The 143403-nt window shown below is 39.7% G+C and overlaps 10 protein-coding genes across 17 annotated transcripts in view; 5 read left to right on the forward strand and 5 right to left on the reverse strand.

Moving 5' to 3' along the window:
* The first annotated feature begins 1446 nt into the window (after positions 1 to 1446).
* pmelb (premelanosome protein b) lies at positions 1447 to 10286 on the forward strand. The gene is made up of 12 exons (XM_058410103.1): positions 1447 to 1558; positions 4705 to 4818; positions 5150 to 5296; positions 5759 to 5896; positions 6731 to 6892; positions 7000 to 7344; positions 7419 to 7499; positions 7587 to 7709; positions 8127 to 8214; positions 8302 to 8501; positions 8758 to 8842; positions 9652 to 10286. The coding sequence occupies exons 1-12, from the start codon at positions 1459 to 1461 to the stop codon at positions 9785 to 9787; spliced, it is 1719 nt and encodes a 572-aa protein (XP_058266086.1). The 5' UTR covers positions 1447 to 1458; the 3' UTR covers positions 9788 to 10286.
* On the reverse strand, positions 10277 to 13222 carry tuba1c (tubulin, alpha 1c). Its single transcript, XM_058410106.1, has 4 exons — positions 13074 to 13222; positions 11790 to 12012; positions 11538 to 11686; positions 10277 to 11441 (listed from the first exon to the last, which is right to left on the reverse strand). Exons 1-4 carry the CDS (start codon positions 13074 to 13076, stop codon positions 10461 to 10463), a joined length of 1356 nt encoding a protein of 451 aa, XP_058266089.1. The 5' UTR covers positions 13077 to 13222; the 3' UTR covers positions 10277 to 10460.
* Positions 13223 to 18780: 5558 nt separating this feature from the next.
* On the forward strand, positions 18781 to 21716 carry tuba1a (tubulin, alpha 1a). The gene is made up of 4 exons (XM_058410105.1): positions 18781 to 18939; positions 20066 to 20288; positions 20396 to 20544; positions 20628 to 21716. Exons 1-4 carry the CDS (start codon positions 18937 to 18939, stop codon positions 21606 to 21608), a joined length of 1356 nt encoding a protein of 451 aa, XP_058266088.1. The 5' UTR covers positions 18781 to 18936; the 3' UTR covers positions 21609 to 21716.
* Positions 21717 to 27425: 5709 nt separating this feature from the next.
* Positions 27426 to 30271, forward strand: LOC131366024 (tubulin alpha-1C chain). Its single transcript, XM_058410107.1, has 4 exons — positions 27426 to 27576; positions 28602 to 28824; positions 28908 to 29056; positions 29146 to 30271. The coding sequence occupies exons 1-4, from the start codon at positions 27574 to 27576 to the stop codon at positions 30118 to 30120; spliced, it is 1350 nt and encodes a 449-aa protein (XP_058266090.1). The 5' UTR covers positions 27426 to 27573; the 3' UTR covers positions 30121 to 30271.
* A 1364-nt stretch (positions 30272 to 31635) lies between these two features.
* On the reverse strand, positions 31636 to 53168 carry jph2 (junctophilin 2). Its single transcript, XM_058410102.1, has 6 exons — positions 52295 to 53168; positions 47930 to 48749; positions 36911 to 37029; positions 33655 to 34853; positions 33208 to 33304; positions 31636 to 32885 (listed from the first exon to the last, which is right to left on the reverse strand). Exons 1-5 carry the CDS (start codon positions 52671 to 52673, stop codon positions 33224 to 33226), a joined length of 2598 nt encoding a protein of 865 aa, XP_058266085.1. The 5' UTR covers positions 52674 to 53168; the 3' UTR covers positions 31636 to 32885; positions 33208 to 33223.
* Positions 53169 to 55856: 2688 nt separating this feature from the next.
* On the forward strand, positions 55857 to 70027 carry gdap1l1 (ganglioside induced differentiation associated protein 1-like 1). The gene is made up of 6 exons (XM_058410303.1): positions 55857 to 56170; positions 61964 to 62156; positions 64404 to 64577; positions 65445 to 65539; positions 66096 to 66210; positions 67699 to 70027. Exons 1-6 carry the CDS (start codon positions 55991 to 55993, stop codon positions 68040 to 68042), a joined length of 1101 nt encoding a protein of 366 aa, XP_058266286.1. The 5' UTR covers positions 55857 to 55990; the 3' UTR covers positions 68043 to 70027.
* Positions 70028 to 70170: 143 nt separating this feature from the next.
* mfsd5 (major facilitator superfamily domain containing 5) lies at positions 70171 to 72498 on the reverse strand. The gene is made up of 2 exons (XM_058410302.1): positions 72361 to 72498; positions 70171 to 71938 (listed from the first exon to the last, which is right to left on the reverse strand). The coding sequence occupies exon 2, from the start codon at positions 71818 to 71820 to the stop codon at positions 70390 to 70392; it is 1431 nt and encodes a 476-aa protein (XP_058266285.1). The 5' UTR covers positions 71821 to 71938; positions 72361 to 72498; the 3' UTR covers positions 70171 to 70389.
* Positions 72499 to 75820: 3322 nt separating this feature from the next.
* On the reverse strand, positions 75821 to 91234 carry nr1d4a (nuclear receptor subfamily 1, group D, member 4a). Of its 2 annotated transcripts, none has more exons than XM_058410814.1 (8): positions 90549 to 91234; positions 82212 to 82508; positions 82016 to 82104; positions 81776 to 81920; positions 78702 to 79279; positions 77972 to 78157; positions 77591 to 77801; positions 75821 to 77245 (listed from the first exon to the last, which is right to left on the reverse strand). In XM_058410814.1, the coding sequence occupies exons 1-8, from the start codon at positions 90562 to 90564 to the stop codon at positions 77049 to 77051; spliced, it is 1719 nt and encodes a 572-aa protein (XP_058266797.1). In that variant the 5' UTR covers positions 90565 to 91234; the 3' UTR covers positions 75821 to 77048. The 2 variants fall into 2 exon arrangements, with proteins under 2 accessions (XP_058266797.1, XP_058266796.1); XM_058410813.1 differs by having other exon boundaries at positions 82212 to 82511; positions 90549 to 91233.
* A 7818-nt stretch (positions 91235 to 99052) lies between these two features.
* On the forward strand, positions 99053 to 134162 carry rarga (retinoic acid receptor gamma a). 3 transcript variants are annotated; one of them, XM_058409686.1, is made up of 9 exons: positions 99053 to 99482; positions 108629 to 108900; positions 128636 to 128784; positions 129096 to 129237; positions 130168 to 130331; positions 130700 to 130876; positions 130959 to 131163; positions 131596 to 131754; positions 131951 to 134162. In XM_058409686.1, exons 2-9 carry the CDS (start codon positions 108744 to 108746, stop codon positions 132325 to 132327), a joined length of 1530 nt encoding a protein of 509 aa, XP_058265669.1. In that variant the 5' UTR covers positions 99053 to 99482; positions 108629 to 108743; the 3' UTR covers positions 132328 to 134162. The 3 variants fall into 3 exon arrangements, with proteins under 3 accessions (XP_058265669.1, XP_058265671.1, XP_058265672.1); XM_058409688.1 differs by lacking the exon at positions 99053 to 99482 and adding an exon at positions 100123 to 100238; XM_058409689.1 differs by lacking the exons at positions 99053 to 99482; positions 108629 to 108900 and adding an exon at positions 117987 to 118507.
* A 5393-nt stretch (positions 134163 to 139555) lies between these two features.
* calcoco1a (calcium binding and coiled-coil domain 1a) overlaps positions 139556 to 143403 on the reverse strand; it is an 11574-nt gene continuing 7726 nt past the window's right edge. For all 5 annotated transcript variants that reach the window (XM_058409854.1, XM_058409851.1, XM_058409856.1 and 2 more), the window contains 4 exons: positions 142619 to 142706; positions 142127 to 142371; positions 141714 to 141802; positions 139556 to 141009 (listed from right to left, as the gene is read on the reverse strand). In XM_058409854.1, coding sequence (XP_058265837.1) covers positions 140982 to 141009; positions 141714 to 141802; positions 142127 to 142371; positions 142619 to 142706 — 450 coding nt within the window. In that variant the 3' untranslated portion in view covers positions 139556 to 140981. The remainder of the gene's footprint in view (positions 141010 to 141713; positions 141803 to 142126; positions 142372 to 142618; positions 142707 to 143403) is intronic.

The raw sequence follows: 143403 nt of genomic DNA on the forward strand, positions 1-143403 counted from the left end.
GCTCAGCTGGGGAGGAGATTTTTATTCCAATCAAACATTTATATGGCATTTGGCAGACGCTCATATCCAGAGCGACATACAAAAGTGCTTAAGTCTATCAATGAATATATTAACACTGGTCACAGCCTGAGTTGGATCTACACCTGATTCCACCTGTTTAATCAGTTGAACAATAGATTTAGGTGTAGCTTCTGCTTAATTAAAATAAAACCTGCACCTTGACACCACTGTGTAATTGTTTCTATAGTATCCTTGGTGGTCCAGTGGTAGGATTCTGCGTTCTCACCATCGTGGGTCTGGTAGGGAACCCACCCAAACACTGAGGGTTTACCTCTCAGTGCCAGTCTCGAGCCTGATACAAGGGCTCCATCAGGAAAGAGCATCTGGCATAAAACTTGTGCCAAATATGCCGATCAGGTGATCAGTTGTGGTCACTCCAAACACAGAGCAGCAGAAGGAACCCAACAACATAATAGCTGATATGGTGGGGTATTTTTTTTTCTGTGAGAAGAAACTTGGACGACAAAGGAGTCTCCAGTGTCAGCAGTTTTTAAGACAGGGCAAGGTTTATGTGACTCTTTTAGTGCTTTAATGGTTTCTCAGTACCATGAAGTTTAACTTAAGACTGAGGTGAACAGCTGTTTGTTGCTGTAACAGGACATGGAGTTATGGGAAAATAATAACTTCATATTGAATCACAATATCCTATTATGGTTATTGGTTATTTTCTGATATTTTATTCTTTACATAATAAACAGTAATGAGTGGAAGCCGGTCAACTCTTATGTTTGGATCAGGAAAAATGATTCATGATCATCTTTAGCTGAATGATGAGCTAAAAGACATCAATATTACTCTGTATTATAGATATTATGTTCAAAAAATGTATTTTTAATAAGATATCACAGTGTGTACATACGAGTCATCAGTAGAGCTTGTGAATTTCCATTAACAATTTTCATGCTGCTTATTACTAAGATGTAAAAAAGAATCCTGTTCTGTACTAATTCAGGAAACATTACCAGAACAGGGTAAAGTCAAAAAGACAAATTAGTCAAGGCCCTTGAGCAGTTTCTCCCGTCTTAAAGCTCTCGTGACTCTACTGTACCGGCCAGACTTTAACACTGGATTAACGTCAACCTGTTTTTTTCTAACACAAAGCATAAAACACATGTAATGACATGACATTTCAACATCCATCGTTCCAGTGTATGAATTTGTAGAATGTTTTTATTTATGATTCATGAGAGAACGCAGTGCAAGGTTTGTACTTGCAGCATGCATACAGAAATCTTTTTTTTTTCTACATAAACCGCTTATGAGTAGTGAATTGCTTTCAGGTGTGTGTGTGTGTGTATGTGTGTGCACATTGTAGGAGTGGCCAGTTATACTCCATCAGTGATGTCAGACATGATGTAAACTCATATCACATATATATCACATATTTATAGATTCAGCATGGATTTGGTATCCTTCATTACACTGATGGGTGAAAACAACAAAATGAAGCTATTTTCAAGAATTTTTATACTGCTCTTTTTTTCAGTGGTGCTGTCGAGTAAGTATTTATGTTGTTATATACTCTCCCTATGAAATCAATGCTAAATACTTAACTATTTCTATTTCTATACCAGAGGCTTTGACACATTTTGACTACCTTCTGCAACCCAATTAAATACGCTCGTTGTAATTCAGAATAATATACAGAAAGAGACTCTAGGATCAGTGTTTTTTTTCACTATAGGAAAGTACTTAATTTATAATTTTGTCTTATTAAGGTCGAGAGAGGAAAGAGAGAGAGAGAGAGAGAGAGAGAGAGAGAGAGCTTTTAAGTGTTTATAGGAGCTAAATAGTTTCATGGATGTTCCACAATATTTATAGCAACTATATGTGGATAAATAATACAACATTTTATTCCAAATTCATTTATTTCAAATATGGATTTTGCTGTGGTATAAAAGGAATAAAACTTCAGAAAGTCCTGTTACAGATAATAGTTACATTGCATCATTAATAAGCCACATTATGTTTAAACCTTACTTGAAATTTATTTATTATATATTATATATTTTGCACTTCTAAGGAATGAATCTGGTTTAAAGTGTAGACATTTTATGTAATGACTTATTGAGTTTTATGAGGTAATTTCCAGCATATTTTTTACTGCAGTGCTGTTTCCTAGTGTTCTTGAGGCAAATAAATAAATAAATAAATAAATAAATAAAAAATAAAAAAAAAAATTTATTAAATAAAAAATTTTTTTTAAAAAATGTTTAAATAAGTCGTGTTTTATTGTAAGCATTTGGAAGAATTTCACTGTCAGTCATGACTTCACTATTAGAAATAAATGAGATTTATGATCATGAAAAATCTGTTATATTAAAAAAAAAATCTAATCTTTTTCTTTAACTGAAGTATGCAGTCCAAATTTAGGTTTACATCCTAATAAGGTATAAAATTAAATTTGCAGACAGACTGCAAAACTTGAGCTGCTACAACACTGACATCTCATGGCCACATGTAACTACTCATCTCAGTAACAGTATCAACTCTAATACTCGAGTTTCGAAAGTTAAAGATTCACAAAAGTCTCTTTTCAAAGAACCAAGAATCTCCCCTGTTAGCTAGCATGCTAATAACTCTGATGAGCTGAATATAAACAGCTAGCTGCCACAATCCAAACTGCTGTGATTAAATACATAGATTACTGTGATGAGTATTAACTTGTATTCTTGCTGCAGGTTACAGTTGTGAGGAATTTGTTAGCTGTCCTGTTTGATGCTAAACAACGCTTCATGAGTAAAAATATAGGGTTGTGGAGGGATGTAGTGTTTGAAGATGTTGAGTAGAAGAGTATTTGCTTCATTTCTAAAATGTCAAAGGAGTACAGTGAAAGAAATAAAAAACAAATACTTAAAAAAAGTCTTTATTTAAAAAAAAAAGAGGCTTAAACATGGTAACAAATTAACTGGAGGCAGAATCTGAAATTTTCCAGCATCTACTCAGTAACAAGCATGGTTTTCTTTAGGTAGTGCAAAGACTAACCTATAGCAACAGGAGAAAAATCTCAAGAATACTAAAAACCTGCAGACATCTCTCTATGCCTTCCACCCGATCTAGCCAAACAAGAAATAAGTGGATTTTAAGATTAATCTGGTCTTAAAGCAGGCTAATTAAACTGTAAATCTTACATCAAGGTTTTGCAGTCAGCAAATGAAACATTCTAATCACCACATATTTTATCTAAGCCTCTTAAATTATAGCACCTAATTGCTAACATATCCCCTGGTGGTGATTTGACTTAGAGTGTGTGTGTGGGCCTGCTTGGGTACAGTGCTTTGTAAAGCTAAATTACTTTTGGAAAATTTCACATCCTGAAACTGTGTGACCTTTAATAAAATAATGTTATTTATTTATTTATTTATTTATTTATTATTGTTTTTATATGGTGTGCCCACAAATTAATATATTAAAGACAAGGATTAAACATTTCAAATTATATTTTTATATTTTTTACAAAATAATTATTTTGCAGTCATGAAATACTTAACTGTTGGCAATGGTTATAAATTATTATTAAATCTTTTTGTATTTTAGCCCTCTGATGATGCCCACTATAAAAGCTCACATCTTACATACAGCTTAGCAGTGTAGAGATCATTTGAATTTTTTTATTATTATTATTTAAATATTTAAAAACAAAATGCAAAATGAACTCCCCAAAATTATGATCAATTTCTACAATAAATTATACAGATCAGAAAATATTCTATTTATTTTTTATTTGTATTATAACTCAGCACACCAGAAATGTCTTTTATTTTCAGTTATTTGCTGTTTGAGTTTTAAGCCAGAACTTCTTCAGGCCTAAGGAGACCAACAGCTTTCAAACAAGATGTCATACATTTTGTTGTTGAATCCCTACTCCAGTCATCAGTCTGGTCATCGGCCAGTCTATGCTTAAACAAATAAATAAATAATAATAAAAAAATAAATAATAATAACAATAATGTAAAACACCATATATCTGAAATTGTTTTTTTTTAATTGACTGTTAGGTATCAAAAATAGCTCTCAGAGTTAAATGTGTGACTTCAGCTGAATTAGACCATGGTGGTGATGAAATACTAAGCATGGATATGATTAATAATATTACTCTTGACCTCTTAGAATGATCCATAAAGTCATACTGGTGTCAGTGGGGTTGCAGCATGGATATACCATTAATATCTGCTTAAATTCAGTGAATAGTAAATAGATTTTTTGTGCATTACAGAAAAAATATTAACTATAGTTTAATGACTTTCCACATCATATTAACTTGTGGGCTCAGGTTACACAGTTTTTGGCCACAACATAATAAATCTCAGCCATGAGATATTTTAGGTTTAGGTTTCTGGCTTTTGAGGTTTACTGACTTGTTTATAAAATAATCATCCAGTCACTTTAGCAGCTTCCAAGAGATCAAGTTGCATTCAGATTTTAATGCTCAGCATCTTTGAAATATTTCCACCAAAAGCGTCCATTTGCTAACACAGTGATCTGTCTATAATCAAATGCCCCCCCCTCCCCCTTTTTGGGCCCTACTTCATTTGATTTTTTTTTAATAATATGGACAGTCGTAAAAAGCATTTCAAGCATGTCATACTTTGTACGACTGTTTATGTGACCAAGAAAATCTGAATTTAATTCTTTCCATTTCAGAGCAACTCCAGAATAGCAAGTCCAAACCCAGATTTATACGATATCAGTCATGGAACACAAAAATGTACCCAGTGTGGAAGAATGGAGACCCGCGTTATGCGAGCAGCTGGACAGGTTCCATTGTCTTTTATTAAATGAATATTCTAATATTGAACATTTATATTTATTAGGCACTTTATCCTGGTCAGGTTCAGGGTCATGGTGGGTCTAGAATATATGCCAGCAATATTGGATGGGAAGCTTGTCCATCCTGGGGCAACTACTGTAACTGTTTGCGTAAAAAAATAATAGTTCTAACGCTCAGTAACCACATGTGATCTAATTCTAATACAAACAAACTCCATAAACCACACCCCTGTTTTGACAGTCTGGCATTATATAGGTGCAGGTAGGTGTACCAACACGCATGTTTTGTGTGTAAAGCAAGGTGTTTTCATGCCCACAGGTGGAGAGCTAAAATTCGAAGTCCGTAATGATGCACCAACTCTCACTGGCGCTAATATTACCTTCACTATTGACATAATTCTCCCAGACATCCAGCTGGTCCTCCCTAATGGAGAGGTCGTGTGGAGAAAAAACTGCTTTGTAAATGGTACGTCTGAAAACACAGTGCTATTAATACATGTGACATGTCAAAGAGCTAAAGCGAGGACACAGCACAGTTTCAGATGATCCATCTGCATTTGAATTCTTTTATAGTTACACATAAGCAAGTAAAACAAGTTAGTTTCAGTTGTTCCCATGGTAGACTCTCAAACAATTAAACACAAAACCAACAACACAGCTTGTCATATTACAGAGCATGAGTGAGCATGAGCAGAGTGTCTGAAAGCTTAAAATTATAACTTCACCTCTGATGTTATCAAAGTGCTGACACTAGAGACTCCATATCACTGATTACACAGTGATTTAATTTTCACTTAAACTGCTTGTGTTTTCGAAATTCTGAGAATGAAAATTTGTAGAATTAATCCTGTCCAGCATGAAACAGTATCCACTACACTAATTCTCTTGAGTTTTTCTGACAAAATGTCTCACGCTTGAATCTATTAAGGTATCCAGCATCATGAAGGTGAGCCCACCTACCCTCAGGAATCCACTGACGAGCAGAATGAGGTTTTTCCAGATGGATCTCCGCTTAACCATCATGGAGACCAAAAATCACCTTATGTGTTTGTGTGGAAAACCTGCGGTAAGTTTGGAGATATTTTAAGACTCTCTTTCTGTTCCTTGCATATCAATGGAAGTGACAATTATTCTGGTAATCTTGAATTCCTGCCTCTGTCCTGTGTGTGAGAAGTCCATGAGTTTTCTCTGTGCTTAAGTTTTCTCAGGTACTTCAGTTTCCTGCCCCATCCAAAGACATGCATGGTAGGCTAATTGACCACTCTAAATTGTCCATGGTGTCTGCGATTGTGCCCTGCATTGGTTTGTCCCCTCTCTTGTGCCCTGTGTCCCCTGGGATAAAATCCAGACTTCCCAAAATTCCGCATAGGATAATTGGTTCAGGAAATGGATAATTATACAGTATAATAATAAACAAAAAAATAATAATTAGCAACTTTTAGAATTACTGTTACTATCATAAAGTGAAATATTTTCTAATAACAGCATGTCCTGATGTGTTTTTATTTCTTGCATACCACAGCAATTTGCCAACAGTTATAATTTTTTGGTTAATTAAAGAACACACATCATCCATTTACCCAGTGGTTAGTGTTGTAATGTTATGGAATATCTGTGAAAAAAGTTATGTTTACGTTTTAGTAGCTATTCAGCTTGGCATCTTTGCTATTTGACCTGAAAAAAAAAAAACTATTTAAATCGGTTTAAATCAGTTCTATGTAAACTGTTACTATAGAAATAATGTATTAAGATAAGCACTTTAATATAAACCTTGCAGGTAGCACTACTGATACAGAAAATCAATCATCAATTTCTGACCAATCAGAATGAAGCATAAAAAAATCCCATGCAGATTTTTATGTCCTATTTGTAGCTTTACATTCCTTCTTTTTTTCCTTAGGAAAATACTGGCAAGTGAGTGATGGTCTGTCATCCTCTCTGACCATCAGCACTGTAGACATCCCTCTGGGGTCCTATGTAATGGATGTGGTTATTTATCACCACAGAAAAAGAGACAGATTCATCCCAATTGGCTACGCTTCTACACAGTTCTGTATCACTGGTGAGCATCCACCCATCCATCCATCCATCCATCCACCCATCTATCCAATCATCTGTCTGTCTGGTTAAATAATCCATTTTACTTAAAACAAATTTGCTTTTCTTTAGACCAGATCCCCTTTGCTGTCACTCTCACACAACTGAATAATGAAGAGGAAAGTGACCAGACATTTATCCAAAACCGTGCCATTGTCTTCTCCACTGTTGTCCATGACCCCAGTTCCTACTTGGCCAACTCTGACATCACCTTTAACTGGGATTTCGGAGACGGCAGCGGCACAATGATTTCAAGAGAACTCACTGTCACCCACACCTACACCAAGACTGGCTTCTTTAAACCCCATGTCCTCATCCAGGCTGCTATTCCAAATCTGTCCTGTCACACTCCTCCACTCACTGCAGCTGCCGTTATCTCTGAGGACCATGCAGGGCCTGTTCAGCTTATCTCCCCTGGTAGGGTCAATATGTCAATGTTTGTATCAGAGTAGAAATGATAAAACTCAATTCCATTTTCATGTTTCACACAGAAAGTGCATCTAAGGACATGGAACATTCCGGTTCATTCAGTGCTGATATGAAAACAGCTCCCCATCTGGACACAAACGGAGGTTTTCTTTTTAACTTATGCTATTTGTCTAAGAAATATCATGTTCCTGTATGTACAGAAATTCACTATTTGTCGTTACTGTTTCCAGTAATGGATTTGGAGGCTATTTACCAAGACACTATTGTATTCAAAAAGCCTCGGCCATCAAATTCTGAGCAGGACTGTGTGGTCTACCGCTATGGCTCCTTCACCACAGGGATCACAGTTGTTGGTGAGCTTTTCAGCTAAAAAACCGTCTTGATTAGCGGCATTAATAAACACAAATACTAACTTTTTAATGGATTACGCCCTACATGATCCCTAAGCTAAAACCAAAGGACAATTTGATTTTATTAATGAATAAAAAACTTTTTAGTTACATTTAATGTTCTACAACATCCATGAGATATATTAATTCCTGCTATTATTTATATTTGATCAGCTATAAAATGTTTTTTCCCTCACCACCAAAAAAGTCTGCAAAATACAATCAAATCTTTCTAAGAAACCACAAACTTTTTGGTCATGGCGAGAAACTAATTATTATAGAAAATTCCAGTTACAGAAAATTATTCATCACCTTCCAACCAATCAGATTTGAGAATTCACTGATATAATTAGGTCTTGATATATTCACCTGATTTCTCAGAGAGCATTGAGGATGTGCAGATCACCCAGGCTGTTGGTGCTTTACATGAACAAAACACTGTGGATTACACCATTTCCTGTCAGCAAAGGTATTCTCTAATGATGCATTATTTGCAAGAATGAAACACCACACAGAAGGAAAATCTTCTGCATCAGCTTGTAATGTTCTCTTTCAGTTTGCCTACAGACATATGCACTGCGTTATCCAAGTGCCTTTCTCCAGGCAAGACCATCTGTAGTGCTGTAAGCACTTTACCAGCGTGTCAGCTCCTTCTTCGACATCTGTTCAACGATTCTGGCAACTTTTGCATTAACGTGTCAATGAGTAACGGCGTCAGCGTTGCAGTCACTAGTGCCAGAGTAAACGTCCTCATTGGTGAGTAATAATATATCTGGCTTATTGTATCTTCATGGTAATACTTAATTACAGGTAGTGTGTCTCAAACCAGTCCTAGTTGGCCCAACTTTTTATTCTTCTCTTGGAATTCTGGGTAGCAGGTGTTTTGATTTATGTGGCAAAATGTGGGCCATGTAGATGTCTTGTGTGTTTACAAAAAAAAAGGGAAAACCCTTTACTAATTCATTAAGATACACCGAAGCTGTGGACATTTATTACCATACTTTTTTTCCAGGTTCCAGGTTCATCATCACAGCAACTGTGGCTATGGTACTGGGTATCCTGGCTGTTGCATTAGCAATAGGAATCTTAGCTTACAAGTAAGTCACTGTAGAATTTTTCCTTAATTTAAGTACCAAAAAAACGTTATTTATTTCCATCTTGAGTCTTTGACTTACCAGGAACAAATATTGCTTGACTTTTGTAAAAGGTTCCAGCCAAGTCATACAGTGACGATGACAGAGTATTTGTACTTATCTATATTTTTCCTCTGTCTTCATACACATGCTGGAGCACGTGCACACCATACATAGCTATCTGAGTAGCAGCTTCTGATGACTGTCCTACAAACCAAAGCAATAGCTTCTGGTGTTTATCTGTGTGTATGATTTGTCTCCTGTGTGTTAACAAAGCTAAATATTGCTATACATGTTATATCATTTCTTCAGCTTTTATTACAAAGCAACTTAGAATTAAGGCAGGAAACATCTAAGCAGCTGATCTACCCCTGGTATTCTTTCTAGCTAGCAAAGGACCTTGTAAATAAAATAGAACTCATTAGACGTCTTGGCATCATGAATGTTAGTCAGCACACTACTTTCTTTACATTTATTCCTTTGAATCAGGAAATTTGAAGCATTGCTTATGAACGGTTCAAGATGCTAGATGCTAAATGATGTATGTAGTGACTTATTAAAAGGTCTATAAACATTTTAGCTATTTACAATTTCTACTTCAAAGCAACCAGCCATGTGAGATAGACCTTAGTGGTCCTTTGCTCTACGTTTCAAATGAAGGCTCCTGTTGTATATGCATATGCGTAGTTGTGCTGTCAATACTGTATTATAGCTGAGCTCCACTGTATCTCAATGAAATAATGAGAAAAGACATTTCATTTTTCACCCCTCAGGCATGTAAAGCTCTACCAGCCTCTGTCTGAGATTTCTGCAGCTGGAATGACGCATTCAATGCCATCTCTCCTGTGGGGCTTGATAAAGCAGCAGGCAGCACTGAAACACTCCGTTCTTCTTTACAGGGCAGTGTGAACAAGCACCATCTACAGCAACAGTCAATAATTTAACAACAGTTTGGAGCAATTCATGATGTTAAAGACCTTTTTTCTTTAGTTTTGGGTAGGTGTACTTGATCTTGCGTTTCACACAAATATCCAAACAATGTGTCAATACTATAAATACCCACTTTTTTTTTTAAACTACTGTACCTGGATGGCTATGATGCAAGCAGCCTTAGACTTCAGTTATGTTTTTAATGCAATTTAATAAACAATTTCAAAAGCTACTAATCAATCCACATTTCGGTATTAATACTTGGGAACTCTGAAAAACATTTTTTTTAAACCCATATGGCCAGAAGAGGGTGCTCAGTACAGGATATTTTTGTGGTCTTCTTGTCATACATGCAAATTCCTCATTTTATACTTCCCCAGAAACCATGTACAGCTTTAGCACTAATCTGGAAGTCTACATGACTTCTAGTGAAATGATCTTATCTAACAGGGAGAAACAACAAGCAAAAACACTGAAAGAGAGAATTTTATTCAGTCACATTGAAAAATTGGCTGACAAATGCCACAGACAAATACACTGGCCAAGATATTAACAATAGTACAGAATCAGACAGAGTTTACACTTGATACTTAAGGAATATCATGTGTACATACTGGCTACCTGTTTAATTTTCCATTTTTGTTCCCATACTCTAATACTCCTCTCCCTCTTCCTCTCCCTCACCTTCAATGGAGTCAACACCAACCTCTTCATAATCTTTCTCTAGGGCAGCCATGTCCTCTCTGGCCTCAGAGAACTCGCCCTCCTCCATACCCTCACCCACATACCAGTGCACGAAGGCACGCTTGGCGTACATCAGATCAAACTTGTGATCGAGACGAGCCCAGGCCTCAGCAATGGCTGTGGTGTTGCTCAGCATGCACACAGCCCTCTGCACCTTGGCCAGGTCTCCACCTGGAACCACAGTGGGGGGCTGGTAGTTGATGCCAACCTTGAACCCAGTGGGACACCAGTCCACAAACTGGATGGTGCGCTTGGTCTTGATGGTGGCGATAGCAGCATTCACATCTTTGGGCACCACATCACCACGGTACAGCAGGCAGCAGGCCATGTACTTGCCGTGACGTGGGTCACATTTCACCATCTGATTGGCCGGCTCAAAGCAGGCGTTTGTGATTTCGGCCACAGAGAGCTGCTCGTGGTAAGCCTTCTCTGCAGAGATCACTGGAGCATAGGTGGCCAGGGGGAAATGAATACGGGGGTAGGGCACCAAGTTGGTCTGGAATTCAGTAAGATCGACATTAAGGGCACCATCAAAACGGAGAGATGCAGTGATGGAGGATACAATCTGGCTAATAAGCCTGTTCAGGTTAGTGTATGTAGGACGCTCAATGTCGAGGTTCCTACGGCAAATGTCATAGATGGCTTCATTGTCTACCATGAAGGCACAGTCGGAGTGCTCTAGGGTGGTGTGGGTGGTCAGGATGGAGTTGTAGGGCTCCACTACAGCTGTAGACACCTGGGGAGCTGGGTAGATGGAGAACTCCAGTTTGGACTTCTTACCATAGTCAACAGACAGGCGTTCCATCAGCAGGGAGGTGAAACCAGAGCCGGTTCCACCACCGAAGCTGTGGAAGACCAGGAATCCCTGGAGACCTGTGCACTGGTCAGCCTATAAAGAGAATCATATAATACTTTTATTCATATTGTTATGTTATAATTTAAAATATAAATTTTAGTTAATGTTGGACAGTTCAAAGATACTCACCAGTTTGCGAATCCTGTCCAAGACCAGATCAATAATTTCCTTGCCAATGGTGTAGTGACCACGAGCATAGTTGTTAGCAGCGTCCTCTTTTCCTGTGATGAGCTGCTCAGGGTGGAACAGCTGGCGGTATGTTCCAGTGCGGACCTCATCTGAAGGGAAGGCACATAAGATAAGGGAAAAAAAACCCAAAACAAAACAAAACATTAGTAGATTTAAAAGGGAAATTTTTCAGCAGTATAATGTGAATCCTACCTATGACAGTGGGCTCCAGATCCACAAACACAGCCCTGGGGACATGTTTTCCAGCTCCAGTCTCACTGAAGAAGGTGTTGAAGGAATCGTCTCCACCGCCGATGGTTTTGTCGCTGGGCATCTGTCCGTCCGGCTGAATACCATGTTCAAGACAGTAGAGTTCCCAGCAGGCATTGCCAATCTGGACACCAGCCTGACCCACGTGGATAGAGATGCACTCACGCTGTGGGAGGAAAAAGGTAAAGTATATAGTATATTTATTAAACCACAACAGTCATATTTTATTAATCGTACTAAAGCTTACATAACATGTTTTGTGCTAAAGTTACACATTTCTAGACCTGGGCCTAAAGGAATGGTCATTTTGAGCCTAAAATGCTGATGTAAGCAACTAAACAACTGCAGGGCTGCATAACAAAGCCAGCAGTCAGCAAAGCACTCTCTATTCAAGGGAATGAGAAAGCACAAAAAAGCCATGAAAGAGCCCCACCCAGTCTACCACAGACTGGCTAACCGCAGCAAGAAAGAGCTTACACACACACACACACACACACACAATCTCTCTCTACCCTATTTATTTTGGAAAATAGCTTTAGATAAAACATATGGATTTATACATTTGAAAAGATTTATATTTGGTCATATAGACCAAGACGATCCTTCCACACCACCTCCCACTACTGAGCACAATCACTACAGTTACATTCAAAGTGAATGCAATATTATATGCCCCAAGGACATGAGCAGTTGTCAAATGAATCAGGAATGGGAAATGCTCAGCCATGCCAGACACAGGATCCAGCAAACAGCTGCTGGTGTCTCCACCCAGGATCGTCCAGTGAATGGAGGCAGAAGAGGATGGGGCGCATTTCATGAATATTCTCTCCTCCTTCTCAATGCTAACAATGAACCCTTGATCACTGCATCAGGCATCCTGGGGCAGAGCCATGCAGACAAGATATTATCATAATAAAGGCAAAGAATGCAGGGATTATAGGCAAGTGCCTTTCACAAAACAGAAGCCAGGAAGAAAACCCATTTCTTTTTTTTTTTTGCATTTGCAAACTAACATTTATAGCTGTAAATACCTATACAGATAAAAGCTTACAGATAAAATGCTCTTACACCATGTCAGTCTGTTCCTCCATCTTAGAGACCCCGAGCACGCCTGACACAAATCGCCAAAATATTTTCTTGCACTAAATACATGTTTTTTTAAAAAAAAAACTATACAGTGTAAAACACAACGAGTTCCTAAAGAGACCAAAAAACGACAATACTCACCATTTTTCCGAAAGAAAGCGGACGAAGGAGCGACAGCCAAATAAGAGGAGCTTAAAGGGAAGGCTGAATGTTGACAATATTTGGCGCGCAGCAATACAAGCCTACACAGACACACCAGCAAGGGGCGGGGCGTGTGTTTTAATGACGTCAGGTCGTAACAAACGCAGCCAATCAGAGCTGTCTTAAGCTTCTCTCTTTAGTCCAACTATTATAAAAACGCCATCTTGCACCATTAAGACAGATTTTCTTTTTCTTTTTTTTCTCTGAGTACAAAATCCCTGACTTATTAAACTAATTTATCGAAAATATTTGAAAGTTTGTGGACACCCATATGTGGTTCTTCTGTGGCAATTTGTCAATTATAAATTTTTATAAATGATTAATGAACATCACGTTGTAATTTTTAGCCATTTTTATTTACATTTAATGCTCTGGAACAACTACAAGCCAACTTACATTATGGTCTCTATTTTTCCTGTCTCTTGTAGTAATAGGGGAAAAATACGAAGCTTTTTATTGATTTTTTTTATTATTTTTACTTTTTTATTTTAGCCTTTTATTATGTTATTGAGAAAGCACAAACCTAAAAGTGTTCAGTCCTAAAGACTGTCCCGTGGTGGAAAATTTACTGACTGTGACAAAGCTGAGACTGGAGACACATTATTATAGATGTTCAATAAATATATCCTGACAGATTATTATAAGATTTAGGTCACGTAGATTGTCTGATATACAAAACCCTGTGCACGTTGTTTCAATAGAAATGACGAGTTTATTAATATAAACCTGTGATTTGACTTATGGAAAACGAATCAACCTCTTCTGACAGGCCATATTAAAAAAAATTAAAGAGTGCTGCGGTATAATAGATTAAATAATTTCCATGTTTCTTGTCTTTTTTACATTCTCCACATACGTTTTCACATATGCACAGTAATCAGTCGTACACTGCCTTCATATCAGGCTTGTACTGAAGACTTGAGAAGCACTATTTTTCTGTTGATTTGAAATGCTATGCTCTTGTACAACACATCCACATTTATTTTGAATTTATTTAAGATTTCTAATACATGCAGTGTAAATAGATCTACGTTTCATTCTTTTCTTCATCCAGAAAACATAGGAGGTGCAAATCTTTGCACTCATTTGCACAGAATACATTAGAACACACACTCTCTCTCTCTCGCTCACACACACACACACACACACACAAAATAAATAAATAAATAAATAAATAAAACAAAAATTCTCGAGTCAAATCACTGAAGAGGAGCAGACTGTGTAATATTTGCATTACTAAACTAAACTACATGTTGAATGAATCACTACACTAAAAAAAAACCTCAGTGTTCCTTTACAGCCAAACACAAGGCTACTGTAAAGTATCTGATTTGAAATGCAAAATGGCTGAATGCCTTCCACTGTGAGAAGATGTACTCAGCTCATGTTTGCTCCATCCTCCCTGCCATTCTGCCTCCCAGTGTCCTAGATTTTACAGTAGTGATGTCATCATTTGTCACGTGTTCAACCATCCTCTGCTTTTGCCTTGTCAGTGTGCACTACGCATCCTCTTTGAGGGGTGTGTTTAGAGTGGCCTTTAACTTTCATCATCTCTTTTTTGCGCTGGGAAAAATCTAGAAAAATGTGTGATGTGTGGATCACGTGGCCTGCACAGTATTTGGAGGAAGAAACCCTGGTGTAGATTTTACTGAGTCAGCTACACTGAGCAGAAGTGACTCCTCATACCTATTTGTAGAGTAAGGACTTTTAATCACAAAGACTAGCTATGAATCCCACTCTTTTTACCCACACGTCAATCTCTGGAATTTTGGTAGGTTGTCTGCTCCTTTAAATTGTGATCTCATCATCCACCCAGGGTTCAAACAAAACACAATGTTTTGTTGTTCAGGCACCATACATCAGATGTGTCATCTAATAAGATTAGGTTTGAATTTTTTTCATGTGTTTCTGAAACCAATGATTTAATCATACTTAAGTGATGAAAGACATATTCCACTCATATTAAATAACATGGCAAATATTGCTGTGATCTCAATATATTGTTGCTATTTTTTAGATTTGCTGTGAGGCTATCCTCGGCATGATACTCTACCAGGATGTTAAATAAATGTTAAATTCTGTCTTTCCAGTATGAATAATATAATATTTTGAAGGGGTTAGTAATATAAGTGTTTGAGATGGCTGGGTATACAAAATGTCAGAAATGTAATTAATCATGAGGAGATGGGGTTGGCAAGGCCCAGGATCACAGAAGAATGCTTGCCTGTGACATCTGATAAGACCAAACTTATGGATATGAGGATAAATCCATTGATGAAGAGTATGGCATAGGGTTCCTCTTTTGAGGACATGTGTAACGTACAAAGTGACGATTCAAACAAGTTTGAGATCATTCTTTTTCAATGAGAGCTAGCAACTTCTGCTGACATGAGCGACAGCAACCATTGATGACTAGATGTTGGTGTGTCCAGTGATGTGGAAAGGTCGAAATTTTAAGCAATTAATGAGCGAATTGATGCAGAGACAACCGGGGGGTTCATTTCAGTCGATTTCAGGGTTCATTTCAGTCGATTTGTCAACAACTGATAACCCACTAATAAATATTAGTGTAATAATAGTGCTATTACTATGATAACCAGTAATAGAAGCACCTACTGGTTTCATAGTACATGAATTCATAGTACAGTGACTGATAATTTGCAGTGATAAAATCACTGTATGTGTGAGGGGCAGTCTCATGTTTCTATAATGTATTAGATTTGAGTTGCTGGTTATAGAAAAAGTGTTACTGCATACTGTATATATTTTGTTGTTGTTCCTGCCAGAATTGTTGTGCCACATTTCTTTTTTTTTAAAGGAGTGTGCCACTGGTAGTACAAATATAAAAGCCCAAGTCTAAATACTATTTAAGGTTCTACTTGCAGTAGATTACTACATTACTACAGTAGTAGAATAGAAAACCTTAGAAAAACACTATGAACCCTGAAGAGATTGTGATGATTAATAGTGGTCAAGCCAAGCATTCCATTGGAAAAGCCCCAGCAGCTGCCATACTGAGAGGTATTTAAACAGTTGGTGAGATGAGAATAGGATGGGAGGGCAAGAAGCAGGAGTGGTTGCCTGTGGAGAAAGCTCAAACATAAACTGTTGAACTTATTTGCTTTACTGCCATCTCCTGTGTGCACTTAAGGTCACATACAGCTCATAGTAAATGAATAATAGACTTAAATTTCTAATGCATGCTTTTCCTAATTAACTCCAATAACCTATAAACATCAAATTATATTAGACAGACGCAAAGTATTCCTTTATTCCTTTTTTAAAATTCTGTTTCATATATTATTTATTATAACTGCCTTCTATTGCTCTTGCATGTTTGTGAAACTGTACATTTAAGGTATACAGCCAAACATGCTCAAACTTTGACTTTATTTTGATTAACCTTTTTTTTTAGACTGACAAGATTCAAGTCTGTGCATTTTACTTTGCCTTGACTGTCATAACCCATTATCCCCTTTATGCATCAGAGCCTGTGGTCAACTATGTGCACTCCCTAGAGCAGATTTAATGATAGATGTTCAGGAAGCTTGAGAGAGTGCAGCGTGTCTTATGGTAATGGGTGGAAATGACATCATGCTTTGGCAGTAAAATGGTATGTCTACAGAGCCTTGAACACTACCCTTTTTTTTACTGAGAGGAAAGAGGTTATATAACTGTTTGTCAAAAACAGTGTAAAAGTGCTACATTTTAGAAAACCTTTCATAAGTAGCCCAAGATGTTTTTGACATGTGTATCACAAACGGCACAATTTTTGGTCATTCATAACCTGGACATATAAATACTACATATAACAACTTGCTATTGTTCTCTGTTGTTAGCAACAAGCCAGTAAACACTGAAGTGAAACATTTGGGCTGAGGTAACCCAGACACGTGAACAAGGAAAACTGTGAGAATTCATAAACCTTAAAAGAAAAAATGTGACTTGATAATAAAAAAAGACAACATACCCTTACATGGTATTGCAGATAGTAACGTTTTCCAAAGTGCAAACTTGTGGGGTAGATATATCTCTTAATTAAGAGTAAATAAAGACCTCATGGGTTACCATCAAACAAAGCCTGTAACCATGGCAGATGGAGCACTGAGATTCCCTCAGGCATGTACTCAACTTTCCAAACAGTGCCAAACTGATCGTTTGACTCAAATTACACTTTTATACAAAAAAACACAACATTTTTAATAGGTAAGTTCATTTGGATCTTTACAAATGGATTAAGGCAGACATTCATTAATGCATTTGCAGATTTTATGCAGAATATATTAGTTAGTGATAAATGACTGACTGACTGAATGAATGAAGTTATTGGTTGCAATTTTCAAAGCATTTAGCTGTTAAAACCAAGACATAAATGCAACAAGACAATTACTACACATTGACTAGAAATAAGTGCAAAATAAAAAGGGCAAGAGAGTTCATTAGGTATTCTAACTAATTACACAGTGTATTACTGCCATTTTAAGATCTGTGCTTCAAGATAACCTTCAAAGCTTGGAGTGACAAAGAGATGCAGATTGACTACAGGTCTATAGAGAAGAAGGTAGCGCAATGCCTAAATGTCCCTAGCTGCAACATGACCCCATGTGTTTTGGCTTGGCCATGTGGCCCTCAAATAATAGAGACTCATGTAGGTTTGTGTATTATCTCCAGGACACTCTTGGGTCGCTAAGCAACCTTGTTATTCATCGCTTAGCAACGGCTGAGCCCAGGAAGAAGGTCTTGGGGGTTGTGTGTATGTGTGTGTGCGTGTGTGTGTATGTCTATGTCTGTGTCTGTGTCTGAGTCTGTGTGTGTAATGCTTTGGCTTTTATACCTTTCTATCCGCGACGGTTATACAAAAACTACACATTTACCCACCACATCTTGCAGCATTGCAGCAAGGCCCAAACAGAGTGATTTTTCAGTATGTATTGTGTTATATTCACGAATGATGATTACAATTAAATGTGATAAGTATTTGACAAATATTCAAGGCTCCCGATGTTCATAGTTTTAGTAGTCTATGACAAGATCTAAAAGTAACACCTTTTCTTTCATTGCCACAGCTGAACTGGCCTGTCATTGTGGCCTATTGTGTATTAAATATCCATGTTTCTTTAACACAATATTAGAAAATGTGCTATGACCAAAGAGGAGGACAAAAGGCACCAGATGGAAGATGGGAGAATCGAGTTACAGTGAAAGATGCTTGTAGCCTGAGTGTGTTTTAAGCTTTAATATGACCACGTTTTAAAAAGTGGGAAAAATAGAATCGAAGAAAGTAAACTTACTTTCTTCAAAAACGAAGTAAGTAAAAAAAAAATCTAATTAAAAGAATTGGGGCACAAATCATTATTACCCCCTTTTACACCTCTTTAACAGCCTCAATTGTTCAGCATCAAATTCAATTTAGAAACATTTATCTCATATATTTATTTATCTCATAATAAGGACTCTGATAGAAAAATATCAATAAATGAAGAAGTATATGCATATAAACGTATAATAAAAACGCTGTGTCAGTGTTTGAGATGGTAACTGGGTGAGGCTGTGGGCAGGATCTTTTCCTCGCTGTCCTCCTTTCAGCCAATACTAAGCGGTCATTTTTCCTTAACCGTCATTATTTCCTTCGCGACCAATAGGGATGCAGGAGACGCAGTCGCTAGGGCAACACATCTATAAATCGGGAGGCTCGCGCAGTGAAAAGCCCCATTCTTCTTACATCGACCCGTTAGTTGTCGAGCTGTAAGATTTCTCCGCTTAGACACTCTTTTTGTCCTCACGATCAAGACCGTTAGAAACAATGGTGAGTACATTTTCCCTTCATTTGTGTGGAATAGAAATATCTAACAAAAAAAGAAAAGAAAAAAGGATTACATCATCTGTTATACGAATTGTGTTTAGGAAGGTCATATATACATGAAAATAAAATAGAAATAGATAATTAGACTAGACCCACCTTGTAGCCAGTACAAACCTAATGAATATATATATATGAAAATAAATATATATATATATATATATATATATATATATATATATATATATATATATATATAAATATATATATATATATATATATATATATATATATATATATATATATATATATATATATATATATAGCCAAATACCTATAGTACATTGAGGGAAATGCTAGTAGCTGTGCCTGAGAAGTGATGCAGAGAGCGAAGCGAGCCAACAAAAGGACACAGTGCAGTGAATAATGCGGGTGTAACCGGCTCCACACTTGTCATGATATCACCAGAGGAAAATGATATCCAGCGCCTTCCCAAAGACATACCGATTTCTTAACCCTCCGTTAGGTTTGCTCTCCTTTTAAAAGCTATTCGCGAAAGATATATCGCCTTTCAGGAGTGTAATTGTCATGCAATATTAATGCTGGAGCGACTACAGCAGCCATTAACTAACCCCTTTGCAGCAGGATGTCATATTGACTTCAGGCAGATGAAACAGAACATTTGAAATGAACAAACTTGTTTTTATTCTTGGGTCAAAATATAAGCCATTTAATCAATCAAATCAATCAATTAATTTAAAAAAAATGAATCCATTTTCTGTTTACATAATTTGACTGAAAACGTCCCTCTTTGTGCAAATATATACATCTGGGCGTTTGACCCAAACAGATGGATACAAAGTCCCAAGAGATATCATGATATCACCATTTCATAGTCTGCAGAATACGTTCTGATCATTTCTCTGTAATTGTATAGGTTTTGGTGACATCCCAATGATGTCTTTAGTACCTGTATTTAGGATTACTTATTCATTCATTCATTCATTCTTTCATTCATTCATGGCTTCCCATGCACATCGTGTGGAACGTCAGTCCATCGCAGGCCACATTTAGGTTCACTGTCTAATTCTGAAATGCTCCTTTTTCCTCAATGTGTTCTTTCCTCCCACAGCGTGAGTGCATCTCTATCCACGTGGGTCAGGCTGGTGTCCAGATTGGCAATGCCTGCTGGGAACTCTACTGTCTTGAACACGGCATCCAGCCGGACGGACAAATGCCCAGCGACAAAACCATCGGAGGTGGAGATGATTCCTTCAACACCTTCTTCAGTGAGACTGGAGCTGGAAAACATGTCCCCAGGGCTGTGTTTGTGGATCTGGAGCCCACTGTCATAGGTAGGATAGCACTGGATAGGACTGTGCCTGCTAATGTAATAAAGCTAATGGGTCTGTGGTGGTCTGGTTCATAATATAATATAATTTATAATGGTCTTTTCTTTCAGATGAGGTCCGCACTGGAACATACCGCCAGCTGTTCCACCCTGAGCAGCTCATCACAGGAAAAGAGGATGCTGCCAACAACTATGCTCGCGGTCACTACACCATTGGCAAGGAAATAATTGATCTGGTCTTGGACAGGATCCGTAAACTGGTGAGTATTTTTGAACTGTCCAACATTAACGTTAATTATAACATAACAATATGAATCAAAGTAATACATGATTCTCTTTATAGGCTGACCAGTGCACAGGTCTCCAGGGATTCCTGGTCTTCCACAGCTTCGGTGGTGGAACCGGCTCTGGTTTCACCTCCCTGCTGATGGAACGCCTGTCTGTTGACTATGGTAAGAAGTCCAAGCTGGAGTTCTCCATCTACCCAGCTCCCCAGGTGTCTACAGCTGTAGTGGAGCCCTACAACTCCATCCTGACCACCCACACCACCCTAGAGCACTCCGACTGTGCCTTCATGGTAGACAATGAAGCCATCTATGACATTTGCCGTAGGAACCTCGACATTGAGCGTCCTACATACACTAACCTGAATAGGCTGATTGGTCAGATTGTATCTTCCATCACTGCATCTCTCCGTTTTGATGGTGCCCTTAATGTCGATCTTACTGAATTCCAGACCAACTTGGTGCCCTACCCCCGTATTCATTTCCCCCTGGCCACCTATGCTCCAGTGATCTCTGCAGAGAAGGCTTACCACGAGCAGCTCTCTGTGGCCGAAATCACAAATGCCTGCTTTGAGCCGGCCAATCAGATGGTGAAATGTGACCCACGTCACGGCAAGTACATGGCCTGCTGCCTGCTGTACCGTGGTGATGTGGTGCCCAAAGATGTGAATGCTGCTATCGCCACCATCAAGACCAAGCGCACCATCCAGTTTGTGGACTGGTGTCCCACTGGGTTCAAGGTTGGCATCAACTACCAGCCCCCCACTGTGGTTCCAGGTGGAGACTTGGCCAAGGTGCAGAGGGCTGTGTGCATGCTGAGCAACACCACAGCCATTGCTGAGGCCTGGGCTCGTCTCGATCACAAATTTGATCTGATGTACGCCAAGCGTGCCTTCGTGCACTGGTATGTGGGTGAGGGTATGGAGGAGGGCGAGTTCTCTGAGGCCAGAGAAGACATGGCTGCCCTAGAGAAAGATTATGAAGAGGTTGGTGTTGACTCCATTGAAGGTGAGGGAGAGGAAGAGGGAGAGGAGTACTAAAATGTTGGAGGAAAGTCATTGTCTGCTGCAAGTTGAAATTAATCTTTTACAACAAGCAAAATAACACTGTATGCAAAAACATTGAAAATAAAACTCCTTTCAAGTTCATACATTTGTTTGTCTTTAATTATAATATTGTGTTATGGAAAGAATTTGCTCTGAGAAAAGGGCTTGTGCTGATATGCTGTATGTCTCACAAATTCTTGGCTGATTCAAACACAAAGTGTGTTTTATTCTGGTCGAGTGGGTTAATGACTTTATATTAACATTGAATTATTTTAAGGTAATGTTAGTGTTACTCTGTTTTTCATGCATAATAGGGAGGACTTGAACCTGTGTTCTAAAAAATGCATTAGGTGACATTATAGCTACTTTTTTCTACTATACTGTGCGCACAATTATTAGGCAAGTTGTATTTTTGAGGATTCAATTCATTATTGGATAACTACAGTGCTCTCGGTCAATTCAAAATGTTAATAAACCTCAAACCTGAATAATAAGAAAGTAAAAGTGAGGTTTTAGCTTTTTTAGCAGAATATCCATGTGTGCACAATTATTGGGCAACTATTAGTGTGCAGAATTATTAGGCAACTAAATGAAATACGAAAATGTTTACCATCTCACATGTTTATTTTCATCTGTTATAGTGAGAATAATAAACAAACTCAAAATTTACAACCCGAACTCCAGAAATGTTGGGACGTTTTTTCAGTTTGAATAAAATGAAAACTAAAAGACTTTTAAATCACATGAGCCAATATTTTATTCACAATAGAATATAGAGAACATAACAAATGTTTAAACAGAGAAATCTTACACTTTTTTCCACCAAATGAGCTCAGTTCAAATTTGATACCGGCTACAGGTCTCAAAAAAGTTGCACAGGGACAACAAAGGGCTGAAAAAGCAAGAAATTTTGGAAAGACTCAGCTCGGAGAATATCTAGCAACTAATTAAGTTAATTGACATCAGGTCAGTAACATGATTAGCTATAAAAGAGATGTCTTATAGAGGCAGAGTCTCTCAGAAGTAAAGATGGGCAGAGGCTCTCCAATCCGTGAGTACGGATTTTTTTGTGGAATAATTGTGGAATACTTTAAAAACAACTGTCCTCAACGTCAAATTGCAAAGACTTTGCAAATCTCATCATCTACAGTGCATAACATAATCAAAAGATTCAGAGAAACTGAATCTCTGTGTGATTTCCTTGTTTGTATGGGACAAGGCCGAAGACCTTTGTTGGATGCCCGGAAGACCAGGTCTTCGGGCCCTGAGATGACACTGCATCACTCATCGGCATTGACATTACTAAATGGGCCCAGGAATGCTTCTAAAAACCACTGTCGGTAAACACAATCCACCGTGCCATCTGCAGATGCCAACTAAAGCTCTATCATGCAAAAAAGAAGCCATATGTGAACATGGTCTAAAAGCGCCGTGTGTCCTCTGGGCCAAGGCTCATTTAAAATGGACTGTTTCAAAGTGGAAAAGTGTTCTATAATCAGATGAGTCCAAATTTGACATTCTTTTTGGAAATCACGGATCCCGTGTCCTCCGGGCTAAAGAGGAGGGAAACCTTCCAGCGTGTTATCAGCCTTCAGTTCAAAAGCCAGCATCTCTGATGGTATAGGGGTGCATAAGTGCATACAGTATGGGCAGCTTGCATGTATTGGAAGATACACTATGAATGCTGAAAGGTATATAAAGGTTTTAGAGCAACATATATTCCCCTCCAAACGACGTCTATTTCAGGGAAGGCCTTGTGTATTTCAGCAGGACAATGCAAAACCACATACTACAGCTATTACAACAGCATGGCTTTGTAGTAGAAGAGTCCGGATGCTGAATTGGCCTGCCTACAGTCCAGATCTTTCACCTATAGAGAATATTTGGTGCATCATTAAATGAAAAATACGTCAAAGGTGACCACAAACTCTTCAGTAGCTGGAAACCTATATCAGGCAAGAATAGGACCAAATTCCAACAGCAAAACTTCAGAAACTCATAACCTCGATGCCCAGATGTTTTTAAACTGTTTTGAAAAGAAGAGGAGATGCTACACTATGGTAAACATGCCCCCGTCCCAACTATTTTGAGACCTGTAGCAGGCATCAAATTTGAAATTAGCTCATTTTGTGCATAAAACTGTAAAATTTCTCATAGAGAACATTTGTTATGTTCTCTATGTTCTATTATGAATATTGGTTCATGTGATTTGAAATTCTTTTAGTTTTCTTTTTATTCAAATTTAAAAAACATCCCAACATTTCCGGAATTCGGGTTGTATGAATAAATATTTCTGACATTTCCCCCCCCCAAAAAAAAAAAAAAATCATCTCCACCCATTACCATAAATATCATAGTCTTCTTGAAAGATGAAACCAGTGTCCTTCAGCCTCTTCAGTACAGTTTCCAGCCTAACCAAGTGCTCCTGGAAAGTGGAAATATCATCTAGGTAAACTAACAAAATCTGGAACACAAGATCGTTCATGGTGGCCTGCACCTGCCTTTGGAAGGTTGCAGGTCCATTGCAGACCCCAAATGGCATACGCAGGAATTCATAAAGGCCAAAAGGTGTTGAAAATGCTGTCTTGTATCTGTCTCCTTCCACCACAGCCTGATGATAGCCACTTGCTAAATGTTGAAAAATAACACAGAGCATTAAAGCTCTCATTGATATGAGGTAATGGAAAGGCATCTTTTTTTGTTTTCTGATTTAGCTTATGGTAGTCTACACACAGTCTGATACTGCCGTCTACTTTACGTACCAGCATGACTGGCGAAGCATAGGCACTATTACTCGCTTGTATGACTCCTTTGTCAACCATACGTGAGATGTGATTCTTTACTTCTCTATACTGGTTAGGAGGAATGCAATGGTAGTGCTGGGTTACAGGGTCATCACTGGTTAGATGAATTTCATGTGTAATCTTGTCTGTATAACCTAGGTCTTCATCAGCAAGGGCAAAGATATCAGCGAATTTTGCTAACAGTGATCTAAGCTGAGCTTGCTCATACTCGCTTCCACCTTTGTCAATCTTATCCAAGATTTCCTTCACCCGATCTCTGCTTTGTCCACTCTTCATATTCAAAGTCACTTGTTCAAGATCAGCAGAAATCCTTTGAAACTGTACTTCATACTGCTGTGAACTGTCTATGCCATCTACCTTTGACAGAGTACCTAACCGAGTTCTGGGTGACAACCAAACATCCTCCTGAGAAAAATTCAGAATTTTAACAGGTATGCAGGTACAGTGTGCATCAATGAGGGAGGGGATGACTATCAAACCTCCTAACTGCTAAGAGGCTCTAACAACAGAGGACTTTCCTCCCCAACACCCCTTTTGAAGCCCTTCGCTGGAATTGTCAAAACAGATTCTTCAGCTATGTGTTCCATTCATTTTCCAGCTATCTGAACAATAGATTTCCAATTTACAGTACATGTGTGTACTTTCTGCATGCATCCAATCGAAATCTAATTTGCCCACTAAGGTGGCATTGAACTCTGCTTGAGCCAGCTGTCTACATTTGCTGATTAGATTCATTCCTATAATGCAAGGCACTGTGTTTCCAGGGCTTGAAATGTCTTTGACGACTAGAAAACCACAATCAGGCATTTTAATTCCCATTGTCTTGACCACAAGCTCTAAGTAACCCAGTTAGGGTATGTCAAACCCCTTGGCCACTGTGAGGTTGAACCAACCAGCCGTGGAGTGAATGTCATCATCTGTACCTCACAATTGTTCTCTAAAAAACTGCTCAGTTCTCCTGCTCACCTGACTACCTGTGTCTAAAAGGCCTTATTTCCAATAATTCCAACAGTAATACTTCTAATAACAATACTACTTCTACTACTACTACTTATAATAATAATAATAATAGGGTAGTGGTACTTTTTCCCAATGTTCCTAACAGTGTACACTAATATAATCACTTCTACGCTACCAGGCCTCGTCTGAAAGTGTGGTGCATTAACTAAGCCACACTTGCTCATCAACATCCAGCTACCTGGATGGTGTCGGATTAAACTTATAAAGAAATCGCGAACATATGTAGCTTACTCTATAACTCCTTAATTGCGCAATTGCACATGTGTACATACATGCGATGACATCATCCGCTATCTCTTAAGAAGGCTCTCTTATTCTTGCTGCAGCTATGTACATCAGTAATACTGTGAATATTTAGACTACCTTAAATATCACCTGGTTACATCAAAACTAGCAGTAGGTTTGTGAGCTGATTTGAGTCAATAGCACATAGCAGTACCCCACCTCCACCTTGCTCCTTGAGTCGAAGTGGAGCTCTTTGCTCATTACTGATCCAGCCATGTCCATCTGGTCCATAAAGAATCACTCTCATCTCATCAGTCCATACAACCTTTGAAAAATCTGTTTTTAGATGTTTCTTGGCCCAGTCTTGATGTTTCAACTCATTTGTTTTGTTCTGTGGTGGTCAGGTTTCAGCCTTCCTTACCTTGGCCATGTCTCTGAGCACCAAACACCTTGTACTTCTGGGCACTCGAGGTAGGTTGCAGTTCTGGAATATGACAGCACTGGAGGATAATGGGTCCCTGGGAGCTTCATGTTTGATTCTTCTCAAATCTTTGGCAGTTAATGTTTTTTTTTTTTTTTTAACACATTTCTTGTGACCCTGTTGACTATTTGCACCAAAATGTTTGATGGTTCTGTGATCATGCCCCAATATCTTAGCAATTTCAAAAGTGCTGCATCACTCTGAAAGACCTTTTAAAATTATTGACTTTTTAAAGTCAGTTAAATTTGTTTTTTTGATACCGGGTGTTGATCTCTTTAGGCCACACCCTCCCTCATATGCTTAAATCCAATAAGCAATCAAGTTTATAAAGCTTGGAGTTGGAAAATATGCATAAAAATGATGATTTGGTCAAAATACTCACTTGCCTAAGAATCTTGCACACATTGTACTTCCGTGTTGGATTACTCATTAATATGACAGTGCAGGGTGATAGAAAATAGCGGTTTAGAAAATTTAGAGCCCTTGCTTTTTTGTTTTTAGGAGCAAACCATGAAAACGTTCGGTATCCCTTATGTTCAGGATAACTGCATTTTTCTTTCTCCAATCAGACACTATTGTAACTGCAATCTCAGTGTCCCCTGTGACCTCAGTGTGGCTTCTAACAGGAATAATGATAATACCAACCAAGCAACCAACAAATTTGGACAGGAATACCTAATCACTTACACTACTAATGTTTCAGTATGACCATTTGGGTTTTCGTATTCGAATCTTCATGCCACTGTTCTATGAAGGCTCTCGTGTCCATAATATAGTAACATAACATAACATAATATCAGACTAAGCTTACTTTTATAACAAATATATGAACTATATTTATCTCAAAACCTTGAAGTGTTTAATATGTGTGTAATATCCTTGGTATTTATATACATGTGGAATTTCTGTGGAATAACTGTTGTGTGTGTGTGTGTTTCTTCCCACTTCTTTTTTTCAGTTATTATCCTTCTCTGCCTCTGTTTTGAGCTGTTGTGTGTTTTGTGACTTTTCTTAAATGTTCCAGTCAACTTTTGTTGTTCCTCCTAAAGTTTAATAATAGTTCCTTGTGTTATTCTTTTGTTCTACTATATTGTAAGTGGAAAGCTCTAAGAGAGCATTAAAAAAAACCCATCTTGTCACCACCACCTTGACAATGACTTCATAGGAAGTAACTATTCAAAAGTTAAAACGCACCAATTGGCGTGTAGTTTAAGCCCTGCTCCACCAATGAGGACGTGACAGGACTCAAACCAGGAAGAACCGCCGTGACGACGCAGCCGAAAAGTATAAATAACTCCACCCCCAAACTTCGGACCATTTCGTGTTCTCACCACAGACTCATTACAGTCGAGCTGTGAGAATTCAAGTTCAACTTTTGCTAAGTTTTTAATTAAATACACGTTAAAAAAAAAACCCCACCGTCTTCAAAATGGTAAGTTTTAAGATTTTTGTTTTTCGTCCACCGTTAAATACTCTAGCTACAGGTTACTTTATTCATATTTTATAAATGACATTCGTAGAACGGGTGTGTGTGAAGGAATATTAAACGGTAATGTCTGCAATAAAATGTCTCCTTCGACACAATACTGAGATAAATTTTGCCCTGTTTAATAATACATACTAAGGTTTCACACTTAATCATTTTGTTAAATAAAATAATAACGGACATATTTGGATATATCTTTTTGGAAATATATATTTTTTTTATTGTAAATGATGTCATGGTAGGGTTCAGTAAACCCGCAGTTATCACACAAAGAAAGTCGTTAAAAGTGCTGTGTTTTTTGTAAATATAACTAGCTCACTAAGTTATGATAACAAATATTTTAGGTTAGAAGTTATACAAAATGATCTAGGTTTTTCGATTAGGGAATTAGGGGGGAAAAAAGTGCTTTCGGGAAATGAGTCGGTGATCACGTGGTCAGTGCTGAGGGGAACCGTCACATTCCAGAGCGCTTACATCCGGGTCTCGCGCATTAATAAGTTCCTCATGACCAAGCTGGCCATCCAAAACCCCTCATGTTTGAGTCGGCTTCCTGTCATACTTGAGTGTAATATTTTTGTACAGCTAACATTAAAGAGTGTCAGGCAGTGTCTATTTAAGCGTTTTGTTACAAAAACCAAGTAAAATCTTTTTTTTTCTCTCTTTCATAAGTCCTGTTCAGTAAAAACAGTCCTCTGTTTAATCAGTTGCTCGCTGAGTCAGGTGGTTTCTAGCAGTTAGTGGTTTGTGCTCTACCTTGAGGACTGGTTTATTTTTACAGAAGTGTAGAGAGGTCAGTCGAGCTGCCTGAAAGCTCATATACAAAGTAGGTGTTCAAGCTAGAGACAGAAAGTTATCTGATTTTCATATCAGCACTGTCTGGAAACTCAATATTGTGTTCAACAACACAACAAAAATGGAATGCAGCAAGAATGAAAATGTAATAGACATGTCCTCTTTGTTTCCTCCCACAGCGTGAGTGCATCTCTATCCACGTGGGTCAGGCTGGTGTCCAGATTGGCAATGCCTGCTGGGAACTCTACTGTCTTGAACACGGCATCCAGCCGGACGGACAGATGCCCAGCGACAAAACCATCGGCGGTGGAGACGATTCCTTCAACACCTTCTTCAGTGAGACTGGAGCTGGAAAACATGTCCCCAGGGCTGTGTTTGTGGATCTGGAGCCCACTGTCATAGGTAAGATTAAGATCTTATGGCACATGACTTTCACTTATCAGTGGTCTGGACGTTAATATAATTGATACGGTTATTTCTATCAGATGAGGTTCGCACTGGAACATACCGCCAGCTGTTCCACCCTGAGCAGCTCATCACAGGAAAGGAGGATGCTGCTAACAACTATGCTCGTGGTCACTACACCATTGGCAAGGAGCTGATTGACCTGGTACTGGACAGGATCCGCAAACTGGTGAGCACCTTGTGTAAAATGACACAGATATTGTAAAATAAGAGGTTCCTTTGAAAGATCAATCTGACCAGCATTCATTATCTCTCCAGGCTGACCAGTGCACAGGTCTCCAGGGATTCCTGGTCTTCCACAGCTTTGGTGGTGGAACCGGCTCTGGTTTCACCTCCCTGCTGATGGAACGCCTGTCTGTTGACTATGGTAAGAAGTCCAAGCTGGAGTTCTCCATCTACCCAGCTCCCCAGGTGTCTACAGCTGTAGTGGAGCCCTACAACTCCATCCTGACCACCCACACCACCCTAGAGCACTCCGACTGTGCTTTCATGGTAGACAATGAAGCCATCTATGACATTTGCCGTAGGAACCTCGACATTGAGCGTCCTACATACACTAACCTGAACAGGCTTATTAGCCAGATTGTATCCTCCATCACTGCATCTCTCCGTTTTGATGGTGCCCTTAATGTCGATCTTACTGAATTCCAGACCAACTTGGTGCCCTACCCCCGTATTCATTTCCCCCTGGCCACCTATGCTCCAGTGATCTCTGCAGAGAAGGCTTACCACGAGCAGCTCTCTGTGTCCGAAATCACAAACGCCTGCTTTGAGCCGGCCAATCAGATGGTGAAATGTGACCCACGTCATGGCAAGTACATGGCCTGCTGCCTGCTGTACCGTGGTGATGTGGTGCCCAAAGATGTGAATGCTGCTATCGCCACCATCAAGACCAAGCGCACCATCCAGTTTGTGGACTGGTGTCCCACTGGGTTCAAGGTTGGCATCAACTACCAGCCCCCCACTGTGGTTCCAGGTGGAGACTTGGCCAAGGTGCAGAGGGCTGTGTGCATGCTGAGCAACACCACAGCCATTGCTGAGGCCTGGGCTCGTCTCGATCACAAGTTTGATCTGATGTACGCCAAGCGTGCCTTCGTGCACTGGTATGTGGGTGAGGGTATGGAGGAGGGCGAGTTCTCTGAGGCCAGAGAGGACATGGCTGCCCTGGAGAAGGATTATGAAGAGGTTGGCACTGATAGTGCGGAGGGAGAAGAGGAGGGAGAGGAGTATTAAGTCTATTCTTTCCTTTCTCTTACTTAAATTGGTCAACTTGGTTAAATAACTTTTGCCCGTCAGAGCAGTCTTCTCTTTTTTGTGTGTTCTTGTCTATGTTCTTTATTTCATCAACAACAAAAGCTGAACAATAAAATGTGGAAAAAGCTTTCTCTGCAGTTTTGTGTCCTCTGTCTCACATGAGTGCAACTCTGTCAGCAAATTCACCAGTATGGAAAGGTTCATTGTTTTAGGAATTTTTTAGTGTGTAAACATCCTGGGCTTGGTTTGTGTCATTTTAAAAGATGGTTCTCAATTGCACTCCTTACAATCAATATCAAAGGTTTATATAGTTTTTATTAAGAAAGCAAAGAGGCCCTTTGGTCTTGGTAGATATTTGGTTAACTCTTTGAAGGGGGTGGAATAAAAGCTACAGACAAAATGTGTACCATCCATGGGTGGTAGTTAAAAAATGGTGGTTCATAAGGATGAAATAAACCTTTGAACAAAAGTATAATGTTGGGTGCTTTGTGGCTTTGCTTTGTATAAGGTCTGCTTTGAATGGAGTATAATGGAAAAATGCTGAACTGACGATCTGCTCCTGTGGGAACCGTTGTTCTGAGCCTACACAATGTTCTTGAGTTATGAAAGCCTGTACCTTTTCTATGCACAGTTACACTAAAAGTCCTCTAAGAAGTGACCCTGATATGAGGAACAACCAAGAAGTTAATTACCAAATAATTATAAAGTCTAATCACTGAATTATGCTTACATAACGTGAAGTAAATTGTAAAGAAAGTAAATTCTTAATGTAAATTGTGGTTGATATTTAAATGTTATCTGAGACCTTGTGCTTGTTCCTCCTTTCTGTCTTTATACAAAACAAAATATAACATTTAAATACATCATGTTCATCGCTAGCTAGTGAGATGTTACACTACACTGTTGATGCAGTTCAGTGTGTTGTGAAATATGAAGTAAATTAAGATTTTACAGTTGAAAAATAGATTTATTTGCATTCGGTAGTACTGTTCAGCACAATACATTTATATTTGGCATTTTAAATGCCGTGATTGAATTTCAGGTGCGAACACAAGCTTGTGTTAGTTAAATCATCTACATGGGATGAACATTTTGGAACATCTGTATTTCTCAGTATTTTTAATATGTGCACTATTCAGCCAGTGAAATCATGATTGAATGCATTCATATGAAAACAAACCTATGAATAAATAGCTTTTGTTTTATTTTTTATTTTTTGTAACATGGACATTTGTGGGTGGCACTCTGATGAGAATAAAATACATTGACAAAGTTGCATTGTAAAACACTGCCATCACAAACCACTCCAGTGCAAACGGTTACAAGCCAAACCAGATGAATGCTGTTTCAGAGCATTTACATGTAACTCTTCATACCATTTAGGTCATCAGGTCAAGCAGCTAGATGAAGGCTTTAGGATCCATAACTACTATTTATGTCCAAATAAAATCTCAAAATAAAATAAAGTATTTGGGCAATGACTAATCATGGTGCTTTAACAACAATCTAGAGTTTGATTCCAAGCCAATTCTTCATTGCATAGTTTGAGGTCATTTTCTAAAAGGGGGACATTAAATGAAAATGTATGTTCGCAATTTTCTAAGGCATGAGGTGGCATATCTTATGTACAAAGGACCAGTGTGTGGGTTTTAATGCCAACTAACCAAGGCCGCAATCAGTTGATTTAACAAGTGGAATCAGGTATAGATCCTCACTGGCTGGAAATGAAACCCTGTAGCCATGCTAGCCCTTTCCTGATTGGTCACCCCTGTTCTATGGCAATTCCTCAATATTTGCAAATGCACATATTGCTAATAATGTAACATCACAATTTTAGAAAGGTAGAAAAACCCTTACCATACATGCATACAAAATCAGATTTGTTTGAGTATTTAAATGTTGCCACTTTAAAAATTAAGTATGCAAGCCCAAACATGTTCACAGTACAATGTTTCTTGAGCCTAAACAACTCAGCTTTTGCTAATTTTCCTACAATTTCAGGCACTGTAATGGATGGAAGTGGGATTTTATATTCAGAAAGAATATAAGAAACTTTCTCAGGAAAATCAGACAAAACCATACGACACACTTACAGCTATTCCATCTTCATCATGTGAACTGAAATTCTTGACCTTTGTTTTTTTCTTAAACTTAGACTTATATGTTAATAGGCTTTGTTGCAGATTGATTTTTTTTTTACCATGAGGCTTGAACAAAGTTTGTATGTATGTCATATATATGCTAGAAAACTGAAGGAAAAGGCCTTATTATGAGACTTTAAGACATCTTATACAGTAGTTTCAAAACATTTTGTCAGATGTTAACAAGCACAAAACAATTTTGTTCACCAGCTCTTTTTCCTTCTTCAAATTCAGTGATCTCAGACTGATCAAAAACTATGGCTTTGAATGATAATCAGTAGTAAACCGTAAGCTTGATATCAAAACTCGATTTGCATAAAATATATTCGCCCTTTTAAGTAAGTGGCACTGTTAATTTGGGAAGAATCATTCTTTAAAGCAGCACAATACAGATAAACGCTTTCCATCATGTGACAGCAAAGCTCTCTCCAGCAGTCAGACACAGAAACTGTATGTCATCCTTCAATCCAACTACACATAGTAACTGTCCTTCAGGTGGCTCGAGAGGGCTTTATTGAGACTGAATCACATCAGTGAAGCCTCAAGGGAGAGCATGTGGCATCCATCACAGCTCCTCTCTCTTCTTTCTTCAGTATAGATGTTCTGAAGGGGGAAAAAAATCTGGTTTAAAATAGACATAATATAAACAAAATCCTACCCATGAGCAGGTCAGCTGAAGACACTAGCCATAGGCTTCCACATATGCAAGCTCTTAGAATCACATGAATGACTAGTCTTGTTCTATAGTTTGAAGAGTCTAATACCATCTTTCTCAACCAGAGAACATGGGAACGTTTGCTCTACTTCTTCCTTCTTGCACCACCCAGTTTTCAAAAAGTGACAAACCATTAATTTACAGATTACTAAAATCAAGTTACAGTAGGATACAGTGTAGATCAGCACACAGGCATTTTTTTTTCTTTACCTTGGCCATCTTTTCATCAGGATAGGATGTGAACAAAAACAATGGCCAGTCCAATATTAAGCAGAATGACCATGCAGATCATAACCGTATTTGGCCCCTAAAAAAATATACAAAAACACAATTACAGACATATAGAAAGCAAAGCACTAAACTGGCAATTATAAGCATGCCTTAATTGTTAGGTACATTAGCTACATAGCTGCAGAGTAAAGCACATTTCGCTCATCCTATGTGATTCTATTCTGTCCTTTCATATCACAAAACTAATTTATATTATAAGTCCATCATCTTAAATTACTAGTGCTAGACAGGTCAAAGACCTGGGTGACAGACAGCCTAATTAGCTACCAACACAGTATACTTATATAACCATGCTAAGTAATATTTTGTAACTATGACAAGCAAATATCTGAACTTTTTGCGAATGTTTTGCTGGTTATGTCTAACCTCTTCTGGTGCTGTGATTTCAGTCACTTCATCAGGGGATTTCACCAAAGCCCTCTGTCTCAGCTCAGCTTTGGGTTCCACCTTGGGAGCAGGCTTAGTAACTGGTTTGATAATAGCTTTAGGCTCTGGTTTAGGCACAACTTTGGGTTCAGGCTTAGGCACAGCTTTAGGAGCTGGGCTAGGATCTCTTCTAGAAGTCGGGCTAGATTCTTTTCTCTGAGCCGGGCTAGGGTCTCGTCTTGGAGCTGGGCTTGGTTCTCGTCTTGGAGCCAGGCTACGTTCCTGCTTAGGAGCAGGGCTACGCTCTCGTCTTGCAGCCAGGCCTGGTTCTCGTCTTGCAGCCGGGCTTGGTTCTCGTCTCGGAGCCGGGCTTGGTTCTCGTCTCGGAGCTGGGCTAGGTTCTCGTCTCGGAGCCGGGCTTGGTTCTCGTCTCGGAGCCGGGCTTGGTTCTCGTTTTGGAACCGGGCTTGGTTCTCGTCTTGGAGCCGGACTAGGCTCTCGTTTAATAGATTGCTTAGCTTCAACTCTGTTAGCCACTTTTGTGTCTTCCTTGACCTCCTGCTTACTCTCTGTCACTGACGCTGGGTGCTCTGGTGCAGGTTCCCTGCCCTCAGCTCTCTGCTCAGGAGCTTTGTGTTCTGGAGGCACTGCTTTAGAGGACAATTTGGAGGCAGGAGGAGGTGGTTCTTCTTCATCAGTAGAGGAGATGAGGCTGGTCCTTACTGGAGCTGAAGCAGGTTCTGCTGCTTTGGACTCTAAGTCCATCTTCTGTAGAGGCTTAATCTCAAGATCAGAGCCCTGCTCAGCTTTGGTGTTTTGGCGGCTGTTGGATCGGGATGGACCCTTCGTGACACCAGGCTCCTCTGTGCTTGGCGCTGAAGGAGTTGAAGGACGACTGCTCTGCCTGCTCCCTGAGCGGCTTCCCCCTCGGCTGCCGCTACCACCACCTCGATTGCTTCTGTCTCCATTCCAGCTACCAGGACCAAGGAGGTTAGGATCTAAGGCAGCAGAGCTGGCAGTTTCAGGTGATGGTGTGCGTGCTGGGCTGATGTTGGGCTTCAGGCTCTCCATTTCGTGCAGAAAGGGGCTCTCTGGAGGCATCATCTCCTCTGCCAGCAGTGACTCATGCATGCCTGTGTCAGCATTCTCATTGCTCTCAGCAATTTCTTGTAGTGCTCGCTTCTTTAGGTATTCTGGACCTGAGAGACACATACAATACAAAAGAGCTTTATTTTATCTTCCAGACCTTTTGTTTTGGCCTGTCTAATATTCACCTCAATATTTAAGGTTGCTATATGATTATATTATGGCTCTTGAATGGCTTTTCTTGCAAAATGTTTTAAATTTTCATTTTTAATACTTACTTAAGTTGATTACTTGTTAGTTATACTGTAACTTAAAACACAAATAAATTAAGATGTATAATGTAAAATTAAATATAACTTCACCAACTTCACCAAACTACAGTGAAACATTTGCAGCTTGCTGCTATATTTTAACATTATAAATATCATGTTGACCACCATTTTAAACATAGTCTTCAGGGTGGTCCACTGTTTAAAAAAAATCCTGCTTTGAACACTAGGTGTCGCTGTCTCATAAACTAAACTGTAATAATATATAAACCTCTTTCTTCAATACGTTTATAAATGCTTGAACACCTCTGATGTAAACAGTAAAAGCCTACATTTCTTAACTTTTTGTTTCCCTTGATGTAATTTGATGAGATGCTTTCTCACACATGTACAATGTTTTTCCTGTGGTGGGGAAAATGCTCCTTGCGTGACATGTCTGAGACAATTAGAAGGGCAGACACTAAGGAATCCTTAAGGATAACTTGTGTCTATATTTAAATTCGGTGCCCACATTACATTTAAACATTTTCAACATGTTCCTTTGAAATCCAGCACAGGCAAATTTAGAAACTGAAGACTAATAGAATTGAACAACTGGAGACGTGGATTATTCATAGCCGTGCCTTTTCTATCTAACCCATATATATGGAACAATCTATAAAGTGTGTCATTTATACTGAAATACAAGCCCACAGCAACTAAAGAGCGTAAATGATTTAGAGTTGATTGAGAACTCTCACAAGGCCTGAGTGGAGTATTTAAGAATGGTGTATTAATATATGTAGACTGCAGCTGAAGTGTGACATTTCAAAGGATAACCTTTTACATTACAGATGAGAGAGTAGTAGTATTTTAGCATAATCTGGCTTGACAGTAGTTCCATGTATACAGTTCAAGAGTTTCAACTGATGTTCACTTTAAATGTTAGGGTTAGGGTTTTGACCAAGATTTTGACCATATCTTGGTTCTTGGTGACAGATTGAATTTCAGAAACTGCTGATATCCTGGAATTTGCACACAACACTTTCTAGAGTTTACACAGAATGATATGAAAGACAAAAAACATCCAGTAAGTGACATTTTTTCAAACTTGTTGAGAAGAGAGGTCAGACCTGAATGGGTCAACCCAACAGGAAACCAGTCAGTAAGTCAAATAACTACTCTTTACAACCATCTCAGAATATTGTCAGCCAGATGAGATCATGGGACACTGTCCCGTTTCACCTAAACCTCAGATTCCTATTCTTGGGTGATAGGAGAAAAACCTAATGTCTTCTGCTGCTCTGTGAGTTCTGCATACTGAGATGCTTTTCAGCTCATCTCAATTGTAAAACGTGATTATTTGAGTCAACATAACCTTCCTGTCTGCTCTTTTGAGAACTGCTGCTCATTGGATGTTTTTTGTACCACTCATTATAAACTCTAGGGATTTTTATCTTGGAAAAATCCCAAAATATCAATAGTTTATGAAATACTCAGATCAGCCTTTACTCAAACATACCGTAGATACAATGACTGAAATAAATTTTTTCTTGGTTTGGATGTTTGACAACAACATTAGCTTATGTTTGTGACCTGCATCTGCGTATTGTTTATTTTTTTTGTTGCATTTCATTGCTGCCACATGATTGGTTGATTGGATAACTACACGAATGTGAAGGTGTGCAGGTGTTCCTATTAAAGTGGCTGGTGAGTGTATATTGCACTGTGTTGTGTGATACTGTTTAAAGTGAAATAAATTAAGATTGAATCATTTTGGATAGGTGTGTCTCTTGAATGCACAGAACATCATGTTTGTTTATTCATATCTGATATTTTGAGCTCTTCTAACTATATTCATGGCAGATTTTTCTTAACTAAGCTATATGTGATAGTTATCAGATATTTTAAAATGTTGTTACCTGGCTGATAAAATGAAGGTGAGAGTTCTCTGGCCACTACACGTGCAATGCTGGACTCGTTGTTGGAAGCTTGAGCGGCCTGTTCGGCAGCCTCGCCTTTACTCCTGGCATGGGAAGCTCTGCAGAGGAAGGAATTATGCAGTGAGTTGCTTCTTCTTTCACTTTTAAAAGCAAAATGATTTCACAAGACAACCTGGGTGAAAAAAAAATGCTTTTAAGCAGGTAAGACATAATATACACAAGACAAGCTGGAAATGTGTTTTATAAAAAGGACTGCCTTAAGTAAATGAAAATAAATAACAGAAGGATGAGTTTATTCATTTATTTTGTAACACCACTGTAACCAATAACACTATGGACTATGAATAAAACCAAACAGCAATTCTCTAAATATTATCTCAAGGGAAAACAGACCTATAAATGTAATCCAAGATGGCAGCATTTCAGGCACACGCTACAAAAGGAAAGCTCTGTTTACTGTGCTGTATATTCTTCCTGCCTTTCAGCTTAAGCTTATTAAATAGCTGTTAATTAGTCTAGGTTCTTTCTGGATCCAACCGTTCTGATTAAGCATCTCATGCACGTGTGAAAAATGATCAGACTGACAGCAGTCGTGTGTCCGTCAATGTGAAGACATTTCCAGCTACAAATGAGTAATGCAAAAGCATTAAGCTGGGGTATAACCACCATCCTGATCCTCCCCTGTGGTCTATTAATAATTCACTACAATATCAGTCACAAGGATAGTCTTGCACAGATGGACAAGGCTTTCAAATTTCCCACATATATCTGCATTTTAGATATTTGTGAACTGTTAGACTGAGTCGTGTATGCAGAGCTCTTCATCTCATGCTGACTGTAATTCTTACTACAGCACTGTCATTCCAAGACATTCCCCTTTGTCTTTATTTGGAAGATGGGACAGCAGTTGTCTGTCCTATTTATAAAAAGCACAAGCCCTCAGAGCTAAAGAATGCCTCACCATACCCTACTCAGGTAGTAATGGAAACATGTAAAATCCCAAAACAGATAACAATATGAGACAAAATGTCACATAGCTCCAGTCTCTGTGTGTAAACTGTGTTAAGTGCGAATGCAGAGCTCAGGGTCATATAATATTAGCAAGTTATTAGCATGAGACTCATCAGGCATCAAGCTGGACGTGATCTAAATTAGCAGCCAGTTTCTGACAATGAGATATGACCGTGGATGCAATGAGAACCACTCTTATGTGTTTATTCTTAACACATAGCTTCTCTGTAATATCGGAATAATAAACAAATCATGTTTTCCGAGCGTAGCAACAACATAAATAATGGCTGGAGCTTCATAACTCTGTACTGTGTGAATTTCGGCTCCTAGCCCAAGAAGCTCATTTGTTATTTCTTTCAGATCCGTTTTTTCTTTTTGCCTCAGGTTTTTGCTATCAGTAAAGGACAGGGCTAGCATGAGTTTCCATGGGATGATCTTTTTCATCTGCGGCATCACACACACTGAGGAAAGTGCTAACTACCCTCTTCCACATACACGAGCACACAGATGTCCATGATTGGCTACTGTTACTGTGATTGTCAGGGGAGAGAGAAAGTAAGCCATCCTTCTCACCCAAGACAGCATTGCCATTTTAACCTCCTTGGCTCTTGGCCGCAGACGGCTGTGACATTGTTAGGATATGAATTCACAAGACAGGCTAGACACTTTTCTGTTGTGCCATTCAGCAAAAAATGATACATGACGTAGAAAGCTTTGGGGATATTAAAATGGAAATTGTTTCACAAACTAATAACATAGTTAAGTAAGAGCTATAAAATGTGTCCATATCCTGTGAATATTAGTTATTACTTAAATGAAAGTAAATTTATAAACCTATTTAATATCACTGCATATTCATTTACTCATGAAAGTGTATTTCAAACTTTTTTCAAATTTACACAACATGTTATAAAGAATCTTCAGAGACATTTTTTGCAGAAATCCATATTTTTGTTTGAGATTCTCATAGTTATTTGGGGCATGCTGTAAAAGAATATAATTGTGAATAATTTGATACCATATGATCAACCAGATTCATGTTTAGTTTTTATTATTGGTACTGTTTTAAAATGAGGAGTGTCCAGTAAAATCATCATGTTCTGTACAATATGATTATGTAATTTTGCTAAGGAACACATGCAAATGAATATCTAAGAATATCTAAAATCTAATCAATTCTATACACTACTCATTCCTTTTAGGTTATACTGTATTTTCACCATCTATTTTGTTGACCAAAACAGTGCTGTAGTTTTTTGAACTGGCGAAAGCATCCTTGTGCATAATGAGTTGGAGCACTGCAGATTGCGATTACACTGGGAATACTTGACATGCTGTAACATTATCTGGGCCTCAAAATAGCCTCGTCCACTTTAAGACTGTTTAGACGGCACTTCCCTACGGTGCCATTGGAAGGGCTCATAACTGCCTGTAGTGGATCTTAGATCTCCACCTGTCCGTAAGCAGTCAACACAGTTCCTCGCTCCCTGCAGGGTTACTTAGCTTAGAGGTGACTGATACAGTAATACAGCTGCTTCTTGTTTATTGGTCTGAAACAGTCACTTGCCTCATTCTTTGTGAAAGGCTTTTAAAACAAGGTTTTGTACAGAACTATTACATGGTTCATTTGTTTGTTACTGTGAGGTGCGCAATACAATCTCACAAAACTGATAACGAGTGAAAGCCATTAGAGTTTATGTGAAAGGAAAAAATCCTGCCACTAAAGAGTTTTCATATGAGTTTTGTGTTAAGTAGAGCATACAAGAATTACAAATTCTTATATTTAAACTATTACATATTGATAAAAGACCATAACAGGTTGTAGTATTATAAAGTTTTGAATAACCTTATAATTTGTTATATAATCTGTTGTTTTTAACACAGACAATAGCATATAATACAAAATAATTTACACAATGTTAGTTCAGTACTCCTGCTATGACTGCCAATGATTACAGTTTTAAATTTGTTAATGAACAATATGACTTATCCTCCATTTATAGTTACGGTTACACTTATAGTTAAGTCTTCGGAGCAGGTTATCAGTTATGTTATATTAGATGTACACGGTTGTTCCATCTCCAGCTTCTCTTTTTGCTCTCACTCTCTCTCTCGAACGTAATAAAATTATATAAAAGTTGCAGCTTGCAAAATTACAGAGAATCCGAAAAGTGCAAAGTCCCGACTTTCCCATGCTTACTGATATTGTAGACTCCTTCCATAAACGTTACATAAATACGGCCTTACAGAAATCTTCATCATATTAAAGGTTCTATGATTACTCTATTTGTTAAACTATTCTCTTCGTTTATCAATTAATTATTAGCCTTAGATTATTGTAAAGTGTCTACCATACAACTCCTGTAAATTATTTGCTATTATATAAATGATTATGTATTAGAACGGGTCCATTTATATAAATCCATCTGATATAAAGACACGGTTACAGAAAATGGGTCAATAAAGCTTTTGACCAATCAGGTTCAAGAATCCATCATCTCTGATTTAAAAGGGAGATATGGTAGAGATAGCTAGGGAAAATAATTTTAGTGTTTTCTTTCAGTTTAACTGTATTTACTAAGAATATGCTTGAAATTATTATGTTGGAATAATAGAATGATGGAGATGGTTTTGAGGGAGTTGTAGGGGAATGTAGGCCTGCACTCCCTAAAGCTGCAGTTCTCTACTTCTTTTCTGTTCTGTCTAGTGGATTTTAGACATGTTCTGACCAATTCTGCTTCCCCAAACAGATCAGCATTCTCCAGAAATGTCAGATCATTCTACATCTGACTCATACTGTAGTTTCTACAGACTTTCCAGTGATTACTGGGCCCTGCTACAAGGTGCTAAGCCAGTCATTTTACAGTAAAGCAGATAAGCTCAAGCAGGAGTCTCACAAGGTTTTCATTCATAACTGAAACCAGCAAAATGCATGTGTCTGATTCATGTCCAAGGCTTAACCTTTACAACAGTAACAAATCAAATTTGCTAAGCAATGGAATCAATGTAAAATAAGGGGGAAAAAAACAATTAAACAACAAATTTATGTGGGGGTGTATCCTCCATGCCTGTGTTACCATGTGGCTAAGCAGTAGGTGGAGAGACCTTTGACAGATGGCATTTACTGCAGACGAGCTGAAGCAACTCCGTTGGCTGACACACGATTTGAGGCTTATGAGCATTTAGAGGACTTTATCATCTTAAAAAAGAACAGAGGATGTAGAATATTTGACGTCCAATCAGAAATCATTGCCAACACCATGTTCTTAGTACTGAAAAATGAAGATACTTAAGTTTAGTCTTAACTGTTAGTTAAAACTGTTGACCTTTCCCCAAAAATGCTGCCATCTGAATAGCATGAATATCATCACAGAATAAACAGAAACTTGGAACCTCTACAACAGGGAAGCAGGAACATTGGACATATTTATAGATATAAAGTATGTAGCACCCTAAAAAAGCCTTTACATGGTGAAATTCTGATATTTTCTACATAAATACTGTATATACTTTTATGCCTCAACTAGTAGCAAATTTCTAGCAGTCTAAACTTTAGGTACCTTCAACAGTCGAAAGGAGAAGGTTTTTCTGTGGTGGAGAAGCATCAAAGACATTCTGACATCTTATACAGACTGGATGACTTTTTTTCATTTTTATTTTATTTTTTACCACCAAAGTGACCAAACTGTCACCTTACTTAACATTATTATTATTATTATTATTATTATATAAGTTATATACAGATATGATATACAGCCACACAGCACAGGTCAGGAAGTGCTCTCTTGGTGGGAAGGATGATATAATCTCTCCCGTCAATCACAGTGGCACTAGCAAATTGTGGGCATCTCTGAGCTCACGTATGTAGATAGCCTGTTCCTCTGAGTGTGTTATGCTGCCCTGTGATGCAGCATAAGCAGCGAGTGACTAAACATCAGGTGACCAAATGAAAGTGGTATTAAAATCTTAAGGCATTTTGTGTGAATTTGAACAAAGTAAAAAAAGATTTCGTTTTTAAGGACCTCGCCGTGAATGATGGTTGGCGTCATGCCATGTGTCAGCATGGCCTTTATTATTCCAAAGAATAAAACAAGCGGCTTGATTTATGGATGATGTCCTGCCCAACAACGCAAAGACATAGACAAGGATTTGGCAAGTATGCTGTCTATCCAAAGCCGATACTAAATATCATACAGTCTTTGGCTTGTGAAAACATATTCATATTATAAGTTGCTGGTTTCAATGTGTGTCAGAATAAAATAGCTTTTAACATAAATGTCAGATATTTACATTACCCCATGCCAGGTAATGTCACTGCTGTATCAATGAAATAGGAGAAAGGCAGACACTTTAAATACTGCCTAGTGTATTTAGAACAGGCTTCATACCATGTTATTAAAGTTAAGATGAGCTAACGTTAAGATAACCTAGAGAACTTCGACTCCAGATAAAGGCTAGGTGTCGGACATCAATATACCACCAGTGATGCCATTCACTTACAGGCAGAGTAATATTTATAACTACTGAAAGATCTGACACCACTGCTGACGCAAGGCTTTGCATAGCTTTCCATGCGTGTGGCTTTAAAACAGGAGCAGCAGACCAGAAACCTTCCGTGCATAGAAATGAGAGTTAAAGATACTCTGCTTAACGTATAGTTTTATTTATTTATTTATTTTTACAAAGTTCAGGATTGTCTTGTACAAATGTGTGATGTGAGACAGATCAGTTTAGTAGACCAATCAATAACTCCTGAAATTTGTGAACAATCTGAAATGGATGGAATATATGACCTATAAAGCTGATGCACAGACTTTACAGTGGCTTGCAAAAGCACCCCCTCCCCAACTGCCATTCCATTGCATTTTCACATTTTGTAGTGTTACAGTAGACAGATTCCATCAGTAATATTAGCCTAAAATACACTGAGGCTTGTACTTTGAAATGCAGTTTGTTGCATTCTTTGGGGTGATGATTTGGGTCTCGGAAAATAATTACTTCAGGTTTTTGCAGCTAATTGGTGGACAAGGTGAACAACCCAAAATGGTTTCAATTAGTGTTAACCCACATGGTTTATACATATCTGGAGCTGAAATGGATTTAATTGTGTCATTAAGCTACACAGAATACTCTATAAAATGAGGGGACAGTTTAGAAAATTGGAAATTGGAATTGCATACGTGTTCACCCCCTTGCTGTGAAACATTAGGCGAAGAATAATTGATAACGAATGAATAATTAATCGTCAGCACATTCTTTAAGTAGCTGAGTTTATGGCTTTTGCCTGTTTTCCCTTAGAAGGTCAAGACAATATCATTTCAAGCCAAGTATGCTCCAGAAAACTGATTTTAATTCCAAACATTGATTTTAAATCCATTTGATGGCTTGGATTTCCAGGCTTTTATTTTTGACACCCTGAATTAAAGGAAAGAGTTGCAGTGATATAATGAACAACATTCCAAGGCATATATGTCTTAAAACATATCAAAAGGATTTTAAAACCTTCACTTGTTACTTTGTTTTAAGCCAGTGGGCAGGCAAATGACAAAGACCTGCGCAAAGAAGGTACCATTAACACAATGATACAATAAATGTGTGTATACTGTCATCTGAAACCTTGACTTGGATCCAGTGATTATGTTTGTTAGACCTGGAGAGTGAAACAACATTTATCCTGGCACACACTGTAACACGTTCTACATTTACAGTTCCTTATCTGCAACAGCCATTCAAAAGCAATCGTGAACATATACTACAGCAGTCTCTAATCGTGTTACATTTGACCAGTTGAGTAAACAAGAATCAGCATAGCTTAGCTGGAACATCGTGTTACTATAACTCTAAAAGTAAGAATGGGAGACCTCGGCTGATTGTCAGCGTCTGGGAACCGCTATCAGCTGTTACATTCTCCTACAATTGTGATACAGCAACAGTGTGTGTCCATATTTAGGCAGGCCTCTTTTCTGACACCAGGGCCACGTCATTTACACCCACTGAAGAGCCTGAGCTTTCAGAGCACACTAGGCACTGCTCAAAATACACTGCAGCAAGCCAAACCAAGGGCTGGACCTCTGTGTCAGAACAACCAACTTGGATTTTTTCTCAAAACAGAGTAAAACAAAAACCAATCCAGCAGAAACAACCACCTTTCACCATGTGAAAAGTAGAGCATAGTGAAATTCTGTTCAAATCTTTCACATTTCATATAAATGAGCTAGCAGATAAGATGCCTGGCTTTTGCTATAATCAACAAGAGAAAGTAGCACCATTGTTTCCGTTCAAACAGCAGAGCCATGTTTTTTTTCTCTTGTAACCACAATCACAGAGAAAAAGAACTAAACTACAGCATTCCTTGTTTACTGAGCTGGTTCCCTTAAGTTTACACTAAATGGTAATTATCTACTTATAGAAATCTATTTATTTTTATTTTATGCATACTATATTCACATTTCCATGTGAAGGATACGTATTGAAGGCACAAAACCTTAGCATATCTCTCTAATGAAAATGAAAAAGGTACAATCTAGTACTTTTCAGAGAGTGCAAATGGTGAACTAGAATTTTATTATGATTAATAAATAGTATTGCAAAAGAAACCAAAAGCTTCTTCTTCAAAAAAAAAAAAAATCCTAAACTACCAACACAGTGGGTGTGTAACTATCAGCTCCTTAGTTTAGTAGGCAGGGCACTAATCAGAGATTCGGAGTCAGCCATTTTAAGGGCTGTGTTACTCTCTCTCTCTCTCTCTCTCTCTGTTCCAATGCACTGTAACATTCACTCCTTGAAAATCCCACAATGCACAGCAAAAACCACAGCAGTTGAATCAAACTCTCAGCCAACTTTGTCTACAAATGTGTATCGTTGTTCTAGCTCTTAAACGATGACTTACATTATCTATTTTTATTTTTTACATGATATATATACGGTTTGTTTGAATCTAATGACTTTTAATGTGTTAAATGATTTACATAAATCAGTTAGATAGATTATGTGTGATTAAACTAACTAACAAATTTATATGATATTTAAAACTTTATATGATAAATGTTATTGGTAAATGTTAGTGTTTTCACAGTGATTGAAGAGGAAATTAGAATGTCGCTAGAAAGTGAGCACAATATACTAATTCACCACCAATGAAGGTTACAAGCTGATTGAGATGCAGCCAGTGTTTTGGACGACTCCCAGAGCATTTTATTACATCCACAGAAAACAGTGTTTCTTCTTTCATTTACATTTTATTATACAACCCTGAAGCTTTGTATTACAGGTCACTATTTTGTCAAGCATGTCAAGACATTGATAACAGGCACTGGGTAAACTATTGCGCTGTTTGAAATGCACAAGCCCAGAACAAACCCATTTTTGTGATATACAGTGTCACATTAACATGCAAAATTGTACCGCAATTTAATGTCATACTGTAATTTGAATCCCACCCTTGGTATGTGCTCACACATAATAACAGGTTTCATACTGAGAACGGAAAAAAAAATTTCTCAGGTAAATCTGAGACCACCGCGGTGAGAATGATCTGCCTCCTGACTCTGTCACTGCATTATAAATGCTACTCTTCATGTAGCCTCACCACAGACACCATGATAGAAAGTAGAGAGAGAGAGAGAGAGAGAGAGAGACAGAGAGACAGAGAGAGAGAGAGAGAGAGTGTCAAAAGCCACATAAATCTGCTTGTCTCCCAGGTAAAATATTTAGAGTTCTCTGAGCCACTGACAGGCTCTGTGGCTCATCACTGGGACGCTCGCTCTTATAAACAGTGGGCTAATTTCAGGTGGTGAGGCTTTGATAAAATCTTCCCTCCTTGTAAGGAGATGCACCGATGAAAGCAGATCAGCCTTGTGCTCACAGCTGGACAGAAGTGCATGTCCCACAGAGTAGCATATAAATAATTTATTTGAAAACAAAACAAAACAAAACAAAACAAAACAAAAAAAGTCAGCGTGCAACAGTTGAAATAATAGATGGTGTGGAGAAAATATATCCTCACTGCTGGAATTATTGAAGTGCAATACTTAAAAAAGATTTTCTCAGTATTTTAAATTAGCCATGCTTATGAACGAGTCAAACATAAAATTCACAGACAGCCACTTTCTATACACTAATAACATTAAAATCATAATCTGCTGTTTAACTTATAGATAACTTTTTGTATGCAGTGCTTCACTGTTTCATGACACATTTTTATTGACTTAAGTTGCCCAAATTTGGCTCTCCAACTCCCCCATGCTTTAGTTTCCTTTAGAAGTATTAAATACCATCCCTCTCCTACGACGCAGTCATGAAGCTTAAGAGCTTTGAGGATTGCATAAAGAGGAGACAACCGTTCACAAGTTTACAAGCTCACATACTCTATGTGGATTTGTATTGGTTGCCTGTTCCGTAGATGGCTCAAAGACGACTACAGGAAGAAGTCTGCTGCTCCTCTTGGAGTGCGTCACCTCAGACATGTATCATTTGTGTTAACAAATCAAATCTTTCTGCACAGCATTAGCCCAGCTGTCATGTGCATGAAGGTCCTTTTTCTCCTTAAGTAAATCATATTGTTTGTGGACGACACGATGAAGCATAGTAAGACTTTTATCTAATGCATCCAGTGTAAATTGATAAATATAATATACACACGTTCTGCAAAACCCACATAATTACCCTTGACTTCTAATGTTTTACTTCATTTTTAATTAATGTTCATATAGATAGTCTGCTGTTCTGAAAATATTAAGCACTTAACAACAGAACTGCTCATTCCATCACTGCAAGGTTAGAGGTCACACAGTAAACCAACATTCTGGTATTTGGTAGCTGACTACACTGAACCTGGGCTGCCTGATTATGTCTACTTCTGCTTTGTAAAACCATAAATAGACCCGTGACTCATTACCATCCAGTCAGAGACTAAAAAACTTAGACAAAGCCTGCTGTTTTCACTTTGAGAGAAACCTTCTCCTCTGCTGAAGCCTAATAAATAAGAACGGATATGTTTTGAATGGTAATGCTTACAATACCCACAGCTACCTAATAAACAGATCTTCTTAGATTTTGCAGACTATTTTTTTATTCTTGCAGCCAACAACGCTTAATGGTCTTTTAATATGTAATGCAACTTGCAGAGTTTTTCTGCTTTTTTATTTTTTTCGCTAAAAAACTACCTGAATTTACAAAATTGCATGCACAGGATTCTTCTTTTAAACTCCTACCAGTGAGTTTAATTATTTCCTATGAGAGCTGTGCTCATGGTCATAACACTTGAATGGAAGAGTTGAATAGAATGTGTGTTGTGAAGACGTCCCAATGACACGTCTTGGCCCAAATCTGTGATAATTTTCAAAAAGTCCTCCATATATTACTGAGTTTGCTTGATTTTATCTTAATTTTTGTCATTGGAAAATAGTGCAATTCCCTGAGGGACTATATAGAGACTTTTTCATATAGAATAATGACATTAATTGCATCAACTCGTGGCTGTGGCAACAAATCGAGGAGTGCACATTTGCTAACAAAGTGTTTATCCCTAACAATTGCATGTTATTAACCTCTTACTTCATTTCAAAGTGTATAAGTAACTACTCTGAATTATTCTGTAGTGAAACTAGAAGGGAAAATATGCAGGTTAATGAGAGAGAAAAGGTCTGAAAAGTCATTTTAGAGGTTACTTAAAGCTCCCTTTGTGGCTTATTTCCTTCTTTAAGTCAACAGACTATAATGATGTGCTTAAAGATTGTAGCAAGTGTGTGTGCGTGTGTGTGTGTGTGTGTGTGCGCGTCACATTGCATTACTTGCGTTTTTCCCTTTGCTTTTCTTTGATAAGCTCATAAGTTAAGATTTGATAAGTTTTGATAAGTTAAGGCTGGTGTATTTATATAATAACTCCTAAAGTATGCATTTATCATTTAATATCTTTTAATAACTCATAGATTACACTGAATTTCTCCCACACATCAAAGTCATTCAGTCATGAACATTGACACTGACCTTGAATTGGCAATTTCTGCTTTTTGTTTGGCAATGGCAGCGGCCCTCTGCGCTCCTTCGACACTCCTTTCCACTTTTTGCTTCACCTTGGTGCCCTTCAGTTGAATCACCTTCTTCCTCACAGCTTTCACTAGCACGTTGTGTACGTACTTGCCCTCCTCTTTACCGCCCTCAGCAAATGTAGTGCAGCCATAGCCATGCCGCTGGTTGTCCAGCCACTCACCCTCGTACTTGAGGCCACTGGAGCGCTCGCTGATGCCGTAGCCTGAGCGCTTGTCATTCTTCCACTCGCCCATGTAAACCTCTGTGGTGGTGGCGTCAATGTCAGCCTCGACAGGTGGGAACTCGTGGCCCTCACCTTCTGCTTCACTGTCACCCATGCTGATGGTAGAGTTGGCATCACTAGTCGCTGAACTGAGACCTGATTCACTGCGCAGGAAGCTGATCTTACTCTTCTGGCTGGAGAGGGATGTGCGAGATTCTGACTTGGTTAGCTTGCCCAGCAGTGAGCCGCGACGGAAAAGGCCCCGCTTCTTTGGCTTGGCAAGTTCAGGGTCACCATGTAGGCTGAGAGCAAAGCCACCACGTGAAGGCCCCATAGGCTTAGACGAGGTGACAACAGTCTCCTGGCCTAATGCGTTTGTGGTGGTGATAATGGGAACATCCTGCTGTAGCAGCGTGCCATTGCTGTGCTCGCTACGCAGTGAGGTTAGGGAGTTGCGCAAAGGAGAGCGCACCACAGCGGCCATGCCATATGGAACGCTCTGACGCACACCATAGCCATGTCGCATTCCACCCGTAAATTGGCCTTGGAAGGTGCCTGTCGAGACAAGGGCTAATGAGCAAAAAAGACTAGTATATATATCAACAGTTAAATATTGTGCAGTGGTAAATCAGCAGTTCATATTCTGCACTAGTGACTAAACAGCTGTGACTGCAAATCCCAGAAACCTCACTGATAAACTGCCGAGCAAGTGTCTTAATCCAGAAAGCTCCAGATGTACCATTTGATAGATGACCCTGTGGGGGGTAGACATATTCACATACATTATTTTTAGTTTCCTGGTCTGTGATGCAGGAGAGCCTGGAACCTGGAAACAGGGCAGTTTAGTGTGTACAGGACATAACATCAATGATTCTTAAAGTGGGGTACTTTAGGGGGCCATTAAGCAACCCATGGTGGTCCATGATTAATTTGTTTTTGTTAGTGATAACAAACTCAAAATGCATCATGATCAATGTTATTATATTTATTACTGAGTTCTTATAGTTATAAGCATATTTGACTGGTTACTTAAACTCAGTAAATTTCATCAAAATCTCAATAAAATCTAATACAAGTCATCTTTAAATAAAGCCAAATTGGACCTTAAGTATTCTGCCCAGGACTGAGAAGATATTCAAAAATATTATTGCACACACTTTATATATAAATAGCTGGAATATGATCATAAAACAAAACATGCATATAATTTATTTTACATTTAAAACACCCTGGCTGTACAAATGACATAAAAATCATTAAAAAAAAAAACAGAAAAGAAAATAATTTCTGCTGACTTAAATGTTCCTTGTTTATCTATACCCACTGCTTCCTGTCCTCAGCTGCAACGACAAACGACAAGCATGTTCATGTGATATATTGTAGAGCCATAAACCACTTATGGTTATTTACTGTGTGTCCCAGGGACCCGAGGTCAAGCAACACATGCCAATGTTCATCATGTCCAGGACATAGGTAAGACGGTTCAGAAGGGTACAGTCTGAGCAGTTTGTGATACCCCAGCAGCACTGCTTTACATCCTGCTCAATGTGATGACTTCTTCTACATTTTATTGTTGATATTGATAGATACATAAAAATATTGTAGTTACATTTCAATTATATTGTCTCATCGAATCCTTAGCAGTATATTTTTGCTCTTCTGCTTATACATAACACTCCATCAACAAGTAATATAAACTATGATAGGTTTAATATAATAAATCTCTAATAGCTGTGTGTTAATGGCTGCAGAACCTGCCAAATAATCACCATCTGCATAATTATTTGGATGTGTTTTAATATGTTTGATTTACAGTGAGCGTCCTTCTCCTTCTTCTGTTTAACAGATGTCAGATTTTTATCTATGTTGTAGTTCTGCTTCATGTTATTCTGAACATTATTACAATAATAGTACAGTGAACAAGATATTTCAATGAGTAACAGAAAAGCTTGCTTTTGTTCTCCAATCTAAACTATTTCCCTTTTGTTACCGGGATGGCTGAAAAAATGCCAATATATTTATTCTAACATTTCTACGCAGTAAAGACGTCTTCAGCTCATTTCTTCACTTCATTGACTTTACTTCAAGAGAATAACACTACAGAACCGAGACAGGAACCCTGGGATTTTATATTCACCCCAGACTCTCTCAAACACACAGAGTGAACAGAATTCATTACAGCTTTAATTTGTAGCCCCCTGCTCCCCTTTCCTTTGGCAAACACTCCTTAGTGATGGGCATTTACCCAGCAGACCATCTGTGGTGACGCCATGGTGCCACCGTTATAATCTGTTAAGCGACTGGGTTTCTGTCAGAATCTTTATTGTTCTTTCCTGAAGACCAGCCACCTTTAAAAGTCCTGCACACATTAACACTGGAGGATGTGTTAAACTAACAGTGGGATTCTGGCTGTGTGGGGGTCTCCCTAATCTGACCTGAATTTTAGCTTCTGTTTTAGGGTAAACACGTAGCAAATGACTGATGGCCCAGAACCTACATTTCCCCCTGCATGTAGTCCATATAACACAGTGGAATGACAGTGATGAATTTATCTCAATCTGACTGCCATCACAACCACTTGGTTAAGAGCGTATCTCAGAAATGAAGAAGTGAAGAATATGGCATAAGGTATGAAAATGCTGGGGTTCATATTTAGACTCAGCCATGAATTATCAGCTATCTGGGAACTGTACTTAACTTCTGCTTGTCAATCTTGTTGAATTTTAAACATTGATGATGCCACCATTTTGGATCCAAAATGCCTAAATACTGCACAACAAAAAGCTTTGACACTTAGCTGGATGGAAAAAGGAAAACATTTTTTAAGTCATTTCATAGCAATTTTTTTGCAGCCAGACTTTGGCTGTCAAACACACCCCACAGACTCTCACAGTACAAATTTATTTCATTTTTCTAATTATTTTCACAGACGAAGAAAGATGACGTCCAAGTTGTCATTCTAACACTGTAACTAAACTGTTAAAACTTTAACTATTCATGGGGATCCTCAGAAACCATATTGTAGAACCACTGGCATAGCAAGTATGTTTTCCAGTGGGGAGTTGTGTTCACATGTGTACTTCATGTCATAGTCTATAAAAGAAATTCTCTAACACTGGGGTGTCCTATCTTACCCCCATAGGGCAGGTGTGGGTGCAGGTTTTCATTCCAATCAAGCAGGAGCCACATCTGATTCCACCTGTTTAATTAGTTAAGTCTGGCTTTCATAGACACACTTTTGCCTTCTGCTTGGCTGGCATGAAAACATTCCACTACACATTCAACTGCATTTTCTGGATAAGACTGGACACCCATGCTCTAACAACAGATGCGATTTCCATTAGCATGTTTCGCCAGTGCCACTGTCCTGTGAGTTTTGCGTTAATCCTATGCCGCCCTGGTATTGGTGGTCATTAAAAGGATTCATTCACTCCCAGAAATTTGTCAACTGTCTGTTTCCATGATGGCGTTTAATTGGCCACAGTGAGTATTTTATCTTATGCATTCTAAGGCTGTTCATCTCAAAGAACAAACAAGTAAATCGTTTACAATATGTGATTTTTGTCAATCAAAACAAAATCAGGCCAAATCTGTACAGTGCAAAAGTAATTAAAGAAAGTGACCAAAGAGAGCAGAATACAGTTTTGACAGTGTCAGAAACTTCTAACTAAATTCTCACAGTGTGGTTGATGCCACACTGCACAGGATTACGCGAAACTCACATGACATACAACAGCTACAAACATGGTGGTGGCAGTAGATAGCGATAAAAATAGGGAAATGGGGAAAATATCTTTATTAAACAGGCTTTTCAGCAGCAGGTATATTTGCAAGAAAAATACGGCGTAAACCTGTCTTTTGGGCGGGTGCTAATCAGTTTATCCACTGATTCCTCCCACATCGGTACAGAAAAATTCACTTTTGGAGCAGCAGTGGGAACGCAAAACGATTCGCTTTTTACTTTTTCTAACTTGGATAGAAACACACCTTACCAGGACTGACTGTTAAAAGAGGAAAGGTGAGTTCGAGTTGTCTTCAGGAGAAGTTTTGTTATTATTATTATTATTATTATTATTATTTTTTAAACACGGTCAACTCACCGCCATCCGCGTAGGTCTCGGTGCCGTAGCCGTCCTGCAGGCCGTTATTCCACGTGCCCTCGTATTTGGCGCCGCTGCTGAGGCTCGTGCGCGTGCCGTACCTGCCTTTGAAGCCATGCGTCCACTCGCCCTTATACACCCAGTGGCCTTTGGTTTCAATGCCCAGGCCATGGCGCTTGCCGTGAGACCAGTAGCCCTCGTACGTGTTCCCGCTGGGCCAGGTGTACACCCCGACCACCTCGAAACCGTAATTCCATGAACCGGAGAACTCGCCTTGACCCTTCGGTCCAGTGCAGATGCCGTGTCCGTGCGCTTTGCCTCCCTCCCAGCCGCCGCAGTACGCGCCGCCGTCATCGAACTCAAAGCGACCTCCACTCATCCTTCTTGAATGAAAAAGGAGAGGGAACAAATTCTTCAATTTTGGACTGAGAGTGTGAACTTTTCCAAAGTGACGTTAAATTGTTAAAACGTGTATTTCCGCCAAGGGGAAATCTTGTTCTTTAACTTCGGTCATCGTCGGTGCGTCTAGTCGCTGGCGCGCATCATCTGTTGACAGCTGTTCTGTTTTATCCGGATTCTTGTTTATTTGTTTGTTTGTTTGTTTTTTTACAGAAAAGAAAAATCCACAGGTATTCCACATTAAGTAATGAACCTCCGGTAAAGAGCGGATTTGACTAGGGAGAGGGAGTTACTTTTCTTTAGTTACATGGTTTTTAATTTCAAGGTGAGTACCATTGAGTCGAATTGGTGAGCCAGTGGTCTTTCATGGCTCTCCCCTCTCCCTGTCTCCCCTCTTTTCTCCACCGAGCTCGGTTAATGTTCCAGCACTCCCAACAAGGCTAACCAGACCCCGACGCTGTATCCAAAAATACAGCCCAATCCTGCCCCGGCTACAAGGCCCTGCTCAACGCCGTGCCAGATCACTCTCAGTTAAAGGGGGTGGGCGAGCATGTGGCCATATCAGGTTCAGTTAAATCTGTGCCAAGCTGACTGGGTGTTCCAAAGAAGTTGCATTTCATAAATTTTAGATGTGAAAAGGTGCTGATCAAAGGTGTTGGATTAATATCTTTCCAATCTTGGCCAAATTATTATCCCCCTCTAACACGTGCACAAATGAATTAATTATGGTTATCTGTGTTACTTCTTCTTCTTCTTCTTCTTCTTTTTCCACTATTACTACTACTACTACTACTACTAACAATCTCAGAATTTCTCAATAAAGAATCATTTCTGATTTTGACTCAATATGGCAAATTTATCTTTCAGTGAGACATCACTATAACAAAATTATGCAGACTACACTCCCAGAAATGAATGTACCAAACGTAGTGACTTAGGTGGTAGCATAATGTCTTGTTACATCTTTTGTTTGTTTTGCTCACCTTTAAAATCTAAATGAACATCCTCTGATGGACCTTGTAAGCCTTTAAGACTCTAAGGTGCTGATTTATTGTTTTTAACACTTAAAAGGCCACATACACTTACAGTAGTTAATATGTAGCACAAGCATTTCATTGTTCTGATATTAAAATAGACTTGTTGTCGTTTTTGTTTTTGAAAAAACTGCATGGTGAGTGTCCTATTTGAATTTTATTTTACATTTTATTTTAATCAAATTGAAATGATTGTACCATGATGAGGATCTAAGAGACATTTGCAACCTAACAGTTATTAAAGGATTATGGCAAGATTGGAAAGTTAAGCTTGGGCATATATGGTCATTTTTATATGACATAAACAACAAACCAATGAATGTTTGAATTTGTCAAGACAGAACTATGTTTGTCTTGTTTATGTGTGTCTAATGAGAATGTAGTGAATAAGCTTAGGGACCTGGAGAAATGTTTCTGTCTGACCCCATAACAGTCTCCAAAGAGGACCTTAAGAGGAAATGAGATAACTTGGTGAATAACAAAATCTTGCAGAGCATTGAAACTCAGATCACGTTTTTTAAATTCAGATAAAGACTCATAAAATACTGTCGAAACACTACTGAACATTTTGACATTTAACAGTTTGACAGTTATTTAATAGGGATAAATGACCATAGCGCGCCCTCTTATGGACATTGTGTGTAATGAATAGACTTGAATTTTTATTTGTAGTAATCAGTATCACAATAATCAAAATAAATAATAATAATACAAAAAAGATAAATATTTGTGTAATAGCATAACTAGGAAACAGTTAGTAGAAATATGTACTGAAAAACAGAAATGTATAGATTATAGAACGTTCATAATTTATCATTGACTGTATGTACACTGTCTCAAGACTATTAAACTTCATAAAATCAAAACTACTCTGACTTGACTTGCAGAAAGCTTGTTAAATGCCTAGTGATGAGCGTGTATCTACTATTGCACCAGTGTAGTGCAATATGTGTCCTGAAAACAGGGTTCAGTTTAGTATTGAGCCATTGACAACTCCTCAGTGTGCAATGCCTCTCCTCCGGGTCCTAATGCGCCACGTCTGCAAGGACAATAGAGAAGCGCACACCCTGCTGGTCAAAATGAGGTATTGCAAAACTGGCTAGGAATACATAGAACTATTTAAGAATTTGTGCATGTAGAATATAATTAAAATGTAAACTCAAACCAATTCGAAAACCTCTCCTATAAAAAAAAAACATGTGCTAAAAGGACTGACAACCACAAATAATGTTTAAGATTAATACAGTCAACTCCAAACATAAACATTTTTTTAGAAATATGTTTAGAAAAGTATTTAGGAAAATTTATGTTAAACACAAATCAATTGATTCACATCACCATATACTATTTGAAATAAATTGTGGAATGAATAAGTGAATGAAATATGCCTTTATGCATAATGTTTACTTATGGATATTTATGCACACATCATCACGTCATAATCACGTGAGACCATTACTATATTTGTTTGCCATTCTCAATATCTCAGATATATGATCACAAACGTTAATAATACATTTTAATAGTGTGCCATACTCCAGTGAATAAATTAGCTTTAAAAAAAGATTTTTATTTTACTTCTGAAAAGAGCTGTATCACACAAGAGCCCTAAAAGGCATACATTAGGTACATGTCTAGAATATGACTATATTTTGTTCGTAATTTCTATGGTCTGTATTTATACATGAACGATTTCTTATTCCTAGAATAATGTATTCATGGATCATTTAGAGCCAGATCACAATAAATTAAATATATACTTAAATATATTGAATATACTTAAACAATAATGAGGACCGAATGTGTGTTATAAAATGTTAAGTGAGTGAAATATATTGTATAATTAAAAGGGTTTCTGTGGGCACAGAGTTTGAGAAACCCTGGTAAAGGGCGTTAGGAGTTCTTCTTGACCTTCACACTATGGCGGTAAGGCACCAGGCATCACCCGGAGATAGTTTCCATGCGCTCGCGCTCAAGTCTCAAGAACTTACCGATATAGAAATTAACCTACATGGAAGTAATGCATGAATTAATTTATTATTATTTATTAATATTACATATATGGAGCATCCTCCATATATTATATGCAGCCGGAAATAGACGATAACCTGAAGATGCTGTGCTTGAGCTGCTGAAGATTCCGCGCGCTGTTATTGCACGGGTTGTGTTTCCTCCTTCCGCTCTCTCTCTCTCTCTCTCTCTCTCTCTCATCATCCCTCCCTGGTTGGTACCCTTTCTCTTGCACGCACGAGCATCCTCCGTCATGGCGTCTTCCAACCATGTCACCCCCACCAACTGCAGCTGGTGGCCCATTTCGGCCATAGGCGAAGATGGCAAGCTCGCGGATGGAGAGGAGAGTCACGAGCCGCCAGTGGAACACAAGCCTTTCTCTAAAGACCGCCTCGTTTTGTACCACTGGACGCAGTCTTTCAGCTCTCAAAAGGTAAACACATAGCTAGCAAAATGGAGGAGCTCTGTCTGTACATTGCATGTTATGCAGTGGGACACACAGGTTATACTGGCTTCATTTAATTCACATTCTGTTCGCTTCATTGTAGCACACAATGCTGACACATACCTGTTCAGTTTTATATAAATATATAGCTGCTGATGCTCCAGCTCAATAAAGTGTAAGCAGTGTTTATTGCTTGGATTGATTTTGGAGAATGCATAACCAATTTTGACAACTCAGACCATTGTGCATAGTCAGAGACTTAGATCTTGCTGAAGACATGAGGATGACACTCTAAATTATTCATTAAAATGAGTGAGCCTGGCTCTGAAAAAAAAAAAACTGACTGTGAGATGTATCTTGTAGTAGATGGCACTGTGAGCATGTGGCTGGAATACTACTCAGTATGTAGTATGATGCAGTCCTGGAGATTTCAGGCATCACGAAAATCTGTGAATGTCCCGATTCAGCTGATCATCCTAATATCAAGCACTGCTCTGCTGGACAGTGGCCTATGTAAAGCAGCAAAGCGTGAGGTTGAAATGGAAGTCACGACTTCACTCAAGCAAAAGACAAACAGATCTTCTCCCCCACCGACCTTACAAGCTGAGCTGCATTTATGAGGCTCAACTTTTTAATGTGTCATATCATCCTGTGCGCAGACACATTATCCAGCAAGTCAATGAAATGTCTCAATGCAGAGTTATGACTCAGATGAAACCATTAGATGATATATATAGAACATCTTTGTCAATTACATATTAATTGTAGAACAGACAAGCATTAAATCAGAATCTGGTTTCCTGTTTCTGCCTGAATTTTGTCTAAATTCCTTGTGCCTCTATATTACCTTTTCACTGATATGTTTCTAAAAATATAAGGAGCCTGTGGTGTGCTGTGCTGTCACTGCATATCCCAGGCATGGACGTTGGATCCTTACACCCTACTGATAAGGCCAGGTCTATCTACTGAGTGCTAAGTGAGGATTTATTCATTTGCTCATTTAATTAAATTACAGTCAGTAAGTCAGTCTGCATTTCTGGAAATGAGAAGGACATCCTTCAACTTGTGATTAAACTACAAACAGCATTTGTGGCTACAACTGTAGTATACACAATGCATGACATTTATATCCATTTATTTCTTTAAACAATTCAGGGCTTTTTTAATTGTACAAATATGTATATATTCCTATAAAAAATAACATAATATTTCATTATTTAAAATTTAATACTGGATGGCATGATGACTAGCATTCATGCCTCTCATGTCCATTTAGATCCCAAGCTTTTAGGTTACTGTTTTGCATGTTCTAGCTGTGTTTGTGTGGGTTTTCTCCACAATGTCTTCTATCTTCTGGAAGGTCTATTGACTACTTTAAATGACTCTTTAAGTGTGAATGAATATGCATGAAATGAAATGATGCCTTGTGATAGACTGGTGTCCCATTGGTATCCATTGACCTATTTTCATAATACGAAAAGATTTATATTATTCAGAATTCCATACAGATTAACTATACATTTATTATTTAGCAGTACTTTATTTATGTGGACTATACCACTGTTTCTTTTATGAAACCTGTACTAAAACCTTCAGTGTTCCCCAATTCTGAGCTGACCTTTTTTGTGTTAAATTTTTATAATATGAGATTTGTAACTGAAGCACCTTCCTGTAGTACTTGTCCATGATACCATGGCCAATCGGATCAGATTTGTTCTTTAACCCCCCTCTGATAGCCAACTCAGTACTTTCTGCTGATGTTGTCCCAATACTGATATTGGATATCGGCCTTGTGCTGTCTCTAGCAACAATTACTTTATCCAGAGCAACTTACAGTTGAGAGAAGAAGCAATTCAATAATACAGCGGATGCTTAAAGGCTTTACTCAAGATCCTGACAGTAATTCTCTTCTGGTTTAAATATTCAGATTGAATCTCCTAGTCTTCTGAGCATCACTGAACTTCCACAGAACACTGTCTATATTAAAAATGGTTTCATTTGCTTATATTTCTTTCACACTTCGCTAGTGACTTTTTGACAAAGCTCAGACTCAGACATCTCTCTATTAGACCTAAAGTGCAATATAGGGTATAGAATCCATTAGTTCATATCTTATGCCTTGCACTTATGGAGAGTAGGAGAGCAGGCCCTCATTTGGGATTCAGCCATTTAGCTAGGATCACCTATAACATATACACCAACTTTTTTTGCTGAAAATTTCTCGCATACCAACACCACCATTATTGGACAGTTAAGCCATTCATTGCAAATGCAATTTTATGTAGTTATTTTCTCTCTCTCTCTCTTTTTCTTTGTGTGTAAATGTTTTTGTAGGCCAAAGCAAACTAACAATTTATACTAACAATACTGAAACAAAAGTTTCAGTAACACTGGTTTTCTTTGTAGCTTTGTGCATAAGTTGACACTCATAAATGACTAACCACCTTCATATTTATGTTCAGTGACATCCGCAAAACTTCATGAAAGCTCACAGTACATTTACATTTACAGTTATTTTTATGGGATTTGGCAGATGCCCTTATACAGAGCAACTAACAGAAGCGCTCTGAAGTCTTTATCAATAAACACAAGCTCATAGTGATTCACTTGCTCAGGGTCTAAGAGTAAGTCTAAAACCCTCTTAGGGATGTTAGTATAATCTGATTTTTTGTTAAATAGTTCATGAGGTGGTAGGTCTTTAATAATTGTGACTCAGCTCTTTGGGAAACAAGGGGAAGTTCATTTCACCACCTAGGCGCCAGAACAGAGGACAGCATTAATGTATGCCTTCTTCCTACACCGAGAGATGGTGGGCTCAACTGAACAGTGTTAGAGGATCAGAGGGAGCAAGGTACAGAGTGCAGTGTGATAAGTGCTTAAAGGTAGATGGGTGCTGGTCCATTTTGGGCTTCGTCAGCAAGCATCAATGTTTTAAATCTGATGCGGGCAGCTACAGGAAGCCAGTGGATGGAGTGTTACAATTCGGTAGTGTTGGAGAAGTTGGGAAGGTTGAAAACAAGTCGTTCAGCGGCATTCTGGATTAGTTGCATTTGTTGCGTAGTGTGCAAAGGCAGACCTCCTTGGAGTGTGTTGCAATATTGAAATGGCAAGGGACAATCTGTAGAGAGAAAAGGATGAATCGTCTTCATGTTGTAAAGGATAGAAGAGATGAAGGGGAGGGGGCCTTGAGAGATTTTTTGCGAGCTTTGTGAAAGGGATGAAATCCAGCAGGCAGATTATGGGATTGCAAGACCAGATGTAGGACAGGATAGTACACAAACAGTTCAAAACAAAACAAAACTAAACAAAAAAGATCAATAAATGGTAAAAGAACGTTTAAAGGCAGCTAAATCCTCCAGTAATGCAGCTTAGCCACTGAAGCACATCGGGCATCACAAGGTTTGGCTGGCAACCAATGAACAATATGATGTTATTCCGGAGCTGACAGCCATTATAAAGACATGTTGTTCACATGCCAGCTGGGAACACTCCAGGAGCATACATTTTATATGATAAAGACTGTGACTGGTCATTGCAAATGATGTGTACACAACTGATTGAATTTCATTTTGCATAGTTTATTTAGCATAGTTTATTCTGTTGGCACTTTGACGCAACATTCAAGAGCTTGCAAGCTCACTAAAAGTAGTTTCATCTTTGAGAAAGCCTTGCACATGCAATACATTTTCCTGATTACCTTCAAACCGATATCTAGCAAGGTTCCCATTACTGAGACTCATTACATGTAAATTTACACAAACTCTAGAGCTTTTTCAGGATATAAATGTTTATTTATTTATTTTTTAAATGACTAAATTTTTACGAATGCCTCATTTCTTTTGTAAATGTGTGTGAACAATTTGAGTAAATTAGTTCATTTCAGACTCATTATATACAAATTCAAAAGAAAAAAGATCTCAGTCTAGTGACTTTTATCTGTAGGCTCTGGTGACAACTAATAATAACTGCGATCAGTTCTGGTCTGGGTTCAGGACATGCAGTACAGACAAACAGGAGCGCCTGGAGCATATAAAGTGTCACCGAAATATAATGAATGGTCTCATCCAAACCACTGAGCAGTAAATTCTGGATAGCATGCCTTTAAAACTAGGTTGTAAAAACCTGTCATTTTATGGTTTACTGAACTTTTAATTCCAAAATTTCTATAAGCTTGCCACCAAGTACAGTTGAGGTCATACGTTTACAAAAAAAAATGTTAATAGTTGAAAAGAAATGAGGGATCTTATAAATTGCAGTTTATTTTTTTTATTTAGTTCTGCCCTGAATAAACTATTTCACATAACATCTAGTCCACAAAACAAAATAATAACTGAATTTATAAAAAATGAGCCAGTTCAAAAGTTTACATCCCCACGATTCTTAATACTGTGTGCTGTTACCTGGATGATTGATGATAGTTTTTATGTTTTGGGAAAGTTCTTCAAGAGTCCCTTGTTTATCCTGAGCAGTTAAACTGCCCACACTTCTTCAGAAAAATCCTTCAGATCCTGCACATATATGATTTTGATGTATCATGTTGCTTTCTTGAACATTTGCACCTTTTGTAACAGTTGTGCATAAGTCCCTTAGCTGTCCTCAGTGTGAAGAGTTGGATCTAAAAATCATATAGTCTCTGTTAGAAAGAGGTCAAATATGCAGAAAATGGTGGAAAAGCAAAGAATGCGCAGGACCCGGAGGATTTTTTTTGAAGACCTGTGGGCAGTTTAACTGCTCAGGACAAACCAGGGACTCATGAAGAACTCTCTCAAAACATAAAAACGGTCGTCGATCATCCAGGTAACAGCACACAGTATTAAGAATCGAGGGGATGTAAACTTTTCAACTGGTTTATTTGTGTAGGATGTAAACATCTGGTATGTGAAATAGTTTATTAAAAAAAGCCCTAAATAATAAAACAAACTGCAATTTAATTTTCAGATTCAGCAAAGGCGGATCTTTTCTTGTGCATATACTATATAGTACATATCACATGATCATTGCTTTTGGTGTTTGCTAGGCATCGATTTTGTATTCTTAATTCTTCAAAAGGTTCTGATTCATTTCCTGTAATAGTTTACAGTTTTCTAGAACAGTTCTGAACAGTCTATAATATCTACAGTAACAGCTAACACTGGGACTTGGAATGGTGGAATCTCTATAACTTTGAAGTTTCCAGACACAGGAAAGTCTTCAGGCCATCAGAGGGCATCATTCTCTGTAATAAGACAAGCTGCATTTTAATTAACTTCATATGAGAGAGAGAGAGAGCGAGAGAGAGAGAGAGCGAGAGAGAGAGAGAGAGAGAGAGAGAGAGCTCTAAGTTAGATAGATGCACACTGTCCACAACATTAAATGTAATTATAAATACACCACAACACCACATTATTGATTTCCCTTTAAGAGGAAAACTCTTTGTGGTTTATAATTTTCTTATTATTTCTTAATTACACTCTAACACTACACTCATTGAAGCTTTTTGGTGACTGTGTTAGTTATTTCCAGGTTTTCTGTGAAGGACTGGAAAATCTGTAACAGAATGAAATTCAAACATATTCATATCCAGACTTGTGAAAATAATATAGACTGAAGATTCTAAGGATTTCCATACTATCTGCTCTAACATAACCTTCATGATCTTTTTAGTCATCCAGTTATATATTAAGTCACCTTTCAAAATATCAAGAAAACGACAAATATAGAAAGTCTGGAAAGTTTACTCTGTATCTTAAAAGCCACATACATATTGGACATGTGCTTGACCTGGAGTTTATTGTCTGGCAGGTGCGTCTGGTGATTAATGAGAAGGGACTGCTGTGTGAAGAGCGGGATGTGAGTCTACCTCTAACTGAGCACAAGGAGCCCTGGTTCATGAGGCTCAACCTTGGAGAGGAGGTGCCTGTCTTCATACACGGAGACACCATTGTCAGCGACTACAACCAAATCATCGAATACTTAGAGACCAACTTTGTGGGTGGTAAGTGTTAAAACTGACAGAGGTAAGATTATCAGTCACAAAGCAGACACAATGAAGTCACATGTTAGGGAATTCCATTGAGAAGCAGAAAATACAATGATGCAAGATGAACAGTGCAAATTCTGGGGTATGTACTAACACATTAAATATATAATGCATCAGAGTTCATGGCCCATGAAGGCTAGGTGAAGTAAATTAAGCAAGTTCAAGATCTGGTGGAGGAGATTTGAGAAGCTTAATGACCTAAGAAGAAAAACTGCCCTGTCCGGCTTCCACAGCTGGAAGCAGCCCAAATGCTCAGACATTGGAACAGATGAAGTAAATGTGACGTACTCTCATCTGTGTGTGTGCTGTGTCTCAAAATATTATGCTATTGTGTGTCCTTTTACTGAAGTTATTATACATTAGATGGTCAAAATCAGTGATAACCAGTGATGCACTAGGCTGAACTCACCTCCATGTGGAGCGGTTTGTGCCCTGATATGTTGTTACAGACCATAATGCTTCTACACTGTTTCTACAATAGTGTTTATAAATGCAGACAACACCCTCTTTAATAAATAACCTAACAGTGATTTTGTAGCTTTAAAAAAGTGAGGAGAACTCTGAGACTTTAAAGGATTAGGAGGCTTCCGCTGTGTGCAAGACAGCCATGCTGTCCTATGAAAGACTCTTGGGTAGGAGTTATTACTTGGTCCCTGTTGGAGACTGGTGGATGACTTATAATATAAGATACAAATCACTAGGTATTCAAATTTGGGGACTTTCTCATCTGCAGACTTTCCATTGTAAGTGGTAGTAAAGATGATGACCTGATTTTATGGTAATTAAACACTTATTGAGAGGTTGCTACCTTTGCCCCAGGCAGCAAGTAAGTCAATGTTTTCCCTGTAAAAGCTGATCAGACAATAACCCCTTGTTGTCAACAAACTTAATGACAGTGTTGTTAATGGTCACATAGCTATATTTGAACTCTTGTTGGTGTATAGTTTGGGAGGTGACCTCTGAAGACCTTAGGAGGTCTGAATCCTCTTAAAGAATATTTCACTTGTCCTAAGATTAGTGATAAACATTTATGATATGACTGTACTGAAGCTGAAATGAACAAAGAACACCCTCTTCATTTTGTTTTTTTGTGATTTGTTAAAGTGATTTGTTCAGGTGAACTCGAAGGAGCTGAATTTGGCTGTGATTGTGAACATGTGAATATTCAGTCATTCATTTATCTTCAATAATTGCTTTATCGGAGATCTGGAGCCTATCCTGGGACAGCTGGGTGCGATGTGGGAACACACCCTGGATGGCAAACACACTTTTAAATTTAGCATACCCAATCCATCTACTTTTGGGATGTGACAGAAAACAAAAGTACAGGGAGAGAAGGAGAGAACTCCATACAGTCAGTAATCCAAACTCATGATCAATCTCAGAACCTAGGAATTATAAGGCAGTATCACTATCCATGTGTGTTTACCGAAGCATGAGCAAATTCTCACACTAGCTGAAAGTTGTTCTTCCAGCACACAACCCAGTTAACATCTTAGTTGCTAAGTTAAAATAACTTAAAACAAGTGGTAATGGAGTGAAACCCATCCTTTGCAGTCATGTAGGTTTCACAGACTAACAATCAATCCTGATGTAGGAGGGGAACCATTGTGTTGCTGTACTCTGAGGCTGCTTTGCGTCACATCTTACCCCAAACCTGATGGAGACGTGCAGGTGCAGGGTTGAGGCTGATTAGTCAGCAGGCTGGAGGAGAGCCAGGCTGCTCTCATCCACTGTCCCTAATGCATTAAGATGGTGCAGACAGAGTGGGATATGTGTGGCCTGTCTTTCTTTTTCAGTTCTATCTACAAAGCCTTCTTTATTTCTTTAGGACAGCTGTGTTGAGACAAAACAAATGACTTTAATCAAGAGTTGGCTGCTTCTTCTACTTTATTCTGGAAATTGTACTTAATGGGTCAATGCAGCTTGTGCACACATGGTTGAACTAAGCCATGTTATTTCATAAAAAACGAATTAACTACCATCTGCGAAGTATCGAATCATCTCTTTAAAGGGAGAAGTCTCCTAAAGGAACTGAAATCAGACTTATAGTTAGATATTTTCAGCAGTCTGTATAATAAGGAGGTGGCATGGTGGGTAGAAGGTTTGTCTCACACCTTCAGGGTTGAGGGTTTGTAAACAGTGTAAAGACTGGATGGATAGATAGTAAGATGCCCTGTATGTACGTGTATTTTGCTACAGATACAGTTGCCCAGCTTATTCCAGATGAAGGCACTCCCATACATGCTCGTGTCAAGCAATATCGAGAGCTTCTGGATGGCCTGCCCATGGACGCCTACACGCATGGCTGCATCCTACACCCTGAGCTCACCACTGACTCCATGATCCCAAAGTATGCCACTGCTGAAATACGTAGTAAGTGATGCCACAATTCAGTGCTTTCTGTTGAAACTGCTACACTGCAGACTGATTTCTTTGGAGTGATTTTGATCTGTTTGTGTTTGTTTGATATTGACACAAATCTGTAGTTAAAGAGCATGTGTTATGGCATTGGTTTCAACCAGTTTCTCAACTTGAAAATAAACACATGCCTCACCTTCAAATGGAGAACTGCCTCAAGTGTTGACCTTTCAATGGCAGTGAGACTAGCTGATTTACAGCAAGGTCCGTTATTGGATCAAGTGTAGATCTTGCATTGGCAAGAACCCCAGCTGCGGAAGAATGCTAGCTGGTGTATGCAAAGGCCCCTGTTATTGGATACGGCTTATTCATTCTGAACCGCATTGCACATGCATTATACAATAAAACAGACCAGTAAATCAAGCCAGTAGACCTCATCCAGCCTGAAGCCTTGTTATGGATTTAATGAGTACAGGAAAATCCTGCATAAACCCTGATAAATCTCTTTTATTGAAAATGTGTGTGAAACCTCCTTTGTCGGGTGATGTTTATATCAGTTTGAATTTCAAGCAAACAAATCTCATTACAACTTAATTAGCTGCCATATCTGTTTACAATTTTTGATGAAAACTATCCAGACATTTGGCCAAATAACTCATAATCATAGACTACCTTATTCTTATTCCAAAGGGGAATATTACCACTTTTTCCAAGTTGTGCCCCCCCCCCCCCAAACATTCTGATTACTCTTTTGTTTCTCCTATAACAATTTTAAAAGCAAGCACTGATATCATGATCTATATGATCTATATTTATCATGATCTATATGACCCTGGTTTGTGACCACTGATCAAAGTTCTTTCTATTATCCTACTCTTCCAGGACACTTGGCCAATGCAGCATCTGAACTCATGAAGCTGGACCATGAGGAGCCACAGCTGACAGAGCCATACCTTTCAAAGCAGAAAAAACTCATGGTAAAATGGCATGAAATTGGGTTCACAATTCCTTGCTTAGAATTTGTTTGTTGTGTAATTATTAATCAAAACATGGGCTGTCATTTGGGTTTGAATAAGAAGCTTTATTTATTTAGCAAAGGACATGATATTTCACCGTTTATCCATTAATGGATAATGTTAGTGTTATGGCAGCTAAAAAAATGTTATTTCCTTTCTACTGAAGTTTATAAGACAAAAATTCAGCTTGTGATATCAAGATGATTGTCGCATGATGACAAGGTTTACAGTTAGAGCACTGACACTAAAAATGTAGCTGCAACATATCAGAAACTACACACATCTCCATGTAAGATGTTACTATAGAAAGAATAACATAGAAGTAATACATTAATATAAACTTGTTATAGAAAAAAAAAAGATACTGAAATATCTGGACTGCACCTGCCAGTATGTTTCTAATGTATTTGTATATGTATTTAATAACTCTAAAGCATAACTGAGAGGAAATGGCTTCTTGCAAGAGTCTCTGGTATGGGGTATCACATCATTTCACAGTTCTGTCTTGTTCTACCAGGCGAAGATATTGGACCATGACAACGTGAACTACCTGAAGAAGATCCTTGTTGAGTTAGCAATGGTACTAGACCAGGTAGAGGCAGAACTGGAAAAGAGGAAACTGGAATATCAAGGCAAGTTCTTTTTTGTTCTTTATTTCTTACACTCGGGGGTGTCAAACTTATTTTAGGTGACATTACACTTAGTCCAATGTCAAGTCTGAATCAGGTTAGTGAACAATAACACAAACAACTGTTCTTTATCTGATAGATCCATTCTTAATGCATAAATGGATTGAATGTTACATCACCTATAAAATAGACTACAATTCCTAATCTACAACACAAAGTTTAAATCATACAGTGGCTTGCATAAATGTACACCCTTAAAAAATTTCCAGTATTTTATTTGGTTTTATTTTTGTATTTTCCTTTGTAATGTTCCAACTGTCATGGACTTGGGACTATATTTTTCATTTTTCACTTGCCGTTTATCTTTTGCCAGTGTAGCTGGCTTTATGGCCCTTAGTTTAATGTCTTACATTACACCCTGGTGGAATTACACAGGTTAGCTCTTTTTTTCTAATTCACTTATAATCCCTGAGATGATTTAAAATAAAAGAACACAGTCACTAAATTTGGTCAGTTGGATTAGAACCTTTATCATGTTGCAGGTTATGTTTGACAACCCTGATATTAATATTATAGGCTTAAGTGCTCAGGTCGACTTGCTTTGGCATCATTATGGTTTTTAATGCTAGCCTCAGAACCAGTGCGCTCTATACAGTTGTGCAATAAATTTATTGTTGTTTGAATGTTTGTGCAGGATTTATCAAAATGGTTCCCAAAGGCAAAATAACGGACAGCCTTAGGATCGCTGTGGGAAGCGTTTGTGTTTACTGATAATGGCACTGGTCTCTTATCTAGTGTCTGATAAAGGCATAAAGTAGGCACAATTTCAGTTTTCAGAATGGCTTACTGTTCAGAAAAACCACAGAAATTGTTCTGAATTTTGAGTTCTTGGATTTCAATCTTACATAAAGTACTACTATTACTGAATATTAGTAGGCTTGTGCGATATAACAATACTATCATCATCCTTACATAATGTTATATTGCCATGATATCCAGTGACGTTGATCCCCAATTAGATATTTCCAGACCTGCAAACAGTTTCACATTTTTCATGCACTAGAATATTACTCAGAAACCACTCAGTAATACACAAAAAGTCTTTTTCTCCCCTATAAAACTTTCACATGTGAATCTGGAATGATTAAATGACACTTTATAGCATTTATTTGACTTCCAGACTCTTCTGCTCAAGTCTGTGTGTAGCAGAAGAATAGTGAAGATGTCAGCCATGTGGACATTAGATATCGTTTATAAAAGTGTTTTCACATTTGCCACAGTTCCCTAGTGCACAGTTAATAATATTATTACACACTCCTGTATTCTCCTTTAACCTGAATAGGTGGAAATACTCAGGAGTCCTTTGTTGGATGGTTCTGGATGATTAAGTTGTTCATTAAAATGAAAAATCATGAACAGGGAAACATCAGTACCGCATAAGCCTATACTACAACTCAACACTGACTAATAACCCTGCTTCTCTGCTAACAGGTCAAAAGCACGAGTTGTGGCTTTGTGGACCTGACTTTACGCTAGCTGATATATATCTTGGAGCCACGTTGCACAGGCTCAAGTTCTTGGGACTTTCAAAGAAGTACTGGGAGGACGGAAGCAGACCCAACCTCCAGTCATTTTTTGAGCGTGTGCAGAAGCGCTACGCTTTCCGCAAGGTGTTGGGAGACATCCACACCACCTTACTGTCAGCGGTTCTCCCCAACGCGTTCCGAATGGTAAAAAAGAAGCCCCCATCCTTCTTTGGGGCTTCCTTCTTAATGGGTTCTTTAGGTGGGATGGGCTATTTTGCCTACTGGTTTTTAAAAAAGAAATACATGTAGTAAATACTCTAATACTGTGTTCTGTGTCTGTGAATTTGTGTGAGGCTGCAACTTTTCTGTACCAGATGTTGTGCAACAGCTGGAAATATGATGCTGTGCAGAGAAAAAACCCTATTATCTGAGTGAACGGATTAAATAAGAACATTCCATGACGAGGAATTCTTCTTATCAACACATTTTCTGGTAATCAATGCCTTCATTTGTTTCTTTTTTTTTATATCGATTCCCCTATGGTTTACAAAATGCCTTTAATTTCATTTGCTTACTGTCCGATTCTAGTCAGTGCAACGAAACGTCTCGATCTAAATTAAAAGCACTACAAATTCCTCCACGTGGTATGTGTTGGCATTACACGCGTACTTATTATAGCATGACCTATAACGATGCCCGCCTCTAACGCTCTAGTAGGAGTATCTCGTGTTCGAGGCATTCACCTTTTGCCCTTTAATCTACTTTTCATTTACGGGTTTCCAGTCGAACCCTGATCATGATTGAGATGCTAGATAAAATATTTTAGCTGCAGCCTAATACTGCCAAACATATATGAAATGACTATTTATTCACTCACTCTGTGTAGATTACAGCACATTCACAAACAGCACATGGGCATGTAAAGGTTTTTGTTTGTTTGTTTGTTTGTAGAATGTACCTCACCAGCATTAAGCACCCAAATAAGTGGACCCTGATGGCTTACATTATACTCAGATATCATTTTGCCTATTTTCAGACAATAAAAATGGGATATCGGTAGGCAAGTGATTACAGCTTGTAAATCTTTCCACGTATGGTTTGTATCTAGGTGGTTGAAACTAGATAAAGCAGCTCTAGTGTATTTCCAACTTGGTTCACTATTATGATCTGCATGGGTTAAATCAGGTATGCTAGAGCAAGATACAATGAAATATGCAGTACTGTGACTCTCCAAAGATCAACACATTCAACCAGAGAATCAGAATATCACTCATTATAGTTAAATAAACTCATATCGCATTCGCACGTGGTCATATACTGAGCAAACGCACAATAGACACAGTTCAGCATTAAGAATTTACACAGTTTCATTGTGCCATTAGCTGTTGAGCGTTTTTTTCAGTTATGTGTTTCTGTTTCTCTAACATCATTAAGAAATTGGGTTTGTGTCCATGACAGAAGAGGTGAAAATTTGACACCATGCCGATCAGTGACACGAAAAAATCAAATCCTTCTGAAACACATGGATTTTAACCCAACACAAATTGACTGTCCTATTCACCAGAGCATTTTAGTTCCTGGAGATAAAAATAAATGCTTTAAAAAAAAAGGTGATTTTCTGAGAACGTGCTTAAATGGATTTGTCAGGAGAAAGGTGAGTGTACAACTGACACTGTACACTATGGAGTAAAAGCCTAGCAATATACACCGCCTTACAAGTCATAAATGAATGTGTTAATGCATCCAAGCTGAGAAAACAATAAGAGGTTTTGTTAATTCTGGTGTTATTCACTGGAAAAAACAAATCAGTCTCCCCTTAAAAATCTTCAGAAATAAATATTGTGTTTTCACTGTGGCCATTACAGTTCACAAGAGATGTTTTTTTTTTTGTTTGTTTGTTTATTTATTTATGTAATTATTTATTTTTTATATTGATAAGATATGCATTTATGGTGCTTTTTATGATGTTTGTTCATAAGCCATAATTTGTTTAGTTGCCATGGATTACAATAAATGAAAATGCTTAACAGAAACCTTTATTAATCTTGTCTTACTTATGAAAAGCTTAGCACACGGGATAGCAGTGTGATAAGCAAATGCGAGAAAAATCACCAGTCAAAAAAAAAGGGGCACTTAAAAATAGTGGGGTTTCGATGTGAGGATTGGCTCAGCACTTTGTATGCGAATGTTTAAAACTTTACGATATCATGCTTTTGTTTGGTTCTAAGCATGCTTTGCTTGAACAAATACAAACAAAAAAAAATGTGGCAGGGCCGACTATCGTGGACCTTTGAGTACCTGTGTTTAACAACATTTCAATGTTTTAACCAGTTAAAATAAATTTTCTTACTCATATACCTAATAGTTTATGCCCATCTCTACCAAGGAAGCTGAGTCAGAATAGATATTTATAAAACCACAAACTAAACAATAAATATTCAATTTACTGACATTATTTATTCACTTAGAAAATTGTAACTGGGCTTTAAAAACACTAAAGTGAGCAACCATGTAACATCATCTTTGGTCTGCTTTACCACTGAACATGTTGCAAATATTGTCTGCCATAGTAGTCATTTCAGAAAAGTCTTGACAAGTTTGTCTTGACAAAGTAGTTCACTTTATGATCTTTCTGGAAATCCTCTCATCCTCCTGATTAAATCTCACCCTCTCCTTTGGTCCCATCAAGTCTCAGGTCTGCATCATTCCTCCCCAGAGTGAAGAGGCTCACAGCAGCCAGCAAGGCGGCTAGCATCATTCCAGCACAGCCAGCGAACATGTGCCTGGTGCCACTACCTGCCTCACCTGCACCAGCACCGGACACCTCGCCGTGTAGCGCTAGCAAGCTCAAGCATGCCAGCAAGTTGAGCGGCAGACGAAAGCAGGACAAAACCGCAGCCCTGCGCTCCACGGGGATCACTCGGCCCTGAAGGAAGCTCACAGCAGGGAAGTAGAAGCCACACGCCAACTCCAGCAGCAGGAAAGCCAGGAACGATTCCCTAGGTTTTGGCTGGCCTGGTGCCGTCGAAAACGTCAGCATAAAGAAAGAGAAGAAGGCAAGCAACGTGGCCAAGCCCAGCAGGTGGGCCGGCTGGAGCCGGTAACGGGCTGATGTGGCCAAACGGAAGAGTGATGATCCTGCCATGCTGGCTGCCATTAGACAGGAGAAGACAATGCCGAGTGGTGGGCCCTGTGGCTCCAGCACTGGTGTCCACAGAAATATGAAAACATAGAGAACGCTCTCAAAAAGGGCCTGCACACCACCCAGGAGTACTACACGACGCTCTGAGAACAGAAAGCGCACACCTTCCAGACAGGCTCGCCGGAATCGAGCCTGAGGGGCACTCTGAAGGCCGAGATTAGCACTACTTCTGTCTCTTTGGCCTCCTCGCTCTTGCTTTTCCTCATTTCCCCAATCGGAAAATACCATCCAAGCACATGCAGCCAGGCTTGGAATGGCAAGCAGGAAAGGAGCTACAGGTCCCAGCTCCAACCATTCTGCAAACAGGTTTGCCACGAGCCCAGCAGCCACAGCCAGTCCGTGATTCCAGTCCGCAGCTTTGCTGAACGTCACAGGGATCCATTCTTTGGGGAAATCATGCACATCAACATGGCAGTGCACATACCAGGACTCGAAGGCTGTACTGAGCAGGGAAGTGGAGAGTCCGCCCAGCACACGACCCAGGATGAGCACAAAGTAGTCCTGAGACAGTTTGGTGAGGCAGCACACGGAGTAGGACACGCAAAAAAGGAGGCATGTCTGCCTTCGGCCCAGGACCTGTGTCAGCCAGCCAGCCACAGGAGCAAACAGCACGCATGAAGCCAGACCACAGACATACAAGATGGCAATTTGGGACTCCAGGAAGCTGTAATGCTGGTAGAGCTTGTAAAGGTATGGCCCCTGCAGCCAGTCAGCCCACAGAGCCAGCAGGTATGTTTTTAAGAAGAGCTTCTGGAAGGAGAGGAAAGCTGGGTTGGCCACAGTCGCCTGAGTGGACTGCTGAGAAGCAATGCGCCGTGCTGCAAGCTCCAGACACACACACAGGACCACCAGGGCCACAAATGCAAGATATGCAGTCACAAACATGGCACTCCACGGTCAGCTTTCAGGTGGCCTGGTAATATAGATCTGCCCAGATGTGGATTCACAATTCTTCTTCTTCTTCTTCCTCAGAATTTCACTTCATTGTTATATTTTGGAGAGGCTATAAAAAAAAATGAGGTGCAGAATATGAACGAATTGCAACAGAAACACAGTGAAATAAGTAATGAATATGAAAAATATAATACTGATACGTGGGCACATGGTAGACATCTGTCGCACAACTGTAAGCTAACTTTAGTACCTTAAAGCTCACTTTGATATTAAAGAACAATGGCTGGTCCAAAAGGCTCTATTTCTATACAAGTGCACTATAAAGATGATGAAACAACGTCTTCTATGCCATACTAAGTACATTATATGACCAGAATATTCAGCCTAGGTTAGTTCAATTCAGTTCAAATTAGTGAACTAATTCAGCTACGATTGCAAACTAGCAAGTTAGCTTGGCACAGTTAGCGTGTTGTAATTGTAGTTAAACGCTGTTACTAAATGTAGTTTCTAATTTTCTGGTGTTTGCCATACCTGGACAGCTTTACTGTAGACCTTCATATCGAGACACTTCTTCCAGACTCTCATATTACGGGTTTATTTAGGAGTCTTGGAATCATCATCGTTTTCACAACCGTTTCTGTGAACACTTCCTGGTTCCGGGTAGCAACGTCATCAGACGTGACGTAGCCATGTCGCACTGATACTCTTTCGGAAGGAGACGAGTGATATTAAAATTATGATGTACATTTCAAGCTTATTTTAAATTGTATTCCACAAACAGTGTTATTTGACTGTATTTTCTTCAATACGTTTAGTTAACCTAATATTTACAAGTTGGCGCAAGTGTTTTTTTAGTGGAGTTTCCAGTAGGCAATTTAGTCAGTTTGCCTCTTTTTTTGCATACTATATCTGTATTGCTTAGAATTAGGTGTGCCTTAAAGTGTTGACACTTTTGAACAGCTCAAAAATATCCCATAGGTGTTAAATTGACATTAGCATATTTTTTCCATCCATCCATCCATGCATGCATCCATCCATCTATTCATTCATTCATTCATTCATTCATTCATTCATTCATTCATCCATTCATTCATTCATCAGGGTTGCAACTGCAAAAACAGCCTAAAAGTCCACCTTAGGGCATTATACATGTTGGATGTTGGAGGAAACCCTTGCTGACATCAAGTAATCCAAGCTCAGGATGGAACCAGAAAACGGTGCCATCCAGGTGAGACCACACTTATCACAGAATAAACATGATCAGACACAGTAACAGTATCTTGATTTGCAGTCATGCTTCACTCGAAGGCACAGATTCCCAGCCCTGGTTTTTGGGTAGCTCCTGTCCTGCACATTTTTGTGCTTCCTCTATTGTAACACACCCACTTCAACTCATGGAAGGACTTTTAATTCAAATGATTCACGGATTCAGGTGTTTTGGGAGCATGAAAAATGTGCAGGACAAGGGATACTCAAGCACCAAGTTTGGGAACCTGTTCTCTAAGTGACTAAGTGGAGCAAAATCTTTCAAAATAGCAAACCAGAGCCATGGGTTCGAATATTTCTGTAGTGTATACATAACACAACACATGGTGGCAGCATAGTACAGTTTGCCAAATCATCTTGCAATCATTTCTGTTTTACATGCCCTTATGTGCCTTTATTCATGCTCACCATGTATTTGCAGGTGTAACTCAGTGAGCACAAATGCAAAAAAGAAAATGAACAAGTGACTGTTGTGGTCCTAGCCAAAATGGCAAACCTAATATAGACCTCAATAGTGTGTGTCTAGGGACAAGATGGAGGTGGACATAAAATGCATTATTGTTCTTCTCCTTACTTAACTACTAATTTGCAAGTTGTTTCAATAAAACAACAAAATTAAGAATTGAAGTGTCAGTGTGTTCTGACAGCTGCAGTGCATGAACTAGTAACCTGGTGCCCAGTTCAACCACAGATCTCTGACATTAGTTTGCATTTAGATTCTTTATTGAGGTTATCTGTTAAGACCCATTTTTAGTTTTGTATTTAATCTATGCGAAATCCCATGGCCACCTGTTTTGTATCTGGTTCCCTAAAAATTATGTAAACCAAATAGGATAATCTTTTATCAGTTCACATAAAAAGAAATTCTGTACACGTGAAAGACAAAGTGTACTTGGTATTAGGTAACTAACTAATAACTAAAATATGCAGCTGTGCTCTCTTTTCATCTTTTTTGTAGTCAGTAACCAAGTGACCCTGATCTGTCTGGCATAATTCGGTGCTACATTTAGGCCAGAGTATATTAATGCCACAGAGAGCATCCTCGTTTTCTGTAAAACTCAGACGATACAACTGGTCCAATCACACAAGGTGGGAGACAGTTCAGTGGAGAGAAGGAAGTGTTATTTTCAGCTTATTGCTAATAGGGGAGCTATTCTAAATCTCACACAGAGTAGACTTAAAGCCACAGTCACAGATGGCCAGAACAGCATCTGCGTTTCACCATGCATGTTAATTAGCTACGGTCAGTTGCTGTTTTAGTGGGGTTTTTTTTCTTTTTTAGCATTTTGCATGCAGGGCTATAAGTATGAAGCTAAAAAAATCTTTTTTTAAAACAGCAACAACAACAAAAAAAACTCCAAGTACCCTGCATCAGTGTGTCCCATTTTGTTCATATTTTTGGGGTTTTATATCATTATTATTCCTATTAGAGTAGAGAACTTATGAGTCTAGCATGGTCTATCTTAATGTAATCAAAACACAATACAAATAAAACAATCTGATGGGAGAAGGATGGAGTTTAAAGAAAGGGCAGCAGATTGCTGCCATGGCTCACCATGAATATTCTGCTTTTATGTTCAGTTTCATATGAGCTAACCTACTAAACTACTTTTGCATCACTGTTTTTGTGCTAGTAGAACATGAAAGCAGACAGTGCCAAAAATGCTTCACCACGCTCCATGACACATGAAAGAGGTGAATAAATCAGGCTATAAAACATTTACTGATTCTAAAACATGCTAAGGTCATTTAATTTTAGGAGGAAATTATAATTGGTATAAACTAAAATATCACTGAGTTTTGTAGAGTTTCTTGTAAAGGTTGAACAAAGACAGTATATTACTTGAACCATACAAAACTTGACTGATTTTTGTGTTGGATTTGGGCTTTATGAGCTAGTGATTTACAGCAATGAACACAGTAAAATATGCTGAGCCTGGACTCAGAGAACAAATACTTTACCTAATTTTGACTTGATTTTTGTCTAAAAACTATCACCTTCATTAATGAAACCATCGTGAGGTTCTTGCATATAGTCAGTGCTGATACACCTAAAGGTTTGGAGTACACTACTAATTGTTTTGATGTTTATTTTTCATCTGTTTTTATCAGATTACTGGATCTATTATGCTATTTTTGCTGTTGTTATTCTGTATGAATATCCCAGGAGATCAGCAGTTTATGAAATTCTCAAACCTGCCCATCTGGCACAAACAACTGTGGTGAAAGTCACCGAGATCACATTTTCCACTACTCTGGGAATCTTTCTTATGAATATTAACTGAAGCTCTTGTATGTCTAGGTGCAAGATACAATCCTTGAATGTATGTACAGTATTATATATGTTAGATGTTTTTCTTTAATGGGTCCAGATGTTTAGGTTCTAGCATGCATCTAAGATTTATTGTGTACGTCATTTGAAACTTTGGTTTTCAGTTCCTTCTGATGGCCCTTCATATCAAAAGATATTTCGAAAGAAAGAAGTCCCTTTTGAGATCACAGTATTTCCTTTCTGAGATTCTGGTCCTGAGATATACAACTGAAATGAAAATGTCTTTCCTATACATCACCAATCCTTATTCCCCGAGATGCTCCTCCATCCCACATGGGATAGAAAATAAACGTGTTTTCTGTTACACTGCAGCACTGTAAGAACACCTGCATTAAAAAGGCATCACAGCGAGGAGAATATCATGCAGTTGAAAACCAACACACTACCACATACTGTACATAATCTCATATTTATCTTGCTTTTATGGAAGGCTATAATTTACAAAATATACATTAGCATGATTCCATCACATTGTTTTTAACAACCATTATTTCAAGCATACAGATCTTGTGCACTCCAGTCCAAATGACTTGATAAGACGTCTAGCTCTCAGTAAAGGCTATAGGAGGTCTCTGCTGGTGTAATCTGATCTTTCATTACTTCTTCAGCACACCTGGTGAGGGTTCTTTTCCACAACCACACATTAGCCACAACGTTTCTTCAGAAGGCACCCAAACCCCCACCACTGGCTCACATATACCTTTGATGAATATTGTTTAGTCTGTCACACGTACCTTGCAGCCGTACGATATTTACAGCATAAAAACAGAAAAATAAGCAACTACAAAACATGCTTGGGTTACTCTGGCTGCTGGTTTTGTCTTTTCATATTAAAAATGAAACAATGGAGTAGACCGAAAGACAATATACTGTATGTCCAAGACAGTATAGAAACAGAAATGATCAACTCGGTTACATTTTGTCAGGATGAAAGAATAATATGTCTATATTTCTTTCAAAATGTGAAACAGCTAACCAGAGTTCTTGTGCTTATTGACACAGTTGAAATTGTGCTATTTAATATTACACTACCAGTGATGATATACATGACATACATGTTGAACAACCGTAAAACCTACATGACGTGAATTACATGGCTGTAATATTTATTTTCTGTACATGGTATTTCATTCCATTTATGTCGCATGTTTCAATGGTCCCTATTATTTATTCCTCAAATCCATAATATACTGTATGTCGTCCTTGCTTCAGGATGTGCCAGAAAAACAGATGATGAACGATCCAAAGAGGACACCAACTTTTTTGGTTCATTTTTCCAATAGCTGGTTAGTTATGATATGAATAGGAAACTGCCTCTTATTTGAAAGCCATGTCTAGTGGAAAAGTATTTGAGGCGCTTTGAGTGTGCTGAGAGTCTTGGGTATCATGTGAAGAAATACAACTCGGAAAGATGAGTAGATCTTGTCTGTGATCAACCAGCTTTCCACATCCATTTCCACCCAATTGCACAAAATAGTTTCCTCTAGTTCTTACAGTTTGACCAAATTGATAACAGAAATGGTTAAATGTTCCTAGAATGAGCCACTCTTATTCTCTTCTGCTAAATGAGAAGTCATCCTTGTAAAGACCAGATCATGGCAGCTCATATTTTGCTGGTCGCTCATGGGTCGATGTGGAAGTTGAGCAGCTTGTCTGAGTGCAGGGTGTTGAGGGTGCGCAGGTCTGGAAGACGCAGCAACAGCTTGGGGAAAAGTGCACTGTCATCAGGATGACGACGGTAAACCAAGGCTCGCAGTGCCCGAATCAGACTCTCCTGTAACTGCTCCACAGCAGCTGTGTCAGAAACACCAGTTCGATCTAGGAAAAGACCAACATAATCAGAGCCCGTGCAATTATAAACAATCAATTAGCCATTAGTGAGAAGTTCTTTGAGAACTGATCATGTGATCTAAATGTTTTTTTTTTTTTTATTAAATAAGATTATAGTTTGTACACTGGCCCCATACAACATCGCTCTAGCATACAACATCGCTTTGGGATTGTGTTTAACATTTTAACAGTGTAACAGTAACAGTATTGTCCTTATCTTAGTGTCTCTAATAAATGAAGACTGAAGCTTCAAATGGGAAACGAATTAAATAAGTCTTAACACGTATATCCCTACTGGTATCTCAGGCAGAAATCAGTGTTTTGTCTGTTTACCTGCAGAGACTAGGACCACGGCCATAAAAAGTGCCATCTCATCAGATTCCAGGCTGAGAGAGGCTAGTTTCTCAGAGAAGTCAAACATGGCATCCAGCAGCGAGCCCATTCCCAGTGCTCGCAGTGTGGCCAGTGGGTAGGCCTGCCCATTTAGAAATGTCACTGTCCGGTCCTTTGGGTTAAACAGCGAGCAGAACCTTACCATCAGCACCTTTAATTAAAAAAAAGAGGAAGGTATGATGATGTGCCCTTGCAGAAGCTAATTACACAAGAAGAATAATTATTCATATGTAAATAGATGTCTGACTTAGACCTAGGAATAAATATGGCTAGAGAGATGAGAATTAATAAGACAAGGCCATGAAGATGAGTCATCTGTACCTGAAAGGTGCCTGCTTTGAGCAGCATGATCTGGTCATGTTGGCACAGGTCTTGAAACCCTGGGATGCCCTTGGCAAACTCCACCACCTCCCGCACTGCAGGGGTGAAACACTGAGAGAAAGACTCCCACACCTGCTGGCTCGAGACGCCTGGCGCTGAAACTGGGCATGCATTCAGAGGGCAGGCCTGGAGAGACAGATTAGGGGAGAAAACAAATTTTAACTCTGGACATTCAAAGCATTTCCATATTTGCAAGTTAAGCAGTTTAAGTCAGTTCCTGCTATGTGAATGAATAAATTTTCAAATTGTGGTCCAAATGAGTTGTTAGTTTGTATTTTCTGTTTGTTTGTTTGTTTGTTTTTTACACTGCACAATGGTTTCCTCTATAATACTCATTTTGTTTCAAGGACACATGATCAAATAATTAGAAAATAATAAAAGCTATAAAATGAACTGAATGAACGATGGGATACACGTTGAGAGTCCCTTTATACAAAAAAGAATTACAAACCAAAACTAAAGTAAGAACTTAAAAATAAAAAAAATTAAATATAAGCAATGTATTTGCATTAAGACAAAATGAGTCACACAAGAGAAGTGGCAGTGCATAGGCAGAACTGACAACCTGTCCACTTTCTTTACTATATTCTGCTATACTATGCTATTTTTTCCTTTGCTCATAGGGCACCTTAAAGTCTTAAATACTTTAGTAAATCACATGACTTCTCACCAGCACTTTGGAGCCTGCAGCCAGCTTCCACGGGCATGATGTCTGTGCCTGCGTCTCTCCAGCTGCATAACTACTGCTGTAATTGGCCTGCGGAGATGGATTAACTGTAGACTGGCATGGAATTTGATTGGATGGAGCATGGTTTTGATAGTGACGATTGTCCACTGAGGATATTGGGCATTTGTTAACATTGGGCATTTGTTGTCCTGGGCAGAGACCAGCTACTGTATAACCCACAGGTCCTCCAGAGTGATACGCTGCAGGAGTATTGAGATGGGAGATGCTGCTTTCCTGAGGGGTGGTGCTCTGAAAGGAAGTTGGCACACTGCTGCAAGTGTTGATCCCAGCTGCCCTCTTGGTCAGGCGGTCAGGAGCACTTGGGAAGATGTCCTGATAGGCTTTTGCCATGGAGCTTATAGTTTCTTTGGGCTGGATCTCCATAGGGCTGGCTGGCGGATCGCAAGGAGGGGAGGAAGCCATGTTCATACTAGCTGACTCATTTAGGCTGTTCATGTAGCTTTGCATTTCATCAAGGAGCCTCTGCTTCTCACGTTTGGGTATGCGGCCGAAGCGCACAGCTAAGAGACAAGCACAAAGAAACATGGATTTTAATGTTAAATGATTGGGTAAAATTACAGGTTACTAGTTACAATATAGTGGTGTGTGGGAAATGGGATCTTTGAGGATGATGTAAAAATTTGTATTTATAAAAAAAAATGCATGCAACTTCAGATTATAAAATTTTTTTTCACCAAGGTAATCAATTTCATTCTCCTTTTTCTAGAGAATTCCCAACCAGATATAACCAAACCAGCAGTTCCTCATCCAAAAAGCACCACTTATTTGGTCCTCTCTCCTACTCTAAAAATATCCATCAGCCAGTTAAGCTAAAAATAGGGCTCATGTCACCGTGTACTGCCCCCGCTCATTCTCCTTCTCTCTGTCCCTCCTCTCCTCCTTTACTCTCTTCATCTGTCTTCTCCTCTTACTCCCTCATTCGACCAGTAAATAGGGCAGTGGGGCAGGCAAAACGTGATGTTAATGCCATAGTGAGTGGGTAAAAAGACTGATACCCATTAGAGCCAGGGTTCATTGGGCTGGATAGGAGAGAGCATAAAGAGAGGACAGAACTGGAAAAAAGGGGATAATGAAAGAGAAGGAGAAGAGAGGAGAATGAAAAAAGAAAAAATGTACTGGATAATATAAAGAATGGAACAAAAGACTAAAAATGTGAATAAGAAGAGAAAAGGATGAAAGAGATAAGATGTAGAAGGACAATGAAAGCTTAGGATATGCAGCAGGATTGCAGAATGAGAACAATACACAAGTGGAAAGTGATGAAAACATGCCAGATCTGGCCTTTAGAGGGTATCTAAACACTAAAACCACATTTACATTGTACAATTTTGGCATGATTTTGGTTTTGTAGAGAAATGTCACGCATTGTGTGACATCGAATTCCTTGGTTGTGAGTTCAGATCGGCAGTTTTAGAATTACCACCAAGGACAAAGTGTCTCAGTGTGACTACTGCTACCAGTAAGAAGACAGCGTGGGATTTTGTGAATCTTGTGACAGAAAAAGTCAGAACGAAATGGTGATTACTTCAAGCTCACTTTGATGAGTGTTTTTATTTTATAAATGCAACCCCATTTTCTGCACAAGTCTGGATCATATTGTTTTATTTACATGGAGAATTCAGTCAAGATAATATACAGAGTGACAAGAAACAAGAGACAACAAACATCTCAAGAGACTTTAGGGAGAATTGATGATCTCCCACTTAGATTTAAAAGTCAAGAACCTTCCAAACATATCAAGCACTTCTTACAAATGGGTCGTATTTGCATTACAAAATATTAGACGACTGTATGAATGGGACAAGCGTAAGAGCCACATGTAGTTATGTTCCACTGAGACAAAACATTTACGTACAATAACGGATTTGTTGCTAAGAGCCCTGTACTGAGTCTTGGTTTTTTTGAAATGGTAAAATAACAGCGGAAGTGAAAGCGTGCCATCGTGTCAGACTGAACATCTGCTGTTATCATAAAGCTAAAATCACACAACGGCCTGAGTCGAAATCAGGGCGGGCACTTTAATGTGGTGGGGAGGCAGTTATATGAGGTTTTCCTGTTTGTGCAATAGGTGCAACAAAAGAAAGGGGTTTTTAGGTTGTGGTTCTTGACACCCTCCTAAGGGTCAACAGGAATGCTTGTCTACTCTGCTGTGTAGCTTTTTGAACATTTTCCCCCAGTGTCTCATCATGTCATCAAACATATAACCTATTTCTGCTTACACCCCACACTTTCGCACAGATCTGATATTGTCCCACAGCTGGTAGAGACTGATGCAGAGACTGATGAGAAGACGCGAAGCCAAAACCAAACCCACTAAATAGGTCACAATGTGTGTGGCTGTCTTGTTTTGTTTTCTGGGCCAGGCAAATATTTCCTACTTAGTCATTTTATGTGTTGATTTCTCTTTTTATGTGTTTTTCTGGTGAGAAAACTACAGAAACAGGAAATGAATGGTTCATTGTTTCACCAAGGGGGCAACAGAGCCACTCTTTATTTTTTGCAACTCTTGCTTAATTGTTGCAGCGGCAGGCTATTCATTGCAGGAGCTATCATAAGGGCACATGTGGGGTAATCTAGTTGCCTGTGTTCCAGTTTCCCAAAATAATTCTTGTACTTGCTGCAGTTTTCCAGATGACGGATAGCTTCAGGGACTGCATGACTCCAGCCCTCATAAATCATTGTCTGTGGAATGGGTGGAGGAAGGAGCTTAGGGAGTGTGCAAGAGAAGGCCTAAACTGGCTCAGAGAGAAAGAGAGAGAGAGAGAGAGAGAGAGAGCAAGAGAGAGATGCATAATATACTGCAAAGGGCAGGAAAAAGACCAGAGCAAGGCTTCACTTCAGCCAAAAAAGATGTGCTCTCTGGAAAACTTCCTAACTGTGCAAAAGCTAAATACAGAATGTAGGTTGAGAAATGTAATGCATTCATTTTTCTCTGTGTGAAGCTGTGTTTGCAGTGCTATGGTGACAGGACACTGGCAGGCAACAATGACACTCACCATCACGGGACATGCCCACAGCAAGACACTTCTTGAAACGGCAGTGCTGGCAACGGTTGCGGTTCATGCGCATGATCAGGCAATTCTCATTCTTCATACACATCTTGTAGTTAATGTTCTGCTGAATGCTGCGGCGAAAGAAACCCTGGCAGGAATGAAAATCAGGAGACACAATGAGGCTTGGGGCTCCATCAAGAGGAATTTCATTACCCTGTATATAGACATGTGTCTGGGTTTTACCTTGCAGCCTTCACATGCATGAACTCCGTAATGGAAGCCTGATGCAATGTCGCCGCATACTTTACAGAGCAGGACCATACCTCCCGCTTCTAAGAGAACAGGACAAAGAGTTTTGCATGAAAAAATACCAAGATTTTATTTATCATTGTTACGACTAAGCTCTTTATCAATAAGTAAGGTGAAATCTGGTGCTTACTGGTAAAGGTGCCAGTAAAGCCACATGGCCTCTTTCCTGCGATGGGGTGGGAGTAAGTATTCTGGTTGGAGGATGCTGTCGAGCTGCTGTAGATCTCTGGGAACTGAAAGACCAGTTTGGGAGAGGAGGGAGTCCCATTGCCACCATGTTGCTTTAGAGCACCAATCTCTGTGAAGGTTACCTCCTCTGGGGATGAAGGCTGTGAGTGAGTGGAAGGTGACTGGGTCTGGTACCCACTGGATGGACTTCCCGGGCTTGGACTGGCACTGCCATTGGACCCAGCATATAGTATAACGCCTCCTGAAAAAAGGCCAATTAGAAGTAAACACCAAAGACATGTTGGTCTTGTTGCGTTGTACCAGTTTACCATACACTTTTATGAATTTATGTTTTATATTGTAACTCCTAGACATTCTTTGGTGCAAAGTAAAGTACAGTACATCTCACTCACCAAGTTTCACCCAGTTGTGTTCAAAACTGGGGCATTAAATATGCTGATAAGAAAAGATTTAGAAATGTGATACACTGGGGACTCATGTTACCCAAATGACAAGCTCACGAACACAATGCAAAAAATACTGCAATGTCTGGTTGAGACATATTAATGAGTCCAAATCGTTTTATTTGACTCTAATATGAATTATCTTATGTCAGGATATATGAATGTTGACTCTAATATGAATTATCTTATGTCAGAATATGAATTTATGTATCTTATTATGTACAGCACAAAACATTCCATATGATTCGACATTATAGGAAAAATAATCAACTATGGGGTGGTATGATGTTGTTTCCACCTCAAAGTTAATTATTTTATTCACTGTATTTATATTTATACCACAGCAATATGCCTATGATTCTATTTTTAATATCTGGGTATAATGCTGTGGAACATCAATAAGACAAATTAGTTCCTATCATCCCTTAGCTTATAACTGCTCTAAACAGCCAGTACCTCACTAAACCTCTGGTTTTGTCTCAGATCTTGTCATGATAAAGCAAAATGCGCAAATTCCTCCATCATGAAGACTTTCCTGTGGCAGCAAACCTACTACCTATACCAAAGTACTGACTTTGATCAACATTTAATAAACATATCCTAACAGAAAACCTCACCATATGAATAATTATCTACTTTTTAAATCCTTTTTAATAGTCTTTAATAGTCTTGTTTATGTGGTGTATCTGCTATACAAGTTCATGTAGCTGTTAGTACAGAAATGATAACACGTTAGAATGAGCACATTAATATAATTTGTGTCATTTGTTTTCACAGTAGTAAAGAAACCAACTGGTCCAGCAAGTCAGGGAACATTTTGTGTACTACTTTTTTTTTGAAGTAGTTATTACATTCATAGTAAAGTGATGCAATATTGCATAATCTCAGCTCGGTGGAGGGGATATTTAATATGAACTAAATGTTATATTGCAAATATATGTATCATGTAAATGACAATGCACCACTGATATATTAAAACAGTGCTGAGCTTGTGGTGTCACATGGTGCAATACATCAAATATGCTGTAATTCATTCAGTCATAAACAGTAACACTCATTTGCAGTGCCTGAGGTTTGTCTAGATGCTCAAAGCACACAATAAAACTTTTGGAGCTTGGTCAAGACTCCTCTACAATATAAGTACAGCAAGGGCCAATATCGCATTAATGATTAATAAGCAATATATAGTGCTTCCCTAATAAAAGCAGGCTCAGACAGAATAAATGCAGGTGTTAAAACAGAGTCTCTGGCACATGCATTCACTCACTCTGATTTTATTTTTAAGAGATTATATTTTATTTCTTTATTGGGTTTTTTAAAAGTCTGTAGATTTACATAGCCATATTCCCATGTTAAAACTACATTAAAGTATCACAACAACATTATTAGATATACTGTAGAGTCATGGTTCTCAAAGTGGGATCTGTGAAGCATAGTTATTATATTGCATCATCAAAGCTTTTATATTTATAATTAGCTCTTATAATTATTGGTTTAAATGAATGGTCATATAAATCAAAGGGGTGTAATAACTCGTACACAACATGCAAACCTAGAAACTGAAACTAATCTACTGTTTGTGCAATGTTCAAGAATTAAAATGTTAACAAATAGCATTTTAATATTACTGTACACATTTAAATGAAGAGGCTAATGCTGGAAGAGAAGGCTTATGTTCATAAAATAAATCTTCACTAAGGGGGACCTTGGCTTTAGTATTTTACAGTTAAATGGGGCCATGCAGGCAAATGTCTGAGAATCCATGCTGTAGAGCCTGAAAATGCTGCATCACTTCAGTAAAAAGCTATTTTTTGATAGTATATGGGATGGATTGGATTAGAAATTAGTTAAATTGTTAATACAACATAATAGAAACAACACAACAACGTAAAACAACATAATAGAGAAACTGCTAATTGTTCTGCTTAGGAAATGTTTACGTTTTCATTGCAGAACCTTACAACTGAGTGTTTCCCATATGATGTGATGGGTACAAGCAGAACCGTTCAAGGAACCAATCTTTTTTCTAAGTATTTATTTTCAGATTTTGTAACAGGCGTTTTAATCTTTTACTTGCGGCTCTAGTGGCCTAATTTTGTTTCATATTTTTTTGGCACAGCATTAACTCCTGTGGTGCATCCTCCCCCTTTCTTTTTTTCCCCCTCTCTGCTCTTTTGCACCGCATCCTCCCGCATCTCCGGTCATGCGACGCGGATGAGCTGACTTCGTGTTGGTGTCACGTGGCCGCGCGCTCTCACGCCTCTCGCCTCCACACCAATAGCGGCTTCTCTCGCTGCTGTGGCATGGAGCCAGCAGCGAGCCGCACCTGACCGACTCCTCACATGGAGCTGCGAAATCCGCGGTCTCGTGCACAACGTCACAAATCGGTTCCGTGATTTCATGTCGGTGGCGCGCGCTCAAGGACGTCTCGCTATCTTACAGCGCTACCCACTGTGCGAAATGGATCACAAGCGGGGAGGGAGTGTCACGTTTGGTGAGAATGTGCTCTGCGGCTTTGGCTGGACTTTTGATCCACCGCGTTTTTCTACAGCGCACTCTGAATCTTGTAATAAGATATGACTGTTAGTATTACTCTTTCCTGTGACCCAAATAAGGGCGAGGAGAAGTGACGTTACATTTAAGGCACTATTGTTTGCAAAGGTTGTGCCTACATTGCAACACAGTGTATCACAGCTGCCCAGACTAGATTTTGGTCATGCTTCTGGATCTACCAAACTCAAATTAGCTAATTAGGTGTGTAACTTTCTGTGCAATCTTAAATACTTTGCATAGTCTGATTATTTTACTCAAATGTCATTCATCATTCATTCATGTTCAGTAAGCACTTTGTCCTGGTCATGGTAAATCCTGAGTCTTTCCCAAGAATATTAGTTGTGAGCCTCCCAGACAGGAAGCCAGTAACTGACAGTGCATCATCCACACAAACATTCACACACTCATTCAGATCTATGGCTAGCCAGTAGGCAGCGTAGCGAGTCCACCATGTTTTTGGGAGGTGGAATGAAACCGGAGAACTGGTGAAGGAAACTCTGCCCAGACAGTAACCTGAGCTCAGGATCAACCTGTTCTATGGAGCTGTGTGGCGTAAGTGTTATCCACTGTCCACAGCCCAATATTTCCTAATTTTGCCAAATATTATCACAACACGTGTCAATTTTTATAGCCCTATTGCAAAACTAAAGTAGTGTAATTCAACAGACAAAACATGTCATGACAAATCAAGTCCTAATGAGAAATACTGAATTCATTTCAATTTACTTTTCACCAAATTATCACATAAAGTTCCCTGATTATTATTCTGCTTTTACATGTACTCATTTTGAACTGTTTTCTGTTTTTAATTATTATTATTATTTTACTATTTTTACATGAGCTAAATTTGGACTTTCAGGACTTTCAGAGTTTGCTTCCTCTGGCTAAAAATATTTAATATGCATATCTGCAGGGCTGCATTTATTATTTACTGGCTTTTTATAAAGGCGCTCATGGATATGCAGTACTACAAGTTCACATATCCTTGTCCTAAATAGATAGATAGATAGATAGATAGATAGATAGATAGATAGATAGATAGATAGATAGATAGATAGATAGATAGATAGATAAATAAATAAATAAATAAATAAATAAATAAATAAGTAAGTAAGTAAGTAAGTAAGTAAGTAAGTAAGTAAGTAAGTAAGTAAGTCTGGTATGGTCTACTCAAACCCATAGCCTTAGCATAGTCTGTGCCTTGAACTCTATGTTTGCTGCCTCCCAAGTAAACAACAGGAAAAGGTTTGAGGCTCCAAGCTGCACATTGCAAATAACCTCTGCTCTGTGAGTGAGGAAAATATAAACAGATGCTTCCCCTGGCTTGCCCCTCTTCAGCACTGCTGCTGCTGCTGCCTCATGCTGCATGTCATTTGGTTAACATGCATGTTTTTATAATCTCACAATGAGCATGTGTGTGTGGGATTTAGTGTTGACACACTGCCATGCCTGACCTTCCATGTGTATGACTCAGGTCTTTACCTGAGATTAGCTCAGTAGTCCCACCCAGACAACATACACTCCTTTCTAGACAACACGTGAACACAAGAGTATTTCATGGAAATAAGAAGTAATAAATGAACAGCCAGCGTCTGATGAAGGAGTGCACTTCTTTGAAACTAACTTGATATTTGTCATGTGGCTAACAGGATATCATATCATCATTTTAATAGTTGACCTCTCTGAATTATTATTGAGTGTAAAAGACGCTATGGTCTCTGTGGGGAAGAGGAAGAGAACACTAAATTAGGGTCAGTGAATATATTCATGCTCATTAAGATATCAGCAGGACCCTAATAGCTCATCATGAGCTTAGAGTACCAATGCAAACTTTAATCTGCCTGTGAGTAAAGTCAGACACAGGAACGTGAGTTCTTTACTGGCATAATCATTTCCCTGTCTCATCCTGTTCCTCCCCTCCCATTACCATCTCTGCAAAATCCTTGGCTTGCACGTTTGCCGTCCAGCGTGATATCAACTTATGTTTCAGTGTCTAAATGTGTTAGGGCATGTGAGTCATGCTGTCACAGTATTGTCGCGTTTTTTATAGAGTTTCAAACAGCACACGTTAAGGATCATAGGGGAACATAAACGCTTAAGAGGGTGTAGAGATACATGGCATGCTGCTTCATCAACATACAGTGATTGGTAATAAAAGGCATCACTTCTCTAAGTAGGTCAAAGTCACAGTGGACTATTTGAATCAAGTTGTTTATAAGGGAAACAGTATCTAAAAAAACTTGCAGCTGAATGCTCAAATCCGACTGGTCAGAAAGTGTTTTTCTTTTTTAAATAACAACAACTGTGACAGTAGTACTGGATGTAATTCCAGTTTTTACAGGTTGATATTAATGCACTTTAGGAAGCTTTATTTTAGAAGATATTTATTTTACATTTATTAAAGGAGTCTCCAGTGCTAGTGCTTTGTAAAATAAATATGTATCATGGGGAAAGTCTTTTGTGCTTTACTTGACACGCTATTTTTTGTCTTAATAACTTCAAAAGAGGAAAAGTGAGGCTGGTGAGGGCATGACTGTTTATAGCTGCTTTAACATAAGTAATAACAGAGAATCAATAAAAGTCTAACATTATGCTGTAGGATCACATTCTTATCAAGATTTTCCTGTTCTGTTCATGGATCTAAAATTAATAGGTTAGGACATCACTTGCGAGCTTTACAGTCCTAAGTCCTGAAAATGATAAGCAGACGCTATGAGTAGAAAATAAAATATATGGCATGAGGCAGAAAACGTGACGACGCGCTACATTTCCTTGGTGAAATCTCTGACCCACTGACCAACCTCCCTCTTTTCGTCTCTCTGCAGCGGGCACCGAAATATACAACAGAGTCGAGAGCAGCAAAAAGAAAGGAAGAGGGAGGGTTAGGGTGGAGGGAGGAGGGGGAATGGGGGGGTGCGGGGATCACGCGCCGCACGCGGCCGAGAGAGCGCATCCACGTGAAGGCGAACGGAGGCGCGCGAAGGAACGAGGAGAGGATCTCGCGCACGTGGGCGGAGCCTTGCCTGCTTTTGTTATTTTAAAAAAACGTGAAATTAAATAGAGCTGGTGTGTGTGTGTGTGTGTGTGTGTGTGTGTGTGTGTGGTTGGAGGGAGATGGGAGTCTTCTGATTCTGCATTTAGCGCCGCCACCCAGCGAAATTCAACACTCCGATCTATACATTGCCTCATATGACCTTTATTTCGTATTGTTTACAGCATATCAGGTTCCTGACCATACTGACATTTTTGGACTCTGTTTAAGAGAACTGCAGTTCTCGCTACAGGAATGGAGAAAAAAGAGATCTAAATCAGAATGACACAACCAGAGCTACACAGTCATAACAGAAAATAAAAGGCATCAATATAAAACTAGGACCTTAAGTGCTCTGGGGTTGTCCCTTTGAGAAAACACTTAAAATGTATATGTAGTCTACAATAGCGTAACCTTATCAGAAAAGGGTTTCAAACTAGCATCCTTTTAAAAAGCTAGGAAGCCTTAAGTATAGAAATATAGGAAGAACAATTCACTCTCAGAGAGATAGAAAGACACGAAACTGCATTTTCTCTAGTCACAGAGGTGGAATCATGACGTGTATACAATTTTGTACCTTTAGTACCGCTATTATGCAATGTTTGTGGTCTAATTTTTAGAGTAATGCTTTAAAGGTCAAATTATGCCCCATAAATTATTTTTAAATTGTAAAAGATACCCTTGATAATATCACCCTGGTTACATCAAGTTTGGTACCATCAGGCTGAGAGAGTTAGTATGTCATAGTCAAGTCTGTGTGCCAGGTTTTCCCCCAACATGTACAATAACTTCACCTGCACTGCAAATAAAACCAAATATTGACTGAGTAAATATAAGTTTAATCTTGATAGTTTTTCTTATAACTCTTCTGCCTACCTGTACCATGAAACAGTAGAACACTTGCAAGTGGCTTATGTCAATATGTCAGTTTGTTTGTTTTAGTCTGCTTACCCAGTAGCAGCTGCTTACCCTTATCCTGTTCAAAATCACGTGTCATGATGTTTCATTTCTGTGTATCATATCAGTATGTATGTTTTGCTGGTCATAAAGTGAGGAGTGGCATGTTTTCATGTCCAATATTTGTTTCACGTGGCCAAGCCAAGCCTGGATTTCCTTAATTCTAAGGGGTTAAAAGGACAGCTCATGCTTCTATCACGGGTCCCAGAACGTGACTAGAACCTTTGAACCAATAAAACATCCTTCAGTTAATAGACCAGTGCAGTAGGTAAGCAGATCCAGCAGGACTTGGTGGCCCCTAGATAACCTTCCGGAGGAAAGCCCTGTGCAAATAAGCTTAACTAGCTGAGTTCATATGGTGGGTGTTCAAGTAATAATATTAAAAAGCTTCATGGGGGGAAAACTGTCGCATTATTGCTAAGTACTTTTGCTGACAAATTGAAGAATCAGTTTGAAATTAGATGCAAGTCTCTGAATTGGGGAAATGTATTGGAGCTATTGCACACACACACACACACACTTGTATTCCTTCTGGGGACTTTCAGTTGACATTAATGATTAATGCAGCAGATTAATGCTATCTCACAGCCTAACACACACCGTACACACTTACATGTGTAATGACATTTTATATCCAATTGAGCTGCTCCAAACTGCCCTAACATACAAATAGCTTTTTTTCTGTTTACAGCACGCTTCACTGAAAGTTGCATGGCTACAGAAATCTCATTTTAGGCAGCTCGCCCGCTGAACCAAAACACTTGGACTTCTGGAGCGGGGGCGCGTGGACTGCTCCACGTGAGTTTGTTTTCATGCTCAGAACAGGAAGTTACAAGGGCGGGCGCGCGCGCGTGCAGCACTCATAGATCTTACAGTGTTTCAGACTGCTGTTTGTGTCAGTCCTGCTGAATGTTGGCAATCACTCATTGCCGCTTGTGTATGCAAACTGAAAGATAATAATGCACGTTGCACTTGCTGGTTGCGCCCTTCTAGGCAATAAAGCAGCACTGCACCGAAATTTAACTTCCCATAAATAAAAACGCACACACTTTTGCATGCGAACCGACCTCAATTTATAATATTGCAAACCGAAGGACAAGTAGACATCAAAAAATATTACGTAGAACATGCATGGATTTTTGGTACAAAACTTGACAAGTAAGTAAATAATATTAAAAAGCGCTTTAAATGAATTATGTAAAGCAACGTCTTTAAAAATATATATGATATACATATATATGAAATAGACAACACGATCGTACAATAATTTATTATTATTATTATTATTACTTACCAGGGTTGCTGTCCATCCTTGATATGTCTTGTTCGAGCTTTTGTCGATTACTTTCTTTAGGTCAGACTCAGATCCTCAATAAGTGCACAATGTCGAAATAGGTGGAAAAGGAGCCGAATACGTGCGCGGGTCGAAACCGGTGAGAAAGTCATAAATACCAATGCACTGAAGGAAAAAAACGAGTACTGAATACAAAACAGAAGATACTTGTGCGAAATAAAGCCTGAGTTCTGGCAGGTGCGGAGAGCTTTCTGCAATTCCTTCTCGCTGTCTATATCTTTGCCGGTGTAATAGCGTCTCAGGTCTGGCACGCGCGCTGTTTTGTAGCCTACAGTGAAGAATTCAGAGTAAATCTTGCCACCACGGTGTACAGGGACGGACTGTCAAAACTTGAGCACCCCACCCTAGCGATAACACAACACACACCCCTCACACCCACATCCGTCCCGCTCAGGTGACTTGAGTAGTGCCACTAAGGGACCTTATTGAGAATGCTTGTGGTTCCTTTGGACTCGCGTGGCCATCTAACTCCGTTTTCTCTCCCTGCTTTAGAGGAACACCGCGCACTTTCATTTGAACTGGGGTATTAGACGTGCTTATTCGAGCGCGGGGTGAAAAGCCGCCTAGTGCATGTGCGCTCTGCATGTGCCGGAGAGATCGCTGCCCTACTGACACACATTTTATGCAAAATGTTCGAGCGTGCAGCACGGAGACATGAGAGAGGCAAAGGCGAGCACGTGGAACAGAGGCGGAGCTCACCGTGACCGCCGTGTTGCTTTCAAAAGGCATTTGCTGCTTGTCAAAACACGCCCCGTGGAGTGTCACGACATGAAGGCTGCATCAACAGTGATAGCAGCTATTAAAATCCACAACCGCTGGGAATCCTTGGAGATGTCCACTGGAAGATGGTCACGTGGCAGAGCTACATCTTAATCAACGACTGTATAATTATGAGCTTAGACATGGCAGTTAACCCGTATAAAACATTTCATGTATGACAGTCATAATCTAAGATATGCTACAATATGTTTACTAGTAGGCTAATGATATACAGTCGACATTGTCAGACAGTGTATTCTTAGTTCAGGTTGTAAATTCACAAGCATTTATTTTCGGGGTTTTATTTAAATATCTTGCGGCTCACAGTATATACAGGGACAATGGCACAAAGAGGGAAAAAAAACAACAACAGCACCATCTGGTGGACGAAAATCTTTACAGCCGACGTTTCTGTCATTTCTTTCTATAAGACTAATGCGTTCCTAAAATAATGATGGCCTTTTCTAATTCTGTTTTAAAAAGTATGTTGGAATAAAAAAACACTGTAGACTAAAGACAAACTCTCAGAAATAAAGGTAAAAAACGGTGCTTTTTCTCGTCGCTTACCTGGTACCATCAAAGGAACCTCAACCTTTCAATATGCATCTTTCCCCTGGAAACATTAATATTTTCATTTTATCACTGCGAACTACTGATTATAGCATTACTCTAAAGCTGCAACCACATACAAATTCCTAGGTTAATGTTACCTAAATGCATCGCTAATGAAAATTGTATCTTTAATGGTAACAATCCAAAGTAGCCTACGGTTTTGGTGCCTTTTTTTCTGAGTGTATAACCACTTCAGGTTTCTCATCAGTGTTCATAATAGCCTATACGACATGGTATTATGATAGATGTTATGAAATATACACTCAAGCAAATAAATCAAGTATTCAGATTCTGATCACAATTGCCATTTTGGGGGAAAAAAAGATAGAGTAAAGGTTAGAAAAAAACTAAACATTGGAGGATACAAGGTAATGTATTATTTGTTGCAATTCAAGAATCTGTCGCTAGGTGTCACTATAATGCAGGAAATTGCTTTCCCTATACGTTTAAGTTGAAGGCCTTCTCGTAGTTAGGAAAAATATCATTTACGCGAAACTTCACAGGCGTGTGATTGGCTGTGGAGGTAATTTGGCGACCAGAAAACACCTGTTTTAAATCACAGAGTGAGAAATCGCGATAAAGGCCTACTGCTAAACGTTTCAAGTATGCGTGCGAAATCTTTCTATGTTGTAAAATTAAGCAAAGTAGTTTATGATGACATGACGAGTGAAGTGATACAAAGAAGGAATATAACTCGAACACAAAGGATTCAGACTCTTGTTTATGTAGTGTTTTGAGCGTTGGCAGGATTAATTGGGCGTGATAAAATTCGTGCTGCAGTCAGCAGTTACGAAGCTCTATAACTGTGGGCGACATATGCAGCGAGAAGAGCATGTTATGGCAGAACAGGCCGGTAATTATAGTGTGCGCGCGCGGTGTTTGGGAATCGAACAGGAGATGCTGCCAACACACAGAAAAATCACCTTGGGCCTCCGGCGAGGTAGTCACCCATCAGTGTCAGTCACGTCTGCCATCTGTCTCTCTCTCTCTCTCTACATTTTTTCATATTTTAGCTTTATGCAGGGTTGTTCTGAGTTTTAACAGATGCCATGTCTGCTGACGCTGTTGGGCCGGAGGTTTGGATGCGTTCAGTGAGTGGGATGAGTGAGTAATGGCAAGCTGTGAAACTGAAAAAGCGGTGTTTTTAATTAGAGGAATGGATTTGGATTCTTTGTGATTTACGGCTTCTTAAGGCTACAATCAGTGCGTTCTTGTTGAATTGCCTACTGGCTGAAATCATTATTGGCTCGAACAAAGAGTCTCTCTGATACCAGTTCATTTTACGGCAGCCTGCTGTGTGTGTATGTGTAGCTTTGAATGGTAAGTGTCTTGAGAGCGTGCCATTTTTGCTACACAAGGGGGAGTTTTATTTGTGGAGGAGGAGGCATGGAAAAGACGACCTTTCCTCTGGCGCTCGCAGATTTGCCGTAATTACAGAATCACTTCCACATGTTGAACAGGCTGCTCCCCCCCCCCAACTAAATAGCTCGCGCTCTCCTTTTTTCTTTCTCTCTTTTAACCCTCCCCCTCCTCTCGCCTTCGTGCTGCTGCTTCAACAAAGTCCAGGTTTAATGAGAACATCCTGGTACTTTTGGCAACGCGCTTCACGTGCGGTGATTCAATTAGAGCAACCAGAGCGCGCGAGAGAGAGAGAGAGAGAGAGAGAGAGGGCGGGCGAGCGCGCGCTAGGCCTGAGAGCGCATGCGCATGAGAGTGGGCGTGTTATGAAGCAAACTCGGAGAGAAAAACAGCAAGCGAAAATAGGGGGAAAAAGAGTGCGGTTTTGGAGAAAGAGTTCAGGCAAGAGTGAGGTCTTCTAGTGAGGGCGAAAGGGAGAGGTGGAAAAAAACTAGGAGGCAAAGAAAGAGGGAGAAAAGCGAATGCAAAAAAAATAAAAAAATAACGGTGAGTTCAGAGAAGGTTCATAGTGACATCATTGGCTGATTATAGAGACAGGAGGGCCATTCACTTTTTTTGAATTTATTTTTATTTAAATGTAATTGTTGGCACCCTTGATATGTTTTTGCACCCCTTCCATCCTTCCAACCACTTTTCAGGCTAAACACACCCTCTACAACACCATACAGTAATACACATATTTTGGCACAAATACAAAATGAGGTGATTTTGTGAAATTATATTTGACGTTAACCTGTGTGCATGGTATGTGGTATAAATAGCCACCCCCCCCCCCTTTGGAGTTCATTTTCCATTTTCCAATGCCTCCTCTGTTACTTTTTGGTGTGTATGTTTTTACTTCATGACAGCTGGATTCTGAAAGTGTGCATTTTGCCAGGCAGTATGAATGAGCCCCTTGACTTCTCAGGATGAACGTCTTAAGTTTGAAACCATGCGTAAGTGAGGGAGATGAAGTGAGACTGCTGGGTGGGTTCAGTTTATTTGTGTTTGTGTGTTATTTTCTTGCTTATGTGTATGCGTTATTTGTCATGCACGCCTGCCTTGTGTCCTCTACACATCCTGGTGTGGCACAACTTCACATGACATCAATCAAAACACGAGGAAATAGTGAGCTCATTACAGGCACGGCGGTCCTGATTAGAAATTTGTCACAACCTCCGTCTATTTTTCGTTTCCAGCCGTTTTCCAGGTTTTTTTTCCGTTTGCTTTCCAGGCCGTCGTTGTCGTCTTGGATGCAAATAAATACTCCTTCGTCTTCGTAGGGACAGTTTTCCTGTTCCAAACTCATGCACCCATGCTAACTATCCAGGGGGGCAATGTGTGAAGCAGGCTATGTCAATGCAGTCACAGGGTGAAAGATGCCAGAAGGCATCGCTGTGGGTTGGTGTCAATTCACAGAGTGGGAAGTGACCCTGATGTAATGAAGAGGCTATTAGTAGGTGAGAGGGAGGCAGAGGGTACGACAGGAAGACTGAAGAAATGGAGAGTACCATAGAGAACACAGGGAACTCGAACTGAACGCAAATGAAGCTATATATTTGATAGCTCTAAATGTAAAAAACATATTTCACCACCTTAAGCTTCCTCAATTGCAAAATTTATTTGAGGAATGCAAATGACTCTTAGCTATGTCGTTTGTCCTTAATAACATCACTTCACATAATTGACAGTCTGCACAGTTAGAGGTAGTTGGAACAAGCAAAAGAGATGGATAGCCTGACAGGAACATGGAGGTGGTTAAGAAGAGTCGAGAACTGGAACACAGAGAGAACGTTAACAGTCATACAGGAAGCACACCGAAGCTGAATGTTTTACACAGAAGTGGAGGTATAGCGAGAGAGAGGGAGAGAATGAATGGGGGGTGGTTGGAGATAGCAGTCTGATCTGTCTTCATTATCCTGCACTCGGCAGTCTCCCTGACACACGGATCATAAATCTCAGCCTCCAGCACACTCCACTGACTCCGAAACACAAACACTGCTAACCTCTGACCTTTCTACTACTTGGCTGCTACTGACACTCACTCACACACACTGATGTAGACACTTGCTCATACACATTAGGCCTTAAATTCAACATATGCAATAAGATTACAGAATTAAATAGAAGATCTATAGTGAGTGTCTAGTAATTAGTGCCTTTCTTTTAAAGCCACATGGCTATAAATGTCGGTTTTTGCCTGTCTGTGATTTTTAGGTTTAGTATGAGGTGTGTAGAATTACTTATTACTCAGAATGCATCAAATCTGAATGAAATTTTGAAAGCGCTACCCAAATGTAACGTTAGAAAGTAGTGGAGAAACTCCCCGTGAAGTGTGGCTACGTTGAACATTTCCTGTTGACTACATTCTGATGCCAACATCGCTGCGGTTGCCTTATTACTGCCTGAGATTTCAAGTCAGATAAATAGAGTATTATGTAAAAGCATTTTCAAAACAGCAGGTCTTAGACTCTTTAGAAAGACGGTTCATTCTGTAACCGATTACACTTCTGTAATTAGCTACACAAGTCCTCAGTTTAATGTTTCCATATAAAACTAGTGTTGTCTGGTTTCTGTTCAGTTTTTTGTGTAACATAGTTTCATTGACATTCTCTATCTTTATACATAATCAAGAAATTATTCTGCGAGGCTAATAACGGCTTTAAAGATGATTTAAAGGATTTTCCAAACTGAAATTTGGAAACTTAAAGCTGCTTTTTTTTGTTGCTTTTTTTTTTTTTTTTTAACAACTTGGATCACAGGATTTGAAAGGTCATTTTCACTCATCTATTTAGAGTGAGGTTTGAATTTAGCATGATTTAGTGAAATTTGATCCAATGTTGTAGATGGGGGTTAGTGTAGAGTAGTGACTGGAAAGCCTGGGCAATGCTGCGGAGTATTCCAACTAGACGGAAAAGTACCAATATCAGATTTCTTTATAGACAAATGGCTGTACAAATTTATCTTCACCATTCTCACTTATTTGCCTTTTGGTGTAATGGATTGAGGATCGCTGAATAGTGAGACGTAGCTTTACAAGGGAAAACTTTATGGTTTGTTACATAGATTTTAATAGCCAAAAGTTCTACCAAAGTTTTTAAAAATACATTATTTACCATCAGATCTATTTTGGGTGTGTCATTCTGCATGTAGGAATTTGAGGTTTACAACCACTGGACTGCAAACTGCCACAAGGCCACAATTGAGCAACGAGGTTTCTGCACTAACACACAAACTCATCTTGATCTGACCAAATGTGCTAGCTTTGTCTTTCTTACACACATCAGATGTATACTCCTGTTTCAATAGTTCAATCTCGCACAATGACGTTCTCCACCACCATCACCATCTCCAGAACAAATCATATTTATTGCATCACTGTCAGTGCAGCCTGTTTTTCTGATTTTAAAGTAGATTAAGGACTAGCAGTCCATAATCTATAATAATCTAGACATGGTTGTTGTCTTCCAAATAATTGTCAATAGTTTTTCCCCCGTTCTCCTCTTACTTGAAGGCTTTAGATATGAGAGTACCTGAAAATTAGCAACGGAACACTTTCTTTTGTTCGTTTTTCTAGCCATTGACTAGAATGTGAACTCTAAACGTTCCACAAAAGATGGCCTGCTTTAAAAAGAATTACACATCAACAATAAATAATTTTCTTATTAAAAAATCATCCACACATGCTTCTGATTGCCTGCCCTGTGACGCACCAGTCCAACAATGATGTTGCCAGTTTCAATCCACATTTTTTCAGATGCAGTCTACATTTTTTGTGGAGGTTTCTCCCCCTGTTTTTCCTTCAGTTTATTCCATTTCCACCAGCTAGCTAGTTCTACCCATCACATGACGGCTACCAAGTGGGAAGGCGAGCGCTTCCTCTGAGACGCACAAAGCCAACCATCTGTAACCTTTTGAATTGCAGTTCCTGCGCCATCACTGGTCAACTGAACAGCTGATTTATAATCTTTCAGATGTAAAAACTAAAGTATAAACTCCAAATCTTTTTGATATAATTTGGAATGAAGTAACATACAATTGTGACCCAGTATGTCTTTTGTCTTGTACGTTTTTTATAGAAGACAGACTAATCAAAGAAGGGTAATCTTTAAAAAAAAAAAAAAAAAAAAAAATTTTTTTATTTTTTTGCCAAGAGCTTTCCTGCCCCATTCTGGCCCCATGAGATGGGCACACAAGAGGTAGCACTATGAAAGGGGAACTAGTTAAGGTGTGTCTCTGCAATGAGGTTTTGGGGTTTTAACCAAAATTCATTTCAGAACATCGGATTCAGGAACAGCCAAGGGCATACACCCAGAACCACAAACAGCCCATCGAGCACAATCTACACCCAGTACAGATCTAAACCATATGAGCTCATACAGAGAGTGGCATATATGCAGACACACCCTTGCCACTGTACCAGTGAGGGGACTTCCTGTGTCCTTTCATCTGTAAAAGTGAGTGAAAAAGATTTGTGTACCTGTGTGCATCAAATGTATATTATAAATTATGGAAATTCTCATAGTCTTTTATTCTTGAATAAATGCTGATACATTGAAAGTTATGGGTATTTTTTGCCATGAGGCTATGCAGTGTATTAGAATCCAGTGAAAAAGGTTCTACTTTTAAATGAATTCATGTATTAAACAATTCTAAAGTGAATGTTTTAACTGATTAAATCAATAAACTTCATCTCTGAATTTTGTTTGGGGGGGGGGGGTCAAAAAGCTTCAGTTCTCTATGGATGTTTGCCTGTGACTAATATAAGGTGCTGTCCCCCCTCAGAGCTGGTCATGCACCACACACATGACTAATTTTACTCATGTTGATAGTGAATTCATCAGAAGTAAAATATTCTGCAATTCATTCATATCAGCTAGAATTGGACTATTATAGTCATAATTACATTAGGGACTGGAAACGATGCCAGTCTAACCTGGCATTAGCAAAGAAAACAGGCTCATCTAGTTAAATAAAGCCAGTTAATATTAGCAAATTAGTTGCTATAGTCTTTTCCACTGAGATGGAAATTAGATGGTAACTGATAGAGGAAAGGAAACAACTCAGAAAGTATTCAGTGTTCATATTCTGTAGTCTTAAATATAAAGATCGGTAATAATGACATTGCTCTTTATTCTTCTTCTTTATTCTTTTGGATAACTCGGATTTATCTCAATTTCACAACTTGAGGTTTACTTTAAGACGATCCTCAATATCAGTGAAAGAAAATTTTTCTTGGATGATTGTTACTATGTGTAAAAGCTTTGAGTTGAACCATATAAATTGTATGTTTTTTGTCAACTGTTACCTCTGCCTAACCCTATTCTATTTCACGTCTTAATCCAAATATGTTGTGCATATTGTACAATAATACCCAGCGGACACCCTGCATTTAAGCCCCTGGTTTCCTCTACAGGATATGGTGTTTGTAGCTGGTGTTGGTGGAATACTATGCTGGAATCGTATGACGGAGGGGGAGGAACACCCCGAGGCTTCAGTCAGCTCTGACTCTGTGCAGCACTTCTAAATGAGTTCCTTATTGCCATCCGAAAATCAGCCATTGTTCAGTGTTTGTCAGTTTCTCCGACAGAGGGAGATTGAGGTGAAGAAAACAAGAGAGAGAGAGAGAGAGAGAGAGAGACAGACGGAGAGAGAAGAGAAGAGAGGGAGGGGGGAAAAAGAAAGAAAAAGAAAAAAGGAGACTTAGGAGACAGAGTAAGAAACGTAGGTCTCTCTTTTCTCCCGTCTAGACATTTTGTGTCTTGTCAAAAAATGTGCTGTTTATTTAAAAGTCACATGACCCAGGCTACATTTATGATTCACAGAGCCTAATTATTTCTCACCGAGAGCCACAGGGAGTGTGTGCCTGTGGAAAGAGAGGGAGGAAGAAACGAAAGGGAAGGAGGGAGGGAGGGAGAAAGAAGAAAGAACGAGACAGAAACGAGTTGGTGAGTTGGTTTGTGCTCTGCCTCTGCAGCTAAAGGGACCTGGACGGACGAAGAGCGCACTCGCACTCGCTTCCTCTCCTCACGCACTCTTGTCTCCTCCTTCATCCTGGGTGAAGCTGGGAAAGTTTCTACAACGGCTGGAGCTGCGCGCAAGTGGGTGAGTTTGGCTCTCAGGACACTTTCTAAACAATGCCTTTGTTTGTTTTTTTTTCTTCTTCTTCTTTTTTCCCTGGACTTCCTCTCTCTTTTCTGCTGCGAGAGCTCGAAAAAGGAAAGAAAGGCATTTTTGAGTGCAGCTTGAGCCGATACCGCTGTCAGCCTTAATTGAAGACAGAGATTGAGAAAGTGAGTAAAGGGAAAAGAGAAAACCAATCACAGTTTCCATAGTCTGGGACGAGCTCCCGGTACAAATATAGCTTTCCACTCTTTGATTTCATTCCATGTGTGCATATCAAAATAATTGTATTTGTTAACTCAATCTGTGTTCAATTGTCCTGAAAGTTTTTATACCCTTTTAACAAAAAAAAAAGGCAAAAGTAATACATCATCCCGATGTGTGAAAAAGGATACTATCGGCATTTGCATGTTTGTACTGGCTGTGAAGGGACCTTTCTAAACATGTGTTTGTTTTTAAACAGCCGTCGCTTTGCTTCTATTTGCGTCTGTAAAGCATTCAGTGATTGTGGAATGTCTGTAAATCTCACCTCCATTGTCATCCTGTCAGTCTCGCTGGCGAAACAGACTGCACACGCAGCCAGGTGAGCAGGTTCCTCGGCACCTGAGTCATGTTGCACAACTTCCGAGAGACACAGTGTGCGCAAAACTGCTAAGACAGACACTTGGGAGCGTTAGTGCATGACCATGTGGCGCCACTGGGATTTTTGATGTCACCCGATAAGCCGGACCTCTACAGGTATAACTTGTAACGTAAACGTATAGGTTGGCGTTATTGCTTTTGAGAAAAGACTGAATTGAAATGGTCTCAATTTGTTTGTCATTGTGAAATTTGCCTTTTATTGATTCAGTGATTTTTAGTAAAGGTTTAACTTATTTGTTATGACCTCCCAGAAAACTACATATCTGGCTGTTAACTGTGACAGGTTACATGCCAGTCAAGTTAGAGGTGATTGCGTTATGTGCCAGTCTGCTCTATGTAACTGAAGCTTGATCAAAGATTTGCTTTTTAATTTATCAGTAGCTCGTCTTGTCGAGTGCTTGCGATGTGTCATATAGTCAAATAGTGAATGTTGGTATTTCACACAGGCCTACTCCATGGTTATTTTGAATGTGTGACACAACGATAGGAACAATCTGGGTTGAGGAGGAGCCTGAGACATGAACAAATTGCAAACAAGACAGCCATCAATTTAGCTACACACACACACACACACACGTGATCAGGCCCTACCTTTTATAGCTAGAATGCCTCCAAGTTTCTCAGTTCCGAGTTGTTTACATCTCTTCAGATTAACCACGAGTTTACACGAGCGGGGACAAAAAAGGGACCGTCACAAAGAAAAACAAACTATTGTCAAACCTGATATTCACGTTCCACCATGTTTCAGGCCTGAGTTGTAATGTACCTTCTCACCCCTGCTTAATGGAGCAGCAGACATTCCTCAGCTGATTGTGAATAAACAGATTAAATATAGCATCGTCAATTGCATCCATTCATTTCCGCTGGCGTCAAAGAAACAATGAGTAGGATGCTTATTATGCTGTTTGTGTCTGTGTGTGTGTGATACGCATGTGTGTATTTTTATATATATATATATATATATATATATATATATATATATATATATTACCTAGACAAACAGCCTCTTTGTTAAATAATTCACTTTTAAAAGTCTAGACACATGTATTTACTAAGTTATATGTGATAGTGGCCATATTTCTACGAATATCTGACAGTTTGATCTTGGGGGATGTTTGTTTGGTCCTTTCAAGTAAAGCTGGTTAAAAAAACACCTTATATATTTAATGCTAAAAAAAATCGAAAGGTTTCCTGTTGGTTACTGATAGTACCAAAAGAGTGGAGTTAGATTTAGGTGTAGCACTGCATTAATGATTATGTTATTGGAAGGTCCTCAGAAATGTGTGTAGTAAGTAAGAAGTGTGTGTGTGTGTGTGTGTGTGAGAGAGAGAGAAATTAGTTATATATATCACTATAATTGGAGCTGTTATTCTTATTCGCTTGTGGTTGGTTAATGAAGGTCCAATTTTTTTTGTGTAGTTGATGGAAAAGATTGGATGATGTGAATATTTTTAACATTAACATTCTGAAGTAAATAAGTTCCACACTTATAAAAGAACAGTTTCGCTTTCTTCTAGAAAAGGGTGTTTTGGTCTCGTCCAAGTGCCGACGCATGAAAGAAATAATTTCAACGCAAGGATTCTTTTTTAGTGTTTTAGGAGGAAGTGTTTTATAGCAAGACCACCCCACTGCGTGAGGGTCTCATCTCGTTTTTTTTCATCTGTCAAGAATTCTTTCTCAGGCCAATGAAGTGCAACCATCAGGGAGGATCCAGACAGGTGGTTTAAGGGCAAAATGAGAGATGGGGAAGGGAGCTAGGGAACATGGCTCTCTGTACCCTATAATTACGTAGGAAGCCGTCAGATCACTATTTCCCCCTGTATATTTTTGCAGGTGTGTAAGGACGTGTGTATGTAACGCTTTGTGTGTCAGGCGACGTGTGCGCATGTCTGTGTGTGTTTGTGTGAAAGATGAACATCTGCTGTTTGAAGTTCTTTTTTTTCTTTTTTTTTTCGCTGCCTGCGTGTGCTTGCGTGCATGTTAGGACTTATATTAATGTGCATATAGTGTGTGTGTGTGTGTTTATACTCATGGGCTACTGTAACTAGAGACGCCTAATTGTCTGATTAAATAATCCGGGCTTGTATGAAACAGCTAGCACAAAGACCAGCTCAATCGTGACTTTTTTTTAGTCTATGCCTGTGTTTTTGATCCATTGCCATCAGGGTGGATTTAGTAAGTGATTTCTGGTCACGGTGTTGATGGGCAGACTAAAAATATGCTACAAGCTGTCAGTAACTGACAATTATCACTATTCTGGGGTTGAGTCATGTAGCAAAGAGTCTCACTGTTAAGCACACAAACTAATTGATGGTTTCCTGATTTGTCATGATTTTTTTCAAACCAAGGTAGATAAAAACTTAATATCCTTATTCGTCCTTTAGTGTAATTTGTTCTTTGATTGGAAGAGGCATATCTTCACAACTTGCTCGTAGTTTCTTCGCCAAAGACATTTTAAAAAGAAATTATCGATTATATTTCACACGCTCCTTCTCAATCACTGCTGAGGCTGAAATATGTTAGCTCTGGTGGAGAATAAACCTAAAGAGTATTCAGTGCTACAAAAAAAATCAGCCCAAGCCTCTACTTTTAAAACATATTCTCGTTTTTGAGATTTAAATAAAATCAGAACACTAAATGTAATGTCAAATCTCAAAAAAATTCAGAATTTATCTAAATAAAGTCAGAGGTGAAGCTTTTTGGATTTCCCAGGAACGTTTAGCCCCTCACAGTCGTCTCTCACACGCTCACATCCTTGACGTTAAGCAGATTAAAGAGATTCAAAGTAGAGTGAGCCGGAGTCAGAACCATAGATAAACCATAAGTCCAAATCAAATTCTAATGCCTGAAATAGCTCAATTCCTATTAAGCAGCTAACTTTGGATGTTTGCTGCTTACGATTGCTAGCTAGCTAACGTTAGTGTAGCCTGACTAGCTAGAACGTTACCTAAACGTTTTAACATCTCTGACATGAACCAGCTATTTTAGTAAAACATAACAGCATTTTTCATTTCCTGCTTTTGCTTAAAAATCCCAGATGAATGACGGACAAAATATCAAGACAAGGCAAGACATGACAAGGAAGCTTAGCCTTGTTAGCCGTCCTTCACATTTAAGTAATTTGTCCTAATAATACATTTCTCCTCTGTTTTTAAAGACTCGTTTAATTATCCCCCCAGTTCTGCTATCCTCCCTCCACTGCTCTCTTTTTCCCCTCCTGAGGTCCAGCATCACATCATGGAACACTAATGTCATGTCAGTGGCTTCGGTCCTGCTTCATTCCTCGGTCCGTCTCGTCACCTCACACTCCATCCCTCCCTCTGTTCCAGCTGCCATGGCATGACACACACATAATTCTGGTGGCGAGTATAAAACGTAACGCTGGCTCATCCTGTTTGCTTTTTTTAATTTTTTTTATTTCTGTTTCCGTAATGGAGAAAGGATTTAATTGACGTCTGAAATGTTCACACACAAGCGGCGAGCCTCTCCCTTCCGACGTGGATACAGTGAAAACGGATACAGCGTGCAAATTGCTTGTTGTGACACCTATTGGCATTCGGAAGAGGCAGACAGAAACAGAATCTCTCACGCAGGGGTGTGATTACAGGACAATTTATTTAATTCTTCAGCTTCTTCGCTGCAGGATGACGGATTCTCAGGTGACGGCTTCTGCACTGCAGGTGACGGGTTACCTTTTGGCCGAAGTAGGGGTTATTCCAAAGTGTTTTTGGGTGTTAAGAATATGCACCCGATGCCAGAGCTGTGTTTCAGTATGCTGAACCAGTCAGAGATTTTATTTTGGAATTAAACACACCAGCGAGTTAGGATTGCTTTGTCTTGGTGAGACGGACGACATCACACTTTTCAGCAGCGCAAAAATATACAGGAAAGTGGGGGAACAAAAAAAAAAGGCAGACATAAGTGTGAGAAAAAAGGAATGAAAACCAGCCAGAAGGAAAGAAAAAAATGGAAATTGAAGAAAACAAACTTGTGTGTTTTTTTTTTTTTTTTTTTTTTTTTGTTCGGTGTGCCTCGTCTGGCTCCTGCTCCTCCTCCATACTTTGTTGTGATGTTCGCTTGTTGCCCGAGCTCGTGACCAACCCGAACCCCTCTTCGCCTCAGGGCGTCTCTGCAGCAGCCAAAATGTTTTGCACAACACACTTCACATTCAGACATCTTTATTCAATTGGATCCACATGCATTTTTATAGGAAGCCATGGCACACAAGACCGGTGTGATTTCACCACGCTCTCATGTGAACGTCTTCCTGGCAAAACACGGAGACAGATTGTTTTACCAACAAGAGCTCCAGATGAAAAAAACTCTGCTGTGCAGCACACATGTTCGCCGTTTCATACACAGGAACTGAATATCATTTATTTTTGTCAAAAAAATAACAAAAGGTTCCAACAATTCCTCAACAACGCATTCATTTTGTACAGATGAATTCTGCAAAACACGTTTTGGGATGAATTAGCTAACGGATCTTGTGCAATATGGATCGGAGGCATGTGTTAGCACAGAAAACAGGAGTGGGCAAGTCTTTCTGTGGAGCGTCAGAGAAGAGTCTGAAGTGTGCCAGTCACCGACAGCAATCTGACTACATTCCTTTATATGGTTTAGATTAAAAAAATCTTTCATGCTGAGGAAAATGTTTTCCTCTCACTCGTGTGTTTTTTTTTTCTTAACCTTCACCGTATGCCCCATCTTGTGTTTTCTCTCTCTCTCTTTCTCTTATTTAACTCAAACGAATCCAAGACTCCAGGCTGTGGTTAGACATTCTCATAAGAATGTCCCTTTGATGAAAAACAAATGTGGAAATTTAAAGCCTGGGTACATGATCCATATAGTTAAGAGTATAGAGTGGAAATATTAAGAGAGAACTCGAGGAGGTAGGAAGTGACCCCAGAAACCGCGAGTCCTATCACCAGGGCAAGAAGGGTTCATATAAAGAAACCTTATTCACCCTCATCTTTTTCTAACATCCTACGTCATCATCTCTTTCTCTTTCTCTGTTCCTTCTCTTGGTGGTGGCATCCTTGGCCAGTCCAGCGCTTAAGTCTCAAGTGGCTGTTTTCAGCGAAGGAAGAATGTGAGAATGGCCATGTAAGAGCGACACCTGATCCTGAAAGAAAAGGGACACTCGACTCCGGAAAACCCAACCCTCCAAAACACTCTTTCACTGTGTTTTCAGCACCTCAGGCAAAGGCCAACCCTGACCATCAATCACATCCCTGTGACATTACTGTAGACACAGAACGCATCATGGACCACGCTCAGAGCTCCTCTCTGTTTCTCTGTCTTTTTCTGACTCTCTGGGATTAATAAGCCTCGGCATGCTCGTCTAATGATGTGTCGAAAAAGTTTGGTCAAAACCCGAGTCAGCAGTGAAAGCAGAGGTTGGTGGAAAGTCCCAGCTTGGGCTTTTAATCCCTGCAAACACTGTGGGCCTGCTGCGTGCCCCTCGAGTCCACTGGAGCTGCCAGACACGGTGAACGAGTTTGTGTGTGTGTGTTGGAGTCTGCCAGAATATAGCCGTAATAAGAGACCATATGTGTATGTACTTATGTGTGCTTGTGGTATATATACACACACACACACACATACATACATACATACATACATACATATATAATATATATATATATATATATATATATGTATATGTATGTGTATGTGTGTGTGTGTGCCCCAGGGCTTAGGGGGCTGTGCCAGAGACTGGGATGAGGGTGTTGGGGGGAATGAGCTCACTCCATGCAGTCCGTGCTCCATAAACCCAGCGCAGGCCACGTAAAAAAAAAAAAGCCAATGTGACTCATTAAAACACACTGGCGCCAGCTTTTTTATTAATTCATTACTGTGTTTTTTGGGAAAATTCTAGAAACACGGATCTCTTTTCAGTTCCCCTTTAAGATGGCTTGCTTGAAAGTTTTTTTAGGGGACACACCAAAATTACTTTAAAAAAATGGAAGAATAAAAAAAGACTGGAATATAAAAAAATTCTTTTTAGAAATATAAGATTTAACAAATCAAAAAAAAAAAATTCTGTACACTGATTGTGGATTAATTTCCTGAGTTTTCCTTGTGCTGGTGATTTCAGCTTTTATTAAGAAATTGCAATATTATAATGGCAAATAATTTTTTAAATCTTTTTTAAACATATATATATATATATATATATATATATATATATATGTTTAAAAAAGATTTAAAAAATTATTTGCCATATATATATATATATATATATATATATATATATATATATATGGCAAATAATTTTTTAAATCTTTTTTAAACATATATATATATATATATATATATATATATATATATAGTTTTGTTTTTGAACCTGTGTGTCAGAACAATATTTTTCTTCTCACAGCCATGATTTTTTTCCATTTTCCATTTGATTTTGATTAGATGTCAAAGCTCCAATAATAACATAAAAAGTTTTGAGTTACTTTTTAACATCACTTTGAACTTCCAAGCCACACAAACATTTAGCAGAAGTCAGGAAAAGAAAAATGTCTGTATTCAATTTGAAGCAGGCATTTCCTGGCTTTGATTAAAAATGTGAAGAAAACACATCTCTTATTGTCTGTTTGTAATGATTGTGTAATGGCTGTGGATGGGACCCTGCGACTGGCTTTCTTCTCCTCGTATTTGAGAACCGTGCAGAAAAACGCATTTGTTCTGTCACTGCACCGAGCGAGTCTCTGAGGCACCTGCATGGAACTTTGGGCCATGTGCACTTTCATCAAGCGCCGACGTCCAAATGATATCTGTTACATGTGGAAAAGTTCTATGGGGTCATGCGAGGCGTTGTATAAGCAGTCGGGCCGAGGGTGGGAGACGCGGGGGGAAAAATAGGGGGTGAGGCTACGGTCTTCGTCGGAGCTTGAAAAAAAAAAGAAAAACGGGGAGCCCTTAGGAGACTGGAGAGGATGAAAAACAGACTCTGAGCGAGAGAGAGATGGATAGAAAAAAAAGGGTAAAGGAGAGTGAGAGAGCGAGGGATGGCAAGGCCCTGTGGCAGTGGCTGGCTGGCTGGCTGGGGGCGGGTGCCTCACCGCCTCGCTCCTTCCTGAGACGTGGCCACTCGAGGCCGCCTGAGCCGCGGATGCACATGTGGAACAGTTTACGGTAATGGAACTCTAAATTAGTGGCGGTTTCAAGCTGCCTGCAGCAGTAGGCTGTAATTAACTGGCTCTGTTGAAAGAGAAAGAGCCAGAAAGACATGCAGGGAGGGTGTGTGTGTGTGTGTAGGTTTTCAGGAGACATATATTTAGAGACCATGAGAAGAAAGCACTCAGTGAGAAGAGTTTGAAGCCTGATGCTTTCAAATTTGAAGATGGCACAAATTACTGCAGACTACACATCTTTTTTAATCTTACATCATTCTGTGTGTGTGTGTGTGTGTGTGTGTCGTATTCCTTTCATATGTGTGTAACTGATTTTTCTGTGATGCGCATGTGATTGAAAGAAAAAGAAAAAAAAAACAGTTTTCCATGTGTCTTGGAATGCCGTAGCCACTTTGCAGGGCATACGCCCATCGCTGGTGCCCCCCAGTGCCCAGATTTTGAGCTGCTCCTGTCACACAATACATCTTTCAGTTGCCTGTCACCTTTTAGACTTGTTTATTTCCAGTTCCTTGCTTCTTTTTTTTTTCTTCAACTGCTGCACAAGCCACAGCACTTCCAGAAAACTCAGTTTTTTTGGCTCAGTACATTCACAGGGGAAAAAAAGCCACATGTAAAGACTCGGCCGCTGGCCCCCACCCACTCATAAAATCACTCTGGGCAAGCAAAAATCAGACAAAACGGCACAAAGTTTGCAAGTAAGAGGATGGTTAGAGCATGAGAGAGATGTAGAGGCAAAAAAAGAAGTTCAACAAAGTTCAGCCTCAAAGATGCAGCTCTACCTTTTTTGTTGCCCTTCAACTTTTCTTGCTTTCTCTCTCTTTCTCTCTCTCTCTCTGTCTCTCTCCATTGGGGTGAGTGGGGCAGTTCAGGGCCCGGAGCCTGGCTGGGGCTGAGCTGGCCTGGCAGCACAAACAGAGAGGTTCTTTCTTGTGGAGTTCTGGTGATTTAAATCATATGGCATAGCCTGGAAGCACTGCAAAAGTCTGGATGCTTTTCAAAAGTGCAGGAACAAGAGCTCTCTCTCTCTCTCTCTCTCTCTCTCTCTCTTTTTCCTAACCACTTTCTTATTTTCCTTTCCCCTCCCTCTACACCCCCCCCCCTTTTTGCTTTTTTATTGCGCTCTACTTTCTCTGGTACTTTTTGTACTTCAGAACCCTCTCCATTCACGCATACACTCACACTGCTCTCTACACTCTTTTGGCAGGTAGAGAAGCAGTTGTCATTCACCTCTTTTGATTTATTGTACAGTTTTATTGAGTCTCACGCTCTAGTTCATGGTGTTCTTGTAATCAAAAGCTTATGTTTTTTTTTTTTTTTTTTGCTATTTTCTCTCTATTCGTACAGGTCCTCTGAGTAACTGAAGCGCTGAGTACACCAGGTGAAGTAAACCTCCATCACCCTGGCAGCTTGGCCGGGATCACAGGGCCAGCCAATCAGAGCCTCGGCCTGCGGTGTCGCCATGGCCACCAATCGTAGCCACATGCCCGGCTTCCCGCCCGCCGTCTATCCGTTTGCCTTCAACTCTATGCGGAGCCACTCCCCCTTCGACCTGATGGCCAATGGCAGTCTGTTCGGACGCTTTGGGGCGGACCTTCCCAAAGAGATGGCAGCCTTGTGTAAGTACAGTCCCTCTCTCTCTTTCTCTCTCTCTTTCTCTGACTCACTCTCTTTCTCTGACTCACTCTCTTTCTCTCTCTCAGACTATACATAGTGAAGCATGATTAAAACAGTATGTCCAGATCATTAGTCGGTTGCAAGATTAGCTTTTACAGGGTGCCCCAAAATGTCATGTTAAAGGGCATGGAAAAAAAGAGGAGAACGAAACACTGCTGATTAAAAAGTTTTTTTTAACTTTAAAATGAATGCAACTTCAGTCAGATCCTAGAGGGCGCTGTTGCACACAAAATGGCCATAACAGCAAGTGAAAAGACGGTAACGATTAAACTAAAACTGCTTTTTGTGCAAAACCTTTGAGACATTCCAGAAAAATAACAAGGTTTCTTAAGCACTGATTATCTTGGCCATGTGAAAGAAGCGAACCTATAAAGTTATTTTGGAGCTGGAGTGTGTCATTAGCGGTGTATGAGAATTTCTGGCAAGAAATGGGGGGTAGGGGGTGGTTATGGGGGGGTTGGGGGAGGTCCTGTCAGTGAGGCAGTGGTTAGGGTGAAAAGTTAAGACAGTGATTTGAAATCTTATCTGGCTGCTGGGGGAGTTTATGGGTGGCAACAAGTAAGTAAAAGACAATGAGTTTTCCCCCCTCACACAGTCTCACAGACATGCACACATTCTCCCGGTGCGGTGTCTCTCTCACTCTTCAGCATGCCCGGACAGCGCTCTTGCCTTTCAGATGTCAATCAATACCAGCACCCCCCCCTTCATGCTGCCAACCTAATCCAGTAGGTATTTATTTAGAGAGAGAGAGAGACTGAGAGAGGGAGATAGAGAAAGACAGAAAGAAAGAAAGAAAGAAAGAAAGAAGGGAAGACAGAAGGGAAGACAGAAAGAGAGACATAAGTAGGTGGGGGAGATGGGTATGTGTGAAAGAGAGAGGGAGAATGAGAGAGAGAAACACACAGACAGACAGAGAGGTTGTATGTTTGTGTGTGTTTGTGTGTGTGTGAGAGAGAGAGAGAGGGCCTGAACACCTGGGGGTGACGTTCCTAATGTGGCGGAATCCAAGAACACACCCTGCTATGAAAACACACCAACAGAGCCTCTCTGTCTCCCTCTCCTGAAAATTAAAAACATACACCTTTGTATATGAGGACAGCCAAGACCGAGTCGCCATCGTGGAAAAACACTCGTCTGGATGTGGAGAAATCGGTCCTAGAGAATCCATCATAGTAGTCTGACGCGCCAAATGTGGATTTAAATAATCAGCCCTGGCTCACACAGACATCTAAGATAATTACAAAAAAAAGAGTATTTTTTTCAGAGATGAAACTACCAGGCTGCCCCACAAAGGAGTTCAGTGGGGTCTGGGGTTTGGGCGAGCGTCAAACCCCCCAATTTACTTTTTGTTCTGGATGGAGTTTGACATTCTTTTTAGACACACATGCCATAAGTCATTTTACTGACACGGTGCCATTGCAGGCAAAACAAGTGTCGCAGTGCTGGTTTACTTTTGAAGGAGTTGCTTTAACAGGCTTCCCCATTGTTGTCAAAGCAGTCTGTTGGCTAGACAGCAAAAATCCCCGGCTCATAATGGGCCCAGTGCAAAGAGGAGCCTGTTTCTAACTCTGTGTGTGTGTTGTGCATTTTTTCTTAGGCTTGTGTGTAACTGCCTGCAGAGTGCAGACATGCTCTTGGCTTTGTTGCGCATACAGCGTGCAGATGTGTAGACAGGTTCGAGCATCTCTCAAGATCATAGGTGTTGGCACATGTCTCTCTGCAGTGCCTGTTTCGATAGGTTAGGGACAGAATTTGGGAAGAACGAGCAGGGAGAGGAAGGAGGGAGGCTAATAAAATAAACAAAAATAAGGGGGAGAGCACATGAAAAAGATTCTTCAGCAGTGTGTCATATGTGAATGTCAGCTTGGGGCTCAGTTCTAATAGACAGTCGTTTGTGTGTGTGTGTCTGTGTGTGTATGTGTGTGTGTGTGTGGCACTGTCATAACCCCCTGTGTCCAAATCTATGCTGATCCGTCATTAATCGGAGGCCTTTACTTAAACGGCTTGAAGCCCATTAGCAACACTTTCCATGTGATAACATTTACACTAAGCTTCGAAACGCTCCAGCAAACTTCAGCCAATCAGAATGGAGGCATGTTTTGAAAAAGCTCATTTCATTTATCTGTACAGACCCCCATGGGATCAGCTGTAACACCAATGCCAAGGTCCTGTTTAGTCTTTCCCATTACTTGCAGTTTTTCCTTACTGATTTTTTTTTTTTTTTTTTTTTTTTTGCAAATCCTGCTGGGATGTGGAGTGTCCTGAAGGAATGATGTGCTAGTTTCAGCTTGTTGCTGAGAAAGAAAAAAAAAGTGTGCAATGCTGCCCCTTCTGGAAAGAGCTAGTGTAGTTGTTTTGCTATGCGCAAAAATCCACATGCATCAGACACATTGAACCAAGACACACACACACACACACACCAAAACAATATCTCATGTTTCAGCAACACAATTGAAAATTACATTAATTAAAAAAACAAAAAAAAAAATCAGTGGAAATTTGCAACTTTCTTGTGTCTCACAAACACCCCCCCCCACACACACTTTCTCTATCTCACATGTTACTTTTTAAGAATTGTTCTCTGCCTGTATGAAAACGAGCACTGAAAAACGACTGTTTAAAAATCAGAGGAGAGGAAAATCTAGAAGAGAGTGGCGGTTAAGGGTCTGAGTGCAAACAGCTCGCTGGTCCTGATTATTTATTCTTTTAAAAAAGTTCACTTGAAGTATTGGGTTTCAGCCCAGCTCTTGGCTGCCCCTGCTCTCTGAATGTGTGCATGCCTCTGTGTGTGTGTGTGTGTGTATGAGAAAGTGAATGAGGAAAAACGTCAGCAACAGAGCAAGAGATGGAATGAGAGTAAAGTATATACTTGAGGTCTGGACACTTCCTCATAGGCATAAAGACTCCATTATTTCCTGTTTACACCTTCGCTTTAATTCTCTCTACTTAAGTCCCAATAGAAGCTGACCGGTTTTGCTAAAAGCCTTTATTGTAAACAACTCTGTTCAATGTCATATTGAATGAATCAGGCACGTGGGGCCTTGATGTATTCGCCAGTCCGTTTACCGTCCTTTTGAAGTCTTTGCTAATAAATCGTTACAGCAGGAAACAATGCAATCAAGACATGACGTTCCAGATGATTCAGCCTCATTGTTGGTGGCCAGAACTGAATGCCCTCAGGATCACCCTCATCTGGGCTTAAGGCACGAACACAACAAAGAAACCAGAGTCCAGGAGCAACTGATATAAAAGTTGGACTTGAGTAACTTTATTCACTTCAATCTCCTGTGCTGATCCAGAACATTACCAGAAATCACCGGGAAGCACATTTCATGTGTTTATACTGAAATATTTCTGAGATCTTACTGCTAGCTTTGTGGAAACAGAAGAGCATTTTTTTTTCCACACTCAGAATGCCATTTCAATAAGAAATCCAATGTAGTAGTAAAGACGTTGAAGCTCACAGGTTTCATTAGCGTTTGGATGCTGATCTGTGTACAGATTAGGAGACTGAAGGACTTTTTTTTTTAGGTAGAGGTGAAGCGAGGACTAAATGCAACTAACACCTTCATTCGAATGGCAGTGTACCCTATTAATATGTTTCATACAGATAACTTTTATGCAGAGTGAAAGCTATGTAGTTGACATTTTACTACACACCCCTGAAGGACATCATCTAGGACATTGAAGATCACATGTTAATTATAAAGAGATATGCAAAGCATACAGGGTGGAAGATTCCTTCATGGTTTGTTTGCTATGCTTTCACACCCATCGGTATTTTCCTAAGCCTCGATTCTTTTTGGCTCAGTGTATATTTAAGAGATTTTATGCTGTCTGAGCATAATAGAGGGATAAAAACAGCCTTGCAAGAGCATGCGCCTACTGCCTTTCAGTTTTACACATCATTATTAGCAATGACTTCTGTTTCTTATTTTTCTCGTTTCAACACATCTCCAATCCTCAGTTGGATATCCTATGTCGATCTCACCATTCCAGTGGGATGGAGAAAGAGAAAAGTGGTGGGATGAAGAGGTTGAGTAGTGAGAACACTGGGTCACTGCTGTCTACGCATGATGAAAGATGAAGATTAAGAGGCAAGTATCAGGAGAAGGAGGAGTGTTTGAGTGTCCAGTGGACAGAACCGGGCGTGACGTGCAGGACAAGGGTATGACCATGGTGACCAGGAAGAGGGCAGATCAGGGGCGGGGATTTGTGCAGTGGGTCTTTAAAAGGGGGAGGGGAGGAAGATTTTGGCAAAACTTTTGTAATTGTACGCGTTTCCATTTTTAAATGCTTTATATTAAGACACCAGGGACTGACTGTGAGAAAGAAAGCTTGAGGCGTTGGTTCTTGATCGTGAAGACCCTCTCACCAAACCAACACCTGAAGTTCGCCTGAGTCAGATGGCAGCACGAGATTACACACCCTTTCCGATCTGAACATGTGTCTTCCGGCATCTTGCTTGTTTTAGTTGATTGATGAGAAAGTCTCGCAAAACGAAGGTTATCAGGAGACCGGAAAGTAAAAGACACTCATTTGCAAAAAATCAACAAAGCTCCACTCCATATACACTATTAAACCCACAAAACCCTCTGGAATGTGCTTGGCATATGTGCCTTTATGTGTGGTACGCTATGTGTCATGAGAATTGGTCGGTGTGCACTTCCACATGTGCGGACTTGCCCTGGTGAAGCTTTGAAATCTGTGGCAACTTGAAATGTGTGTTTAGGTCTAAAGCACAATGAGTCGACTAAAAGTAAAGTCAAACTTCAGGCAATGTGTTTTATAAACTATATAAATATACTAACACATTCAGTATGTGTAACACTGGGTATATCCACAGCACAAAACGATTATTCTTGCCTGTCTAATGTTTTCATTTTAATCTCTCTTACCTTTTTTGACATCAGAACCGCATTCGAATCTAAATTATTTAGCTTCTAAAGTCGAAATCTTTTTTTTTCGTTCGTTACTGCCGGGGACTGTAGAATATCTAGGAAACAAGTTTTGAGTATATTATCGTTTTCATTTTATATTAGTCTTGTGTTCATCCAATGAAATGCTTTCTACAATGTTTATGTCCCTCCCTGTATGCTAGGAGCTTCTTTGTAGCAAAAATGTATAAGCAGTGCGCACAATATTCCCATTTCCAAGCATCTCTTGGGGCCGGAATGCCGATCATGCTGATCTCGAAAGGGATTCGGTCTTTGCACACCATCTGAGCTTCTCCATCTGTAAAAGTTTTAGAAGTCGACTAATAATTCAGTTAAATTGTACACCTAACATTCAGATGTGTCAGATACCTCCCACTGATAAACCTGTGGCTCTCCGTCATATCTGCTCAAACTTACAACATTTTCAAAGCAATTCGAAAGACACGCAGCATCTCGTTGTCTAGGATATCCTCCTGAACAGGCTTGGGTGGTGAAAAATCCTCCCCAGCTGACAAAAGTCTCTTGCTTAATTCTTTGCTACACCACTGGCTGTTGTGTAAATCAGTAAACCACTTGACACTGGAAGTACGTCAGCATTAAGTGATAATTTTGTAATCGGTGACAAAACTTTTCAGTTTAGGAAATATATTAACAGTTTTACCATTCTTGTATTTTTACTGTTAGAATTTGTTTTAGAACTAGTATTTTATTTAACATGATGTTGACATTTTGGTCAATCTTATGAACCCCACTGAAATGGCACCATGAACCTTAGGTAGAGTTGATTATATTTGTTTTTTTCCACTTTTACCCATTTAACCCTTTCAAGCCCTTTGTTTCATTGGATGGTGTAAATGTTTCATGTGTCTGTATATCCATCTATGTGTTTGTGTGTATTTTCCGTTTTTCTCTTGCACAGTAGTTGAACCTGAGCCGAATGCAACGTTGCTCTGCAGCTCGTCTGCGTGCAGCATGTCTCCGGCCTGCCGAGGGTAGATGACAGAGCCAGCTAAGTGAGATGGATTTCCTGCAGTTCAGGGCCTGTTTGTCATTGCAGTTTTGTCACACGAGATGGGGAAAGAGAAAGAGAAGGGAGGGGAAAATACTGGACTGAGGGTGGGTGAAGACAGACTTGGAGAGTCTGGTCTTTGGCAAGGAAAGGAAAAAAAAAGAACTGGGTCTTGTCTTTTTCGAATCGTTTTTGACTTAACGTTTGAAAGGAAAAAAATGGCAGACGGATATGTAGAGTTGGATATCTAAAGTACTCTTTCTTTCCAAAGTAGCCATGAGGTAAAAAAGCAAATGAGAGAGAAAAGGAGAGCAGGATAAGTTGGGGGGAAAAGTTAGTGGCCCTGTGGGGGTTTCTCCTGGAGTTCACTCCTTTTGGACAGGGAAGGAAAGGGAGGGCGGGGGCTCAGGTCAACAGCACTACGATGCTAGGGCGGATTAAATGTCTGAGCCAACTCGGGTTTTTTTCCCTCCAGGTACAGGAGCTATGCCTAACAAAACTCTTCGATTAGGGAAGGGAGAGAGAAGAAAACGTGTGTGACTGAGTTTTTGTGTCTCTTTTCAGTGAAGATGGATGGCAGGCAATGAATTAGTCTAATCTGCAACGATAAAGGCACTAGCTAGCACTCTCACTACTTTCTGGTACTGGGGAAGTTCCACAGTCATTTCTCTCCACACAAATATGAAATGAAACCCAACAAGAAAATGTCGTTCTCTGGCATTTATTATTATCTTATTTCGTCACGATGACTTCACTTTTCTGAGCATCATTTAGAAAGTGAGACAGACAATAAATAAAAAACAAGAGACCAAAAACTGCAACCCCCGTGCACATGCGGTATGACTGCAGTCTATGACTTAAACTTAAAAAGGCCAAGTTTTATTAGTGTAGCAACCAGCCTCTCCACTGTGCCACTTCTTGATCTGTTCTTTTAACGTCCTCTTCCTTTATGACATGACAATTACATGAAGGAGCAAAGCAACTCAATTGATGTTTAGTATCAGCTCAAACAGAAGGGCAATTAACCAACCCCTTTAAACCCCCCCACCCCCCTCTCCCCCCACACACACATACCCCCCTTCTTTTCCTCTCTCCCCTTTTCCGTCTCTCTCCCCTCTCTTTCTGTCTCTGCTCGTGTGTGAGAGCCACCTAAAGAAAATAGATGAGAACCATAACAAAGTCAAGAGCCTCAGGATCAATAAACAGTGTAATCAGCACTAGTCCCAGTGCACGAGTATGAAAAATGCTTCTTTTGTACCCTGTGAAAAGACTAAACATACACACACACGCCGAGTGAGAAACAGCAGAGCGGGACTGAAAAGACTGTACGTGTATACAGAGAAGCTAACCAATAGCACAGATTGACAGGAAATGGTTCCTTTTTCTGAGGCAGTCCAGGCTGTACCACTTTCTGCGATGAAGAGGGTGAGATGGTTGTAGTGAGTCTGGAAGTTCAGCTGTTTGCTTGGTTTGAACCCTGCTGAGGGTCTTGCTTTCCCTCAGCTGTTCTGACACTGACAGCCATTGGCATTGACACTGGCAGAGCTATTTATTTCATAATGTCTCGTCTACAACCCCCCCACCCCACCCCCAAATGTTTAACGTGTGTACAGTGTTGCTAACTTGCCCACGTTTGTTTCTAGATTTCGCAACTTTTTAGACCTTTTAGGAGATTTTTAATAAGAGCCTGGTGGCAGATCCAAGCAGATGTTAGCAACTGTCCTGCACTTGACACAGATCTCCAGCTCGCGTCACAGCTGCTGCTTATACGAGTTGAGAGAGCAGACTAATCACTGATCTTGTTTTCCAACAACCAATCACTGTTCACCACTCTCTCTCTCTTTTTTTTTTTTTTTTTTACATATATTAGAAGAGAGCTTTACGAATCAATCTTTTCCCTATCTACTTGCTATAACTTGCTATTCTTTTTTTTCTGCATACTAGAAATTTGATTATTTAGTATGTATATATGTAAATGGTTACTTTATTTAGCCATGACCACTTTTTTTCTACAAAAATTGAGCTGTAATCTATTATTTCTGCTTCCGATCAAACTCTGTAGTCCATTCTTTCGCAGGCGTCTCTTTGGAAAAATCGTCCTTCTTCATGTAACACCTTTTGATATGCAAATTTCCATGACAGTTCAATTAATATGCAGATCAGCTCATGACATCATGTGGTGACTTCTAGCGACTTTTCTGAGCACGCATTAGCTACTGTTTGGCAGCACCGCATGCGTGTCAGTTACGTGAGAGAGTTTGATGGTCTGAGTGAGTGCAAAAGTCTCAGACCTCAGGTGAAGTTAACATTCTGTGAGTTCAGGTAATGCCACATTGTTTGTAAAATTATCGTATGCAAACCATCAGCTCAAATGAATGTTTACCATTGCTGATGTTTTCATATTGTTAGGCAAAGTGAAAAGCAAGGTATTTGAATCTATGCCACTTTTATAATGAAGGTCCCACAGAAGTGGTCATCAGTCATTTGCTGTCTTTTGTGGAGACAAAAGAGGAGACTTTTTTTTCTCACTCTGGCATCTGCTGCATGCACAATGCTCTCTCTCTCTCTCTCTCTCTCGCTCACTCTCTCGCTCTCTCTCTCATTCTGTCTCACACACTCTTTCTCTTTCACTCACTCACGCTGGACTTTAATATGGTTATGATTAGAGACGGAGTTGAAAAGGGAGGGAGGGATCGGGGGTCTCATATTTACTGCAGGGGAAATGGGGGAGGTGCAGAGTCACTAAAGCTGAACAGAGATGAGCGAGTGTGTGAACGTGTGTGTTCATGGCTTGGGTGTTCTGTGTGCTAAAATATGAATCACCAAGAAGACCAAGAAAAAAAAACGAGGCCAGTGAGATTGAAATAAAAGTTTGTTCTCTAACCAGATCAGGGCTGGCAAGCACACACACAAACACACTAACTCTGGCCCTTCCTCTGCCCCACCTCCTGCCTCCCTCTCTCCTTCTCTCCTCCTCTCTCCCCCTCCCTCCCTCCCTCCCTCCCTCCTTTCGCTCTCTCTCTCTCTCTCTCTCTCTCTCTCTTTATCTCTCTCTCTCTCTCTCCACCCCCCTTCGTGGGCGCGGGACTGAAGCAGTTGGTTCGTTCCTCTCTGCCTGGGACTCAGTGAGTGCTATGTGGAGCTCTTATTTAGGTCGGTTACAGAAGACTAAGAGCAGCTTGCCCAAGGGCATCCGGTGAACTGAGAGCAAGAAAGAGAGAGAGAGGGAGAGAGAGAGTGAGTTTCAGCCAGCCAGGAACCAGCTCCACATTCCACCCCAGTGAAAGGCAGACAAGCAGCACTAAGAATATAGAGGAAGAAAGGAACAACAGGCGCAGATCCTGAGCAGAGGAATTCCAGCCTGGGTTTTGCCAGTTTGTTGCTCTTCTTGTTGATTTGAGCTAGGAAGCAGTTGTTAACTTCGAAGAGTCATAGCTTCGGGGACAGGGACAATCAGTATGTTCGACTGTATGGAGCCTCTGGGGATGGGACCCAGGCAGCTGTACGATGTGACTAACCGTGGTGCGTGCATGCTGAGGAAGGCGAGTCCCTTCTTTGCAGGGCTAGATCACTTCGCCTGGACGGGGACTACAGCCGTTCAGTGTAAGTGGTTTTCTTTTTCTTCCTGCCCATGCTGTCATCTTGCCACCCATTCAGTTTGTAACTTAGTGAGCCTTTGCTATGCCTTGGCTGTGCGTGTAGTCTTTACACCATGGAGCTTTCGTCATGCTGTTTATTTGTGTGAACATGTGAGTGGCCAGAGAAGTGTGTGTGTGTGTGTGTGTGTATGTACATGTCTGTCTGTGCTGTTTGAATGTTATTATTTGTACATGAATGTCAAACTGAGTGTCTGGTTTCAACACCAGTGCAGGTAACCTAATTCCTGACCTTGTCAGTTGTTGAAAAGTTACACAGTGAAAAATAGGAGGGTAAAATATAATGAGGGAGAGAGTTAAATGAGGGGTAGAGGAGAATCCGACTCTTTGCAATAATTTCAGTCATGCACATTGGATTTGTTTTCTTCACATCCCAATTGATGGCAGACATGTCTGAGATCCCAGCAAGTCTGTCCATGACCCTATTTATCATTCCCAGCATCACCCAGGACACAGACACAGCAGGAGGAAAGACATATTTTAGAATAAAGGATCATTTACATAAAGGATTTATCTGGGGAACTGCAAGCATCTGGCTAAGGGGTTAGCAAATAAATAAATGAAGACATTAAGTGAAATAAAGAGAAGGGGAATTGGATAAACAATGTTCAAGCTGTGTCAAAAGCAGCAGTACTGTGTTCCTGTGGCTTGGATAGTCCCCTTTTTCTGGATCTCTCACTCTTTCTTTTTTGGCCCTCCCTTGCTTTTGACAGTCTTCTGGCTCCCGCAAGGGCCCTGTCCTAGTGCAGACAAAACTGGGATCTTTTTTCATAGTCTCACAGGGAGGTTAGCATGTGTATGCATGGGTGTGTGTTAGGAGAAAGAAGGAACGGCCTGTGTTTTTGAGGCAAATCCAAAAAATGAGCATTTGCACAAGCAACACAGCTCTCATTCTTCAGCTTCTCAAATAGGAGCCGGTTGCTGCGCTTTAGGGTTTTTATTTGTTCAACCTTCTGTTTTTTTGTTCCTTGGTACTGGCCTCTGTGGGGTGAGTCATCTGTCTTCATTAATCCTGAAGACACCAACGTTTCAGTGGCTGTCAGCCACACTGGGCCGCCATTTAATGAAGACAGATGCCCTGTCAGGGGCCTGGCTGAGGCATCGCGCTCCACACCGCCTCCCCAGATCAGAGCGCGATGAGATCTGTTTATTTAATCAATCAGGTTTCACCAGCCAAGAGCAAGCACGCACACACACACACACACAAGCAGGAAAAGTGTCCCTGTGCTCCCTGACTGTACGAATTCGTAGCCCACTTGAGTTCCAGGAAACGGGGGAGCTAGAAATGTGGTGGGAAAGCGTGGGCTGGCCTGAGGGAAGGACCAGTGTCCTGTTTCAGCCCTGCATGCCCACTAAAGCTCAGTAAACAAGGCCAGCTTGTCCCCCTCCAGCCGCCACTCGACTCATTGTCCCCCTCGATGAAGCAGATGAATTGATGTTCAAACCCAATATCTCATTAGGCCCAAACCAGCTGCGGAGTATGGCTGGCTGATTCAGTGAGGTTCAGACGGTTGACTTCTGCTGCTGGCTGGCTGGCTGTCTGTCTGTCTCAGCACTTTACAATCCCCAACATTGTCTTTGTAGTCTACAGGAAGGAACTTTCCCTCATAAAAAATGTCTGCTTTGCCAGTGAGACACAGATATTCTGTTTTACTTCTATGGATGACTCTCTCTCTCTCTCTCACTTCCTAACACCACCTCAGGAGCTTTTTGTAATTGTTTGCACCTTTTGTTCATCCAGGGAGACTTGAACCATCCTAGAGACCCACTTGACAATGAAGAGCCTTTGTCTTTGTACCATTCAGTGAAAGCTCTAGCTGCTTGCAATAGGTAGAGAAATAAAAGCCTTACTGGTCACTTTAAGATGCATAGTCAGCTTTCCTGTTTTTTTTTTTCTTTCTTCATGCATCTCTTTCCATCCCTGAAGTCAAAGGTGATGGAGAGGTTACACACTGGGCAGAGTCAGCTCTCTGCACCACGTGCACTGCACTTGTTAAGACCCTGAAAAGGAAGACAAGTCAAAGTTGTTTTTTTTTTGTTTTGTTTTTTTTTTTTAAATTGTGCAACACTTAGAACAGGGGCAAAGGCTTAAAGGAGGGGCTGGTATGTGCACTTGAGACACCAATGTCAATTATTTGGAAACATATCAGTTAGCAACAAGATAACATCACATTTCCTCTTACCAATTGCTTTTTTAAAAGGTGAAGACTCCTGACATTTGAGCATTACACAGTTGCTACTATGAATAATACACAGTAAATACAGATTTATACATGTCATAAAACATTTAGTTCTTTTTACAAGACAGATTAAAAAAGCAACATTTGGAATCCCTTGGTTGAAATTCTTTTTAAATGGCTGCCATCACAATGTAGGACACACACCTCCTTTCATTAATTTTCTGTTAATGGAGGTCATCCTGTACAAAAGATTCAATTAAAAGATTACAATGCTGCAGGGGTCGGGTGTGCGAGTAGATAAAATGGCGATTCGAAGATACGTATGTGTGTATCACAGAGAAAGAGATAGACGGTATAGCGTGTGTATGTGGTGGTGACCGTTTACTGGCCCCGTAGTGAGAAGGGTATGTTTTTGTACTCTGTGTTTATGAGGCTGCAGAGGGATTTCTGTTTTAGCAGTTTGGAATTATTTGTGTTGATTGTGGGAAAAGAACGGATCATTCTGCCCTAAATCCTGCGCACATATCTATCTAAGGAGTATATGTATACACAGATATATTGTATGCGTCCTCCACTTTAAACAGGTATGACATTGCGTCATTTCTTTTCCTCATCTCAAAACAATAATTTTATCGGCTGCCCATCGGTTAGACCGTTTCTTCTCACTGATACTGTTTCTTCATCCTTATGATTGCTTCATAGTTTACTATATCTGTGCATGAGCACAAATCATTATATATGGCGTGCATAGTGATGTGGTGTACCTGTATGTGGATGGATGTTGATCTGTGTTGAAAAGGGAGTTTCTTATACTGTCTGTCCCAGAAAAAAAGAGGCCTGACGTGGCTGCTGAGATTCCACAGTGGGCCGCTGGAATCCGGATTGCTGCCATAATGGCAGTAGAGCCTCTTGCTGGGGTCAGGGAACTGTAAATAAGAGATCTTTCCTGTCAAAAAGCAGGATGACTCCATAATTTTGACTTGGCCATTTAGAGCAAGATTATACTCAAGCTTGGAATCAGTGCAGTATAAAAATGCTTCATTGTGCTTCTTGGATTTACTTAAAAATTTGCCAAGTCACTGCTATTAAAATAGCTATTGACACTAACTTGTTGTAGATTTTCCATGCCATTTCAGATGCAATTTGAAGCTGTCTGTGTGCTATTAGCGCTACCCATGCTCCGTCCCAGATTTGGAACGTAATTAGCCGTCTGTCTTCTTCCCCGTCTCAGATTTCTGTGACACACAAACAGGGCTGAACGTCATGCTTTAGGGAATTCTGGGACGGGCTTGTTGATTTCTCTGTTTTGGCCAGCACCTCTGTGCTGTCCCCGGCTCTGGTGGCTGTTTACTGAGAAGCTCATTGCGTGCAGGAGGCTAGGCATTGGCAAGTAGTTGCTTTACTGTTGTATGTGAACATGTGCTGAAGGGTCTTGGCTTAAGAGACAGTGGTCTCAAGCCAAGAAAGAGCAACCCACTGTAAGTTTCACTATTTAATGTTATCTCAAACCTCAGTACCCAGAGAAAACTTGCACTATATTCAAACTTTACTCTAAGTACAAAAGTTAGATAAGGACTTTTTGTCATACAAACACTGCCTCTGACTTGCTTGGTCTGGCATGGTAATAATATTACAGTTGATCTCTCCTGGTTATTGAAGATATATTTTTAAAATGACCATTTTGTCATATGTGCCTCATTAGACAAGTTCTGTGAAGATTTATTAGTATAGTCAATTTGATGAGCAGGAATGAAACTGTCTGGCTGGTATTACAAAGAAACTCCCAGAAGTCTGACCTGTGACACACACAAAAAAAAAATACAAAAAAATACTTGTTTTAAAAAGGATTGTAGTAACACAACCATGGGGAGGACTTTCCCCCTTGAGATGATTCATACATGGGTTTCCAACGAAGAACCTTTTCAGTAAAATTCACGAACAGGATATCACTCAACATGTGATGCTTTGAGGCTGCCAGTCCACACCCTTCACTGTTGGGCAATCACTTTACAGAGCTAGCAGCTACACAAGGGTGGAAAAATTCCACCTATGTAATCAAGCATCATTTCTTGGTTTCTGTCACTCAGAGCAGAAGTTTCTCACACTTGTACAAGAGTGGCATTAGAAACAACCATACAATGCCCTGGTATGATGCATGATGTACGTTGAACGGCTTTGTGTTGCTGAACCTAATATTGTACATGCAGATGGTGCTTTCACTGACCACAAATCATACATAGAACAGGAAGCCACAGTCTCACTGGCTCCTTATGTTCTGTCGAGTACTAAAGCCAGCATTGAAAAGAAACTCATGAGTATTGTAAGAAAAATAAGCCGAAACAAAGTTCCATTTCAGTTAGTCACAGTATGGTCTACAACCAACATTATTAACCAGAAAAACAAAGAGGAGAGAGATATTTAAAAAAAAAAAAAAAAAGGGTGTGGTACTGTAAATCTGCACATCGTGCTATTACCACAACTTCTAATTTGCATACTCCTACATGTATATTTCAACATAATAACAATGAAATTCCTTAGTGCTTGGATTCTTTATTTCCTTTACAAAGGCGTCAACCAACTTGCTACTTCTACATTTGCGGTTTCTATTATTTGGGGAAGGAAGCAATAAGCCATACAAGGAGTTCCTTGAATCTGTTGCGTAGGGACACGTGGGACCATGGCACCATGGCAGGTGAGTGCAGACGGCTAGACAGATGGAGAAAGGAAATGTGTGAGAGCAAGCAGAAGCCCTGGGATCAAAGCTGAATGGTAGACCAGGCTGAGCCTGTCATTTGGCTCCATTGAATGCAGACAGATCAACACCCCAGCGTCTGTGCCCATACAAGAATGATCCAGCCACTGGAGTGAAGAGGAATTGGAGGAGACAGTATCCCCCAAAACTCTGAATGCACATATGAGACTTGGCAGGCTGTGACAAGCTCAGTGCCAGAGATCTGTCTCCTTTGGATCTGATCTCCATCTACTGGCTCACAATGAATTGTTCAGATTAGGTCACCGTGATGGTTCCATGGTGCTGCCTTGCTCAGTGGTTGTTTAACCTGCAGCAGGGTGCTAGAAAGATGGAGGGGTTCATGGTCACTCTGTGTTTCTTTGATGGACTTGTGTTGTGCAGTGAGGAAGGGCTTACATGGCCAAATGCTGACATAAATAAAAAAGTGTCCTAAAAGGGGTTTATGAGGCACTGTAAAGAAGAAAGTGTTGAATGTGTACTTCTGTCTCCAAGGGTAATTTACCAAACCCTGTGGGTCTGGCTTCCCCCACCTGCTGAATACCTCCAATGGAAGGTGCTGGCATCTCAACTAGTTTTGTTCTGACATCACAAAGGTGTGTTTGCACACCCAGGCCATTCCTGCTCTAAGAGTGTTCGTGTGTGTGTGTGTATGTATGTATTCGTGCCTGTGTGTTGTTTATGACATGAGGGTGCAAATTCCTTGTGGCTCCAGTCTCAGTCGGATTCTGTGGTCTTGTCCAGTTTGGTGCATGTTCTCACTTTTTCTCCCTCCTGAGCCGTCGTCTGGCTGGCAGCTTAGTGCTTTTTCAGAAAGGGTTTTGCTGTAACAGGAACAAAATCTCGCAACATGCCCAGGCAGGGGGAGGAGAGAAATTGAGAAAGAGGTGGGGGTTCAGATAATGAAGTCATACTCAGCTGTTGACAGGAACTGCTACTGCTGAGTACCTTAATAAGACCATGCATACACTACCTCCTGCCGTAACAGCAGACCATTACTCATTTTTTTTAATGAAACCACTATAAGCCAAGTCAAATAGTCTGGTCAGACTTCTGAGTGTAATTTGACTGTACATGTGGTTAGGCTGAACAGTCCTATTCGGCGATCAGCGACTACTTGAAATCAGTTGTCTTTGACTGATGATGCCCTGGAGATAGTTTTCATTTAAATGATGTTTTGCAACATATGACTAATAGTGGAAATGCCACTCGCTTAGAGTCAGCAATCAAAAAACATCCAGTGGAAAAAAGCAAGTGAAGCAGAGAGGAGGAAGGAAGTGTGGTTGTGTTATAGTGAAGTGTTGTGATGACAACCATGCACTGGGGATGGCAGGAAATTGTGGGCAGAGACAAAGAGAAAGGCAAAGCAAGAGAAAGAGAGAGAGGGAGAAAGAGAGAGTGTGAGCTGCACCTGGTCCCCCATCAGGAAGCTGGTGAAGTTTTCTGGAGAGGACTGTGCGTCCTTGTTCATCAGGCGAGGCTTGGAGAGAAGCCTCCTGCTCATGCAGTCTGTGCCAGTCAGCTTATCAATCATGCTGTTCGAGACAACCTGGCCAATCTGTGCACCGTCTGCCGCACAGCGCGTCTGGGCATGCACAACTGAGACACACACACAAAAAAACAAAGCCTGATGCTTTAGGTTAAGCAATGATAGTGATCAAAGTTAGGGTCCACAATTTCATAAACTCATGCAGATATAATGGCAGAGCGAATTATTTTAAGAGGAATTGAGATGAGCTGACTACATTTGCAAATCAAATTCGGTGCTTTGGAAACAGGGTCATTGGTAGCCATGCGAGTACCCACACAAAACTGCATTCACACACGCACGCGCACGCACACACACACACACACACACACCCATGCGCAGGCCAAGACTAGATCTGGGAAGAGTGTTTCCAGAAGATTCAATCACACCCACAGTCACGTACACAAAATCTGCTGTACTATTGTGAAAGAATATTTGTTCCTCTGCCAATGCGTCATATGCTTCTAGTGTAAGTAGCGTTGCAACACAAAACGCATGCAGCATTTACTTTTACACACCCAGCATGTGCTATGTTTTTATTGCACATATCTTCTTGGTCATTGTCCATACGTTTTTTAAACAAGCTTTTCGTTTGGAGTTGGAAATGCTTGAGGTTGGAATATTTGCTCATACATTTAAGCATAAGGGCATACTATGTTGTATTTATCAACATAGTATGATGTTATGTTTAACTTTGCTTTTTTGAAACAATGCATTTCCTTCAAAAAAGGTTTGTTTCAAAAGTATTGGTGCCCCACAATAATAGCAGTAAGCCTCGTCCTATTTTGTCCTGACGATTCCTGGGAGATCATCGTAAAACAATGATATTGTCCTTTTTGTGCTTACAATTTCTTTGTTGAAGAATTCTTTTAGAAGAATTCACCTACAGCAAAGTAAACTCCAGTCAGCAGCAACAGAAGATCTGCTGAAAATATCCTTGTACTTTGTGGAATGAATGAATGATCACAATGTCTTCACAAGAGCCCCCCTGGGCCACTAGAGTTAAAGCAAGCAGCAAGAATCTATTGCATGCTAATGTGTCTAGTTCATAACAAATTCTAAGCTGTTCTAGAAATTGTATTATTACAGTCCGGACTGATTCTTTCTAACGTCTTCTTTCTAATACTTCAGTGCAATTTCAAAAAGGTTCAGGTTTCTTTTTCGAGGATGCCACTTTAGTTTGCATGTATTTTACATGGCTTCGTTTGAGCGATAGTCCTATGTTAACTAAAAATCTCTTGAATGCTTTTTTTGTTGTTCAAGCTAAGGAGAGAAGCTTCTTACATTTTTTCTTATTGGGAGAATTTGAAGCACAGTGGCATAATATTTATATTAAACAACAACTTTTTCCCATTCCTTTAAATTGTGCCACTAATTCTGGAGTTTCTCTTGCATCTTATATGTTGCTGAGTTCATTCTGTTTACTTTTTACTGATGTTTCATTCTGTGTGTATGAATGAGAAAAGTCTTAAATGTAATTGAACGGTTGCATTGATGCGTGCATGTTCATATGGCTCTTGTGTGCAGAGAGCTTTATAGTGAGAGGATTAGTAGTAAAATAACAACAGGAAATGAGCAGTGGCTACTGATAACTATGACCCTGACATCCCTACCTTGCCCTGTCCCGCCCCCAACCTGTCCTTCCATCAGCCAGCAGCTAGGTCTGCAGATTGTTATGCAAATGGAGGCCCTGATAAGGAGGCCTGGTGTTTTTGCAGAGAATTGTTTTCCAAATAGAAAGATGAGATCAGTAGAGAAACCAGAGTGGAGGACCTATTTGGTCCGAGAGGGGAGCAGCTGTCAAAGACGACCTGTCCCATTGTATGCTCTACGGAAGTGTTGACTGAACTTTGGAATGATGTGTGAAAGAGGTGTAAGAGAAGCCTTATTTACCACAGGAACCAGTTTGGGCTGTTGACAGACACTGATGGATTTTTGTCCCCCTCCTGTCTCGCTGTCTGACATGGTGCCAGTCATTAGTCTGTGCTTAACAACACCCATGATTCTGCCTTTTTAAACTGTGTGAAAAAGGTGTAGTCACAATATTGTTAAGATGACTAAATAAACAAATGAATCATCCCAGGTTTAATTTGTCTCTGCTTCTGTGATGTCAGTACAAGATTTAGTATTCTAACCGTTAACACTATCATGCGAAAGTCCTTTTCATATTAACATTCATTACATTCAAGTAAATCAGGATGATACAGTCAAATCATTCTGCGTAAATGTACAGGTGCTATGCAGATTTTATTTTCAGCTCCATGGTGTTTGCGTAACCATGGCCATGAACAGGGACGTTGCTACTTCTAAGCCTGGAACATTTACTTCTCCCTGCCCCCATCTCATTTGTCCCTTTTTCTGGTTTCTATCAAATTCCTCTTTTTATGCCCTCTTTTCTTCTTTTTGAAGTCTCCCAAGTCTTGTAAAATGCCAAGCCACTGCTTTGGCTGAGTCCTGTGGTGTGTGTGAGAAAGAGAAAAGGGAGGGGGTTTGTAGGTTAAGTTCAGGCTAGTCTCTGTGCTTTCTATTGACCATAGCTGGGGGATTGAGTGCAATAAAAGTTAGAAGTTTAAAGCCTCCCTGTTTTTCGTTTTATGATTAGGCCTTTTTTTTTAACAGGCCAGGGCTACAGCTGGTGGTGTGAATAGCTGCCCGAGGTGACTGAACCCCAGTAAAAGCTGCAGCAGCCAGGCTGTTGCCTCCACCATGGCCCTGAGAGTACCTTTATAGGCCAAGCTTATGAGGCCGGGCCTCCAATAAAAACTGGCAGGACCATACTCAGGAATTTAGGGCCAGGAAAAATAGGGTTTGTGTGTCAAGAGGTGGCAAAGAGGTGGTGCCAAAGTTTTAGGGGAGACCACAGGGTGAAAGTTGAAAGAAGTGTTGCTCAGGAGGCATTGTCCAGCTAGGTTCCTGTTTCAGATTACGTGTGTGTTGTGTGAACTGTCTCTCAGACATACCGAGTGAATGCATAGCTTGGAAAAAAAACAAACACAATAGCTTAGTAATTTGTCATTGTGGTGTTTTCTTAAAGATGCTTGTGGGCAGTGAGTGTGTAATTTGAAGTATGTTTTGAGGGAGGGAAAGGTATTTCTAAGGTATGTCTTTAAGCTGAGAAACACACCAGCCAATCAGCTGGCCGTGTAAAAATGAGGAAGCCTTGAAGCCCCACCTCTAGCACAGATGAGATACATGTCTTATCAGAACATCGGTGATGCTCCCGCTTATCTGTCACTGTGTTAAACTGTTTTTTTTTTCTTTCTATCTGTCAATCAAACCACCAATCTCTCTGAAATCCCACCCCCCAAGGAGAGGGTTGGCTAAAGGGGGGGGGTTAGGTGAGATTAATCCTACAGACGTCACCCCCACTTAACCCCCTCCAATCTGTCACTAATTACACAAGATAGAGCAGGAAACAAACCACCACTTAGCTAAGTTAGAATTTTTTTATTAACTGCATAGAAATAAAGAAACACTGAGCTTGTCTGGCCATACTTGTTCATTTGCATTTGCATCGTTCACATGCATATATTTATCCTTCCTATACTTTGAAAATATTTTAAGAGGATTACACAGTGTCCCAGCATTTAATGTATATCTTCTTCATTCTCTTTACAGCGGTGGAGACTCAGAGCACCAGTTCAGAGGAGATGGTACCCAGTTCGCCCTCTCCACCCCCACCACCTCGTGTTTACAAGCCTTGCTTCGTCTGCCAGGACAAGTCATCGGGCTACCACTACGGCGTCAGCTCCTGTGAGGGCTGCAAGGTAAAGAGGACATGCTAAAGTGTGCTTTCTGTAGATGCAGTGTTCCTGGATGTGAAAGTCTGCCATTAGAAACATTTGCACCTGAAACACCACAAAGAATCAGGAACAAGTATATGCATCAGTATATTTATATTATAGACAAAGATGTACCACAGTCCTATGGTTATGGGGGACTGTGGAGCAATTGTTTCTGTTCTGCATGTTCAAACACGAAGATAAAGAGCCCATTGAAAAGAGAAAAAGAGAACAGATAAGAGCAAGCCAACATGATGGGTAGCAGTGGCTAACAACACTCTCTCATCTGGCTGCAGGGCTTCTTTCGGCGCAGCATCCAGAAGAACATGGTGTACACCTGTCACCGCGACAAGAACTGCCAGATCAACAAGGTCACACGCAACCGCTGCCAGTACTGCCGCCTGCAGAAGTGCTTTGAGGTCGGCATGTCCAAGGAAGGTGAGTCTGCTGGTTGGCATGTAGGCATTCATGGCACTGTGCCCACACACAGACATGCTGACACTTACATACTCGCATACAGAGCCATGAAAACTAGAACGCAGATCTGAACACATATAAACGCAGTGTATGACAAGTTTTGACAGAGGATGCTACCTACCCTGCAGCATAGTGCACTTCAACCTCAGATAATTGTTGCACTTGCACAGAAAGTCAACTCAGTGAGTATTCAGATGGTTATATAATTTAAAGCATTAGCATCTTATAAATGACTCCCCATCTACATCAATCCATCAGCATTAGCTCTTTATTATTATTTTTTTAGTAGCCTTTCCTACAGGCGCCTTTATGACCTGGCATGAACAGATTTGTGCCATGTCAGAGACAATAACATTGAGTTCAAAGACTGTAAGCTGGCTGTGTTTTTGTTCACAGCAGTGATCTCACCAGGAGAGTGGCACATTGGCCACTCTATGTGTCCACAGGGACATGTATGTGTGTCTTTATATGTGTGGGATGTATGTAGAAACCGGGATCACATTGTGCCTTTGCTATTACTGGATATCCTGAGAGGAAGGAAAGAATGGGAGGAGGGAAGGTGGGAGGGAGGGTGAGGGTTGAGGGTGAGCGAGAGGGTTATGGAGAAGGTTAGGCTTGGCAACACAGAGATGTTCTCCTCCAGGTCACACACATTACAACAAGTTGTTCTCAGGTCAGTTTCCCCTGTGTTGTTGATTTATGAGTCACAGATTTTGGTGAACTGGTCCATCGGTTCCTAGGGATGATTGCTGCGAGCCAGACAAATGTCCACAATGTTAGCCATTTTCCAAAAAGCACTTCCACCTGCCAAGATCATAGTTTGGCTGTAGTTTTGATGAGGCCTGATTCATGGCTGAGGTATTGACTCGTCTCCCCTCTCGTAACCCTCAGCTGTGCGGAATGACCGAAATAAGAAGAAGAAGGACGTGAAGGAGGAGGCTGTCCCGGCTGAGAGCTACGAGCTGAGTGGTGAACTGGAAGAATTGGTGAACAAAGTGAGCAAAGCACACCAAGAGACCTGCCCTTCATTGTGCCAGCTGGGAAAATACACCACGGTGAGTAGAACCACACAGCAAGTAATCACTTAGACATGTACAAAAGATGGATGATAAATTGAAATAATTAAGAAAAAAAAAGAGAAGCTCTTTTGAAAGAATACTGGGTATATTTTATCAATTGTTTGGTCTTCCATGCGTTTTCTGAGTAGATGTGATTTGGATATTAAACTAAATATACTATTTGTGGTACTCTTGTCACTTTTTTTTCATATGACTTAGCTGACTGTAGTGTGATCATTTATGAGCACTCACAACCTGCATACACTGCATCACATTGTACATTAGTGCTAATGTGACAGATTACAGTGATGGATTGTGATGTCTCTCTTTCCTCCTCTGATTCTTCTTGTCTAATCTGCTCTCAGAACTCCAGCTCAGATCACCGTGTTCAGTTGGATCTTGGATTGTGGGATAAGTTTAGCGAACTTTCCACTAAGTGCATTATCAAGATCGTGGAGTTTGCCAAGCGCCTCCCTGGCTTCACCTCCCTCACCATTGCTGACCAGATCACCCTGCTCAAATCAGCCTGCCTGGACATTCTGGTAACTTAACATTTACATAAAGACAGTGCATATGTCCATTGCTGAGGCCAAAGAATTTAACACTTTTTCTTGTCCACGGTAGATGCTGCGGATCTGCACACGCTACACACCGGAGCAGGATACGATGACGTTCTCAGATGGACTTACTCTAAACCGCACACAGATGCACAATGCCGGATTTGGTCCACTGACTGACCTGGTCTTTGCCTTTGCTGGGCAACTTTTACCGCTGGAGATGGACGACACAGAAACAGGCCTCCTCAGTGCCATCTGTCTCATCTGTGGAGGTATTGCACTTCTGCACTTATAGAGTATCACTGCTGCCCTCTGGTGACAGTAGTAGTAGTCGAGAACTTATGGTGTAATCTGGAAAGATGGTTCCATACTTTTTAAAAGGTTGAGCAGTAACAAAAAATATAATTCTAGTTACCTTGATTTTTTAATAAAAGCCATTTAAAAGCAGAAAAATAATATACAAACTGTTGGATGGACTTTTTCCCCATATGCTAAAACATTGATTAGTAGGAATGGGTGTGTAATATATAACTTGAGTCATCAGCATTTGGGAATAAAATTAGGAATGACTTGTAGAAATAACAAAACAAAGTCATCACTTTATTTCATTAAAAATGCAACTGAAAGACATCAACAACTGGTGCTGGTGTTTGAGTAAAAAAGCAACACATAACGTATTCTGTTTTCTTCCTGTGTCTACCCAGACCGTATGGATCTAGAAGAGCCCCAGCGTGTAGATCGTTTACAGGAGCCCTTGTTGGAAGCGCTGAAAATCTACGCTCGTCGCCGCCGGCCCAACAAACCCTACATGTTCCCGCGGATGCTGATGAAGATCACAGACCTGCGCGGCATTAGCACCAAAGGTCAGTCCACCTGCAGAATTTTTTCAGGAGATGTTCCATGCTAATATGACAGAACCATGCTAAAAAACGCATAGGGGCAAAAACATGAGAAATCACAGAGAAGCTCTTAGCAGTGAAACATTTTTAGTTCCAACAAATTATATCATGAACACAAAGAAAATATTCCATTTAAACCATTTACTGTGGTTTGTTACAGGAGCAGAAAGGGCGGTCACCCTGAAGATGGAGATCCCGGGCCCAATGCCACCTCTGATCCGGGAAATGCTGGAGAATCCGGAGGCGTTTGAAGAGCAGCCAGAGTGCAGCGAGAGCAAAACCGAGCCAGCTCCTCCTCCTCCTCCTCCTCCTCCTCCTCCTCCAACAGTTCCCCCGTTCACCATGAAGACAGAGCGTGAGGACGAAGACGAGAGCTGGGCCACTGAGAACGGAAGTGAGCCATCACCGGAGGAGGAAGACGACGAAGACGAAGATGCCGAAGAGGAAAGGGGAACGGACAGTGACGGAGAGGCCTGGCCAGGTCAGGAACCCAGTGTGGACATGTCCAGAAAGAGCCATGGTGGAAGGGCCCAATGAGCCGACTCCTCCTCTGTAACACACACCCCACACCTCATACCAACACTTTCATCCCTCTTTCCCCTCGGTTACCCTGCTCTAACAGCAATCTGCCCCTGTAGGGGTAAACATAGAGCCTTATATCCGTACAGCCAACCCTAACTCAGGCCTCGTGGTCAGCAATGAGACACACATGCACAATGTGTGAAGACTTGAGATTGACGGCTCTTCTCAGGAACTCTGCAAAAAGGGCAAGAGGGAAGATGCGAGACAAAACAAATGACTGTATAGACAGAACAGTTACTTTTTTTATACTATCATGTTTGTATTAAAGATAAAGGAGCAGCCATACAGAAAGACACAACATAAAACAGTCAACAGTCGACGGGTTCAGCAAAAAAAAAAAAACAGCAAGGTGAAACAAACAAACAGAATCAGCTAATAACTTTTGGGATGCGTTTAAATACCGTTTTGACTTTTTTTTTTCAGCGTCTTTACTTTTTATGAATATGCCCATACATATCTATATACCTTTATATTTTTGTCTTTGTATACTATTTCTTCAGTTAAACATTGTTTGGATAGCTTTCTTAAGGAGAGACAGAGATGATCTATTCCTTATTACCGGCAGAACGTCTACTTGAGTCTCTACCCAGACGTTCGCCTGGGTTCTCAAGCACTTGGCTCATCGTAGACGTCGATGCTAATCAGTTTGCTAGGTCATTCTCTTCCTTGACTCCTGCTAATTGATCAATGTTTTGAGGACTGGGACTGCTGATATGAGTTTTGGTTGCTTAAGCTGCAGTACCTTCCTGCCAACTGAATGGTGTTTTTGTGCCAAAGCATGCAGTATATAATGTGGCAAAGAGTTTGTCAGCTGTCAGCAATCCCCTTTAAAAGAAAACCAAACTCTCTTGGTTCGTACATTTGAGGCAGGTTTTTAGACGCTCACCACAAAGAACGACCTCCTCCTTAATGTTCATTTGAGACATGGATTCCAGAAAAATGCTTCTCTAAGATTTTCAAGCACACATGAAAATACCCATGTTTTATATAACCGCGTTATCCCCACATATCGAAAAGCACATCCAGCCTGCCTACAGAACTCTTTCTATATATGAAAATAAAATGGAAACTCAGACTCAGGGCATTTCGGTGAGGACCAAACGCTAGCTGCCTGCAGGCATGCTGCAAAAACAGCAATATTTATGTGTGTGTAGTATTGAATATGTTTGCTCAGTTTAGATGTCCTACTTGAAAGTGGAGATATCTACAGACCTTAGTAAAGCCATTGTACAACTTTTATATGCTCTCTTTTATTATAGAAATGATGGTCTTTTTTTTTTTTAATATACTGCCAAAAAAAAAACACAGCATGCAATTAGATGACCGTGTGTAATGTGCCACTTTTACAGTTATGCAATACATAAACCAGTTGTGTGTGTTTGTCTCTGGGATTGTGAGGTCTGATGAGCTTAGATTTTGGAATGATGAATGTCATTTGTGTGGTGCTAAAACACTGAGAATGTGAACGTGCACCCGCTCTTCTTTATACACACACAAACGCACATACATCTGTCTGTCTCTTGTGAACACTCATCTCTATCCTGTTTGCTCAGAAACACATGCTCACACACACACACACACACACACACACATCTCTCCTGGCACCTTGTGGAGTGTAGCACCTCCTGTAACACGTTGCTGTGTTGCAAACCAAATGTTGATATTACGTTGTCTGTTTTTGCTCATTTTCATGTCCTCAATTTGGCTGAGGAATTCTCAATTCCTGTTCATGTTCAAGCAGCTCTGTTATATAAAGAAAAGCCATATAAACATTCTGAGGCAATAAATGACTGATTGCAAGGCTGGATTTTGTTATTTTTACACTTTCCTCATTTGTTGCTACATTTCAAGCATGATCTATTGCAAATAATTTCATTTGAGTGGTGAGGCTTAGAAAGTTTCTAAACGTAGAATAACAGTAACAAGTTTGAAATCGGTTTATTGGCTGGTACCCAGAGCTATAAAATGTAAAGGTGAGATTAGTGCATCACTGCTTTCTACAATTAAGCTAGTGTTTAAAGCATTCGTTGTTTGCAATTCGGCGAAAGCTTCTGAAGAAACTGGAGCAAGTTGACATTTTTTGTTCTGATCCACCAGCCAATATAAAGGACTATAATTTATAGTTGGAGAATTTTGATGACTGCTTAGCTGTGGGAGGATCTGGAACAAAACAGAAATAGGGACAGGATTTAGAAACATAAAACAAAAAGACTTATAAGACAAAAAAGACAAATAAGATGTTTATACATGCGTATAATAAAGCAAATTCTGCATTATTCTGTCAGGAAAAACTAGAGCCATGGTAATTCAGGTAATGACTCAAATCTTATTTAGTTCTTTTAACTCTAAAAATTGCTTTTTCCAGCACTGAGTGAAGACTACATGCTGACAAGCTGTGTTTTGCTCTTAAATAAGTAACAAGGTTGAGCATAGAAATGGTGTGTAGCTTGAATTCTAATGGCACAAGAATGATAGACACGATGTTCTTTATTTTATAAACAGCCAAAAAAAACCCTTTACTTACCCTTTAATTTACTTTCGATCTATAATTGATAAACAGAGTTTAATCATTTTTAAGCAATCTAGTCAGTCAGTAGAAATAAAAATAAATAAAACATTTCTTTAGGGAATGAGCTTTAAGAAATTTGGATGATGCAACTTCCTGTTGAACATCAAGTGAATATGTTCATATGTGTAACCCGGTTAAGTGAACAACGAGTACATTTTTCATAACCTGAATTGTGAAAAAAAAGAAAAGTTCAAGAACAAGAAAAAAAAACGAGTCACATTTAATGCACCTATAATATTTGTAAGTATTTACAAAGGGATGAGGGTGTTAATTAAATGTATTTCTTTTTATCTGTATCTTTACTAGTGTTTAAAATGTGTTTTTTTCCTATAATATCAGTGGGACATAAACAGTACCTTAATCATATAATGACCTAAGCATATAACGATGGTCACAGAATCAGATGTAGCAAGGATGAGCTTTTCCTTGCATATGATCCATTATGAACAGTGTTAAACTAATTTTCTGCAAACAATATGGCCAAGCAATCCATTGCATTAAGGCATAATCTGTTTTTCAGTGTTTGCATTAAGTATGAAAATGTACCTTAAATTATTAAAGCATTCAGTTCTACATAAGTATTAGGGAAAAGCTAAAAAGGACATTATATTTAGGTGAAAAAAACAGTCAATCCTATATGAATTGCAGGGTGTGGTTATAGCATTACTGCATAACTAAAAAAAAAGAAAAAAAAGCAAGGCTTAAACAGGTCTAAGAATAAAACCATCCACTTGGGGGCGATCAAGTTCCGAGTGTGCTAATTCTAGGGAACAAAAACATAAAGCTTCATTATGCATGCATGCAGAAGAGAGCAAAGCCAATGGCTCATTCTGTCAGTCTTATTAATCCTCAGCAGGAGGTGCAGACAATAAAGGCCAGTGTAGTAGATATACTGTAGGTCAGCTTCATAATCAGTAACAAACCAGGCTCATACAGATGCATAATCATCTCCATTCTGCATAAAAATGCCTAAAAAAAGACCAAAAAAAAAAAACAGGCTATGACTTATAGGTTTAAATATTTCATATGTTTTTATGACAACCATATGGCTGCATGTCTTGATTATTGATTCATGCTTGTCTTGAGGCAATGGAAACAGCATTAGTACTATGAAGGAAGGCTTACAATGGCAAGGCCCGTTTATTTCCTAAATGAAGCTAAGAAATGTAAAAAGCAACGCTGTGAATGTGCTACACTCGTTAGGAAACACTTGTAGTGTCTCTGAGTCCTATTTAACATCAGAATCAACTCTTTTCACCCTGTATGAAAATTCAGTTTGCCATGTTTGATCCTCCTGATGACACCGAGAATATACAGTTATTTTTATTCAGAGATTAAGGCCGGCGATAAAGAGGGATATGGCACTATTAATTAAATGATTGCTATAATGAAACTTCATTAAACAGAAATCAATAAACCAGGGCTCAAATTAAAACAGGGTCCATACATTATACGCTCTTTTACAAGGAGGCTCTAAATGGCCTCGTATATTCAAGCCAATAAGATGTTGCTATGGGAACACAGGAAGGGTGCGGGATGTTTGACGAATTTAAAAAGACAGTGTAGGTTTTCACCTTTCGTTTGCTGCAGAGAGTAATCTCGGTGGGGCCTGCTGTTTCCACGAAATTTATACAGAGTTAACGATCAGATCTAAGTAATGGTGAGTTAAATCATCATTGTAGCTATTCCAACCATGAACTATGGCGCATATGTAAATCCATTACAGTAATGCATCTACGTAGTCATTCATTCATGAAACTGATATTCTACAAATGCAACATTGTCCTTATACATGATTAGTGTGAACTCGACTGCTCTTTATTGCCACCCTGGATCCAAAACTAAAAAAAAAACCTTTAGCATTATAAATCTACCAAGCTCAAAAACAAGCAACATTGCTTTGTTTATAGATCCGACAGCCACAAAAGACACCAGCCAATTTCCATCAAATGATCCAACCAGCCAGTCAGGTAGCAGCAGCACTTTGCATATGATCCCCAGAATGTGCAAATAATGTGACTTTGGTTGCTCGTGCCACACAGGCTGGTGTTTGGATTTGAGAAAATGCTGATGTCTTGGAATTTTCACACAGCATGATGCAGGGGAATGTGATGTGAAATGTATGTGAAAACAGCTTTCTGATTACAGAGGTCAGTGAAGAATGGCCAGACTGCTTTGAGCTAAGGAATGCTTGATGTCAGAAATCACTGCCATATGATCTGTCAAACCGTGAACCATGTGGGATTAAAGTAGTCAGTGAATGTTGGTCTTTTTTTTGTTGTTGTTGTTTTATTTTCAACAGTACAAAATGTGAAGGTCCATGGCAGACCCACTGGTGCTAACTGTCTGTTCTTTGCTAATGAGAGCTATAAAAATAATTGGAATGGTCTTGTGCCTTGGACGTTGCAGATAAGACTCGGTTAATTTTTTCCCCCATAAATATTCTGTAGCTTGAGTGCTCTGTCGAGCCACAGAACCTTAATTTATGGTGACGTCGACCACTTTGTAGCAATCTACCTATGGAAAGCAGGAAGAAGCATTAGGAACGCAGGATTAAATTCATAGACCTGAAAAGGAAAATTAATGAATTATGTATTAATGAGTTATAGCAACTGAAGGCTAGTTAAATCACTTCACATTAGCATTTCCATACCATGTGACACATGAATAAATAGCTGAAGGCAGAAAGCATCAAGAGACTGGCACGTGGAAATAACTCCAAGGCATACACAAAATGGAGGCATATGAAAGATGGCACTAGAGGAGTACGAGGGCCTTTGGAGGAAGAGCATTAGACCCCAGCAGAAGGGGAGGGAGGGGTGAAAAGTCGTAAAAACCTGGGTGCACTACTCTGGCCTCTGGCTCTTCATATCTTTTACATTTCTAATTAAAAGAGATAAAGAGTGAGGGAGTCATCAATCCTACAGTGATTTCCCTGTTAAGGTTTTAAAGGAGGCCATAAAGCAGGCAGCCCGGCTCCATTGATTTTATAATTAGACCCCCTGCACAAGGAGAACACAGAGAATACAGAAGAAGAAAGAATAAGAGAGGTGCTTAAAAAACGGCAGTGAGAAAAAGAGGGATGAAGGTCAGCAAAAAGTGATTAAAAGGGAGAAGATTATTCTGCTCCTAGGATAAATCATTAGTGTTTGATACACTGTTTAGGAAATATTATCATGCACCAAACAGGATGCTAGACATAGCTGAAATTCAGGGCAAGCACATTGCCACATCTACTGTCTCTAATAATATCACGTTAAAAAAAATTCAGCTCATACACACACATATATAATATATATATATATATAAATGGCATATAAACATAGAGAGAGAGAGAGAGAGAGAGAGAGAGAGATGAATATATAAGATGTGTGTGTATGTTTATGTCCAAGAATATCATCACAAGCTTATATGTTATTGTGAACTAAACTAATAATCTCATGTTTAATCTCATTTTCAACCCTGTTTCAAAAAATGTTTAAAACTAAAAAAAAAGAAGAAGAAAAAATCAGTTCCAATTTTTTTTTGATAATCAATACTTTATTGTTGAAACCCACCCAAACCCGTAAAGTACAACACAGTCTGGAAAATACATTAGATAAGTGAATATGTAGAAAAAAAAAAGATAAAATAATAATTAAGAAAAAGCAAAGAGCTTATTGCTATGAATACAGTAAAAGAGTTCTTCTGAGAGGATCTGGATGCAAGTCTATAGAGAATTAAAGCTCAGGGCTGGAACCAGTGGGGATCTTGTGGTAATTTAAACACAAACTGGCATGGCACAGCAGATGGATGCTAATTAGTTTACAACAGTAAAAGCTACAAACCACCAAGAGGTGAAAAGTATCGAGTACACTTTAAAGGTTGTGTCTTTGTAGACATCACGTTGACCATTTAATAAAACTCGTTCACTGATGTCTTGGTTAAATTTATGTTGTGACGATACGAGACCACCCACATCATTGAGCTTGTGTACGGAACTGTGCTGTATATTGATAGTTTAATACACTGTAAAAATGGCTGCAAATTATTCAAACTACAGTTGAAATGGAACAGGAAAAAACAGTAGCACAGTACGGGAGGAAACCAGGCAGCTTACAGTACAACACAGAGAACGTGGATTATGAAACATCCTGTATAAAACAGTTATAGATAAAAAAAAAACAAAAGATTCGAACCTTAAAAGGAGTGGCTCTCAAATTGGTAAAAGCAAGGGAAACCATGTTTTTTTTATTCTTTCTTTCTGTGATCGTAGTGGAAAACACCACCGTTATCAAAACAGCTATATTTATAAAGGAATTCTTATATCCTACTTAACTGGTCAATTAAATTACACTGGTTGAAACCAAACCTCAAAATAATAATAACTCAAAAACAAATAAGCCTATAAATAATGCCTCTGTGGACTTGTGTTCTGGCAGTGGGAACTCCAGAAATAAAAAGCTTTACGGCTCGAATAAATAGCAAGATTATTATTGCACGTAATTAAATAACGAGCCTAATATTTGAATTGTTGGACTTGATTCATAAAAGAAATCAGTACTGAGTGGAAGGGGATTTTTATTTTTTTGTTTAACGATTAAACAGATCCCTGGCTGCAAAATTTTGAGAACCCATGCCTTAAAGGAAAGAAAAAAACAACATTAAAAAAACAACAGTAAAACATCATTTAGTTAAGTAACAAAAGAAAACTTTAAATGGTAGAAAACATTGATATCGTAATTCGAGACAGAGCTTATAAAGTACTTGCATTAATGAAAGTAAGCCATGATTATAATTTGTGTGATTATTGCAATTAGGACTCCTCATGTCTTTACAAACACTTCCATGATCACTTCCTCTTTAACCCCAGGTGCGGTCAATTCAGTCTCTTTATTACACATTCGCATGTCGTTTCCTTTCTGATGCATAATTCATGACAGTTCATTGCATTTCACTTATTTACCAACAAAAAATATTAGACATAAAAGCCTTAAAGTAAAGAACAAACTAAATTCTGTCTATCAAATCCATCCGGCAAACATAGATTCAAATGTGCTTTACATACTTTATTGCAATACTGCATGTTCTAACTCACTCTTACAAACATAAAAGCTCATCTATGTTTAATTATAGCATTTTCTAGAAGTAAAAAGCTATTCCTCATAATTTAAAAATAGCCTTAGACACCTAAATGGACAAAGACACTCTTCCTGTGTGACATACCAAACCATTTATAATATTTTTTTTTAATTTTTGACATATTGATATGTGTTAATTAATGATGCATCGATTAAATTAGTTTAGACAAATACACACTGATACCCATGTGCAAGTCGGTAACCTATTTATTAATCATTATGGAAGGTTTTATTTTGCTCTGTTTACACGGTTTGCTGCTAGCAATGAACTCTTTGTGCTTTTATGTTTAAAATATTATGGTGTTTAGAGTAACAGTTATTAGATAGCATGAGGGTGGCTGAAATGAGTGTACAGAGCATCATCAGCGAGCGTTGAAAAATAAGCACCATGAATTGCACCTAGCCTCAAGAGCAAGTGACGCACACAGACCAGTTTCTCTGCACTGCTCAATGCTCACCAATTCTTTTGTATGCCCACAATTCACTGGACCTTGTGTGCATTTTTAATGACCACACTCGCTGAACCTGCTGTGCACACTCAGGCTGGCTACCATCACATTCTTTATTAAAGATACTGTTTAACACACCATAATCCATAAATTCATGATATTTTCAAAGAATATAGTTTGCAATCTGTGTTTCTTTGATACGGTTGTTAATAAAGATTGTTCTCATTTCATGTAATCATTTTTTAAAATAAAGCTACACCAGACTTATGTCACATACCATCACGTGGTATCGGATGCTGACATCTGGATCGACGCATCCCTAGTGTTGTGTTCAAACGGGTAAATGTGTGTAAAAGACTGAATAGTAGCTTGTGCATACAGAAAGTGCATTCAAAATGAAAGCGAATTGCATATGTCAGTACTCGTTACTGTGCAAAGACCTGTAGGAGGCGGATCTTGTAGTTCCACTTCTCACCACAGGGGGCTCTCTTCCACATCACTAAAGTGAACCAGAAGAAAGAAGAGTTAGGGCTAGTGCACTTTTGATCTAAACTGAGGAGAAGAGAGGAGAATACAAAGGGGTAAGGAGGGGACAGAAGAGGAGAGGAGAGAAGAGGAGAGAGGACAGGACGAGTGATTGAGCGAGTGAGTGAAGTGAGGGAGAGACAGTTTTAATGATGCTGAAAATTGGCCAGTGCGTGCTGACTACCCTTTCAGTAAATCATTGCTACAGCTTGCTGTCAAGTTATCTGTCCTCTTGTCCTCCTATCACACCGTTCCCACATCTACTGTTCACACTCTGCCTCCTCCTTTCTCTCTCTCTCTCTCTCTCACACACACACACACACACACACTATTTTCTTCTCCCTAGCTATAGCCGTCTGTCTCTCTCACTTCTCTCCCTCACTAATTTTATGAGGAGGTATTCAAAACTTCCATCTCCACACCATATTTGCCTTGTCACCATAAATCTTATGTTAGGAGTGTGTGTACAGTATATATGTGTGTGTGTGTGGGACACAATCACTTCTTCTGAGAAAGGGATATGAAAAAGGACATGAGGCCGGTGTGTACTTGTCAATGGCATGGTAGCCTGTGTGCACAAACATGACACAGATAGAAATGGCCAAAAGAACAAGTGATAGCAAATCACGCCATGACATTGTGATATGAGATTTTATGAGCTCAGAGTGCATAGTGTACCTGAGAATAGCGTTTCTGTGGTTAGGCAGAAGGAGAGCCATCTCTTCAGAGCTATTCCCATCTGTTTGAAACGCTTCATACTCCTCTTCCTGTAACACAATCAAACTGCTTTAAATAATAATAAAATGTAAAAAAAAAAGTTTCTAGTAAAAGTTATTTTTTTTAAATTATTTAATTCTGTCTTTTTCTTTCTTGACATGCTTTATCAAGACAGAGCTATGCAGCTCTTTGGTACAGGGGTGGAGCTTATTTCTGGGTTAGGGAAAAAAAGGATGATAATCCTGAAACAAGGAATCTAGCAAGCATGGTAATAGTGTGTGTAAAACTGATTCAAAATTGGTTATAAATTGCACCTGCAAAAATGAATCCTATTTGCAAACCAAAAAAATATGAAACATAATCATTCAACTTACCGACTCAGAGCTGTGCACGTGTGGGTGTGTGTCGTCACTAGGCTGGTGTGGGGAGCAGAGTGGAGCGGGCTGACTGATCACCACAGCCTGAGACGAGTGGAGGAGTCGTGGGGACGGAGGAGGAGTAGTGGGAAGAATGAGGAGGAGGTCAGACTGGGGCTGCTCACACAGGCTGTAGTGACTCACAGGCCTTAGTGCCTCTGGATTTTCATCCTCTGACTCTGACATGGAGCTGTCTGCTTGACCTGTGCACCAAAACACACAACTATTGTATTGCATGCAGTTTCTATAATACCTGATGATCATAACTTTTCCTTTGGATTAAAAGATCTGTTTGGTTTTGCAAAACTTTAAAAAAAAAAATCACAAAACCTGCTTATTATATTGATTGTATTACAGTGCATGTACAGTAAGTGGTTAGTGTTTTGTATGGCGGTGTGCGGTTTTGTTCTGGGTGACAATATGTAACAAGATGACCAGTCAGTCACTCACTGCTCTGCAACAAGGCGGTCATGCTCCATTTAGAGCCACTCAGGGTCTCCAGCCTCTGCTCCAGCTGGTGGATGTACTCAATCACCTCCTACACACACACAAAGTCAAAAGGACACACACTTTGCACCAAGCCATCAACACTTCCTACAATCCATTTGGATCTGAATGATTTTCCGCTAAAAGAAATAAAAAAACCCCACAAAAAACACAAATTAATACTAACAGGAATTTGAGAGGCGACAACTGAAATGGTCCTAGTGAAAACGCTACACAAACAACTGCATTATTTCACCATGCATTATCACTATAAATCAAAGACGTGCTTGGATTAATATTGTCTGTCTGGATACACTTGTAATCCATCAATGTTTAGAACAATCTGAAATCTGCATTGTGATGAAATTCAATCCATAGACAAAATGAAAATGACATATTTCAATATGGCAATATACCAAGCCGTTAAATAGTCATGAAGTTGTTCTGCATATGTAATCTATTATCTTATCAAGATCAGAGTTGACACACTGCTGTAGACAGAGCATGGTTCACCTAAGCAAAACTGATCATCGGGTACAGGATGATTTGTTGATGGGCATGATTTTCCATGATGCATGCTCTCAGTTTAAACAAAAAAAACAATTTCCGATGAGTGTATTTTAAAAATAAGCATTTTCTTGAACAGTCTCATATAATACAAAGATTTATTATTTAGCACATTTGTTGTGTCAATGAATTTTTTTTACTTTTGTCATCAACAGAGCAGGTCTCCTACTAGCTACATGTGC

This window comes from Hemibagrus wyckioides, linkage group LG15 (genome assembly GCF_019097595.1).
Source record: "Hemibagrus wyckioides isolate EC202008001 linkage group LG15, SWU_Hwy_1.0, whole genome shotgun sequence".
Lineage (NCBI taxonomy): Eukaryota > Metazoa > Chordata > Actinopteri > Siluriformes > Bagridae > Hemibagrus > Hemibagrus wyckioides.

Coding starts and splice junctions, on each gene's coding strand:
- tuba1a (XM_058410105.1), top strand. Junction 20,289..20,395: donor TCTGGAGCCCACTGTCATAG/GTAGGATAGCAC, acceptor CTTTTCTTTCAG/ATGAGGTCCGCACTGGAACA. Junction 20,545..20,627: donor TGGACAGGATCCGTAAACTG/GTGAGTATTTTT, acceptor TTCTCTTTATAG/GCTGACCAGTGCACAGGTCT.
- jph2 (XM_058410102.1), bottom strand. CDS start 52,673: ATGAGTGGAGGTCGCTTTGAGTTCGATGACGGCGGCGCGTACTGCGGC. Junction 37,030..47,929: donor GCAGAAATTGCCAATTCAAG/GTCAGTGTCAAT, acceptor CTTCCTCTGCAG/AGCTTCCCATGCCAGGAGTA. Junction 33,305..33,654: donor AAATCACAGCACCAGAAGAG/GTTAGACATAAC, acceptor ATATTTTTTTAG/GGGCCAAATACGGTTATGAT.
- mfsd5 (XM_058410302.1), bottom strand. CDS start 71,820: ATGTTTGTGACTGCATATCTTGCATTTGTGGCCCTGGTGGTCCTGTGT.
- rarga (XM_058409686.1), top strand. CDS start 108,744: ATGGCCACCAATCGTAGCCACATGCCCGGCTTCCCGCCCGCCGTCTAT. Junction 130,332..130,699: donor AGCTGGGAAAATACACCACG/GTGAGTAGAACC, acceptor ATCTGCTCTCAG/AACTCCAGCTCAGATCACCG. Junction 131,164..131,595: donor CATCTGTCTCATCTGTGGAG/GTATTGCACTTC, acceptor GTGTCTACCCAG/ACCGTATGGATCTAGAAGAG.
- gdap1l1 (XM_058410303.1), top strand. CDS start 55,991: ATGGCGTCTTCCAACCATGTCACCCCCACCAACTGCAGCTGGTGGCCC. Junction 56,171..61,963: donor AGTCTTTCAGCTCTCAAAAG/GTAAACACATAG, acceptor ATTGTCTGGCAG/GTGCGTCTGGTGATTAATGA. Junction 64,578..65,444: donor TGCCACTGCTGAAATACGTA/GTAAGTGATGCC, acceptor CTACTCTTCCAG/GACACTTGGCCAATGCAGCA.
- LOC131366024 (XM_058410107.1), top strand. Junction 28,825..28,907: donor TCTGGAGCCCACTGTCATAG/GTAAGATTAAGA, acceptor TATTTCTATCAG/ATGAGGTTCGCACTGGAACA. Junction 29,057..29,145: donor TGGACAGGATCCGCAAACTG/GTGAGCACCTTG, acceptor TTATCTCTCCAG/GCTGACCAGTGCACAGGTCT.
- tuba1c (XM_058410106.1), bottom strand. Junction 11,687..11,789: donor TCTGGAGCCCACTGTCATAG/GTAGGATTCACA, acceptor CCTTCCCTTCAG/ATGAGGTCCGCACTGGAACA. Junction 11,442..11,537: donor TGGACAGGATTCGCAAACTG/GTGAGTATCTTT, acceptor TTCTCTTTATAG/GCTGACCAGTGCACAGGTCT.
- nr1d4a (XM_058410813.1), bottom strand. Junction 82,105..82,211: donor CTTTACTGGCACCTTTACCA/GTAAGCACCAGA, acceptor CTGTTCTCTTAG/AAGCGGGAGGTATGGTCCTG. Junction 78,158..78,701: donor CTGCAGGCTCCAAAGTGCTG/GTGAGAAGTCAT, acceptor CTGTCTCTCCAG/GCCTGCCCTCTGAATGCATG.
- pmelb (XM_058410103.1), top strand. CDS start 1,459: ATGGATTTGGTATCCTTCATTACACTGATGGGTGAAAACAACAAAATG. Junction 5,297..5,758: donor AAAAAACTGCTTTGTAAATG/GTACGTCTGAAA, acceptor GAATCTATTAAG/GTATCCAGCATCATGAAGGT. Junction 7,345..7,418: donor TGTTCAGCTTATCTCCCCTG/GTAGGGTCAATA, acceptor TGTTTCACACAG/AAAGTGCATCTAAGGACATG.